Source organism: Cuculus canorus, chromosome 2 (genome assembly GCF_017976375.1).
Source record: "Cuculus canorus isolate bCucCan1 chromosome 2, bCucCan1.pri, whole genome shotgun sequence".
Classification (NCBI taxonomy): domain Eukaryota; kingdom Metazoa; phylum Chordata; class Aves; order Cuculiformes; family Cuculidae; genus Cuculus; species Cuculus canorus.
The window spans coordinates 114,418,500-114,535,041 of record NC_071402.1 but is presented as its reverse complement, the minus strand read 5'-3'; the positions used below and the strand labels follow the sequence as shown (position 1 = coordinate 114,535,041).

At 43.5% G+C, this 116,542-nt stretch overlaps 5 protein-coding genes, 1 long non-coding RNA gene and 1 other non-coding gene across 9 annotated transcripts; 4 read left to right on the top strand and 3 right to left on the bottom strand.

Moving 5' to 3' along the window:
* Nucleotides 1-1,913: 1,913 nt before the first annotated feature.
* Nucleotides 1,914-13,903, top strand: LZTFL1 (leucine zipper transcription factor like 1). Of its 2 annotated transcripts, none has more exons than XM_054059871.1 (10): nt 1,914-1,999; nt 3,478-3,602; nt 4,071-4,265; nt 4,750-4,810; nt 5,651-5,719; nt 7,131-7,196; nt 7,333-7,410; nt 10,185-10,343; nt 10,800-10,903; nt 11,695-13,903. In XM_054059871.1, exons 1-10 carry the CDS (start codon nt 1,925-1,927, stop codon nt 11,711-11,713), a joined length of 951 nt encoding a protein of 316 aa, XP_053915846.1. In that variant the 5' UTR covers nt 1,914-1,924; the 3' UTR covers nt 11,714-13,903. The 2 variants fall into 2 exon arrangements, with proteins under 2 accessions (XP_053915846.1, XP_053915845.1); XM_054059870.1 differs by having other exon boundaries at nt 10,170-10,343; nt 11,695-13,900.
* Nucleotides 13,904-14,451: 548 nt separating this feature from the next.
* On the top strand, nt 14,452-18,696 carry LOC128851399 (uncharacterized). The gene is made up of 3 exons (XR_008448761.1): nt 14,452-15,027; nt 15,147-15,288; nt 16,358-18,696. It is a non-coding gene; the product is annotated as an uncharacterized LOC128851399 (long non-coding RNA).
* A 1,469-nt stretch (nt 18,697-20,165) lies between these two features.
* On the top strand, nt 20,166-33,136 carry SLC6A20 (solute carrier family 6 member 20). The gene is made up of 11 exons (XM_009571751.2): nt 20,166-20,455; nt 24,251-24,391; nt 25,078-25,169; nt 25,711-25,938; nt 27,412-27,522; nt 27,916-28,157; nt 28,999-29,161; nt 29,669-29,873; nt 30,636-30,795; nt 31,812-31,977; nt 32,827-33,136. The coding sequence occupies exons 1-11, from the start codon at nt 20,335-20,337 to the stop codon at nt 32,974-32,976; spliced, it is 1,779 nt and encodes a 592-aa protein (XP_009570046.2). The 5' UTR covers nt 20,166-20,334; the 3' UTR covers nt 32,977-33,136.
* Nucleotides 33,137-33,173: 37 nt separating this feature from the next.
* Nucleotides 33,174-41,443, bottom strand: SNRPD1 (small nuclear ribonucleoprotein D1 polypeptide). Its single transcript, XM_054059883.1, has 4 exons — nt 41,237-41,443; nt 39,688-39,764; nt 36,848-37,039; nt 33,174-34,391 (listed from the first exon to the last, which is right to left on the bottom strand). The coding sequence occupies exons 1-4, from the start codon at nt 41,248-41,250 to the stop codon at nt 34,315-34,317; spliced, it is 360 nt and encodes a 119-aa protein (XP_053915858.1). The 5' UTR covers nt 41,251-41,443; the 3' UTR covers nt 33,174-34,314.
* A 2,511-nt stretch (nt 41,444-43,954) lies between these two features.
* SACM1L (SAC1 like phosphatidylinositide phosphatase) lies at nt 43,955-76,218 on the bottom strand. Of its 2 annotated transcripts, XM_054059239.1 has the most exons (20): nt 76,061-76,218; nt 65,213-65,310; nt 63,578-63,652; nt 62,264-62,391; nt 61,104-61,253; nt 59,077-59,136; nt 57,108-57,141; nt 54,771-54,872; nt 53,936-54,021; nt 53,658-53,744; nt 53,146-53,214; nt 52,967-53,046; nt 50,985-51,083; nt 48,249-48,387; nt 47,958-48,027; nt 47,794-47,866; nt 47,082-47,175; nt 46,908-47,000; nt 46,134-46,191; nt 43,955-45,445 (listed from the first exon to the last, which is right to left on the bottom strand). In XM_054059239.1, the coding sequence occupies exons 1-20, from the start codon at nt 76,135-76,137 to the stop codon at nt 45,309-45,311; spliced, it is 1,809 nt and encodes a 602-aa protein (XP_053915214.1). In that variant the 5' UTR covers nt 76,138-76,218; the 3' UTR covers nt 43,955-45,308. The 2 variants fall into 2 exon arrangements, with proteins under 2 accessions (XP_053915214.1, XP_053915215.1); XM_054059240.1 differs by lacking the exons at nt 62,264-62,391; nt 76,061-76,218 and having other exon boundaries at nt 65,213-65,287.
* Nucleotides 76,219-76,524: 306 nt separating this feature from the next.
* On the top strand, nt 76,525-76,597 carry TRNAR-ACG (transfer RNA arginine (anticodon ACG)). The gene has a single exon. It is a non-coding gene; the product is annotated as a tRNA-Arg (tRNA).
* A 1,956-nt stretch (nt 76,598-78,553) lies between these two features.
* Nucleotides 78,554-114,738, bottom strand: LIMD1 (LIM domain containing 1). The gene is made up of 8 exons (XM_009571776.2): nt 113,553-114,738; nt 102,957-103,058; nt 91,021-91,088; nt 89,700-89,762; nt 88,164-88,294; nt 86,463-86,514; nt 85,702-85,770; nt 78,554-84,747 (listed from the first exon to the last, which is right to left on the bottom strand). Exons 1-8 carry the CDS (start codon nt 114,661-114,663, stop codon nt 84,610-84,612), a joined length of 1,734 nt encoding a protein of 577 aa, XP_009570071.2. The 5' UTR covers nt 114,664-114,738; the 3' UTR covers nt 78,554-84,609.
* Nucleotides 114,739-116,542: the final 1,804 nt, after the last annotated feature.

Here is a 116,542-nt window from a genome sequence, read left to right as displayed (position 1 = left end):
CTGGCCAACACAATCAGCAAGCGCAGGGGCTCTGTCTGGCAGCAAAGAAGTGGCAGGATGGCATTAGTCCCCTTCCAGAGCTGCAATCAAGATGGGGGCACTGGAGGGTGGCGCAGGAGGGTGGTGTATTTTGGGGAGGGGAGGGAGATGAGCGAGGTGTTAGATTAGCTTTGAGGGATTTGTTATCTTGATTCTTTCCATTAAAAGCTATTTGCTTCGTTCAGGCTCCGAGCCCTCTGTGGAGCGGGGAGGGAGCGCAGGGTGCATTGGGAAATGGCACGCGAGAGGTGCAAAAGCCCTACTGAGCCCCAGGATCAGAGTCAAAGATCCCATGAAGGGCATGAGCCGCCTCCAGGGCCAAGTCACCCCCAGCGGGGCAGGCAAGGGAAGGAGGGGGACTCCCCATACCCCTTCCCCAGGGGAAGCACGCCCTTTGGTGGGTGAGGATGAACACAGAGGTCCCTGCAGGACTCACAGTCACAGCCCTCTGCAGGAGAGCAGCACGAAGCCCCGGGGACAAGGACAGAACCTGGGGGCTGCTGAGGGGAAAGGACACACACGACAAGAAGGGCTGCAATGAGCTTTGTCTTCAGCACAAGTAGCGTCCCCTCCAGCCGGGGACAGGGCTCAGGGCAAGGCCCTTCAAAGCCTCAAGACAATCATGGCCCTTCTCGAGGCGCGACCGCACTCAGCTCTGGAGACCAGCTCCGAGTCTTCCCATATTCTGGCTGCACCTTGGGTAGCCACAAGACCAGGAAGGGGAAATAATAATAATAAGAATAACAACAACAACAACAGTAATGATAACGAAAAAAATCACTGCACTAGCTAGAAAGTGCCTGGAGTGCAGAGCTCATACTGGCCTTGAAACACCACCAGGGATGGGGCATCCACACTTCCATGGGCAACCTGTGCCGGTGCCTCACCACCCTCATTGTGAAGAATTTCTTAACAATGGGTAATCCTAATCTTTACCCTTCCAATTTAAAGCCACTCTGCTGGTTTTCATAGGGTTATCATGCTAGGTTGTTAAAAAAGCAACTGTATTTCATATATGTAATCACAGTATCAGAGAATCATTTGGGTTGGAAGGGACCTCAAAGACCATCTAGTTCCAAACCCCCTAACGTGGGCAGGGACATCGCACTAGATCAGGCTGCCCAAGGCCCCATCCAACCTGGCCTTGAACACCTCCAGGGATGGGGCAACCACCACTGCTCTGGGCAACCTCTTCCAGGGCCTCACCACTCTCACAGTGAACAAATTCTTCCTTATGTCTAGCCTAAATCTGACCCTACCCAGTTTATACCCACTGCCCCTCATCCTATCACTACAAGTCTTCGTGACCAGTCCCTCCTCAGCTTTCTTGTAGGCCCCTTTCAGGTACCAGAAGGGCACTAGAAGGTCTCTTGGGAGCCTTCTCTTCTCCTGGTTGAAAAACCACAAGTCTCTCAGCTTGTCCTCATAGCAGACATGCTCCAGCCATCCAATCACCTCTGTAGCCCTCCTCTGCACCCGTTCCAACAGCTCCATATCCTTCTTCAGGCTGGAGAAGGGCCCAGGGAGACCCCATCGCAACTTCCATAGTTAAATGGGGTGGGAGGGCTACAGGAAAGCTGAGGAGGGGCTCTTTATCAGGGAGCGCAGGGAGAGGGTGAGGGTTAGTGGTTTGAAGCTGAAAGAGGGCAGCTATCTATTAGACATTAGGAGGAAATTCTTCACGATGTGCTGAGACACCGGCACACGCTGCCCAGAGAATTCACGGACGCGCCCCCCTGGAGCAACTCAAGGCCGGGTCGGCTGCGGCTCAGCTCACCCTCATGACAGGGGTCGGACTTTCAGGGTCCCTCCAGCCCAAACCACTGCGCGAGGGCGGATCGGGGAGCGGGGGGGGGGGGCAGGTCCGTGTGCGTGGCCGCCGCCAATGGGACCGAGTCGAGGGCGCTCGCGAGCCTTCGCTTTCCATGGCAACCGCGAGCGCCCGGGGCCCGCCGCCATGGTGAGTGCGCCGCCTCCGCAGCCCCGCCGCCCTCCGCCCCGAGCATCCCTGCCCCGTCCTGCCCCAAGCATCCCTGCTCGCCCCCTGCCCCGAGCATCCCTGCCCTGTCCTGCCCTGAGCATCCGTGCGGTCCCCTGCCCTTAGCACCCCTAACACCCTTGCTGGGCCCTGTGAGGACTGGTGGGGTTCGGGGGTGTCTGCAGGACCTGGTGTGCTCCAGCTGATAAACTGCGCTTGGAGAGCACGAGTGGCTTTGGGCCTTGCTTTATATGTGTATTTATTAGTGTAATGTCCTTCCGTGGCTGTTCTTTGGATTGTGAGATGTCAGCACTGGTGTTGGCAGGCACCTGCCTTTCTCCCTGTAAAGAGTGAAAGCTTTTCACCTAAAGAAACCCAGCCACAGCCAAGAGAGAACATTAATTGACCTTTTCGTAGGATCTCTCATTTGCAAGATGTGGGACTTTGTTGGAGACATCGGACTTGCAAACGTGTTGTGAGGGCTTGCTTTATTTACTGCTGTTGCTCTTCCCTAGACTGCCTTTCATTTCCAGGCAGTCAAGATCTGCGCTCACGTTTTCAGTATTGTTCATGCTGTCGTCGCAGTATTGCATTTTCACTGGAGGTGCCCTGCACAGTTGGATTAACAAGGACAAAGTGATCAGATTAACTGTTTTGTCAGAGTTCCTGCACTGCTGTCTCCAACACCAGCAAATCTAACTCAGTAAATTGGAGTCAATGAAATGGACTTCACCTTTGGTTGCAGTAGCTCTGTAGGGACTGTGATTATCAACTCGTGGTTGTGCCCTGTGGTGCTTCCCTGTGATTTGCGCTACCCGCACCAGCAAGATTTATTCTAATATAATTTGCCATGCCAATACTCCATCTTTTGAAATAGAGATATACATAGAAGAGCTAGTTAGCCAGATCAAGAAGTGATTCCTTTTTAATTTGCCCTGGGAACGTTTGTTTCTGGGCAATAGACTGTTGAGAAACAAATTCAGGTTATCAATTAATAATATATGGTAAGTCTCAAGATTTTACATGTAAAGTAACAAAGAAACATAACGTACTTTCCAGTGTATTTTTTTAGTACGTCTATGAAAGATACATCATTCAGCTGCATTAAACGTGTGTACATATAGTACAAAGAAGTTTATCCAAGAGCATCCCTGAGCTCTTCTCTCTCTAATAGTTTTTCTGGTTCTGATCCTCTGATTATCTCTATCTCCAATTTGGTATGATGTTTCTGAGGCTACTGGTCAAGGACTTACTTCCAAGTACTGGTGCTTTTAAAGGGGGAGTACTTACATGAGATATAGGGGGATTACACATAGGAAAATATGGTTGGTTTTTATCATACTAACATGATAACCCTATGAAAGCAAGCGCAGAAGCTAGTGGGAAGACAAGTCTTCGCAATACTTCTGCTTCTTTTTACTTATTTCAGTGTCTAACTATCTTTGTACTTACATCCTCAGGCAGAGCTAGGCCTTAACGAGCACCACCAGAATGAAGTGATCAACTACATGCGCTTTGCTCGTTTCAAGCGTGGCATGTGTCTAAAAGCAGTGGATTCTTGTTTTCAGGACCTTAAGGACAGCAGGTACCGGGGGAAGATTGTGTGCAAGAATAAAGCAAAATATGCTAGCGCAATTGCAGGTTTAAATGCTTTATGGGACGACTTTTCTCCATTTGTGTGCTCTTAGTGAGGAAGAGCAACCCAATAATTTTCCAGATGTTACAAGTCAAGTCCTTTTAAAACGAAGTTGTTCAGACTCTTAGGAATTAACGTAGATATTGACAGCATGACATTGCTTTATATCTTCCTTCTAATGTCTAAATATGATGTGGTACTGTAGCAGAAGTAGTAGTTGTGGTTGTAATGTTCCCAAGAGAAAATTTAAGTACCACAAGCAATTAGTGGTGCCATGGCCATCAAGTAACTACTGGCAGTGGATGCTTTCAGAAGGACATTGCATTATTTAACAGAGATACCTGTGTAGTGAAGTTTCTTAACAATGCAGAATTGTTACTGTTGTCACACATGACTCATCTTTACTGCTCTGTTTAGACTTGTTGAGGAGACTTTCACAGTTGATGAGGTGATAGACATGCTGGATGGACTGCAGACTGTTGTGCACAGCGAAGTGGAGTCAGAGCTCATAAACACAACTTACACCAATGTTTTGCTTCTGCGGCAGCTCTTTTCTCAGGCTGAGAAATGGTACCTAAAGTTACAGACAGACGTCTCTGATTTGGAGAACCGGTAAAATATTAAGACTATACAGAGTGTCTTTCAATAATAATAAAACCTCAAGCTGTTGACTGTTTGCGTTCTTTTCCTAACCATAGAGAGCTGTTCTTTTACTATTGTATCAATGACAGGTTAGTTTCAGGTCTATCATCTTTAAAGTAGCAAGATGCACAATAAACTCAGATTTGTCAGGAAGATGTTTTTACTGTTAATATTCTTAATTTAATTAATCAATTAAGAACAGGTGATAGGATTTTATTAAAAACCCTTTGATGTCTCAGTAGATTATATTTTAATCAAGGGTGCTAAATTCTACATTTCTAACACATGTGATTACATTTAATGATGTGTTGCATTCATTGTAATTGCATAGGACTTCATTCTGTATTTCTGACAAGACTCTGCAATAAGGATAATAGCATCAGCCTGGTAAAATGTGTTTCGTAGCATAGCTATTTTAGTAAATAAATGTCTCCCTTTTATTTTTCTCTCCAAGAGAATTGTTGGAACAGGTTGCTGAGTTTGAAAAGTCAGAATTTACATCTTCAAACAAGAAGGTAGAGTTTTATTTTAATCAAATCATAGTCAAATGTCATGTGGACTCACGACAGATGTTTAAAATACTTAATACTGACTCTGTGTGCTTAAGAGAGAAAAACAAAACAAAACCAGAAAAAACACCTTTTTTTCAAAGCAATCTTTGAAAGTCTCCATAAATTAGTGTTTTGCAGTTTGACACCAAGGCTCACACTGAATTGGCTTGGCTGTTTCCAGATGGCAGATTCCACACAGCCAGGGCATGCCTCATAATCACTGCCCCAAAGTCAGCTGGGCCAGGGCTGTGTTGGAGCACCTGCTCTTGGGTTGCCTTCACCCTGGAAACCGGAGTAGAACTGAGTCATTTGCTTGTCCCATCAAGAGCTGAGGAGATTCCACAATGCAGATATGACTCTAACTTATCTTGTATGATTATGGTTGCACCTATTTGTTTTGTAGCATCATTAGATATTTAGTTAATACATATTATATTTGAATGCTTAAAACAAGAAAACTGTTTGGAGTTGTGTAAGTATTTTTTTTTACAATCACTGAAATATTTTTTCTTTTTTCCATTTATCTTTTGGCTGCTGCAGCATCAGTAGCATTTTGTAAATTCAAGTTTGCAATCCTATTATGTCTGTATGCAATATATTTGTTTAACGTTAGCTGAAAGTGAAGTATATAACTTTGGAGCCAAGGTACCAGTAAAAGATGAACTTGAAATAAAAAATCATTGATTTTCTTTTTAAAAGGAAGCTGAATCTACTGTCAGTAGTTGTTTTGTAGGCTAAAGGAATATTATTCTTCTTCTTAGAAATCTGTGTCATTTAGTTTTTTAACCTTTATTGTTTCTTTAGCCCAGTGCAGATCTTGTAAAACCAAAACTGGCTCCGTTAAATGAAGGTGGGTCAGAGCTGTTAAACAAGGTAAGAACTTGTCTGTTCGCACAGTTGTATTTAATGATCTTTCTGCTTTTTCAGCTGCACTGGTTAGCTGTACAGAAATATTTGTATAATGTGTTTGTTGCTAGGTAGATGCCAAGGTAACATACCTCAGAATGTAAAGTAAAGTGCTAAAAATGAATAAATATGGTAAAGTGTCTTAAATTTATTGTGTGGTTATGGTCTCTAACATGTCTTGCAATATTAACCTTTCTTTTGCAAAGACATTTTGGCCTTCGTAATTATTTCTTTTTCCGTTTAATGAGGTACATTAGTAGAAACCAGTATTTAGTTTGTTCCATGCAGCTGTCTGGCTTTCCAGCAAAGAACTAAATTAAAATACGTAGCTGGCTGAAATGATAAGGTTACCGAACACTTTCTGTATCACTTGAAGTAAACGCTGTTATGTTCAGTCTTTTTTCTTTTGTTAGTTGGTTAAATTCCTCCTAAAGAAACAGACACTTAAAGAATATGGAATTTACTAGTTTTGAAAATGTCTCATTTCCCACTTGCTAAAGAATTTCAGAATTACAAAACGCATTCTATTATTTAATGTTATCAGTGGGTTTTGTTAGGTTTTGAACTCATTTAGTTCAACTGAATTTACTTAAAATGCCACGCTTCTTACCACACGCTTTTAAGTTATGGGGAGTCCAGATATCTAGGGAGGAGTTGCGTTTTCTGTCTTCTGGCCTGCTTTACCAAAATGTTCTGTCAAGAACAGTGTCTGAATCAAACTCTTGTTCCCCATTAATAAAATTAAAGCATTCAGGAGTTCAGACTTGTATTTTACTTATATATCAATGTAGTTCTCTTTCAAAAATAGTTTCAAATTGTGATTCGTAACAGATTTTGTTGAATATGTGCATCTGATACTTTTTGTTTTCCTCAAAAATAATTCAAAATTTATATGGTGAATTTATTTTGACTGATGAAGTACAGTTATTTCCTGTGATACAGAGTATGGTATGCAGTAACCTGGAATGTCTGTTTTAAACAGGAACTGTGAATAAATTCTTTCTTGCCTGTTGATTGAAAATACAAATGATGAGGAGCAACAACGTTTGCATCTCTGAACGTGCAATTTGCTTTGTCATGAATCTTGATACTAACAGGATGCTGAGTTCACTAATTTCAATTCAGTAGAGTATGTGTCAAATTAAGTCAATGATCCTATAGATTGCAGTAGAATTGGAAATTTAAATTTCTTGCTCAGAGGCAGAAAACATAATAAATAAATGGATTACTCATTTCTTTTGAAGGCCAAATTTTATAAGCATTTAGAAGCTTGTTTGCTTTCCTAAGCTATGAAGTGTATCTTCTTGCCTGAAATAGTTGGAAAATTCAGAATAGTGCAAGAGTGTTCACAAACTTTTTCTTGTTCATTAACCCAAAGACGGTTGCTTGTCTCCAAGAAGAAAATGAAAAATTGAAGGCCAGACTCAAGACCGTAGAAACACAGGTAAATTCTCTATAAGCTTGGATATGTAATGCTGTTTACATATTAAAAAATGTCTAAGTAAGAATCCCATGGTTACTGTTCTCATGTTTTCAATTGAAATATGTTTCTGAGGCTTTATGGTTTCAATGTATCACAGGCTACAGCTGCACTGGATGAAAAGTCCAAACTAGAGAAGTCACTGAAAGATTTACAGATGATCCAAGGAGATCAAAAGGTAAATATAGATAAGGTTCCCCCCAGCTCAACCACCATTTAACACAACTGTTGCTTGTACATCTAAAAGTTGTTCTGTCTGATGTGTTTCTTTTCTGGCAAATACGAATATTCAAGTTAGTATTTTCATCTTCCTGCTGGTCTGTCAGCAGATAATCCAGAACATCGGAATTTTACAACATGCACTTTGTGTCATGTAGACTGTGATAAGTTATTATCAGAAAGTATTATTCCAGTTACTATCAGGGAGTATTATTCCGGAGTTCATATTCTCAAGGGTGATATTTGTATTAACAGGTACAAATTTATTTCAGTTTGCTCCTTCCTGATGAAAGAATTGTATATAACCTTATATCAACCTTATAACTTTATCTAATCTTATAGCAACAATAATACACCAATTCTTTCAAATGTTTGTCACACTTGATAGTGACAAGGACAAGCCAGACTTGCTGCTTCTCACTTCAAACTTTCAAGACCTATATACTTCTATAAAAGTGTCCAGAGTCTTAGATTCTTAAACATCAATTGAAGTTTTGCTGCAAATATCAGTGATCATGGGTCAGATGACATAAAGTCAAATACTTTTTTTTTTATATAGTTCTAGCCATATCAGCGTACTGTCAAAAGTAATTAACTTTTTTTTTACTGCTTAAGGTCCTAATATTTTCTTTGTAAATGAGGATTCAAACATGATGAGTTGCTGCTGCAGAAAAGTAGGAAAGTGGAAGTCATGCAGGTTGACACAGATAAATCTGTTCAGATCACCTGAGTATTTCTTTTAAGTTTCTACCTTTATTTTGGCAGTAATAAGGATTTTCTTAAGTTTGTTCACATGTGATTTGTTTCTTAAATTTAAAGCATTGCAGTTTAAATTTTTAATAAAACTAGAACACTTTTATCCTATTAGAGAAACTGACTTTTATCCTGCAGTGCTTATAGATTTGGAAGTGAACTTCAGTATCATAAAACATTTCCACTTTAATTTTCATATTTTAATCTTGATTTCTTTTTATTTTGCTTTCTGTCTGGTTTATGGTATGTACTTGGCTTTCTTAATATGTTGTGATTTTGCGTAGTGAATTTCAACATCTGTATTCAATACTGTTATTTCATAGGGAACTTGATTTATCAGTCATGGCAAATATTTTCTTTATCTGTTTTGTTAAGCCTTAAATTATTAAAGGTTTAAAATACTAAAGAGGTTTATTAATCCTGGATAATGGTGTTTGTAGTTTTAAAAGATTGGAACCAAATCTCATCCCGCTTTTCTGGTTAAACATGAATTGGCCTCAGTGTCAGGGCTGCTGAGTATCTTCAACTTTCATGTCCTGATTTGCTCTCTGTAATCTGTCACTTTCTTCTCCAGCTTTTATGTTTTCTGTTTACAGGCATATATGTTGTTGTTGAAGCTAGCTAAGAGATACAGCCCTGAAATGTACTACTTTATTTAAACAATAAGGTATTAGTTTTTTGGAGAAAATGCTGATTTTTATCTGGCTTCACTCCATATTTTTGCAGGATGAGTGTCAATAAAATCATGTGAAGCCAGTTGCTCATTAAAGCAGTAGTTTTCAAATTCCTTAGACAAACAAATGGCTGCCAAACCACAGTGGTTCTTAAGGACCAACTCTTAGCTCAGCAGATTTCTACCTGTTTTTTCTTGGTGTGTTTTTGTTTATTTGTTTCATAGTTTAATATGGCTCCAAACACCGTGTGAACCACGGTTTGGGAGTAACTGGGCTCTGTTGGATCAGTGTAACTTGGGGTTTTTGAATTTTTACATGATGGACTTGTCACATTTTAGAAAAATGATCGTTGTCTATTCTGATCTAAAAATTATATGATGTGGTGCTTTTCAGCATTGCAGCCTTGGACTCCTCAAAAATCAAAATAAGCTTTTCTTTTTCCTTGTACAGGTGCTATTATCAAATGGTTTCCTATGCTCAAATCTTACATTCCACACTGAAAAAGGAGCAGAGCTTCCTTAGCTTCAGAGTTTTATTCTTTTTAAGGTGCTGCTGCTTCAACCTCATCCCGAATCATTATACTTTTGAGAGTTTGCACTTGAACTTTTAAACCTGAGAGAGCTTTTATAAATGGAAATGTGTAGAACAGTTATATGAATATAACGTTTTATTACCCTGAACAGATGTCTAGAAGAGTTTGGGGTTTTTTTCATCTCGCGAGGAAACAGGGAAGTTGCTTCGTAAGCAACTGTAGAGGCTATTTTTGTAATGAATCCGAGAGTGGTAATAATAATAATATCAGTATCTGAGGGATAATATGAGGCTTTAACACTTTAATCTTTTCCTACCTAGATTGCACTAACAGTTTTTTTAAATGCGTGTGATATTTTATCTGTTCTAAAAATATTTTATAGCATAGACATTCAGATCTTAAACTGCACTTTACTCTTTCTGTATGCTAAATAACTTCTTGTGATATGCTTCATCCTGTGGCTTCGCTTAATTCCTAAAGAGGCGAAGTACAAGAACTTAAAATCTCACGTTGGTAGAGAAGATATTCCAGCCATCTTTAAAATGCATTTATAAAAGGGTTTTTAAGGTTATAAGTTAGTTAGTGCTTTAACTAATTTATTTTTTTAGTTAAAGCAGTTCTAATTTAGACTTCACAGGAGTAGCATGAACATAATTATTAAAAATTAAGATGTACCCACTTAGTCTGGAAATTTGCACTTGGCATTTTAAGTATTTCTTTTCTTGCATTTGACATATTTTAAATATTCTTCTTTTGAAGACTAATACGAACCAGGATATCACTGAACTGGAGAATAAAGTGGCAGCTTTGAAATGCCAGTTTGAGAAGACTTTGAACGACTCTACTGCAAGCCAAAAATTCTTGGAACAGAACTTGGTGACAACAAAACATGACTTGCTCAGGGTTCAGGATCAGCTCTCCGCAGCTGAAAAGGTTAGCATTTTATTGTAATGTAAAGGTGAGATCCTCATTCATGTTTTAACTGATGAGTAATTTAACAAGCATACACTACTGGTTAGTTAGTCACACTTGTGCTAGTGTATTTTTGTTATTTCGGTGGGAAAACGTGTTTTATGTAAAATAGCAAAAAATTAACCATGTGATTATAACTAGATGAATATTTAAAAATTGGCCATTTGTCTGCATAGAAATTTCTGAATGAAAAGTGTATTCCAAGTCTTTGGAAGACTTTTAGTCTGATTTCGTTAGAAAAGAAGGCTTGTGTTTCTCTATCTGTCCTGGTAATATCATTTGAATCTACAACCTAATTTCCCCTCAATTTGAGTAGATTAAAGGAAGTGCTATCCTGAAACTTGAGGAAGAAAAGCACCATCTGTTAGCTTGGGTTTCATAACATGTAAATAATATGTTGGTGTTGTTATTATGTAGGAATTGGAGAAGAAATTTCAGCAAACAGCTGCCTATCGCAACATGAAAGAGATTCTCACTAAGAAGAACGAACAGATAAAGGATCTACGTAAAAAGCTTTCCAAGTAAGTGGTGCTGTTCTGTCTGTCCAAGCAGGATCCTTTGTCTGCATCTGTGATGTGCTCCCATTTCATTTTTATAGATTTTCATATCTCTACAACAGACTATAAATTTTCCCTTGAAAAGAACTTTTAGGAGGTTGTTCCCAGGTTTTTGACAAGCCGGTCCTTTTAGTGGCTGCCAGGTGAATAGACTGGTGTGCAACAGCAACTACTGCATGGCATGGAATAGGATGGAGGGGATAAAAAATATTCACGGGTGTGGTAGATAAGCCCGCAGGTGCTGCACACAGAGGTACAGGTAGGAGATGTAACAGATGCTTTGACATGATCTGATTTATTCCATGCTTCTTTATGGGAATAAGAAGTCCACAGTATGTAAACAGGGTTAGGCCTGTATTCAGAAAGATGCGCCCTGGCCATCATATTGTGTGACAGATGATCATTCTGCAAGTGTCAGATGAGCTTTGGCAACATGGTTCCCATAGACCTGTGCTGCAGGAGAATAGAGGTGGAATGTAAAACTTCCATTTAAGCTTCTGCCCTTATTTTGGGATTTGCGGGTAGCTTCCTGGTCATTCCCTCACTTCACTATTTGGTGAACTGGCCAATTTCAAAGGGAGAAAATAGTCTAATAAAAAGTATATTAGCCTGTGCCTTAAGTCATATGGTGAGCCTGGACAGGTATGCATCACTAGTGGGAGTACTTGGGTTTCACACTTTCTTTAGAGACAAAATGTTGGGTATTTTCTACTCCATTTTCATGATTTTTTTAATTATTATTTTTTAATCCTCAGGTATGAGCCAGAGGACTAAAACGCCAAGGATATCTGATCTGTCAGAAGCTGCCATAGAAATAAAATGTAGACTGGTATTATTTTTCAGTAATTTTTGGTTTGAATGGTATATTTTTTGCTTCTAGTGCTTAAAATAATTTTTTATTAATACCAGTAAGATACTGAAACTCCTATCTTGCTTCCTTATAAACTCAAAATTTGTAGAAATTAGTTTATGTAATCATATTTTTAATTGTTAAACATTGACATTCCATGAGAAACAGCACACAGGAGCTTATTGAAGAAGAGACCATTCCTGACAAAGAAAAGAAATTATTTTTGTTAAGAAAAGTAAAAAAAAAAAAAAGGAATAAAAATCAGCATTAGAGTTTTTTTGACCCCTGTAAGGTGGAAACTCCAGTAGTTACTTTTGTGTAGGCAATCTAGCCATGAGATGGCATTTATATGGGAAAACTCTGTCAGTGGAAGTAAAAATTAGGAAGAAAATTAAAAAATATGCAGATTCTGTAATGTTATTTCATGCTGAACATCTCATACCTCAGCAAAATGTAGTCAGTTTCTTTTTTTTAGAGGATGTTCATGAGATAGTGAGGTAAAAATGCTTTTTAGCGAAAGTGTTAGACCTTTTTAAATAAAGCTACTAATTGGAGTTACGCTTTTTCACTTGAATTTATTTGAAACAAATTTGAGCATCAGAATGTAGATTCTGATTTTGCCAGTATTCTTAACTTTAAGATGGTAATCTGAAAAAGTGTAGGGAAGGTGCTAATGGAGCGATGTTCTTGGGAATTAAGTTATTTTGGATGTTTTTATGTCCTTTCTTATTTTAACCCCACTAGAAAACAGCTTACTTCTCTGAAGTCTTTTGTTTGTAATCTTCTGTCTTTCATTTATCTGGAAGCCTCTTAATAGTGCATTCTGCTTGTTCATCTGTCCCTGTTCGTATGTGTGTTGTATTTTACTCCAAATAAAAACATTTTTTTCAAACACAATCTTTAAGGAGTTGGATTTTTCATAGTAATGTTTTGTATAGCTCTTTATAAAAATATCTATGGAAAGGAGTGGCAGATCAGTAAAGAATCTTGCCAGAAATGTGAATATGTAAGTTATATATTCATGACCAAAGTGTGTGTATGTGTGTACGTGCGCACTACCGAAAGTGGCATTTAACAGTGCTTGTCTCAGGAGCTGCTTGAACTGGAGTGGATCACTTTTCCTTCTTCTTTCTCAAGCAGGCAAAGCTGTTAAAATCGCTCAAGTAGCGATGCCCCAATCATATCTACAATACATTTGCAGTCTTATGAGTTCTTTTGTTGTCCTTTTGCCCCCCACTGGTTAAGCAAGATTTGGTTTGGGACGAAGTCCTGTGTCTGTAGCATATCATTGTTGTGGCAAGATAGTAGGGCATTATGGGGTGACATACTTCTCGTGCAGTGTCAGTTAAATTCATGAAAGGCGTTATTTTGCCCCTTCAACAGTCACTAAAATGTGAAGTTTTTAATAGGGATGAACCAAAAAGCTTTCTGCTTGGTGTTTACTCAGAGCAATTACATTGACACCGACAGGAATGCTTGTCTGGGTGAATATCGTGCTTTTCTTTGTAGTGAAACTCATTTTGAGATTGGTTATTATTTCTAGAATGGCAGGTAAGGGGTGAAGAAAGGCAGAGGATCTCATGCCTTCTGCTGTCTTTCATTTCTGACAAATCTCTTGGCTATTGACTTAGCTAGGATGCTGTCCCTGTGATAGGCCTTCATTGTCTGCTTAGAAGCCGTTTCAACAAAGTACACTCTCGGCTTCAGAAAATGAATAGGTCTTGGTAAAATAAATTGGCTGTAGGCAAGCATGGTTACAGACCTTGTTATCTCCTCAAATGAGATACAAGGCAATCTTGTAGAGAATTGTGTAGTGCAAAACTGAAACACTGATTCTGATTGCCTGGCTTGCAGATTGGCAGTTTAGTGAGTATGGGATCAGGATGATGCTGTCATTGGTTTGTGTTGTACAATGGTGAAGGTAAAGGTCTTGTGTGGGTTTTGAGGAAAAATACATCACCTGTCAAAGATGATGTACCTCTCAAAGTTAGCCTGGGGCATTATAGAGTAGCAGTTCTCTTTTTGTTGAGATAGGTGCAGCGTTTTGAAGATGACATCTGGACCTCTTTGGATTGTCTGATGTTTCTAGAACTTCACTTGTTTTCCTGAAGTTTCTAACACTGCTTTTACCAGCCTTTGTTTATTGGAAGTTCCTTACATTACTCAAGTAGGCATCATCTATTTTTTTTGTATGCTTCAGCTGTTAATTCCCTTGTTATGCCTGAAAGCAGTGTTTAAAAATAAAATTTCTCTATAACTGGCTGCTCTGCAGAAGTCGAATGTCTTTCAAGCTGCGTGTGGATTTTTTTGGCTTGCAGAGTGACGCATATTTTCCGTGGGAATATAATCTAAGCAGCTCACTTTGCTGATATTGACTCTGACAGGTAACAACCAACCCTGAGCTCTAACTGTGACTTGGATTCAACGTTTGCTCGTTAACAATTGAGCCAGCAGTGCTGCATTCTACCTTCCTAATGAGACTGTGTATTTCCTGATGTTCTGTAACTGCTCATAAAGTACTCTTTAATCTGGTTTTTGTTTGTGGATAATGGCTATATTTTTAGTGTCATAAGATGAATACTGATGTATAACACTTGAACTGCTCCTCTTTATTTGATATAACAATGTAAGGACAGCTGCAATTTGGACAGCTGCAATTTCCCACATACCCCTTGCTTTGGGAAACTGCTAGGCACTTAGATTCAATCCAGCTAAAAAGTTCGTAAGATTCCTCTGTTTGATGTTTTTCCACCTTCTGGCATTGTCAAAGACTGCTCTTGGCTTCTCTATGATACCAAATGCTGTCAGACCACAGCCGAATGATTCTTACTGCCTTAGGAAACAAGCATGAATCATCTTGGTGTGCCAGGTAGCTGAATGGATCAAGCTTTAAAACATTTGAGCTGTTCTGGGACTCCAGGCCTTCTAAAACACATTAAAAAACAATTTAATGTAATTTGAAGGTAATTTTATGGACAGGTAAGGATTGTTATTATAATTATTATTGTAAATGTTTCTAAGTGGCTTTGAGCAGAGAATGTGCCCACAGGAGTCACCCTGTGACTGTTAATTTTGACAATGTCCCAGTGAAAGCATTGGCTGAGGATTCCTGCCTTGCTCTGGCTGCCTACAGAAGTCCTGAAGACACCTGGACCTGCCCTCCTTATGATGCTCTACTCTCAGACATACCATGAAACACTGGGAAGCATATTTGGAGTCAGCTCTTCTCCAAATAAGGGTGGGTAGACTCATGTCATTCTGTTTCAGCAGTCATAATTTATTATTTTTTTTTTTAATTATTATTTTTAGGAACCTGTTAATGTAGTATCTCATGTTGCTGCGTTGTGGTTGATGCAGGACTCTGATGGAGCAGCTCACCACTGACAGCTGCTGGTGAACAAGGGAGCTGCCCGGAGACCTCCCCAAACTGCAGACAAGCTTTGACAGAGAGAGCGTGAACTGGCAGAAGACAAGCAGAAGAACAGACTAAACAGACCAGGTATCCTTTTTATTTTAGTGAAGTGCCAGTTTGTAGCTTCTTTGTTTTGCACAGGCTGGTTCTGAGGTCTGGGTGAATTGGGTGTGATTCTTTGAATCAGAATTGTGTTGAGTGCACCTTCATAGAGGGACTACCCTAAAAAACACACACAGTCAGAAGGTGGATAGAACTGCAGTGCTAAAGAAAAGCAATGAAAATAAAGAGGGGACTCTTCTCAGGAGTGTTTTTCTTGGGAGACTGAGGTAATGCAAAACAATTTTAAGGATGGTAGTGTGACTAGGTGTGGTAAGGCTAGGTATGACTTCAGGATACGGACCTCAATGGCATAATCTGCGGTTTAAAACTGTGCAGCAAGTAGCAGAGATGAGCTGGAAGGAATAATTGCAATCCTAATAACTGCTTAGAGGAGTAACTAATCTGAAGTTGCATGTAGAGTAATTGCCCAACAATTGTCATGACCTGAGTTGTTAAAGGTCTGGAAATCCAGGTGGATTTTTTTCTTTTTTCTAAAGTTAGGAAATATGGAGCTTAGAGTAGCAACTGTGAACAGTGAATCCAAACAGAAAAAAAACATACGTGGGTGCTGCTGCTCTCTTGGTTGCGTATCTGCTCCTTTGTAGCATAACTGAACATTTGCGGAGGCTATTGAGACTCTTCCATCACTTCTGTTTGATAATCATGTAATATGCTAATGGACAGTATGTTTTCTTTTGGAAGGGAGTGTCTGCAGGAATAGCAGATACTAAACACTGCAGCTGGTGCCTGCTGACACTTTGTGCTCCTCCCACGTATCTGGTTCATCAATGAAAGCGCAGAGAGTTTTTTTTCAAATCTAGGGGTTATAGTCCTACATGTTGGATGTAGCATAATAAAGTCCAGGCTACTTGGACTTTACCTGAATTATTTAGTAGTTGTCTCTATGAGACTTCTTCCGTTGCTCCTTATTATTCATTCCTCCCTTGTTTTTCTGTCTCTTTTGGCAATAGATCCGTTAAGGTTCTTCCCTGCCCTCAAATAATGCTCCCCAACTGGTTGCTAGGACTTCTCTCCCTTTTTGTTTGTATTTTAGGTAGCTGGGAGCAGCACTTGACTTCTTGTTGTGCAGACACAAGCTCAGGATTTCCAGTCAGTATCTTCACCTAAGTACCTCTACTTTTGCTGCAGTGAGAAATGCGGTTCTCCACTTTGTTTACCAGCTTCTGATTAGGTTTACGTAGGGCAGTTCTTACGCTGTCCCTGGCCTGCTGTGGAGAATAACCCCTATGCTTTGTCATCCACTTCTCCCAAACCCCACACTCTCAAATTTGTTAGGTACTGGGAGAAGGGTGGCAGAATTTCTTTCTAATCCCCCTTTAACGTGAGCAGTGAAATGATAAACCCAAATGAAGAAAATTCAAAGGAGATAAAAGCTTTAATAGCATCAGAAATAGCATGTTTATTATCTGAGGGGTGTGTATGGGAAGTTCCACAGCAAGAATTCCTGAGTATTACCTGTTTAAATACATTTAAATATATTTAAAGCCTGCCTCTCAAAGAGCCACTGAATGACAGGCACTTCGCTAGGTGCCTATGTCCATGACCACCTTAAAAAAAAACACTCGTCCAAGTTGCTTGTGACACTGACTATTTCTGAGAGAAGCAAAGATTCATTTTAGTGCATCTGAACTTACTAATCTGACTTGACCCGAGCCGAGGACACCACACCTCTCTGCCTGCACGATCTCCCAAGGCCATTAGTAAACTAGTTTGAAATATAATGGGAAGGAGGTACAGAGCCAAGGAAATGTTTAACCTGATTACGCTCATCAGTAGCACAAATCTATTCACATGGAAGCATCCCAAGTGCCAGTGATGTGCTATTTTTTTTAAGGCTGTCCTGCCTGTGAGTTGTTAAATGGTGTGAGTTATTTATAAGGATTTGTAATAAATCCCACGGGCAGTGACAGGCACTTAACTTTTTAATAACTTGCAAAAGTGTTTGTGAATGGGGACTGTTAACGGATCCGTAGCTTCTCAGTGTGTGTCCCCTTTGGTTTAATAGCTTACAGATATAAAAGTACCTTGGATTTTTCCTTCCAGCAGAATTCAGGGTTACCCATGAGACGTATTTCCAGGGCTAGCTGGCACGTTGCAATTCTGCAGGCAAGAAAAGAACGGCAAGGGTGATGCAGAAGAGCCACGAGCAACCTATGACGGATGCAGTTTCCCCACCCGTCCCTTAACCAAGGCAGGTGCAGTTTGGCTTCAGCAGAGGTAAAGGCCTGCCTGCAGCTGGGCTGAGAACTCCACTGAGAAACCCACAAGGAGCAGGGTGAGGCAGTGAACACCGATAAGGAGCCTTGGGATGGCTCTGTTACATGCAATTTGACTATGAGTCAACCACTTTTATCCTATAAATATGACAGCCTTCGTGAGCCTTCCTTGAACTCTCCCTGCTTGGCAGCGTGGCTGCATGGCGATGAGCTCCCCTTGCCCTGGGAGGATACCTTTCAAGGGTGCTCCTCGAAGCAATCTGATCGTTTACCAGCAACAGGTCGCTGGTGAGCCCCATTTGAATCCTCCGTGGATGGCAGCTGGACTGCACACCTGCCAGTTCTCCTCTTTAACAGAGATTAGTTGTTTAGCCTAAATAAGTAATATTTTAAAAAGAATAAATAATTTCAAGTTATAATATTGTGTGGTTTAGTATGCTGTTTGCTTAGCTTTCTTAGCATGAATAGCCAGAATTGCTCTGAAGGACTAGGCCACAAGCTGGGAGTTTCCAGTTAAAATCTTTTTTTTTTCAGGCAAAACAAGGCCTCCAGAGTCAACAAAACACAGGAAAATACAAAGGCTTCAAGGATACAGATCATCAATACCAGCTGCACTGAGACAAGGTAGCCTGTCTTGAAAGACAGCAAAGAAATCCAAGGAGGAACAAAAAGACCCCAGACCCAAAAATTATTACTAGATCAAGCTACGGTGTGAGGGGCGGGTAAATAGTCTGCAAGTGTGTAATTGCACAGGGATTTCTTTGTTTGAGTTGGACTCTCTCCAGAGTTGACCATGCTGCTGTGTCCCTCTGTTATTTATTTTATAAAATTGGACACCTGAAAGTCTGCTTTGTGAAACCATGGATTCTAACTTCGGTTACTTTGGAACTAATGCTGGACATCCAGCTGGAAAGACCTGCTGCCCAGGAGTCTGTTAACAAAACGTCAGATTTGGACTCCAGAGTGAACTCACGCCAGATGCCCAGGAATTGGGAAAAAGCGCGAGGGAGCTTTGAAACCTTAGCTGAGTGACAGAGGGGATAGGGTGTGCATATGTAATTATTTAGGTATAAACACATATAACCCCATTTTCCCTCTGTGTGTTTCCTCTATGTAATATGTAATAGCGTGACATTATCATTGAACTCTATTACAAGTCGCACGTTTATTTAAATATGACTTTTATCTAAAAATAACTCAGTTGTGGCATGTGGCACTCCCTCAAAACCGTACTCTGGAAGGGCTTGGCAAACTCTGATATTTTTCCAATGACAGCCTCCAATTCTAACAGTGCTAAAAGACACCATGAAGGATGGATTCACTTACGGGAGATGCGTAGACTTCTTGCAGTCACCTTTTCTAGAATGAAAAAAGGTGGCATCCCACTTTGTGGCGTTGCTACTCCAGGTGGCTGGTCAGCAAGTCCACCAGAGTGGTTCTGCTGGTCTTAACAATGCTGCATGACATACTCTGCAGTTTGGGCTCATGTCCAAGCCCCGTGATAGGGATTCTCACCCATACCCACAGCTGGATGCCTTGGCTCTGCCAGGAACCGATGGGATGCTGGAACAACGCGGACGGTGCTGGCAGGGAGCAAGTTGCTGGTGCTGGAGAAAGAAGATTGACAGCAGCTGAGTGTGTGTTATGGTAAAATGGACCTGAAGGGTTGCCCAGTCCTGGCTTGAAAAAAAACCCAGGTTTAGACAAACAGAGGAAGCAGAGTCCTTGGACTTGTTTAGCCCCTTTTTATTACTGAAGACACTGCTGGTAGCCTCCTTCAGTAGGAGACCTGTCATAAGTGATTGAGCTCAAAATGTGGCTTGGCAGGGGCCCAAGCACACAGGGTTAACATTCAGACCTGGCACCTCAGTGTGTGTTCAGCTGACCCAAAGGTCTCCTAGGTCCTTCTCTCTCCACAATGGGCTGCGAACATCATTTCCCAGTGGCTTTCATATATATTTGGTCCCTGATGCTTCAAAGTATTTTAAACCAACACACCCTCGGAAAAGATCATTTGCAGCAGCGGGGTTTGAGCATGAAGGTAAGTGAAAACACACGGGGCTATTTTGCATGCTCACACATACACAGAGCATGCAGAGGCAGGGGAGTATTCCCAGGCGGCCAGACTTGAGTGTTATACTGAAGGCTGTAGCAGTCTAGCTGGTGGGGACTGTTTTAAGGCCGCTTTTGGAACTGATGAGTGTGCTGGGCTGGGTGGGGTGAGCACCAGGGTGCAAGTGATGGGATGCTCGAGGACCTATTTTGGGCAAGGGGCACTGAGAATAAAACTCAGCTCTGATAGCCACTAAGCTCAGTCCTAATAGTGTGGGAACCTCTTTCCTTGTGCTATCAAATCAATCCAGTGCCTCAAGCACACTAATACCACTCTCAGGAAAGAGAGCCCTGTGGAGAAGGATTTTCCCATTTCCAAAACCAGGCTGCAGCCCCAGTGTTATTTCCTCCCCGTGTCAGGTCAGCATGTGAGCTGATAAAAATCCCTGGGCTCACATCCTTCCCAGAAATGCCAGTCAAAACCCAAGCAGCTATTCACCCAAAGTACCAATTTTATAGTTCTCTGTGTGTCTATAATCTATTTACCAGCATTCCTACTTCAGTATGTGCCTGTTAATAAGATTAGTAATTAAAAAGCTTGATAGGAATTGGCAAGCATAGCTTCTCCGCCTTTCCCTCCCCTCCAAGCTAGGCTGGCGTGGAGTCGGAGGCAGGACTGGCAGAGTACCTGAAAGAGTGAAGGCTGGAAGGTTCTGCTGAAACCTCTGTCTGCAAGTAGGCAATGGAGAAATCCCGGCCTCTGTGGGACAATCCCTTGCAGTTCATTTTCGCCTGCATTTCCTATGCTGTGGGACTAGGAAACGTGTGGAGGTTTCCATACTTATGTCAGATGTATGGAGGAGGTAAGTGCGACTTATGTTTCTTGCTTCCCTCGAGGAGGAGTGTGGCAAGCTTTAAATCCAAAAATATGTTCTCCATGCTAACGCCTAAGCAGGGTCCAGGGCAGAGCAGGAGGTCAGGCATTTTGTGGGTGTACAATCTCTTCTATCGCTGCTTTATTTTACAGATTCTTCAGCATAAGGATTTTAGCTGACAACTGCCCCAATACAGGGGCATTTGTTTCCTAGCAGTGCAGTGAAACAGTGGGAAAACCAATGTTCTGTAAAAAGGATGGAGCTAGAGAGATGTAGGTCTACATGGTATTCATTTATTACTTTCTTACTCCATTGAACCACTCTGAAGGCATCAAAAGTAGTTCAATTCCTTGATAATTCTCTTGGAACATACTGAGAGTGAAATGCCGATGCTGATTTTATTTAAGGATCAACTGTATAATTTCCAGTTGTTGTCATTAATGTGTTGTCTCTTATACGAAGCCTTACTTTAGGAGGAGATAACTTGGCTGCAAATCTGCCTTGAAGTAGGCTGAAACTCCTTAATCAACAGGAGTTCCACAACTAAAGCCTTCTAGGAAGCTTTAAAAATAGGGAATAAATCGGTTTGGGCTCAAAAACAAAAAAAAAAGCTTTGAAAGTTTATCACTCTCCTAGGTCCAAACTGGGGAAAGACAATGTCTGTATTGTATACCAGCCACAGATGTTCTACCTTAGAAATCAAAAGTCAGTTAATTTGATTAATTAAAAAACAACACTAATACTACCTTCTAGCATACAGCTACCAATGCTAAATGACGTGTTTTGAAGAATTCTGATTAAGCGCCTCTCTCTGTAAGACATCCCAGATTTACACTGCTTCTTGCACGGCGTCTGTTGTCGTAGTGTTGGACCCATCTCAGTTGTGCATTAAGTGGCAAGATAAGCACCTGCCTTGTTTGCTTCTGGTCTGCTTCTGCCCACACTGAGACTTTTAAGTGCTTCTTGCTTGTTTCGTTGGCTTGTAGCTTGCTTTAAATGCACGTGTGGTGGTAGGAATTGGTTCATCCTGGTTGTTGAAAAGCTAGCTCAGTGCTGGGATGACGTCAAAACTGCTCTGTGGGATTCAGGTCAGAAAAATCCAGATAATACACTGGGTGAAATTACAGTAGAAGCTGGATGCTTGAGTGGCTGAAGTGTTCTTAGGTGTTTCAGATAGCAGAAGTGATAAATGTGCGGCATTTCTGTGTGTATTCCTCTACACGGATCCTTTTGAGGGTAAAGGCTTCCTGTGTGACACTGAACTCTAGCACAAAGCTTAAAATGCAAGTTTCTCTACACAATTAAACTGCACGTGATTAGTTCACTAGCGGCTTGTTTTGGCAGACACCCTGAAGGACAGCAAGACTCAGACATTGGGGTCTTTGTGTGGTTTATCCTCTTCTTATCTTATTGTAGTAGATGGTGAAAATTCTCTGAAATGTAACCAAAACCGGAACACTTGATTAACTGGAAAAAAAAAGATTCAACAAACCCAAGTATTTTATTAAAAGCATGTTTTTGTAAGAGTAGTTTCTCCACTACTTTCATCCTCTCTGGTTAAATCTCCCAGCGAGAGGCAACTCTTCCCTACTGTGAACCTAAAACTCCTGACAGCGGGCTTTGCTTTTCTTAATTGTTTTCCGCTGCCCTCTTGCAAAGGATTTGGTGGCTTTTCAGGGTCTGCAAAACCCATGCAGACAGAACATGGTTTCAGGAACTTAAAAGCTGGATATGTCAGGCAACGAGCTTAGGGGAGGATGGCAGTCACTGCTCATTTGGCATCCTCCTTGCAGAAAAGCACAGAGACAGTCCCTGTGCTGCCCAGCAGTGATAGCACCCTTATCGCCGATGTTACTCATAAACAGGGTATTTGCAGACTTTACAACCATCCGCCTTTCTGTTCATCAGCGTGTTGCCTCCTTCTTGCTTGCCTCCAATGAGCTTGACTCAGGCCGAGCAAAGGAAGGTCAAAACCTTGTAGACAGCACATCCGTGAGCAGGCGGGACCAGGCTGAGACAATGCTGGGATGGGTTTACAGCAGGGAAGGTGCTCAGCAGTGCTCAGCCCTGAGGGAAGAAGCCCCTGGACACCAGGCAGGATGCTGAGCAGAGACAAGGGTGTTGCTGGCCAAGCTTGGTTCCTTGACAAGACTCAGAGCACATTCCTCATGTTGTGCCAACTGCAGGGGTCTGGCTGTGGGGCTGGTAGAGTAGGTGTAAATGAGCAGGGAGGTCCCTGGAGGTTCACAGTGGATAGGGAGCTGGTTCATGCAGCTGCCCTGAATCACTTATGAGGCATTTTGGTTCTACCCTTTACGACAAGCAGTGTTGGGGGCAAAAATCTATGTGCAATGAGGGTGCAGAGCAAGGAGCAGGGTCTCAGCCCCAACGCTCCCAGCTGTGAGGGGGGACATCAGGGTGAACAGCAAGCCTGGAGCCACTCTTCCTTCTTGCAAGGTGGCAACACCAAGGAAATAGCAATGCTGCTGGGGAGGGGGTGGAAAGGCCTGACGCTGATTCCTGCCATGGTACCTGGCAAAGCCTCTCTCTGTGGCTGCTGGGGCAGCTCACACCCTGCCGGGACAGAGAAGCTGTGGGAGCTCTTAAACCCCCAGCAGTTCCCTTGTGGCATAGGAAGTTACCTAACGGACTAACAAAGGGGTTGTTAACAACGATAGAGCCAGGAGGTGCAAAATTAATTCCCAGAATAAACCAGATTTTTGCTCAGTGTTTACTTCCAGTTCTTTGCCTCAGTCGCTGCCTGAAGTTCATACCTCTGTGGCGCTGCACCAAGCCCATTGCAAGGAATGTTAATGCTGCTGATTAAATCCTAAATAAGAGATATTTATGTAAATATTTTTGGCTTGCTGAAAAAGGAAAGCAGGAAAGCCTTCACAAAAATCCAGGTTTTGTCTCAGTCAGCAGCTCTTTCTGAAGCGAACCCCGAGTCATGGGGGTTATTTTTTTTTCCAGCAGAAATTTAAGCCAAAACACATCCAAGTTGTTGGGTGGGAAAGTCCTTTTCCCTGCCTTGCTGCCTGCCCACCCATTTCTGCTGCTCTTCTTCTGCAGGAGCATCCTTGTGGTTCCGTGTGCTGGGGAAGCAGGGATGAGGGTCAGGGGAAGGCTCTGTGCCTCTGTCCTAGGGTCTGCTCCTACTGATAGGACACTGGGGAAAAGCCTTCACCTCATTTGCAGGCTCAACATGGGTTTTGCGGGAGAGTTTTTTGTAGTTTTGGGGTTTTTTTAAGCCATGATAGGCTTCAAAAATATTACTTGAAACTCTATTCTACACAGATGCTGCTGTTGCTTTTTCATTGAGTACTTCAGCTCTGCTGCAGACCACTGCACACGAAGTAAATCTTCTCCTCATCCTCTTTCTCTCATTATCTTTTACAAGGTTTGGGTGGTGGTTGGTTACCCTTTAACAGCCCCAGCCCCGAGCGTTGCTTAAACCGCCTGCGAAGCACATGGGCAGCCCCACCACACCAGGTTGCCAACCGGCGCATTTTAACAGCTGAAATGCCAGTGCTGCCAATTGCCTGCGGAAAAATCCCTGCACCCAAGCACTTGGTGCTCACTGGCATCCGGGATGCCACCTGCAACCCCATGAGATGTCCCTCAGGGTTGTGCCGTGCCCTCAATACACAAGATGCCCTGAGTGGACCCAGCTCCAGCCACCTCCTGGGGCATTAACAGGGCAATTTGGCCACGAATAGGGCAACCCGGTGTTTATTATGTTGCTGATCTGCTGAAGGCTGTCTGTTGGGGTTTTTCTTGCAGGTGGCTTCTTGATCCCCTATTTTATCATGCTGTTTGCTGAGGGGATGCCGCTGCTCTATCTGGAGCTGGCTGTGGGGCAGCGCATGCGTCAGGGCAGCATCGGCGCCTGGAAAATAATAAGCCCCTACCTCTGTGGTGTTGGTATGTTCTCAGTTTTCATCTTTCTCTTTTAAGTGCCCAGGGAACATGGGAGATTTTTTTTGAATGGGGAGCTTTGTCCTTCAGAGAAGAAACGAGACAGGGGCTGGGGTTTTACTGGGTCTTGCCAAGTAATCAAACTGTCACCCAGATGCACACAGCATGCATTTACCTCATCCTTTATGGGGCGTCGAGGTCAAACCCTGGCTCACTGTATTGGGTCCCCAGACTCAGGGGTGTGAGTCCCCCTGCCCTGAGGCAGACTGCCAAAATCACAGGGTGAAGGCCAGCACTTAACCCATTCCCGGGGCTGCCCGCACTGGACTCTGACCCCAAGAAAATCATCTTGACAAGCTCAACATTGAGCAATAAAATGGTGCCTTAATTTCCTACAATCGCTGGCTACCATTTACCGATGTCTACCTTTACGTTCATTATTAAGCTATTAAATTACCCTCGAAGCCCAAACTGTCTCTAAATTGCTTACAGCAACACTTTATTTTTAATGATACGTTGAATATTCACCCACCCCAAGGGCTGAAACACAAAATCCAGTGCAGGAAAGCCCTGACAGGAAGAGGAGGCTGCAGCAGTGGGGCCATGCAGAGGCAAAACATCGCAGGGTGTTATGGGGCCCTGGACGTTTTGGGGTTTTTCTACTGACTGAACACCTCCCATCATGCCCGCAGGCGTTGCCAGCGTCGTCGTCTCCTTCTTCCTCTCCATGTACTACAACGTGATAAATGCCTGGGCCTTCTGGTACCTCTTCCACTCCTTCCAGGTGCGTGGGTGCCCAGTGGCATGGCTCAGCGCTGCCGTGGTGACTTTGCATCGGTGGTGGATGTTGCCCCCTCACCATCATCAGCCTGGGAGGAGCAAAAGCTCCAGAAACCTGCCCAGGGTTTACCTGGGGTGAAAAAATGAGACGGGGCATCCCACTGTGGTGGCTCCCCAGGGTCATCAGGGTTTCTTCTCAAAATGCAGGTCAAGTACAGCCCTGTGATTCCTTGCTTACATGTGCTTTGATGGCCACGGTGTCCTCCACCTTGGGATTGGTCTGTCCAAAGGCAGAGGCTTGGCCCTGGGGGAGAGAATCAGGATGGTCATCCTCAGGGAAGAGAGGCAGAGGGGATCTGTCCTTGGGGAGAGAGGACATCCCTAGGGGAAAGGGTCGGTCTCCACTCCAGGCAGCACAATGCAGGGACAAGCAAGCCCAAGGCTTAGAAAGCCACCCTTGCCTTCGTGTCCCCTGTCCCTCACTGGTGCCCTGGCTCTCCCTGCCATGCTGGGTACTAACTCCACACCTCTCCCACCCTTTGCAGGACCCCTTGCCATGGGCCACCTGCCCCCTGAACAGCAACCGCACTGGCTACGAGGAGGAGTGTGAGAAGACGTCATCCACCCAGTACTTCTGGTACCGTCAGACCCTGAACATCTCTCCATCGCTGGAGGCCAGCGGGAGCGTGCAGTGGGAGCAGGCACTCTGCCTGACACTGGCCTGGCTGGTGGTCTACCTCTGCATCCTCCGTGGCACTGAGTCCACCGGCAAGGTGAGCGACAGGCACAGCCCTGTCGAGACCCAGCAGGACAGAGGGAGGATAAACGAGTGCCAAAAAGGCAGTGGTCATGGCTGCTGTAACGCTTGTGGTTGTGGCATCTCCCCCAAAGCAGCTGGCCCCGCTGCCTCTGCCTCCCTGTTGAGTTGCAACTGAAAAAGTCTCAACCAGAACACTGAGTGATATTAAAACGGACACAAAACTAAAAACCAAACAGAAAAGTCCTTTAAACGCAGCCATCTCTGCTGTAAAATCAGCCTTCAGGCTGCTGGTCGTGTGGAAAGCTGCCTGCCACAGCAGAGCCGTGTCAGGAGGCATCTATTCCTCGGACTTTGCAAGTAAAAAAAAAGATACTTGTTGGGCATTTTTTCTTATTTTTATTCACAGCAGAAGTTTTGAGGAAAGGAGGGGAAAGCAATGTCCCAGCTGAGCCTGCACTAAGCAGCGAGCGGAGGGTTGTAATCCCCAAATCGTCTTAGCCAAATGCAGAAAGCCAAGAGACTGTAAGCTAAGAACAACCTCTCAAACCTGCTGCAGCTGGATTTGGGGGTCAAAAAAGAAAGAAGGAAATAGCCAAGGAGGATTGAAACAGTGTCATGAAGACAAGGTCTCATCAGCAGGGGCGTGGGATGCTTCCCCTGCATCTCTTGTGCAGGAACAGCGGTGGGTTTGGGCAGTGGGCACACAGCTGTCCCACCAGGAAAGGGAAGTGGCTGCATCTCCAGGTGTGTGATGGAGAAAGTGCCAGTTAGCAGTGCAGGTGGGTGTGAGTTGGAGGAATATTTAGTAAATACCCATCTGATTCTCTTCCCAAGACTTGTGGAAGGCATGATTTTTGTTAGTTGCTGGATGAGCCATTGGGGTCCTCCCCAGCAAAGAGAAGGAGATTGCATTCTCCCCTTGTTTTCTTTTTTGAGGTGGCTTATTCCAATGTGGATATTGAAATTCAGAGGTTTAATCAAAAGCTTCTAGAAGGCAACTGAAAGATTTAATTCCTCCCATCCATGATACATGCAGTTAAATTAGTTTTCCCATCTGAATGAAAATAGTTTCATTCAAGTTTGATTTTGACCTTTTATGAGGTCTGCTTGCCTTCCTTCTAGAGCAGCTGATGGCCGGCCTTTGCCTATTACATTCTTGACAGAGAATGGTTACAAACTGATATTACTCCACTAAATGCACAGAACTGAGCTTGTAAATGCTGCAAATATCTTAGATTCTGGTTTCATCTTTCCAGTCAAAGAGAACAGTAGGACAGGTTTTTCTTATTAGTAAAAAAACTTGTTTCCCTGAAACATAAATCTAAAGTTAGATTTATCTGAAAATATTTCTTTAAAGATTAATACAAGGTAGCAAATGCAAAAAAATGGAAATTATTTATGTAAAGTAAATGAGAAAGTGCTAATTTTTACTATGGTCAGTATTGCATATTCCTTAGACCAAGGTATTTCCTCCTCCTGCCCCCAGGTCGTCTATGTAACAGCCTCTTTGCCATACTGCGTTCTGATTATATACCTCATCAGAGGATTAACACTCCATGGAGCAGTGAATGGACTCATCTACATGTTCACACCAAAGGTAGAGAAAAAAATGCACTGAATTTTTCTTGAGATGTTATTAGTTACAAAATATGTGGGTTTTTAAAAGGTGGCAATGCTTCTTTTCCTTATATTGGATTTTTACAGCAGTAACTTAGGTTATGCGGCTGGAACCCCAGCTGGGGCTGGTGGGAGGCTGTTGTCCCACAGCGGCTGCAAGTTTCTTGCTTTCTCCTGCAGAAGATGGTCTGCTTATTAACATAAGCTATAGCACATCACGTCCAGACCGAGCAGTAACGCTGTCCCCAAACCCCTGCACTAACACGGGTGTGCAAAGGGACTCGGCACATCTGCATCCCCACAGCCTGGAAGGTGCGTTGCTCGGCACTCATGCAGAGCTCCATGCTCCTGCTCTCCCCATCTGGTTTTGCAGCTGGAGCAGCTATCGAACCCCAAGGCATGGATCAGTGCCGCCACGCAGATCTTCTTCTCACTGGGCCTGGGTTTTGGCAGCCTCATTGCGTTCGCCAGCTACAATGAGCCCAGTAACAACTGCGAGAGGCACGCCATCATCGTCTCGCTCATCAACAGCACCACATCCATATTTGCCAGCATCGTGACTTTCTCCATCTACGGCTTCAAGGCGACATTTAACTACGAAAGCTGTATAGACAAGTAAGAGCCTGGTAGTCCCCCTGTTTTCCACCGCAAGCTGTTCCAGGGAAGGTAAGGGGGGGGAGGTAAATAAATAACACCATGCAGCACTGCCTCAGATCTGATACTGCTCTAATAAAGCTAATGGCATGATTTAAAGCGATGAAGGCTGCGTCGAAAGGTCAGAGCTAGGGTGCCTTTTGACACCTGGGTGCTGCTTCCAGGCATGGGCCAGGTCCAGAGGATGGGTTTCCCTGGGTGAATCACAGTGGCACTTGCCCCTTCTTTGAGGGTCGTGGGGGATTAATACAACACAATGATGCTCAGATCCCTTCCTTTAAGGCTAAGCCTTGTGCCAGGAGCTCAGCCTCCTCGGAGGTGACGCTCTGGAGGGGCCCAGCAGCCTGCAGGATTGTGCCCCAAGGCAGCAAGCTCACGTGCTGTCCCTGGCACAGAGCCCGTGGCAGTTACACTTTTACTCATATTTTTACTGTTTTCCATCTATCTGCTGATCAGGGAGGAAACCAAGCTGCCAGGCCCTGCTTGCTGCCAAAAGAGTCCTTAAATTCGTGGGATACGGATATGGGACTAGAGAGCAAAGGGGAAGAGACGCCAGCTGCCATTCAAAAATACCTCCCTGTGAGCGTAGGAACATCTCCCTCTGAAGCAGAGATGAGTGGAAGGTTGCCCACATCCCAATATCATGCTGGAAGTACCACAGCTCCCACCCAGGGAGAGCAGAGCCCTGGGACTGGCAGCGCATCCCCATGAGGGGGCTGGTGGAGAAGGGGATGAGGTATAAAACTGGTACCAGTTTTATTCCTTGGCCTGAAAGCCATTGAATTCCTATAATCTTCTCCAGGGTGATCCTGCTACTGATGAATGCTTTCGACCTGGAGGAAGGCTCTTTAACAGCAGACAACCTCAATGAGATGAAAGGCTACCTCATGGCCACCCACCCACAGGAATATGCCCAATTATCACCACAGCTTAAAAACTGCAGCTTGGAAGCTGAACTGGACACAGTGAGTCACTGCTTTGTGCTGGCACCAGGGCTTCTCCCTCTCCTTTTCTCCAGCAGAGCCCTGGCAGCCCTTCAGCCCTGCGTGGGCACATCTTGCCCCCAGGAGCCACTTGGCCAGGAGCTGTGGTGGGGCTCATTTCTGCATCTCATTTCTTGGGATGGGGTGGGACATATTTTCTTGGGGTGGCTCAGCCCAACGAGGGGCTTGCATGGCTAATTAGCAACCAAGCCGGATTGCAATGCAGCCAGACTGCTGGCTGCATCTTGTGGGACAGGGCAGGTCACAAAGGTGTGGGGCAAATGTTTCTGCTAAGAGTAGGACTGTGTCAGTTTCTATCCAGTTGGAATAAAAACAGTGAAGAGCTCATCGGCCTCTGCTGTACAGGACAGCCACCACCGGTGTATTTCTGTCATTGTGGAGGATCAGCCTCATATGTCTGTTCTTATGTCTGTTATCCAGCTGAAGAGCTGCCCGTAACTCACTTCTTTCTCTCCTTCTCGCCGGCAGGCTGTCCAGGGGACGGGACTGGCATTTATAGTCTATTCCGAAGCGATCAAAAACATGGAGGTGCCCCAGCTGTACTCCGTGCTCTACTTTGTCATGCTGCTGATGCTGGGCATCGGCAGCATGCTGGGGAACACCGCCGCTATCCTCACGCCGCTGACCGACAGCAGGGTCATTGCTGCCCATTTCCCCAAGGAGGTGATCTCAGGTAAGCACCTGCCATGAGCAGCATAGGCCACGCAGGGAATGAGCACGTGTGTGTGCAAGAGCTTTGGTGTCCCACAGCTGGTGAGGGTCCTTCTTTGATCTAAGGTGGAACAGAAGATATCAAAGATGCTGCCAGAAGGGTTTGCCTGCCCAGCCTGTACAGCACTTTCCTTCAGGGGCTCTCAAAGCGCTAGGGCAATTGTGGCTGCATTTTGCAGGCTTCCTGACACACCCCAGCTCCTTTAGACTGGTGTGAACTGACCGGTGAAACTCAAAGGGCCAGGAGACACTTGAAGACACCTCCAGTGAGTGGCTCTTCAGTCATATCACTAGTATCCTAATTGTGAACCAGCTCAGACTTTTTGGCCAAAACTGATACATGCTCCCACTGAGGCACGAAAATCAGTTGTCCCACCTTAAGAGCTGTTTTAACTGGCTGCCCAGCAGTAACAGCAGATGCTGCGCACACATCCAACAAGGCTATAGCTTAAGACACTTGTCTTTGCTGTGCTGATGTGCTGGGACTGCGCAGGTCTAAGAAGCAGCACTTTAAGGATACTCCAGCACATTCAGTATCTATCCACTCTCACCACCCCATGTCTTTTCCAAAGGTCAAAAATTTATCTTTCTTCTCTGAGAAAGCTGCTTCCTGACAGAAATCAGTAGAAATCCCACCAGCTTTTCAGCCACAAGGCACAGGATGTTTTCCCCACGCTGTTATATTTCCAGGTATGATGTCAAGGTCCCTGTTTTATCCACGCAGGTGTTGTGTGCTTCATTAACTGTGTGATTGGCCTAATCTTCACCATGGAGGCTGGAAATTATTGGTTTGATATATTCAATGACTACGCAGCCACTCTCTCACTGCTGCTCATCGTGCTGGTGGAAACCATTGCTGTATGCTATATCTACGGGATAAGAAGGTAAAGCTTGAACCTCCGTTTGCTCATAGCAGGACAGCAAGGGTGTGACCACTGGCCGAGACACGCAGGGCCAAGAATAAAAATGCCAGCTCGGGCTGAATTTTTCTCATTCACTATGGTATCAGCAAGGCAATGGCATCTCCCCTGCCCTGCAGACCCCTTCCAAGGCCTTGGGCTTAGGGCTGCATGGGGTCCAGGCTGGGCTGACACCTTCTGTGCTGGCAGGGGAGTGCTAATGAGCCGTAGACACTGCTCCCTGCTCTTGTCTTTGGTCTCAAGAGAACCTTCTGCCAAAACTTGGCTTCTCCTTTCACAGCAAGTCAGCTCAACAGGGCCAGTAAGTCTGGTTTCAAAGGCTGTGGCCTTGCACATTGCTGCTCTCCCCGGGTCTAGGTAAAAGCAACATTCAAGGTCAGAAAAGGTTTTGCTCAGCAGAGGCATTTGTGCTTGGGGTGTCTAAAGGAAAAGGCTTTAGTATTTGCTCTGCGCAGTATGCGTACAGGCATCGACAGTGGCATTATGTCCATGAGTTCCGAGCCTTCAAGGCAGATCCAGATTTCCTGTGTGACTGTAGATGCCATCCCCAGCATTAGAATTGTCTTCCTCAAAACCAGTCAAATAACAGTGGTGAGAACAGCTCAACCACACATAAACGAGTAGCGATTTCTCCGCAGTACTGAAGCATCATTGCTTTTCTCCATCAGCTTACACCACTACTCGGGTCAGAACATTGGGATTTTTCCATGCTGTACCTACTTCTAGCTACTCTTCTGCAGTTTGGGATCTTTTTGAATCCCTACTATCTTTTTATTTGATTTCACTCTCACTACACGCTCCTGGTGAGCCAGTTCTTCAGAAAATGCCTCTCTGCTCATTAGTTCCCCCTTTTCCATCTTACACATTTAATGCTGCAGGTGGTTTTGCTACTTCAAAACCATCGGATCAAGGTATCGAGTGAGTGTATGCAGCTGTTCTCAAAAATAAGTTTGTTTGGGTTTTTTTTTTTTTAAATATAGATTTGAGAAAGATCTTCACACCATGATTGGACGCAAGCCAAACTGGTATTGGAAAGTTATGTGGGCTTTCGCTAGTCCTCTGCTAATTGTAAGCCTATTTATATTTTACCTCACCGACTACATCCTCACAGGAACGCTGCAATACCAAGCATGGGACGCCACGCAGGTAAAATAGTTTTGGTTTTCGGTTTTTAGACTTTCTATCCCCACTGTTCCACAAAACTGCCTTCTGAAAGCTTGCAGCGGGAGTTGGGGCCATCCTTTAATTTTGTGGAAAGGTAAAACAGGGAAACCTTGGCCTAGTGACAATGCCCTGGTTCTCTAAGATGGATCCATTTCCCTCCACCCGTTCAAACAGTAAAATTTTATTCATGTTGAAGACCCAACTATCATCTTAAAAATAACAGAAACATTCCTTCTGTAGTATTTTGAACAAAATTAATGGTATTTTAACAAACTGAGGCCCCGCTGGAATAAAAATCTTTCATAATTTCCATATACATTTTTTTTTGTGTGGCCAAAGTGCTTTTGTACAAATGCCAATTTATACAAAATTACTAATTATTTCTGGATTACCACTGCTTTCAAAACCTTTGATAGAAACGTTCCTAGCACTCAGAAACAAATTACAGACATTGTTTACACGTCATCCCCAATTTGGGACCTGTGGCAGGTCGGGCCTGTTGACTGGGTGTCAGCATGACCCTACAGGCTCCAGGAACGGAACTGACAGGGGTCAGCACCCAGCTACCTCATTAAGAAACATTAATCAAGCCAAAATCTGCTTTTTACCAAAGCTTGCAGCAAAATTCTCCCTACTGTTCAAGCAGTAGCTCTGTTCTTATCAATTTGATAAAAACGTTGGATAAAAGCACTGAGAGGACAGTCATGGGCTGCTGCAGCCTTCAAACGCTTCTCATATGTCCTGATTAAGTACACGGCTTTGCTCCAGACCCAACTGCCGGACACTGAACACCAGATTCCAAACATCCAACGCTTCCTCTCTCCCTTGCAGGGGCAGCTGGTGACAAAGGATTACCCAGGCTACGCCCTAGCAGCCATTGGGCTACTGGTGGCAGCATCCACCATGTGCATCCCCCTGGGAGCACTACTGACTTTCATAAGGAAGAGACTGAAGAGGGAAAATGTTTCAACTGTTGCATGAACGCTACCAGCTGGATTTGGGAAGACCTTACGCCCATCATCAGTGACCGGGCACTTCTGGAAGACAGCAGCAACCATTATTTGTAGCAGCTATTATAGAGTTGAGAATTGTGGGTGCTATATTGACCAAAAAGTGCTCTCAGAAGGTTCCACCACAGCTTGGGAAAAAAAAAAAGCTCTTCTGTAACGAGATGAAGTTTTACCATGGCCTCTGTAAGAGGGGAAAAAGCAGAAGAGCAGCTCACAAAATGCTAGCTAGCACAAATTAACCAGCGTATCAATCCATTACACAACGTTAGGTAATTTTCCACTCGTAGCACTGCCTGTGCGGAAACACGAGCAACCAAGTAAGCACGTTCCTGCACTGAAGTACTGGCGAATGCCCTTATCATTCAAGAAAGCCATGCTCTAACATGAATGTTATTTGAAATGACTTGTGTATTTCACCAACAGATGAAGCTGTTGACGTCTTGCAACGCAAATGTGATATCCCTTTCCTACAGGGGAAGAGTTAGCAGGATGATATTCGAGGTAACTGTGGCCAACACTGCTTTTTTATGTTTGTGTCCAGCAAAGCAGTTCATATACATATATACATGAGCTGCAGAAGTTCTGTATTTCCAGAAGTAAATCTCCAATTCCAGTATGTAACTGTGTTGTACTTTGTATTTTCTAGGGATGCACTTTAAGTACACTAAAAGAAATGTGTGATAAAGCTACTTTACAAGCCCCACCCAAACAAAAGTATGCCATATAATTAGCTCTGACAAAGTTCATAGCCAGGTATACTTTAATCATGAGATGTAACAATCCAGCAGTTCCACAGAACTGGTTAATTTCCTTATGTGAAAACTTTGTATAAAGAAAGCAACATGTTTAAATTGTAAGCTTCATGTAATAGCAAACAGTAAAATTTTATCTATGAACTTTAAAGAGGTCACTCTGCAGAACAACAGTAGAAACATGTTCTTAATGTAGTCTTAACTACATCAGCATTAGAAAATGTGAAGTGCCTTATGGAAGAGGGATTCATTTCTAACACTGTTAAAAGCATACCAACACAAGTCTCTCTCTCTCTCTGGGGCAAAAAAGCAAGAGGTCATCATACAGCCCTCAGGAGTGGGTGAGACCTTGACAACGGCAACCAACACCAAACAAGACATGCTCAGTCTGTAACAGCCTCTAGAAACAGGACATGCCTCCCTCCCCAGACTTCCCTAACAAAGGAAAGACGTCTTTTTCACATTTCAGTTTATTAAAAATGGATACCATAAACAAGACCTGTACAAAAAAATATCAGAAATTGCCCAGAATTTGGTAGCAGTTGCGCAGTGAGAAGTTATCGTCTTGGGCCTCCTCGTCCTCTTCCACGACCTCGTCCTCTTCCACGGCCTCTGCCACGGCCTCTTCCAGCAACTTCACAGAAGAAACAAAAAGGATTAATCAACTGAGACCCAGGAATACTTTCATTTTGATTAAAACATTCTGTATCGAGCATAAACAACATCACAGCTAATCACAGGGAAGCAGGAAGTCAGATATTATGTCTCTTAATGTGTGGTAAGTTTCAGATAATATTTTCACATTTTGAGATATTTCCATATAGAGCTTCCATAGCCTACTGTCTGTCTTTTGACTTCAGTGCAAAAAACAAGGGGATATAGCGTCACAGTTGGCTGCTTCCAAATGCTCCAAATCTGACAGAGAACTATGACTCCTCTTCTTTTTTTTTTTTTTGATAAAATCTAGTTTTTCAGGCATCAGAAAAAAACAAATGCAAGATGAGTATTTTATTATTAATACAGTGGAAAAGACTTTGGTTTTTTGCCACAGCTCACACTGTGGTTAATAAAGCACTCTGCTAAAGGGAAATGTGAGTTTTAACATGCTGTGGAACTCCCAAGCCCAAACTCTCTCTGGCACCATGTGAAAAGACAGCATTTTGAAAGGATCCCACCACCAAACGGCTTCTACTGTTTCCAGTGACACCTCTGCCAATTCCTCAGGTCAAGGTCTTAGCTCTGTGCTTCTACTTTCAAATACTGCTATTTAATGGTAAAGGGAAAACAGAATCACAGAACAATTCGGTCTGCAAGCAACTGCCAGATGTCATATGATCCATATGGTGAAAACATGTAATTTTATCTCTTTTTTCCTAAAGAAACAAAACCTGTCCTGTCAGGTTGCAAGTCCACCCTTCAAACTTTTGAAATTACACGTTTATGTCAAACAAGTTCATCAGTATAAGGTTCAAAAAAATACCAAGAAATTAAAAATTCTGTTGAAGTGAGTGGTTGAACAAGAGACACACAAAAACACCCACAGGCTGTAAAAATGATTCTGTTCCACCTGACAGTATGTCGGTTAGAAATGGAGTAAGATAGAACGAGCAGAGGCACAGGACAAATCTGCAAGAAACAAGATGCAATGTGTTTTCCTGGAAATAGACAAACTCTTTGTAAAAACACACAGGAGCAACACTACCTGACTGGATGATTACAGCATCTACATGCATCAGGAGAGTCGTGTTCATTAACTGCCAGTACACTCAGACCCAAGGCATACGTGCCATGTATGTATCTCAGCCAGCATCCTGCCTTCCGCCAACAATTTCATTCGCCAAGGACAAACCACGTGTCACACGTGAGCGTTTACAGAGTAAGGCAAAGTGCAGCACACTCTCAGCTGTGGTCTGAGAGTGCTCCAGCACAGCGAAGAAGCAAGGAGTACCAAATCGAGGTAAACAACGCTATCACAGCTCCTTTCCATTTTTCAAAGTTTAAAAGAAATAGCGATGTTTTTGTTCACACCACATCAGGAGGTTCAGAAAAAAAAGTAATCCAGCGATGCTCTAATTTCTCCATGTGGTCAGATTATTTTTAATGGATGTGAAAAGAGCAAAATGCTTTCAGGAGCTTTTTCCTTACTCTCCATGAAGATGGCAGCCATTGCACTTGCACTCTGTGACACACCAGAGGATTCCTTATACCATGTCAGCAAGGTAAGCACTCCAATTCAAAACATACGCATGGATCAAAGTCTGCAGGTTCAAATACTTAAATACTAATTACAGGAGAAATGGTATGACATTATTTTAGAGCACAATTAGCTTTTGCTTAAACACTGTATTACAAAAACACATTAAATGTTGGGCAAAATATATCCTGCCTGAAGACAACCCACAGACTGGAGTTTATTGGATATTAATCTTTAACAGACTGGATTAAAATTGAATTCCTCTCTCTACTGTTAGGCTTCTAAGGAGAAGGTTTTTGTTCTACAGCCTTTTGGAAAAAAAAAAAGTCAAGTTCCAGGACGAGCAGAGTGAAACACCACCAGGAGCCAAAGCTAGAGCACTGCTCATCAGAACAGAGCTTCAACTCCCTCAGATACTCAACTCTCTCAAATACAATTCTCTGACAGATTATTTTTACCCACAATCAAGTGTGATTTCAGTGAGGCATTCACCACTGTTCAAGAGGCTGTTCTGTGCTTTCTTACTAGGCTACATAAAGTTCTCTATACAATCTGGGGAAACACAGCACATATTCGGAGATGAGGAAATGTAAATCTCCTTAGTGTCAATGCTGAGGTTGTGACAGGTTAAGATTTACTCAGGCTTAAAAACATTTACTTATTTCAAAAACAGATGTATGAAAAGTCACAAATATTTTCACATGTAAGAAAGCTCTACAGATGCGAAGAAGGTGAGCAAGGCAGACTTGGCTAGTTCAGTATCGAACTCTCAAAGATGAAAGAACTCGCCACCACACACAAATGCTCAGATGCTCAAACCAGATGTCTTCAGATTCAGAGCACCAAACTGCACAGAAAGGCAGAACTAACACAGGGCTGGGAAAGCACCAACTAACCTGCTTCTCTCTTCTTGGACTTGACTTTCGGTTCAACATCCACTAGCAAAGTATCCAGAGGCAAACTGTCTGGCAGAATGAAGTATCGGATGTTATTCCCTCGAATACTCAGCGTCTCCAGCTGAACGGGTTCTCTGTTCTTCAGTGTCATTTTCACTGCTTTGAGATGTGTATTCATACTGACATCCACACCTGAAACAACACAAGTCCAATTTCAGGAATGAACACCTATAAAATGGTCCCTTGTTGGTTATTTTTAAGAATGCACATGCTTCCAAGATTTATCCTGTTAACACCTGCTTCTGCCATTCATCAATTAAGCCCCTAACTGAAGGAAACTACATTTTCTCTCTTAAATTTCGCTTGCCGATCTATCAATTGCTGATTTCAACACCTCATTGCTAGAGATCTTTATCTAGGTCTTAGGGACAGCTGCAATTTTGTAAACCATGAAAATGGTTCCTCTGAATAACAAATAAACTGCTGTTTATTACAGAAGTCCAATATTAGTCTTTTGACTCTTTTAAAAAGAAAGCAAAACAAGGATTTGAGAAGGAAAAGTAACCTGATCATTTCATCTTTCTGTAAGGCTTAGACAAAGTCCAACAGCATTTATTTTCTGATAAAATACATCTAATACTTGTGTGATATCTTCCATGAAGTTATGTAAGATACACTAGTGCAAGGAACAATCACTGTGGTTACAAACTCCTCGAACTGCCAGTATGTAATTGTATGGGATCAGTGCTGCACCCAGTATGCAGCGTTAAGAATAATCCCAAAATAGAAAAAAATCCTAGTTGAATACATGTATTGAATAACAGTACTAAAAAGCACCCTATATTAATTCTTATTTTGCATATCACAAGTTTTGCACTGGATTTCCTCTCGTATTATGAAGATCAAACACAGAGTAGCTTTTTCAGATAAAAATTCAGGCAAAAGATGGAAACTGTGCTTTACAAATTCAGGGACACGGTACCCACATGAGGAAAATCTTTTGTGCTTTCAAATTTCTGCATGAAAAACCCTTTGTGGTAAAAAGTAACTATTATTGCATTTCATGAACATAGAAAGACAAACTCTGAAATGTCTGACTAAGGTAAATGACATAAATAAGTAGCAGTCCAGAATCAGAAGCACAGACGTGCTGTGCTTATTCCATGTTTTTCTGCCCCCTCCCCTGACTTCTACATTTCACAGAGCTCTCTGACAGCTGTGCTCCACCTGACCAGCCCCCTTAGTTTGTGTAACCTATGCATTACTTGAAACTCTCCCCTTCCGCACGCCTGCTTTGGCCAACTGACACTCCAAAAGGAAGAGCAGATTGTACAATTTGCAGAGGAAACAGCAATTATGAACAGTAGTTACACAACAGTGCCAAGGGAAGATTGTCATTTCAGAAATACAGATTGTGTTCAAGTTTTTTACAGAATCTTAGAAGAAAATGAAAGAGACTGCTCAACAATTAAGCCTGCAAGAGCACCGGGGTCAGGAGACAAGCATTTTGTTTGCTTCCTACCTAGCTGGGTTCAACAGAGCATGCTGCAATTGGGTACCAGGGTGGTGCACTCAGGTCTAATCATTGCTGAAGAATCCAGCTGCAAAATATTGCCAGTACTGAATTTTTCCAAGTCTCAGCAGACAGCTGCTGGCCAAAAAAGCACCTAAGCAATCCCCTGGAATACAACTCTGCCGAGTTTGAAAGTTATCTTTTTTTTAACAGCGTCTACGCAGAAGAGCTTCTAAAAGCAGCCTGGAGTGAGTGAAAGACAGGAGATGAAGCACACTCCTCCACCGACAAAAAGGGTTTGCTTCATTAAGTACAATGTGCCCCACCTACAGACCTAATCGACTGTAAAGTAATGCCAACATGAATGTTCTCAGAACAATATCCCTCACTAATATTAGTAAAGCAAACAAATTAGGGTGCACATTTTTCAATACATGAGAACCACATAATGAACCATCAAGTCTTTTCCTGCAGCTACAGTTCAGTGATATAGATAAGCACCTGCTACAGTAACACACACAAACTTACAATAAATGACAGACCTTAGGCAACAGCAGGGGACCAGATTCTTGACACCAGGATTCCTTTTTTACCCTATGTCCCTCCATCAAGGTTATCTATTTTCAGATCAGTTTCATGAAATCAATGCAAGTATTTGAAAAGATGCATTCCTATGTAAGTTCACCTTAAGCAGAGCTAAAATGCGCTCAACAGAAATAATTAATTTTTAGATTAAAATTGCCTGCACACAAAGTTTAACCAATTTAAGACCAGATCAACACTTAACATTTGCCATTTATCTGTACTACCATCAAAAATAGCCCCCACCTCTTCTGGTGATTCAGCTGTAACGTTTTACATGACCAGAGCTCATAGCAATTTCACAAACGCAAGTCAGATGCACTGAAGCATCTTATAAAAATGTAGCTGTGCATCCACTACCAGCCTGATACAGTAGTAAAGCTACCTCATCAACATTTATTGTGCTGCTAGAATTTTAAGAGAATATCATGCTCCACCAGCTTTGCCAGATGTTGGGGAACCTTCACTTCCTTCACACCCCAAGCCTGTTTATAAACAAAGCCTGCAGTCAGGCTCAGAGGATCCCAAGAATTTACTGCCTCCCAGCAACTTCTGTCAATGTCCAGACTCTTCTGTAAAAAACACACCTTAAGCTTGCACATAAAGATGTGAATTAAAACCAATATCTCCTGCGTCCTACAGAGAAAGGAGTGCAAAACAAAAAGTTCAGACCAAAGCAGGGCTGCCAATTGTTAGCAGAAAGAGAATAGGCAATACTTCGCCACAGTCTCCCATCCCGCCATACCTGTGATGGTTCCGTGCACCTGTGTCCCATTCTTCAGTTCAATGGTCACAGTCTCATGGCTCAGCTTCATTAGAAACCTAGAAATTGAAACAAAATTTGTTCACTCCCGCATAACGCCTTACATATTCAACATCCTGTGACAGAAAGCCAATATGCACCAAGTATTCTTACATCCCAAGCTTCCAAAGACACCATTCCCAGAGCTCACGGATTCTCCTGAAGAAAGTTAGTAAAGCAGTAAAGCATTACAAGAGGGAAGGATGCAAACACCCAAAACAGGGATGTCCTGATCCAGTGGAAGGTGTCCCTGCTCACTGCAGGGCATACGGACTGGATGACTTTCGTGGTCCCTTCCAACCCAGCCCAATCCAACCCAACAATTCTATGAGCACAGCCCCACATCCCACCTAACCACTGGGCCCTGAGTGAGCCCAAACCCAGTATCCCAATTCCAAGGCCAAACATTCAGCATCGTATAAGGAAGGAAAGAACTTAAAACCCCAGGAAGGCAATTCTGACCAAATCTGGGTAGTTTTCCCCCCCATAAAAAGATGGTTTAACCAAGAAACTGGCTCCAGAAGACGATACTAATCGAATCTGGGGGTTTTCTACCCCCCCACCCCCCAAAAAAAGATGGTTTAACTGAGGAACCCACTCCAGAAGACAGTTCTGACCAAATCTAGGTTAGCTTTCTTTCCCCAAAAAGATAGTTTAAGTGAGCAACCCACTCCAGAAGACGATTCTGACCAAACCTGGGTGGGATTTCGCCCGAGTAAGATGGTTTAACGGAGAAACCCGCTCCAGAAGACAATTCTGACCCAACTTGGCTAGGTTTCTGCCCCCCAAAAAGATTATTTAAGTGAGCAACCTGCTCCAGAAGACAATTCTGGCTAAATCTGGGTAGGCTTTCTCCCCAAAAAAGATGGTTTAACAGAGAAACCGTCTCTGGAAGACAATTCTAACCAAAGCTGGGTAGCTTTTCCCCCCCAAAAAAGGATAGTTTAGCTGAGCAACCTGCTCCAGAAAACAGTTCTGACCAAACTTGGATAGGTTTCTTCCCCCAAAAAAGATGGTTTACTGAGCAACCTGCTCCAGAAGATGATACTGACCAAATATGGGTGGTTTTTTTTTTTCCCCCAAAGAGAGGTTGGTTTAACTGGGCAACCCGCTCCAGAAGACAATTCAAACCAAATCTAGGTAGGTTTTTTCCCCAAAAAAAAACGGTTTAACTGGGAAACCCGCTCCAGAAGACAATTCTGACTAAACCTGGGCAGCTCTTTTCCCCTCAAAAGAGATGGCTTAACTGAGCAACCCTCTCCGGAAGACAATTCTAACCCAAGCTGTGTGGTTTTTCCCCCTAGAAGATGGCTTCCCCGCGGATCGCGCTCCCGGAGGCCCGAGCCGCTCGCAGGGCAGCGGCAGAGCTAGATCTCCCCCCTCCCTCTCCGCCATCCGGATGCACTGGGGGGGAGGAAATGGCGCGAGGCCGTTCGGCGCGCGGGCTCCGCCGCCGCCATCGCGGCCGGCGAATCCGCCTCCATCCGCTCACCTGACGAGCTTCATGGCGGCGGGAGGCCGGCGCTGAGGGCGGGAAGGGCGGCCGTTCCCGTTGCGGGGAGAGAAAGTGAGAGAAAGAGAGAGGAGAAAGCTCCTTGAGGCGGGAAGGCCCCGGAGGCGCGGGCGGTGCGGAGGCCTCCTCCGAGCAGGCCGCGCCGCCGCCGCCCTCAGCGATGAATGGGCGGAAGGGGCGGGGCCAGCGCCCCCCCCAGCCCGGCGCGTGCGCGGGGAGAGAGACCGCTGGGAAGCGGGGGCTCACGGGGGCGGCTGGGCGGGAAGGGGCTGCGGGAGCCCTGCGGAGGGACTGGCTGCGAAGGCTTGTGGGGATAGGACCAGGGGGAATGGGTACAAACTGGAGAGGGGCAGATTTAGACTAGGCATCAGGAGGAAATTCTTCGCTATGAGGGTGGTGAGGCACTGGCACAGGTTGCCCAGGGAAGCTGTGGATGCCCCATCCCTGGAGGTGTTCAAGGCCAGGTGGGATGGGGCCTTGGGCAGCCTGGTCTAGTGGGACCTGTCATAGTCATAGCGTGGTTAGGATTGGAAGGGACCTTAAAGATCATCTAGTTCCAACCCCCTTGCCATGGGCAGAGACATCCCACCTGACCTTGAACACCTCCAGGGATGGGGCATCCACAACCTCCCTGGGCAACCTGTGCTAGTGTCTCACCACTTCCATAGTGAAGAAATTCTTCCCGATGTCCACTCTAACTCTGCACCTCTCCAGTTTATACCCGTTCCCACTGGTCCTGTCCCCACAAGCCTTTATGAATAGCCCCTCTCCAACTTTCCTGTAGCCCCTTTCAGGTCCTGGAAAGTCACTCTAAGATCTCCTCTGAGCCTTCTCTTCTCCAGACTGAACAAGCCCAACTCTTTCAGCCTGTCCTCGTAGGGAAGGTGCTCCAGCCCTCTGATCATCTTTGTAGCCCTCCTCTGGACCCATTCCAACAGCTCCATATCCTTATGTTGAGGATTCCAGAACTGGACACAGTATTCTAGATGAGGTCTCACAATGTCCCTGCCCACAGTAGGGGGGTTGGAACTAGATAATCTCTAAGGTCCCTTCCAACCCAAACTATTCAATTATTCTATAAAGGTGCTTCGAACCCCTCCTTATAAGAAAGTCATTGAGATCCTGGAGTGTATCTAGAGAAGAGCAACGAAGCTGGTGAAGGGGCTGGAGCACAAAGTGTATGAGGAGCAGGTAAGAGAACTGGGGTTGTTTAGCCTGGAGAAGAGGCGGCTGAGGGGAGACCTTATCGCTCTCTACAACTACCTGAGGGGAGGGCATTGGCCTCTTCTCCCAAGTGACAGGTGATAGGACAAGTGGGGATGGCCTCATACTGTGCCAGGGGAAGTTCAGATTAGACATGAGGAAAAATTTCTTCAACAAAACAGTTACCAGGCACTGGAATAGGCTGTCCAGGAAGGTGGTGAAGTCACCATCCCTGGAGGTGTTTAGAAGGCAAGTAGAAGAGGTGCTTAGGGACATGATTTAGTAATAGGCAGGTACAATTGGAGTTGATGATCTCCAAGGTCTTTTCCAACCTAACAATTCTATGATCAGTGATTTGAAAAGACCCAGCTCAGAACCTGTGCATTTGGGCAAGCACATTTCCAGAGTCAGAGTTTGCAAGCAGTGTTAACACCCCACAATGCCACAATGGAAAACAAAATACAAGAAAGCTGATGCGTGCCTGCAGTAAAGGATGACAAGTAGGACAACAACTTGAATGTCCCCTCACGCACCCATCACTTTAGTCAATAAGCAGTTCTGGGAGGGAAGAAGTAAAGAGCCATAAGTACTGAGCAGAAGGCACACTTCAGATGAAGCATCAAAGAAATCCACCCACAGGAGTTCTCAGACTAAGATCCAGATGCAGCAATGAAGGCCTGAAGGTGATGTTAATGCCAATTCTTACACAGGGCACGCTGCAAGATCATCAGTATTTCAGCACAGAACAGCAAAATCTTCACATGCAATGAGCAGAGACAAAATGGAAGCATCTTTTTGCTGAGAAATACTTCTTGAGGAACAATCTGGGAGCGGTGCGCTCCAAAGCACAAAATGCACCATGACAGTGTATCTAGAAAAGTCGAACATTTTATTGTCATTTATGAGTACATCATTTGTGATTTTATAAACACAGCTCTTCGCAAAGCACTGAGATACTGGTGCTTTCCAACTTCTAAAACCTACATCACTCTCTGTTTTACAAACCTTTTGTATTACCAACTAAAGTTTGGTCTTTGCTGCAACAAGTTCCTCACCAAAGATGCAAAGATTTAGTTCTAGACTGCAAGACAACCAAACCAAGTTTTAAACACCACCTGCCAGTGAGCCAGAAAAACATTCTTTCAACTACTGAGCCCTAGATGTTCTTGTACTTTGTGCTCGCAATGGAGTTCACCTTTGAAAATCTTAAGTTAAGAGTTTTTTCCAGTTAACTGTCAACTGGCATTTCCATTACAGCATCTAGAAGCAAACGGATACTCTGCAAGTGCTAGTGCTTATGAACAGGTTATGTTTACATAAAACCCAGAGAGGCCTCCAGAAACATTCAAGGTTAAAATGAACAGTTTAACAGTTGCAAAAATCTGTACATATTTTCAGTAATAGCCTAAGGAAACACTGGAATATCAGTGTTTTGTGTTCTAGCTTCAATAGTGACAACTGTGCTAGTCCTAATATTCTACATGTTTCTTCCCCCCCCCCCCCCATTAATTTTTGTAATTGCAATCTGAATATACAGCTGTACTTACAGGAAATATTAAACAATGCACAGCGCTTTAAGCAAGTTCCATGTCTGGTTTAGAAGAAACCATATAAAGTAAGTGACAAAATAGTTCAAAATTGGTCCTTCAGTAGGATTACTTGTTTGTGGGTTTTTTTTTTAATACAGCTTGGAAGCACTAAATTTAAAGACACACATTTATTATTAACCAGCACAAATTATTTTGTAGCTTTTTTTTTTTCCTTTTTTCTTTTTTTAAAGAGTGTGTTACATGATCATGCATGAAAAGCAAGCTGCTGCTCCCAAGTGCAAACATGAAGTATAGACTAAACGCTTTCTCCTCAGGTTGTTATTCCTTCTTTCATGAATTATTTCAACATAACCAAGAACAGAAGCAGTTGACGAGCAAAACAGTATGAAGTTCACCTTTTACATTGTGACCCATTCTTAAAGTCATGGATTACTTTGGACCTTTAGCATAAGGAAGGTTCAATAAACACTGCAAAGGATTTTTACATTCTTCAAATTCATTTACATCTTTAGAAAGAAAATTTTACATTTTAACTTGCTACCTAATGAATCATCATCTGGAGACTGTAGTATTGAAACAGTGCAAGACATTTGCAACTTCAGGAATATCCAGCTACACTGCCCTTTCACCCGAACAATGACTAGTAGAATATTGCATCAGTCCTAGATAAACAACACAGGACAAGAAGCTCACTCTAGAAGAGCATTACAATTCAAAAATCTTTTATATTGAGTGAAGAGAATCCACACACAAATATACACAAAGGACTCCTTAACATGGACTTTATCACAAGAAATATAATCCAGCTGTAAGTCCTGGAACTAGACTTTTTGTTGGTATGAAGCCATATTTTGTTCAGAGACCACAATCAGAAGCTCTGTTATTAATGCTTCAACATCTGGGGTTTTTGACGTATGAAGAGCATCACAGCTCTCTCCTGTCAAAGCAAACATTCTGCTGACACGGCCCAGGTGGACTATTAGCTTAAGCAGTCCACTTACACCTCAAAACACTCCAGACATGAAAAAGCTGGCTTTCATCTTTGCATTACCTCAATAAGACCAGAGCCCTATCCACTAATGCAATATTCCAAAGACCATTGCAACTAAGACTGTTGAGCCCATTCTCAATTGAAAGCTACCACCACCAAAGGACACAATTTTCTTCCAGCCCCAACCCCTGCGCTGCCAAGGAAGAATTTTAAAAGACCACTATTTGGTGTGGAAAGCAGGTCAGTAGAGACTCCAAGTGTGACTTGAGGAATCCTCAGTGCCAAGCCGCTTTCCACACACACAAATTCAGTCCATCTTCTCTTTCTGCACCAGCTTGGGTGCATCTACAAAATCCTTGCCGTTGTAAAGGATGATAGCGAAAGTTCCAAAGCTTGCACTTCCCCAGAAAAGCACATAGGCCAGTGTTTCAGTCCATGTATCACCTGTTAAAGAGTCAGAGAAATGTTTTGGTTTGTTACCTCCAATTACCAGAAAGGTTGTTTTAGTACAAAAGCAAAATATATCAAGCAAGCCCTAACTTCATTTGACAGCAGCTCTCTGGGGGAGAAGTCCTTCATGGGTACTGGGGTCTTTTTTTCTCTCCTATTTCCTTGCCTAGTAAAACTGTGTTTGCCACACAGTTCTTGGAACACTCCACAGAAGTCAGTCAAGAACTCTATTGGCACTAATGTTAGGAAAGTCAAGGCAAAAGCAGAAGCAAAAACATTCACAATCCCCAACACAGATTTAGTTTAGAGGGACATCTATTAGAACAGGCTTATGCCCGATTTTTCCGAACTGTCTTTCTAACCAGAATTATGTAGATATTCTTCTGGGGATTCATCCAGCCTATGATAAAGCTGGATGCCTTCAGTTTCCGGTGAAACTGAATTTGGGGTTAATTAACTACCCTTTAAGCGACTTCTACAGAAGTTTTAACATTGTTTTCTATAGTAGCTCAGGTTTTTCAACATTAATGATACAGTGCTAACCCCTCAGCCTCCAGAGCTGTGCTAAAACACCTTTTAAGTATGACCGAGAAGCAATTTTATACTGAATAGTTTCTGGTAACCATTTATACAAAGTTCAAGCAAGCTAATTTTGTGAAATTAAAACTCGGTAGTGACTTACCAGCCATTAGCAAACAAATAATGCACATGGAGAAAGCAACCACCATAATAATAGGCAACTGGGGAAACAGAAAAAGAATAATCACTTGATACAGTAACACGTACATTCCTTAATTTCCTTTAAGATAGGCTACACTGCAAAGCTATTTACTTGCTTTGCAATGAAGTTGCTTTAATTCCCAATTCACTTGTTAGGTACAAATAAAATTTTGGATAGTTCCAAAATGTGAAAGAGTGTGTTTAATAACAACGTTAAGAATTAAAATACACCTTCTACCTATTAAAAGAGAGGCTGAGATTTGTGTTTTGTTTTTACGAGAAAAAAAAAAAACACACCAGCCACCAGTTAAACCCTTAGTATCCCCAAATCCCATTTCACCAAATGGAAAGGGAGGGAGAAAATAAAAAGGGGGTGGGGGTGGTGTTACAGTCTATGCTTCTGCATGAAGTATGAGAAGAGATCTTCACAAGCTTCTTCTGCAGAAGGAAATAGTCATTGAAGGTGACTAGTAGAATTTCTCCCTTTCCACTTGATGAAACAGATTTTTAAAAAAAAAAAAAAAGCAAGCAGCATTTTTTTCAATACCTCAACGACACTCCGTTTTCTGTCAAGGGAAGAGTTTGAGTTTAGTTCTACAAGCAGGTATCATAGAAACATAACTAGATTATAGGGAAGCTTCATTATTCAATAGACTAGTTCTACTCGGTTATTCGAAGCAAGTGACTAAAAGGGCATGTGTGTTTCTCAAATCATGAATAAAGTCTTCATACTCACAGCTAAGAACTTCCAATCTTTCTGAACATGTAGAGGACTAGCAGGTTCTACTTCATCCACCGAGTAATTTCCAAGGAAGAGATCAATTGCATCCTTTAAGAAAAAGGGAGAGCAAGAGTTAAAAACCACAACATTTACCAAACACATTTCCCTTCAGTTAAAAGCCTAACTTACTTGTCTAAATCCATCAGAAAAGTTATTTTTGTAGTAACGTATTAGTGAGTTCCAGCCATCCATTATTAAGCCCCACTGAGTTCTCTTCCCAGTTCTGCAAAGAGAAGTTTTGAAAAATATTTAAAACAGATTTACACATTCAGGAAGATAATTTCAGATTTAAAGTTCTTTCACTGTTCATATTTACTATGTTTAATGATCCTTTATTTACCTGCATGTAAATACATTTATCTAGTGCTGCCTCTGCATTACTGCCACACATACTTGTAACAAAGTTTGAAAGTAAATTAGAATTCTCTGTCCCACAACATAAATGTACCTTCAAGAGGCACATATTCTTGGTTTTATTTCCAGATAGCCTTGTCTCCTTGAATATAAACACAGTGAAGAAGGGTGTTCTGTAGATTTTAGTCTGACATATTACCAGTTAAACCACTGCAGAACTCATTAATGGCCTAAGCTCCAGATAATAACCTTCTTAGAATTGTTTAGGTTGGAACAGACCTTTAAGGTCATCGCGTCCAACCCTTAACCTGACACTGCCAACTCTACTGCTAAACCATGTCCCCAAGCATCGCATCTACAGGTCTTTTAAATACTGCCAGGGATAGTGACTCATCCACTTCCCCGGGCAGCCTGTTGCAACTTCAAGAAATTCCCAAACATACCCCAAAACCCAGAAGGCTGACTTTTACAAGAAAGGCTGACTTGCCTTGTGTAATCTGTCTTTAAGGCACCAGTTCCAGCATATTGTTTGGCACAAGCATTGGCATTATCGGCCCATGCTGTGAATAGGAAAACATTAAGAAAGATGAAGGAAGTCATGTATTCTGTTTGGAAAAAAAAATGATTGTTTGAACTCTATAAAGAGCCTACCATTTTTGTAGATTTTCTCAAAGTCTGCTTGCTCTTCAATTCTCTGTCCAACATGCAGAACACCCAGCCTCTAAAACAAAAAGCACGTTGAGGCTTACTAGTAGATCGCTAGAAAAATTAGGATTTGCTTTCAGAAAAAGCTGTACTTATTAGACTAGTCTGGCCGATGTGTTTCAAGTTAAGTAGTACAGTAACTCAATTATCCAAGTTCTTGTTGAAGTCTTAAAATTACATTTCCATTCTGAAGAGAAAGCCTCTCTCCCCTTCCAGCTTGTTGAATAAAAGATTTACCTGAAGCTGGGCTTGAAGAGATCGGCGTGCTAACAAGCTCTGAATCACATTGGTCCGATCAAGGCAGTCCATGCAGTTACTGCGGAATATGCCTTCCTGCTGAGTCACAATTTTGCCATCGGAATCAACTAGAAAATAACTAACACATACACACCACTTAAGTATCTATAGATAACAGTCCATATAAACAATGCTTTCCCCGAAAGTAAATATTCTAGCAAGCAAAACACAGTTGTCTTGAGCATAAAAGGAGTTCTTAGTCATGTCTTTGAACTTCGAGACCTCCATGAATTCTTCCCCTTCCACGCTGAAAAACCGCACCAACATCTGAATGTTTAGTAATCTCACAGTAGTACTGACTCAGCATTTCACCAGCCAACCAGCAACATGAAGTTATATGCTGGGAAGAGCAGCTTCTGGTGCAAAATCAGTGACTTGCATTTTATTTTTCTTAGTTATAGTGTCTGAGCTCCACAGATATTAGCAGAGTGCAACAGCAGAAGTAACCTGTATATACCTGGTCACCTGGTTCAATTCAGTCACCACTGAATTAAAAAGTCACATAAGCTGTCAGGCACACTTCTTCCTAAAAATTATTCATATCTACTGGGCCTCTACTGACAGTTTGCCACTGTCACTTACTCTTCTCTCCATTAGGTGAGGATTCAGGGGAACCAGATATACCATATGCAGTTGCAAGAGGGAAATTGTTACTTCAATCTTTTCAAATTAACCAAATCAGGTATTTCTATTAATTGATAACAAACAGATCATTTTAAATACTGAATTGCATGCATGTATTCTGATTAACTGAGCAGATAAAACAAATATGATGATCAAATTATCAGTTGGATGTGTGAATGGGAAAGAAATATACTTGTCCTTCTGCCACAGAATTAAACTTCCAGTTGTCTTAAATATTTACAGACCATATTCTGAAGCTGAAGTTACTCCATTATGTCATTGTGAACTCAATGTGAACTAGCACATGATCCACTGTTACTGTAGAGCATTTCACAATTATAAAGTCTGAGCACTAAAACCAAGAGCCTTAGCAGCATATGCATTTACTTCAATCAAACTTGTGTTAACAAGACTCATTTTTGTCATTCTTGGAGAACTAGTTTTGTTAAATTTATGTTAAACCACATTTTTCATTGTTGTATGATTAAGGGAGACAACACCTGTGTAATATTCATTTCCCTCCCTTCTCTTCCCAAGCTCTGCCTAGAACTGATATCAGGATAATTAGTGTAGTTGAAGAGCAGACATTTCTGGTTAGTAAAATAGTTTAAGTGCTGCACCTCCTGTAACTGTTCTAAAAAAATAAAACTAAACAACCTCTCCCCAACCTAAACACACACACACACTGGCCCCAGCCCCTGCAAAATCCAGCAAGCCAGCCCTCCTTTCTGACAGGTCTTTCACAACTGGATTTAACAGTGCTGTTTATCTCCCTCAGGGTTGCAGAACTATTTTCTAAAAATATCGGAACTCAGATTTTCTGTTCCTATTTAAGCAACAGTCACTCCAGATGAAACAAAACAAAGCAAGGTAGAGACAACCTAATCTTGAGGTAGAGCCTTCCTTTTTTGTATCTTGTTTTAGACATGTATGGCTTTTTTTTTTTTTTCTTTTCAAGGAAACCTGGTTGTTTTGTAAGCTTCCAACGGCAGGTGACAGCAAACAAGTTATGCAATTCAGTATTCACTCTTAAGAATAAAGGACACTTGGTGCACTGGCAGCCTATGTGCTTCTTTCTCCTTATTTGAAGTGCTCAAAGCTAATTTATTCATCAACTCCCCAGGTAGCTTTTAGGCTTATTTGTTTTGGGTGGTGAGCAGAGAACATTCACTATCATCTGGTTAATTTACACTATTCCCACATTCTTCATGCCAGGCAAGAGTTTTCATTCATGACACTTCTGTCCTAATCTTCAGCTTATTTTTTTTAGGATAGAAAACACCACTGCCAGTTTTGTAATGTTTTAGCTGGTCTACTTTGTGCTTTAGGCACTATACTTCATGAACAGGAAGGAAGCAATCAGAAAAGCAGAACAAAATCAAAGCTTCCTAATAATCTACACATCTACAAGTAGCAAAGACCAAGAAGTGCTTAAAACACTCTTGTGGGACTAAGAGAGCTGATCTGGACATTTAGTTTATTCTTATGACTAAATAAAGTGAGGTCATGTTAGCAAGGGCTAAAAATCAGTGACAAGGTTTGGTGCCACAAACAACCTGTGTTAGAGAAAACACTTTAAGAGAGCAGAGCAGGTGCCTGTGGAAGGAGCACTAAGCATTTGACACTGTGTAGCAGAATAGTTTGCTATCAACAACACACAGAATTACTCTTGGATGAAAAAATATCACCTAAGGAGATTACTATTTTTTTTTTAAAAACCTTTGTTTGTACGCACACTCATCTCTTTGTCTAACCTGTTAATCAAAGGTACCAAGACAGCTCGAGTCACAATGCACAATTGCTATAGTTCTCGGAACCACTTTATGGGGACACAAAAAGGGCTCTACACGTTTTACCCACTGCCAGGTCTCTAGCCTTGCATCTGGTGTCAGCAAGAGATCAGAGACATGGAAACACTAATGCATACAAATGCATCTTCTTTATAGAAGATTACAGGTCTGTTTTACTGTGCTTTAACTCAAGACAACAGAAACTATGAGAAAGTGGTCTCATTTAAACAGTACAAAAGTGAAAGTATTGCAGAGGCCTTACCTAAACTCATCTTGCTGTTCTGCTAGTTGATCCATCAAAATCTGAAGTCGATCCCACCTCATCCGACTGCATTCTTTATGGAAGTCAAACGCTATGTATCTGTTCAGAGAGAGAAGCATCTTTTTAGACTATGTATGTAACTGCAGTTAAGGTGTCAGAAAACTCCAAGGGGAAGGGCTGTTCTATAAAACAGGTAGGGACAGAGGATTTGTTTTTCTTTTAGAGATGGCTTCCAGCAAATATCTGTGGATTTTGTCAGTGCTCTGTAATATTCCTGAGGCTACACTCTCAGTGTGCAGTGACAGCATTTACATTTCTGCACAAGATGCCACTAGCCTGGGGAAGCACACGTTCTGCGTTCTGGCTAGTATTTTTCCTCCAGAAGTACAAAAGGGATATGCATCTGATTTCTTCTCTCTTTCTACCAGGATTCTGTTGCCCTCTGTTCCATGCAAATGCATTGGTAAATTCAGTCCACCTTGAAAAAGACATGTTGAAATGCAACATTCTTTGCTGGCATGCAGTATAATTCACTTGATAGCTCTCTAGAAACCTGAGACAGGTTCTGTTTAAACAGCTAACCAACTCTTTCATAAGAAAATTAAACAGGTACTGACTTGAACTAGATTTTAACAGCCGATTCATTTCTGGTAAGAAGTGTGCTAGATAAGTGGCATTTGACTCAACATTTTATATATAAACAAATATATACACATATTTTCTGTGAATTACAGGGCATTACATTCTTCCCCTCAAGTATTCATAAACCTGAAGTTATTATTTGCACGAAGAAAGATAGTATTCATACATTGAAGACTCAAATCTTAGTCTGGCGTATAAACACCATCAAAACTGATTAATGAAGAAAAGATATTTTTGCCAGCATTAAGAAAATCAGGCTGGCAAACACCACTGTTAAGATATACAGAACATTCAGCATCTTTAAAACACACTTCGACAGAATTTGACACCTTGGTTTCCACCACATGACTTCATAGCAAAGACACAGAATTCTAGAAGCTTTGTACAGCTAAAGGTGTGACAGTGAGGAAAAAGCTCAGCTTTAATAAGAATAAAAGAAAAATCCATACCCATACACCAATAACACAGAGGCACCCCCTGAGGGTAGTAAAGGCAGTGCACAAAAGCGAGACAGACATCTATAACTACCCTGATGAAAACAGCAGCAGGGCATTGCTCAAGCAGAAAAAAGCTTGGAAAAAATGTAAAGTATGTTATGTCTTGATTATACTCTGCAATTCCTTAGTTATGCCTAGACAGAAGTAAATTCTTATTAAAACAGGATGCCTTTTTGCTTACGGGTACAATTTTGTGCTTTTAACATACATGAGTGACAATAATACTACAGAGCAATTTCAAGGAAAAGACAGATGTACGTGTCTATGGGAGCCGGATGCTAGCCCTGCCTCTAGAAGTTAATGAAAGCAAGCACAGGCAGGTTGTAAAACTGTACTACACTCAAGATTCCCACAGAAATGGAATTTCTCTTGTGACCTAAGCACATTCTCCACTTTTGGTCCCATGTTACATAGAGGTCCAGACATCTAAATGATATGTTCCCTTCACTGTTTCCTCCTTCATCTCAGTACTGTTTTGCTCACCCTTAGTACTCCCCCACTAAGTTAGCAACGTAACCGAGCCCTTTTGCCAGAAGCTAGTTCTACAGGGTGTGATTTTTCTCATAGCATACTATTCCTCCAATGCTGGCACATCTATTGCTTGTGAGCTCCCTTCTTTATTCTGTCTGTTCCCTCTGTTTGTCCATTTTCGCTTCAGTCTCACTTCTCCTTATAATGGGAGCTCTGAGGTAGGGGCATTGGTCACATGCAAGTTACTTCATAAAAATAAAACCCAAATCTATCAGACAGTGGGCAGAGGCCCTCGAAGAACTGATCACTCTGTGGATCTCAGAGGCAACGCTCAAATTTAACACAGAATTTATCATTTCACTTCACACATACCTGACCATTCCATTTGCCATACTGTTTACCATTTTTGCAAATGTTTGCTCAAGAGGCTTCTCTGAACCTTTTTGGTTAACCTGGGAAAAAGAAAAGGGAAAAAAGAAAGAGGTAGTACTATTCAAAAGCCTGCTTAAATAAAGCAGCAGTTTTTTCAGGAAAAATGAGTGAAAGCATACCAAGTTGACAATCATTTGCTTCCCATAGCTAATTATTTGTGAGTCAAAATGTCTTTGGAAGCCATCCATCTAGAAGAGAAAGGAAACATGTTCATAGATGTATGATACTATTAAGATCTGATTTACATGAAATCGCTATAATCATCTTTATTATGATACCACATAGGAAGTTTTATAACTAAGAAGCATTTAATGTCCTCTATTGTGCTAATACATTTCTACTTTCATCCCCCAGTCCATTCAGCTCTCCTTATTAAACAAGGAGATATTGAATGCTGTGCAGCTACTAAGACTGCTGCAAACAAGAATCAAAAGAGAAAATACCTAAGCTGATGTCTGGATTCTTTTTTATGCTCTGAACTCATGGCACATGAGGCTTCTTGCCTTTTTAAAAATAAAGCTCAATCAGTATCGCTGATTTTTATTCTTATGATTACAGTTCGTTACCCTATCACATAAATATGAACCCAGTAACATATTAAAATCCCCAGACACAACAAACACTCACATACATGATTTACTGACTTGCTGATCTGTGGCTTTGGTTTATACTTGAGGTTTGGTCTTTGAGACCAGAAAAAAGGAATCGATCCACGGGTCTGCAAAAGAACAGAAACAGTTTTAAACAGTAAAACTTACAAACTCACTTGCCATTTGAAAATGAAGCAGACTGGTTTTGTTTGTTCATTTGTGTGCATGCATGTCGTATTTATAATCTATATTTAGAAACAGAGCAAGTTATCTGGCTATATATCTTAAGCCAGTGAGCAGTTCCTCACACAGACTTTACCTGAACAAATGATGCTTTGCTCCCCTTGTAATGCACAATTTGTTCAGTTTCGACAAAGTTAGCAGCATGTCCTTCAGAATCAATACCTATGTAGGAGAAAGACCTCGTTAACCAGGTCAATGGGCTGCAGAACAGCAAGCGTCTCAGCAAAAGGCTTCCTACTCCTCCCTTTTACACATTCACGGAAGCCTTGAAAATACCACAGATTTGCCTGAAGGGAGTAAATTAAATACACCTTTTGCCAAAGGTTAACACTATACATACTAAATTTAACTTGAGGAAGCATAGTTGTTTTTAACACATTTTGATATTTACAGTCCTAGAAATGTAGTTTAATACAAAATAAAATAAGAATGCTTTGACACCAAAATATTCACAATTCAACAGCAATGGTACTACAGAAACTGACATAGTTCTTCAAAAGCACATATGCTGGGACTAAGAACAGAGAAAGTAATTTAAATCTGTGTTCTTTTTTACTTGAAACAAATAGAGAACACCATTTATTCAGGGCTTCCCTGCACTCCTTCTTGAATTTACTGCTAAGCCAAAAGGGCTATTACACACTTGCATTTAATTCCAATAAAACCAATGAGGTGTTAAAAAGCCCTACAGAACTTTAGCAGTTCTCTAGGAGGAATAAAGAAGAGTTAATTTTAATAAACATGCTTCAGTTCATCATACAGGTTCCTAATTTTTTTTTTGAAGCAAGGATTTCTTGAGACCAACTATTTTCTTTTGTTCAAGTCATTACCTTTAGGAGTAATTGCTGTATAAAGTCACATGCACAGATGGAATTTGCAGTATTTCAGAACAAACAAATTTGCTATTTTACCTCTTACATAGTAGCGTACACCAGCCCTGAAACAGCTTCTTCTGGAAACAAGCAGCCAGTCAAAGCACTTGCCATTAATAGAACAAGAGTGCATGGTGATAACTAATGAACAACATTAAGGAAAAACCCACCAAGTTTCATTAGAATTTTTTTTAAATATCAAGAGGCAGGAAACATCAAGGAACCACGTGACTACATTCAAAGAAACTCAAAGGTTTCTCACACCAATAACAGTTGAACATTAAACTCGAGACAGTAACTTAATGTTAAGATTGGTATGTGTATCGCAGGAGGACAGGCTACAGGTGATGTCTCTGATGAACACACATTGAAAGTGTGATCAGTTTTAGAAGACAGAATTCTAAAGATTAATCTAGCCTTATGGTCCTATGGGTATCATTTTACTGACTCACTTCTGAAGTTCTGTTCAGGGCAACATCCATGTCATCCATAATTTTATCAAGCTTTCTGAATAGTTTCTTGCCCCTATGGCTTTTAGCAGAGAAATATTGGTCCAAACCCTTTTTTCTAAGCTTTTAGAAGAGTGAACATCTTGAGCTGTTATAGCTTTTATCTGTAAGTAAAATATACTTCACATTTATGGATACCAAAACTAGCAGTAAAATAGAGTAGCTAAGCACCTAAGCCATGTTAAAGAGCACATTGACTGCATACATGGAACATCTTGAATTATGTATGTATTTGTGCTAATACTGTGTGTTAAAAATAACACAAATTGGCCCTACATAATCAAGAACATTCTCTGAATTAATAAATTAGACTGTGAAAAAGACTTATTCCTCTGCTTTCCAGGAAAATTATTGCCAGGTCCTTTAAGCCAACACTGGTACAGCCAACAGTTTCCTGCAAAGAAAGGTTACCTCTAGACTTAGATGCTTAGCAATAGTCAGCTCATTTTCTGTCTGCAATCTGTCCTAACTTAAGAGGCAACTTGCTATTTGGCTACTTTCCATATATACAAAGAAAGGAAAAGATAATTTACTGTCTTTTAGAAGGGTCTTTTTGGAGCAGTGATGGAAATATTAATCATATTTTAGGTTTTAGACAGTCAAAGTCTCAATCAACCAAGTAAGACCATTACTTCTCACCAGTGCGAGTCCAGAACCCCAGTCCAGATAGTGGAACAAAATATATTTAGGTTTATTTATTGGTGGTGGTGAAAAACTTTGATTTTACTGAAACAACTACTAGTGGCACTCTAACAGTTTTGCTTAGGGCTCTTGTTAGCATTTTCATTACTAAAAATCCAGTTTCTTGGAATTCCTGGGTTCTCTGAGGTGCTTGGTTAGTGTATTCTGCTGTAATTCTAATACATCACTTATGCTAATTATTTATATAGTGAAAATAGGGCAGAGGAAGGTGTTAATTGCAGTTTGCCACTTGCTAATTGCAATCCACCCAAACTCCTCCACCCAGAACCTGCAGGATAAAGACTGGGTTATTCTTGACCCTTTTGCTGTCTTTCCCTGCCTTTCCACCTACTCCCAGAGAACTTTCCACTAAAAGAATTCACAGGGAAAAGGACTGGAGAATTGCCAGCTGCTAACAGTCCTACCAGAACAACAGAGAACAACAGATCCAGTCTGGAAGCTGTTCCCTGCACACACCTGAGAGGCCTTTGCAATGGAGAAACTAAAGACAATATAGCATGAGTTACTCTTGTCCAGTCTTGCCGGTCCTTTTAATGCTGCCAGTCTAGGAGCACCTGGGACTTACTGTTGATCACACACTGCATGAGAAACACTGCCCTCAAAAAGCATTAGGTTTACTTGTAGCACACACCCCTTCTCAAAAATAAACTCATGACTGCTTTGCTAAAAAGACAGTTATCCAAAGAGTTGGTGCAGGAAAACAGCTGGCTAAGAGATGTGTTCCAGGAGCCTTCAGTAGAACTCGTTATATTTTTATTCATCAATGGGAATATCCACAAGCACTTCAAGTCAAAACTGTCCTGTCTTACTTGAAAGCCAAAGTAAATGCTAAATGAAAGTATCCTTAATAGCACCATAAAAAGTACTAGAGCTGATATGAGAGCATGTGCTATGTTCACCTTAACCTTCAACACCACTGAAAGGCAGTTATATAAATCATGCCTGTAAAACTAAGAACATTAAGTCTTAAAAGCAGAACATCCAAGCGAGTTAATATTTGAGTGGGCTATCAAACAATATGTAATGTTCATATCCAAGCAAACTATAACTTAAATTCTGACAGTATTCTATATTATAGTTGCCAATATAGCCAACAGAGCAGTCACATCAGCAACCACTTTGCTGCTAGATTATTGGGCACTGAGGTTTACAACATAAAGGATACATCCATGCATCACAGGCATAGCAAACCTATGGATCTGAAACACACACACAAAATACATGTTAAAGGTATTAAGCACTAGCAACCAGAGGAGATACGCGAGTGACTATGCTTTGTCTAAAAGTTGGGGGCTTTCTGGTAGTTTATACTTCACACATTTTTTTGTTTAGAGTACAATAATTCTTTCTGAGAAAATGAGTTCAAAGAAGACAGCAACGTATGTAACCCTTATTAGCAGTAGGGAAATAGTGAAAGTCTAATCCTAATTAAGTGACCTTGACAAAAAAACAAGCTGCTCATCCTCCTATATATGGCATTTACCCTTCTACAAACATGCCAGATACAAAACAATATATGCTGAAAGACTTTTTTGCTGTAACTCCACAGTAGGATGTAAGCAGAGACAGTAGCAAACAACACAGGGCTTCAATAAGGAATAGTTCTATGTGATTAATACTTGAAATGCTTGTTCCAGGCTTTTTCCACCTCTATCTACCACTCTTGGATAAGTTGGGTCTTGCAAAAAAATTAGTATTAAATCTTTCCAAAACTAGAAGTCAGAAATACCACATCTCATTACCAAAAGCTGTTACTACAGCAAGCCACCTGTTGTCAATATTAGGTCACGCTTCCCCTCACATATCAATTATCGCCCTTTTTAACTTCTGTCTTTTGCCTCCTACGTGTGTTTTCACCAACCAGCCACACTTGGCTTTCTTTGCTATTCCCACCACAGCTTCTCTCGTTTCCCAAGCCTTGTTTGCTTAGCAGTACCCAGACCAAACACAGAGTCACATGCCTCCAGAATATGCACAACAGCCCTTAGCTAATCCATATCTTCACATTCCAGAAGTACTGCACAATTCAGCCTTTTGGAACAGTGCTGTCTAACGTAAGAGCACATCCCCACAGGTTACCGAGACAGAAATAGAAGCAGTGCGTCATTCACTTTGATAAATGAGAAGTACCGATAGAAAGAAAAGGCTGCTGTAGTGCAGACACTTTGAGAAGTATAATGCACATCTGAAGTCTCTGTTAGGAAAGAGCTTAGATCAGTCCGACCATTGAAGTACAACAGTTGTTGCACATGGTCATGCGCTTGTATTTGCTGGACTAAGTGAATTCAAAAGGTTACACTGTGCTAGTCTTCATTTGACAGAAATGGAAAGAATCTGAACAATCAGTCTTATTCTTAGTTATCAGCTTTATGACCTGTCCACTAGAGAGAGTTTAAACTGCACTCAAAAATGCTAGCTGGTCTTAGAAAAAAAAGAAAAAAGAGCAGCTGACCCTTGCCTATACTGAAAGATAAATAAGTAGCTAAACTTCAAAAAAAAGCTTGAGAAGCATATGCTGTGCAGTGTAACTTCCTCTTTGGTTTATATGAGCACTGTCTCAGCTTGGTATCTTCAAATGCAGACATTTCCAAAGTGTCAGCTTTACTATATGCACTACTAAAGAAAATTACAAAGTCAGAAGTTAGAAAGGAGAAAACTGTCACTGTATAAACTAGAAGATGAATTAGTAACATCATACTAGATTCTGGTTGTCTGAAATACGAGACAGTTACAGGGAACTGTTATATAAAGTAAAAATACATCCAACCTCCATTAATATAATCATATAATCATAGAACAGTTTGGGTTGGAAGGGACCTTAAAGATCACCCAGTCCAACACACCTGTGACAGGCAGGGACACCTCCCACCAGACCACACTGCTCAAGGCCCGATCCAACCTGTCCTTGAACACCTCCAGGGATGGGGCATCCAGAGCTTCCCTGGGCAACCTGTGCCAGTGCCTCACCACTCTCATAGTGAAGACATTCTTCCTTATTTCTAGTCTAAATGTGCCCCCTCCAGTTTATACCCACTGCCCATAATCCTATCACTACAAGCCTTTGTAAACAGTCCCTCCCCAGCTCTCCTGTAGGCCCCCTTCAGGTACTGGAATAATCATTACAAATTGTTTACCTCTGGTTGAGCAGCAAATTCTCTAAGAAGATGTCCATTCCATACAAACCGTGGATCTGCCTGCAGCAAGGAAAATGTCAACATGCTTTTAGTAACTGTCAGTTCTGTTTAATTCAACGTAAATGGAACATCACAGTATCCATGCATTATACAAGTGTGTAGGAGAACAGAGGTACATGGAGATGGGAAGTGCTTCTTTCATCAGTACTATTCATGGCCTCAACTGGAAATGTAAATTTAAGATTAAAAAAAGAATAGCAGTTCTCTCCAGCCTTAAACAGTGTTGCCTGACACTTCAGGCATGCTGAAACATTAAAACCTGAGCTGCAGTATTGGAAGAACATTCTGGTCTTTGCCCCAACTAAACGGGGCTTGAAGAGATTATCCAAAATTTTAAGAACAGTAGCAAAGTAATACACCTAAAATGGGCAGAAGATAAAAATGCAAGGAGTCCTGTATGCAGTAATTAAAAATTCCAAGAATTCAATGTTAAAGAGTACTTGTAACTTAAAAGACAAAAGTATTTATATTCCACTGCAAAGAAAATCCTCTTCAACTTTGCCTACTCCCTATCCCTAATTCACCTCTAGAGTTTTAGGCAGGTTGCTGAGTACATTCCCGAAAGCTACCAGATTAGTCACAGAAGCGACATTCACTGCAGAATAAGTGAATGTTCCACAGAATAGACATTCAATCTCAACTTTAAGATGAGGCAGGCAGACGATAACTATATCAAGAAAGATGAGGGTTAATTCAAACTCAGTGGTGGAGCAGTCCTTTGTCTAATAGGAAACAACAAATACAACTTGATTTCCAAGGTTTCAGTTTCTGAGTGCCAAGGCAGTTTAGACTTTCTTTACACTGCAGTATACTAAGTTACCAGACTAAGGGTTCTGAAACTCTGGAAGCACAAGAAAATTTTAAGCTCAAATTGCATTAGTCTGAGTGATTCTGTTGCCTCTAAAACAAAAGCAGTATATAAAATTCATGCTTCAAATGTAAGCAATAGGCACAGTTTAGAAAGAATGCATTATACTAGGGCCAACACCCATAAAACCCACAGTTCTGTTCCACGTTGTCTTCGAAAAGGATTCTAAGTCAAGTGCTATTTATTCCACTTCGGGGTTCATCTCTCCCTCCATCCCCACAATTCTAGGTCAGAGGAATGACTCGCTTTTTCTCATTTTTCTGCTTAGTTCCTTCTTGTTGCAATTAAATCAATATTTAAGTCAGAGGCAAACATCAATTTGTTTTGAATTTTTAAAATGCATTTAAAGAAGACTTCAGAAAGTACTTCCAACAGCCTGATTTAGAAGTCTGACATCACAAATCTGAGCAGGTTCCTAGAACTTCATGTTGCCAACAACATGAAATTTAAGGAAGGGTTGGACTAGTATGCTCAGCCACCACTCCTAGCGGTTTCAATAAAACATCACAACGTTCAAACTTGTGTACTGAAACATCACAGACCAGCAATTTCCACCCTTATTCCCAGCACCCTATGAAGCAAACTCAAACCGTAAATCGACTCAATGTACTTTGCCCACTTGCTTGGTTGCTTCTTTTTCCTCTCACCGCCAGCTTCTCATTGCAGACAACAGCCCCAGTACAAGTCAATCGACAAAAATCAGAGGCAATCTAGTTACCAGTTCAGCAACACAGTGCTATTTTTAGCTACTTCTATTATAAGGATGTGCATCTAAGCAACATGTAAAGCTATTTCACTAGTTTAAGTTAATGATTAAAACAGTAAAGCCATGTTTAGTTTAAAAGCAGATCATAAATGCTTTTGCAGTATCTCCTACCATTTAGCATATTAATTCACTGCAAAAAAAAAGGAAAAATATTTCATCTCAAGTGTAATGGGACCGCTGATTTCAGCCCCATCACTCTAAGCTTTATGTTAAGTTTCCTTTAATTTGTGATTGTTCTGACATCATTTACGCAGCTGGTGGTTAAACTAAAGCCATGCCAATCAGTTCTGCAATATCTGAGAGACAGGCACTAAGCAAAAACTAAATCCTCACCCTCTCTAGGAGGCTCATTTCCTGGAACTCTGGGCTTGTGTTGGCCAACCGTTGCAGGGTGTGCGTTAGGTCATACGTTGTTGAGAAGTAAAATCCATCCACGCTCAAGACGTGACTAAGCATTGATAGAAATACTTTATTGTCCTGCAACTGTTGAGAGGAGAAAAAAAGAACAGAAAAGCTCATTTATTATCATAGAAATATCTCATTCTTAAGCTACCACTACTTTTTGAAGTGATGAGATGAAGTTTGCTAGTGGTCTAGCATCTAGCAACACATGACATCACCCAGAGATTACCATACAAGGAGGAAATCATGAGATTGCAATTTTGATACCAGTTGACTGATAATTTACAGCTAGCACACTGCACCCAAATTCTGCAAGAACAGTGGAGAGCAGAGAACAGTTTTCCTGTGAGGTAAATAGCTACTCATATTAACCTAATATTAATGGCTTCTTTTTCGCTTGGAAGTCACTAGTTTGGGGTTTTTTTGACTGGTTTTCAGGAAAAGCCAAATGAACCCACACCCCCAAAACACAACAAGATGGTAATGGCAACATGAAAGGAAGTATATAACTTAGTGTCAGGACTACCCCAATAATTAATCCATGTTCAGGTTCAAGTTTTGATTAACTTAATTCCTTTCCTGAAAGAGCATTAGATGACCTTTCAATTCCATTGGTTAGACACCTTTATCTACTCTTTCTCAATCCACAACATAACTTTTTTAAACACTCTTCATCCTTTCCCTCCCTCTCAAAAAAAAAATCAATTCTTCCCTGCAGGGTAATTACGTAATTGAACAATTCCATAAATTAAGCAGGAAAAATAACTAGATGATGGCAAGGAGCATATTGTAGGGGCTATCAGAATAACAAAGCTATGAGAAAGATTTAACAGGAGGACCACAGTGGTTTTGTGAACTGGCTCAGGAAGCCTGCTTTTATGCAATCTGTTACAAAGCAGCACTGAAACACCTCTGCAGCACGCCAGACAAGCAAAGCCTTCACAAGAAGGGTCCTCAGAGGAGGAAAGAGGATACAGGACTTGAGCTTCTTAAATCTGTTTGTAGTCCCATCACATTAGGCCCTGTGGTAACGGACATTAACATTCCCCCACACTCCCCTAATCAGTACACCTACCTGAATATCAGCCTACCTGAATATCAGTTAAGTGCAGCATGGTCTTTTTGTAGGAGAGGATGTCAAAGTCTGTTGCTTTCCAGATTGCATGACTGAAAATTTCACCGACTTTTTTCTTTTTTGTTATTACAATAAGATATGTGCCTGTAAACCAGAAGAAGTAAAGTTGTTTTGTTTTTAAAGCAGATGCACATATTAAGAAAAGCAACCTAAAACCACACCAGAAAACTAAAACCAACAGGAAAGAGTGAGGTTTCTTCAATTTACACCTCGGACTTTATGTTCTTACCAGTAGGGGCGTAAAACAGAAATACCCGCTTCTCAGCTCAGCTATCCACTTCTCTATGCTCACGGATCCTGAGCTACTCATTAAGTTTAAGGAATTAAAAAAAAATAAATAAAAGATCAAAAAGAGTGTCAGCTACTCTTACTTCAGACCAGATCCAGTCTGAGTCTTTAGGCTTGCAAATGCACAAAGAGGCCAGTGGATGTGGCCTGGAAAGCACAGAGCAAGTCAGAATTACATAAAAGTAGGCATGCTTTGGAATCCAAAAAGCCTATTCATCCTACAAAAAAAAAAAAATATTTATCCCAAGAGATTCAAAACGAAGCAAAGGGAAGAGGGTTTCGTTTAATAATTTAAGATAGGAAGTTTGCCATTTTTCTGGTTGCACAAATAAAATAAAACAGATAATCATGACAGTTCACTCAAAGCAATCAATTTACACTTGTTGGTAAACACTTCTCACATCATGTTTATTTGTGGCAGTGACTGTTCCGATCTGAACACTATTGAAATACTTAGAAAAAGCAGAAAGATTATTCTTACCTTATTCTACAACTCCCTAAAATTTCAAATTATTCCAGCCTGTCCTTTTTGTTTTAATGTTGAGTTTTCTTTCTATTTGTAGAATAGTTGGAAAACAATCATTACATGAACAGCTGCATCTACTAGTCTATCACCCTCTTGCTCAGTTATTTGTGTACCAAGATTATTAATTTAAAGCCAAACTTCACAACCCAGTATTTGACTATTGCATCAAATCCTGCTGCTAAAATTAAAACAGTGGCAAAGATGAAGTAGATGAAGTTCTTTGCATGCATTTGAAATGCATTCCTTAAAACTCAACAAGCTGCCAGTTCACTCTACCTTTAGAGCAGCTACAGGTTTAAGAGGTATGCGAACATTCATGATAAACTGCATCTGGACACCTCCATCCTCTACCAGCCACAACGGAAGTCCACCATACCTCACACTTGCAAATACTATTTCTGTCTTTAAAGCTTCTCTAGCAATATATGTTGCCTAAGTAGTTTCTGTTTTCCTTACCAGCCACCAATCGGATTGTTCCCAAAATACCATATATAGGCCTTGTAACAGCTGAAGGGGGAACATCTTTCTTAACTGAAAAGCAGAAGGAAAAAAAAAATAAATCAGAATTTCAGATAGCATCTTTCATTACTGTATATGAAAACTATTCAGCTAGGTTTGTTGAAGCTTCTTTTGCTGGAGACTCAAGCATAATCAGCAATGCATTAGAATTTCAAAGCCTGATACAGGGTAGGGGGAAGGTCGTTGAAGCATGCTAACCCAATTTTTCATTTTGGTTTACCAAAATAGTCATTCAATTGAATAAAATTAAGTTCATTACATGACAGTACAGCAAGTAGACTCCTCAATTAAGTACTGTCCTGCCACCTTCCAGAAACTTTTTGGTTTGAAGTTGCCAAGACATCAAGGACAAACAAGCCATAAATGCTTGTGTCTTCTGAGCCTCAGCCTATTTCCATTTCAGAAGAGCTGTTTTAGCTTTGCAGAGAGAGACTAAAAAGTATCAACAACAGCACAGACGTGGCAAAGGATGCAATATCCCAAATAACATACCAAGTGATCCAAAAGGTATCCAAATATCAACTAGAAGTCCCAGCATGTTAAACTTTCATCTATCCACATTTCTAGAATAGCAGAAGTGACACTAGAGAAGTTTTACAAAATGCCTCCAAAACACTCATACCAGAGTTGGGCATTTTTCCAGAGCTTGGGAAACAGAGGAAGACGGCGCTTGATTTTTCCTTTGCTTTAGACACCTTGTAGGTTCATTTGATAAAACACCAGTAATGAGAACAGATAAAGACTAATAAAAGACTTGGGTCAGCTATCTTTACAGTTTTGAAGGGACAATCTTGAAGGAGAAATTGAAATATTTTACTACAACATCAAAATTAACAGTGGGCTGGGCATGCTGCTCTTACATGAGGTATGCAGGAGACCTAATAAAAGGAAGATAATGACTGCTGTTCGTATATTACTGTAGCAGTTCTGTCTGGCTAGAGAATGCTGAGGTATAAAAAGGGAAGTCACCCATTGCCTTCATTTCACGTTGACGTTTAATGCAAGTTCTCTGACTGTTTTTATGCATTAGTTTCAGGTTCTTAAAAAAACTGAACTAAAATTTTGGAGACCTCAGCATCATTACACTTCAGACCACTTGCATAGACATTTGAATTCAGATTTGCAACAGTACTAAATCTACAGTGAAGGTTTTTTTTACTGTTCTTCCTTCTAAAGGCTTTATGAAGATTCAAGCTTCAGTATTAAATAAAAGACAGCACTACAACAATTTGGCAAAAGCTGCAGAAGCCAGGGCTAAGCCCTTCCCATATTTAATCTTGGACTTGTAGCACCAATCGCTACCCCCTTGGATGAGTCAGTTTTTACTGTTGAGATGCAGTCTTACTAAAAACAGGCAAGTGCTATCATGCTGGTTACCCACAGCATCAATCCCACAATGAGAAGGCATTTCAAACTTCTTTGCAGGACAGAATTCAAAACACTATTTTAAAATAGTAACTAAAAATAAAAACAATTCTTCCAGTATCAATTTAAGGTTCTGAAGGTCTTCCGGGAGTGCCTAATGCAAAATAAAGAGAGGCCTATATTGAGAAATATCGGTGAGGAGAATACCTGTAAGGGTGACTTCCGTGGAGACTCTATCAATAGCAAGCACATCATCCGCTCCATCATCACAAGCTTCCACATAGAATTTCTCTGGTGTTATATGCCTTTAACAGAACAGAAAGGAAAAAGGAATTTGTTTAGCAACAGGTATGTTATGTTTGTTTATATTTAAGTTATTCTTCACCAGGTGAAGAAAGAGCAATCTTAAATTGCAAAACCAAACTTCTCACGGCATTGCAACTGATGTTGACCACATATTAAAAACAAATCAAACTAATCACTTTCTGCAAAAGACACAGCTGGTTTAGCAATTCTTACTCAAAACTGAAAGTTAAAGACACTGAAGTGAATTTGTGTACATAGTGGTCCACTTGAAATTTGCCACTTAGAAACCTGATAAGCCAAAAAGCAAACTTCAAAATAAAAACATCTTTAATTGAATGTTTTCTAATATGTCACAAATTAAAGCACCATATCCCTGATACAAATCTAGTAAACGCAAATATTCTCAAAGTGATAAAACCAACTGTTTCACATTACGGTGTTCCAAGTATTATGAGAAGCCACTAGAAACAATACAGGAAAAAAAAGCAACACAGAACCATTAATGTCACACACGAGTTAAACGAAGCAGGTGTCTCAACATTACTGTTCCCCAGGTCTATGTGCCCCACACAGCGTAACTGTACCCTCACCATCAGACACTGCATACAAATTACACACTGGAATCCCCAACATAAGAACATGGAACTTACGCTGGAGTGGGTCCAGAGAAGGGGCACAAAGATCAGAGGGCTGGAGCACCTCTGTATGAGGACAGACTGAGAGCATAGGGGTTGTTCAGCCTTGAGAAGAGAAAGCTCCAGGGAGACCTTACAGCGACCTTCCAGTAGCGGACTACAGGAAAGCTTAGGAGGGACTGTTTACAAGGGCTTGTAGCGATAGGACAAGGGGAATGGCTTAAAATTGGAAAGGGGAAGATTTAGCCTAGACATTAGGAAGAAATTCTTCATGATAAGGGTGATGCAACACTGGCACAGGTTGCCCAAGGAAGCTGTGGATGCCCCATCCCTGAAGGCGTTCAAGGCCAGGTTGGATGGGGCCTTGAGCAGTGTGGTCTGGTGGGAGGTGTCCCTGCCTGCGGCAGGGCTGTTGGAACTGGATGATCTTTAAGGTTCCTTCCAATCCAAACCCTTTTATGATTCTGTGATCCAGTTCAGACTTTATACTTATCTTTCCTTTAAATAGTGTATGCAGTACAACAATAGACATAAAATTAAACAGTTTTCAGAAACTTTCCTTAAAAATACACCTGAGATACTTGCAAGAAGCCTGACATATTATGCTGTGCAAAAAACCACAAGGCTTATGCAGAAATGACTTGTAGCTGTATACAGGAAATGTTAAACAACCAACCCCAAACATTCCTTAACTAGTGTTCTAAACTTTCAATTATCTTTCTTAATTTAATGCTTGACAAGACTCGGGGTCACAGTTAAATATCTTGTTCTGGAAGCTTATTATACAAGATAGATATTTTTAGACTTCTCCCTAAATAGATCTTGCACTTCTTCGCATCTTTCGTATATTTTTAATCCTTCAGAAAGCTGAATTAGAATCCTGATTTAGAGCAGAAGAGCCGTTTGAAAGAGGTCTAGAATATCACTTAACATGTCTAACACCCCACCCTTCACCCACTAAAAGCAGGGCCAGCTCCTAAGATCATCCAACATCAAAGTTAAACCCTATTTCTTAGGGTGTGTTTCGACTGTCCCCAAGGATGGGGATTCTACAGCCTCTCTTGGCAATTAGAGGAAAGCCAGAGGAGACCAAATGCTGAACTGAACAGAAAAGAAAAAAAACTACACACGAAACAACAAATCCGTAACAACAATCTATAAAGCAATCATCAGTTAACTGTTCATCAGGTAATTTAACTTTAAAGGAAAATTAGAAACACATCAATAGTATTCCCCTTGTACATCAGCTTTCTTAGTCTTTCATGTACACATATGAAATGCTTTATCTTTTAAACTAAAAACATCAGAGTAAAAATACAAACATGCAGTTCATCAAACATGGAAGCTTTAAAACCCCTACTTTGCCTTTATTGCTTCTGTTTTTGATGAAGTGCATATGTGCACCCCTGGCTCTTTAAGGGGGTGTCATAGCAATAATCATAGAATTGCTTGGTTGGAAAAGACCTTTGAGATCATCAAGTCCAACCATACCTGTCCACTACTAAATCACATCCTTTCACACATCATCTACCTGTCTTCTAAACATTTCCAGGCATGGTGACTCAACCACTGCCCTGGGCAGCCTGTGCCAGTGCTTGATAACCCCTTCTGTGAAGATGTTTTTCCTAATATCCAATCTGAACCTCTCTTGGCACAGCTTCAGGTCATTCCCTCTTATCCTATCACTTGGGCAAAGGGACCAACACCCACCTCTCCACAACCTCCTTTCAGGCATTTGTAGACAGTGATAAGGTCTCCCCTCAGCCTCCTCTTCTCCAGGCTAAGCAATCCCAGTTCCCTCAGCTGCTCCTCATGAGACTTGTGCTCCAGCCCCTTCACTCATTTTGTTGCTCTTCTCTGGACACGCTCCAGGACCTTAAGGTCTTTTTATAGCAAGGAGCTCAAAACCGAACACAGTATTCGACACGCGGCCTCACCAGCGCAGAGTACAGAATCACTTCTCTGGTTCTGCTGGCCACGCTGTTTCTGACCCAAGCCAGGATGCTGTTGGCTTTCTTGGCCACCTGGGCACACTGCTGGCTCATGTTCAGCCATGGTCAACCAACACCCCCAGGTCTTTCTCTGCCAGGCAGCTTTCTAGCCGCTCTTCCCCAAGCCTGTAGCGCTGCACGGGTTTGCTGTGTCTCAAAAGCAGGACTCTGCACTTGGCCTTGTTAAAACCTCATCTCTCTGGCCTAAGCCCATCGATCCAGCATGTTCCAATCCCTCTGCAGAGGCTCCCTGCCCTCAAGCAGATCAACACTTCCTCCCAGTTTAGTGTCATCCACAAATTTTCTATGGGTACATTCAATCCCTCGATCCAGATCATTGATAAAGATACTGAATAGAACTGGACCCAGCACTAAGTCCTTGGGAACACCAATTGTGACCAGCCTCCAGATGGATTTAACTCCATTTACCACAAGTCTTTGGGCTCAGCCATCCAGTCATTTTTTTTACCCAGCAGAGGGTAAATAATGGAAGTAGTTTTTATGGTGAAGGGCTTACAACAACCTTACACAGACAGAATGGGCAAGACAAGCTTAAGGACATTTATAAGCCCACCATTTATTGAATAATTTGAAAGGAAATCAATCAGTCAGAAATGTATTGCTAGTTGGCAGGAGACTGTAGTAGACTTTTTTTCCCGCAAGAGAAAGCTGCAGCCACTTAACTTCCCTTGGTTTAGTCAGTCAGCTTTTTCTCGGAAGTCAGTTGACACACAAGACTCCGGATAAAAAACTGAGGAAAAGACACTGAGAAGTTTAACATTGGACCTTTTACACCTTTAACACAGACGCTTACGCACTCTTCTCATCTGACTGTCTTTAAGCAAAATAAGTTGAAAAAAAAATCTTTTAATATAGCAGGTTGTCAAATAGTGTCCAACCAAAACAGCGAAAATGATAGTTTCAGTTTTTTAATATTCTGTATAGAGAGCACAATACAGACAAGACTGAACATACAGAGCACAATTGAGCATTTCCATCCATGATCAGTAATTTTAAGAGCTGATCTTTTCGCTATAAAGTGCGACAAGGGCATGACTGCATTCTAGTACTGACACTGTGATGCACCTGCGTATTATTTAAAGCCTATTTTCAAACAGCTGAGAAAAAGCTTACAGGTGTAGAATATTTGTTATATGAATTATTATTCTATTTACTTAACAAGAATAATAACTTCCCCCTGAAGAAAACAAAATCTTTTACTCTCATCATCCACAAGTTAAGAAAAAAGATAATTAAGGCTGCCAGTTCAAATTATGCCTGGCCTCTCAATGTGTCTTCCACCTTGCTTTGCTAGACCAGCCCCCAGTGTATTTCTCTCAAATCCTAGCCCATATTTTGCCTCCTAACACTACCACTGCCCTTTTAACAGGTTTCTGTCACCTTTATCTCCTCTTACACAATGCCTGTACATTTCTATCTTTGCTTTAACTAAGTTTTATTCTCAACCCACAAATGAATAAAAACTTTGCATCAAAATCCTCCTTCCTACAGTCCTCTCCAAGCCCAGATTTGGTGACAAAAGCTTCATGGAGATGACAAGACAAGCAGTCCCTGTTTTCAGTTCAATGGATCAAACTGGCTGTAGGCTTCAGCAGCTTGCAACACACTGGAACAGCCTTGGCATCAACTGTTTTGGGCTTTGAGTGGTTTTTGTTTTGAGGTCTTCTGCAGGGGAACAGGAGGAAATCAGGTTGCCAGACTATGAAGTTGAAAGAACTTAAATAAATACTTCTCTGTTAGGATCAGAGAAGTAAGGTTGAAGTTGGATGATCTCTAAGGTCTCTTCCAACCTACTGATTCTATGAGTCTATAATCACGATTAAAAAATGCCTAAAATACAACTGCACAAGACCACAAACTGAAAAGCCTAATACACTGCAAAATGTCAAATCCTTGCTTTAGAAGAAGTGGGAGAATTCGTGCTCTTTAATTTTTTAACAGAAAAATGATTCACTTCATCCTTGCTTCATTTGAGTAAACAGTTAAAAGCTTTCTAAAATAAATATAGTCAAAGAAAAGGCCAAGACTTAAAGAGGTTTCAGCCCAAATGCTGATTTAAACTTACCAATTTTCAGAACTCATGGGCTCATTCTCATTTAGATGACCTTTTCAATCGAAAGATTGCTATTACTAAGATGATTGCATCCTACTTCTCTTTCAGGGAGGAAGCTGTGAACACTGCATTCAAGAATGATGTTTTTCCACAGGCTCGACTCAGTACCATATCTGTATGTCTATCAAAAGCTTAGAAAGATAACGCACATGCTTATTTTACTAATCTGAGAAGAAGACATTAAAATGCTGAAAGGATCATTCACAATGATCAGGAATCTGCAGACAGATTAATTCTGTTCCTTTAATGAAATAAAGAACAGATGAAAGTCCCAAGTGCTAGCATTATAACAAAAATAAAGAAGAAATCAGTATTTTCTAGAAGCCCATAATCTCTGTAGTTACTTTTGACACTAATTTTCATACACCAAGCTATATTCTGCTTTTGCATAACCTTCATATTTCACGTGATTTTTTCTGCCTGGCTACGCTATCACTGCTGCCTATAACCATCTGAAACACCAAGAACTCTTAGCAGCAATATCTTGCTTCCACTACAGCACATAAAGCCTTCACAAAAGCTGAGCTCCTCCATTACTATGGACTATTTCTCATTGTTGCTAAAGAACAAAGGAAATGGAAATAGCTGACATCAATAGCATAACTCATCGTATTCAAGAAAAGGAAAGGTATTGAAGCACCGCAATCACCAAATTCAAGTATTACTCAAGGTGACTTGGGTCTTGTTTTGAAAATCTTCTCCAACTGAAACTGTGTGGATCACTGGAAGAGATAAAGCTACTCATTGACTATATTTCACCTCTATATTTCAAAGGTGAAGGGAAAAAAAAGTATCTGCAAGTGATTTAAGACAACCTAGAAGGAAAACACAGCACAGTTACATGTCAGGCCTTGCTTTGAGTTTGGATGTGGTTTTCGTTTGGGGGTGGGTTTTGTTTTTTTAAAAAAGGTACTTCTTAATTATTTCTCCTCACATTGCTGAATAAGCAGCCAAGAGGAGAACCTATGTAAACAGAGTGCACAGAGGATTTTAACTACCTTGTCTTTAAGAAGCAAAAAGAAAATTCAGTAATACTTCCACTGAAAATTAAGCCTTTTGATTTTCTAGTTTCTTTAGTTCAGGTCTTACCACTTTTGAGAAATCATTCTGGTTGTTGATATAAGTGAGGACATAGTACTACTGCATTGTATTGTGGTAAAACAAAAGAAAACTAAATGGCTCTACTGAAGTTAGTCCCCACACTCTCCAGAACTGGGCTAAGTACTGCATTGCAGCATATATTTTTGGATGCAAGAGGCATTTTTAATGTCCAGATGAGAGACAGTTCCATGTGGGCCTGAGAAGAGGGGGAAAAAAGGACAAGAACACCTATGCCTAGCTGCAATCTAAATGAACGTTAATTCAGAATCTCTTATTTCTGTAGTTATTTCAGTAGTATCCAAGTCATCTTTGAATAAAAGACATTTTCCACATTCTCACAGTTGTGTCTGAGCAAGGTTCGTGTTAGGTCTAGAGTAGTTTAGTCTCCAAAACTTTCTGAAAGTTTCTACTAAAGCAAGGATACTTTGAAATTACCTTAAAGCAGGAAGTTTCAAAGTTTGTGGTTTTTTCTTGTTAGCTACTTGTATTATGAAAGATTCTATACTATTCTTAACTCAGTTCAGGTTTACCATATATGCCTGTGCTTCGTGAGAAATCAACAGAGGAAGTCATCCTACCTCAAAACCCTAGAATTGCATCTTAGGATTTTCTAAGAAAAAACATCTTTTGTTCTAACTGACCACTTTCAAGGATCTCTTTTTAAAGATGCTTCCTTCTCTTTTTAAGCCATTAATCAAAACGAAGGTTGTCCCATTCCATCACCCAAAGCAAACAGCTGCCTTACAAAAGAAAGTCATGATTCCCAACACAGAAACACAGAAGAAAAAATAAAAACATTGCGTATAACATGTATGAAGTCAGTTTAATTTACAGTTAAGTAAGATAGCCTTTTTTTAGCTTGTATATTTATTGTGAAGTTTCACTTGATTAATTCTATTACAAAGCTGTAAGGCACATCATAGAGATGATGCAGAGTTGCATCTCACGTTTTATTTAGGCAGATCCTGCAGACAAGAATATTCCTGTGTCGAGATACAACATGAAAGAGGACCCATCATGCTCTAATGGCCACTAAAGACTGCTTCACTCAATATCACTTAAGCCTTCTAGGCCTCAACAGCCAAACCCTTACTTCAGTAATTGATTATTTCACCATAAATACTTAACATTGCTCTAATGCAGGAAATTTTGATGTCAGTCTCTAAATACTGTAATGAAGGAAACAAAAAGTACATCCTGTACCACACAGCAATGCATTTGCTGTACTCAAGATGCCAAAGTGGTCTGCAGTAAGGTAAAGGAAAGACACTGGTATACGCCGAGTCCCAACAGCACATTAAGTAACAGTGCTAACATGCTGCTAGTTTCAACACTCCAGAGATTCTAGATTTTCTAGGTGAGCAGGTGTGCTAATTATATGTCTACAATAAATACTACTCAAAATACAGCTCAAGGAACTGGAACATCTCCCATGGAGCAGCAGCTACTGCAGGGAAGAGAAAGGGAATATAATCCCAGGATTAAAAAAAACACTAATGGAAATACTATTTAAAAACAAAAACAACAACAAAAAGGTACAGAGTAAAGGCAAAGCTTCATAATAATTATTTTCAGTTTCACTTAAGATGACAAATAATTTACTGCATAAGTTAATGTCCTCCTCAACCAACATACCCGAGCTTCACTATCACAGCCACTTACATTAAGCAGGTAAAAATAGGATGTGTAGCTGTTCTTTATATTATCTACACTGAACACTCCATTTAGAAAACAAGGAAATAAACCAACCAAAGACAACACACAGTTTTGGACCACTCCCCAAATACAGAGAGGTAGAAGGCACTGTGTTCAAGTGCAGTAGCTACTGATGACTGAGCAGTATATCCACAAAACACGTGGGTAGGAGGAGTTAAATTTGAAACACAGCTCCTGTTGGGAACCCACAGGATACTGAGAAGACTATCAGCAAGATAAGGCCTCATCCAAGCATAAAAATAATAAATAAATAATAAAAATAATGATTTTAAGTGAGCCAAAACAACAGCCAGGATTCTCTCTATTCTGCAGACAGCTTTACAAATCAGATTTTATTGATTACCAGAACTGGTAGCTTCACTGTCATCGACTAGCTTGCTACCTGCAATAGCTGCTTGAATTTGTCAATTTATTCTTGAGGCTATGAGAAGAAGTTAAATAAAGTACAGCTGTGACACAGATGACAATTATGAAGAGCAGCTGCCAAGTTAATAGTTTTCCCCAATAACTGCTGATGTAACACAAATAGTTCCATGAGCCCAGACGCCAGACATTAGCATTTTCACTGGTATCACCTGAACTTGACCGATGACACTGGTCAAGGCACAAATGGTTTCAGTCACTACTTTTGATAAGATGTGAAACACAGGAGGTTTGCTTTCAGAGGTAGAATCTGTGATTGGATGTACAGAATGGGATCCCATAGAGCACCACCATCAGTGAAGCTCCATATAGAGCCACCTGACTACCCAGAAGAGGTACAGTTGCAGAGTCTGACTTTCTCATAGTGAGAATAAGAAATCAGTTTTTAAAAAAACAAACACTTGTTACTAGTAAATCCCCAAACTGAAGTCTAGCCTGGATTTCTCAGAACAATCTCCTTTGACCTTGTCAATCTAGTAAGTCTGACTCACTACCCAAATTATGGCCCTGTATCTAAAGATGTTTGGCAGAAAGTCTATATATTGGCAATGCCTGCAAAAACAGGGGAAAAAAGCCTGTTTTTCAGAACAGAAAACAATTCTGTTTTCCAGTTGGTGAAAAAAATTCATGTTAAACTACACTTGACACAGCCTTGTTCTAAAAAGATGAAGACTTAGTTAAAATTAAACTTTAAACAAGAGAATTCTTTACTAGCCTGCATGCAGAAAAGTGCTTTTACTTTAAAAAATTCTCAGTAAGGAGGACTGTGTACTACAAGCCACATAACTGCTACTCATACAACTCACCTTTTCTCCTCTGCAGGCAAAAAGCTCACAAGTTTGGCTTAAAGAAAGACAAACATAGTTTAGGTGACAAGAGGAGAAAAAAAAAGATTACTGCCAAATAAGCAAATCTTTCAGCCATCACTGATGATCTTACTCTCCAGTGTCTGTGTACCCTCACATAGCCACGTAATCAAAATAAGGAAAGAAGCCCAGTGATTTTTAAACACGTAACAGCATTATGACAAACTGTTTATACAGATCCCTACGAAAGATCAAAGTATGTTTCCTCTGAATCCAAAAGATGCCTGTCAAATTAAATTTAACAGGGCATTAAGTACAGTTAAATCAGCCTTAAAAATCACTTTCAAATACTGCAGCCTGAAAACAGCATCAGTAACTCAATTACAGAGTTTCAAGCTAATATTTAGAGGTCAGAAGCCTGGGAATGCCTTTAGGGCACACAAGGACATTTTGCTGTTGGCTTCCGACAGCCATGAATAGTCTTGTGCTCAGAGTACATTTTCCAAGAGTTTCAACCGGCCACTGTGAGGGCTGATAATGGAAACGCCTCTTCGGTTTTAACTTTGTATTGCTTTGATTGCGCAACTTCTTTTGCTGTATAAAGGCAGCAAGCAAACATCTGACACACGCCAGTTCAAAGGGTTACATTCGCCACTGTTTTAAGGTAAAAAAAAAAACAAACAACACAGCAGGAAGGTGAGAATTTGTTTGAAGAAGTCACGGGAGAGTCCCTAAAGTTCAAAAATCATTAGCCGGCACCAAAACCATTCCACAAAAACCCTGTGCCGCGAGGGACTGACGGTGAGGACACTCGACGAGATGAAGTGCTCAAGGATATGGTTTAATAATAGCAGGTAAGTATGGTTGGACTCGATGATCTCAAAGGTCTTTTCCAACCAAACGATCCTGTGATTCTCCTGGCCAGCAACACCGCACACACAGAGCTTTAAGCTAGCATCACCACGCGGGTTTCTGCAGGAGTCGCCCACGAAGGGAGCAGAAGCCAGGCTGGGCTCCCTCCTCTTCGCAGCTCGGCGTTCCCAGGGCAGAGCCGCCCGCAGCGCCACGCCGGGCACAAACCTGTCCGCATTCCCCGCCCTCCCCGTGCCCGAGGAAACCCAGCAGCCGCCACACCAGACCCCGAGAGGGGACGGGACCGGCCCCCGCGGCCAAAGCCCCCGGCCTGGGGCCAAGCCCTTCAGGGAAGCGAGAGAAGGAGAAGGTGGCGGCCCCGGAGCCGCAGGGCGGCGGGACACGGGGGGGACACATGGAGAGAGCACAGGAAGGGGGACACAGAGAGGGGGGGAGAAGGCACCGGGGAGGAGGACACGGGGGCAACAGAAGGACGGGGGGGCTGGGCAACGGGGAAGGCACGAGAAAGGGGGGACACGAGGGAGACACACATGGAGGGGACACGGGAAGGGGGACGCGGGGGGGAGGGGACACAAGAGAAGGGAAAACACGGGGGGCGGCACGGAGGGATGAAGGGACACAGGGGAGGGGGACGGAGGGCAGGGGGACACACGGGGGTGACACAAGCGAGGGAAACACGGGGGCCATACGGAAACGGGAGGACATGGGGGGCGCGCGGGGGAATACGGGGGGGCAGAGAACACGGAGGAGGAGGGGACACGCTGGGGCGAGAAGGGGGACATGGAGGGGACGGAGAGCACGGAGGAGACGGGGAGGGGGACACGGCGGAGGGGGGACACAGGGGGACGACAGAGGGCGCAGGGGAGGGGGGAACACGGGGGGGACGGACGGCACGGGGGAAGGGGACACGGGGGAGGCACGGGGGACCATGGGGACACAGGGGAAGGCACGGGAAAGGGAGACACAGGGGGGCACACAGGAAGGGCACGGGAAGGGGGACAACACACAGGGGGACACGGGAGAGGGGGACAGGCGACCACTGCTCCAGCCTCCCTTCCCGCCTCACTCACAGCTTCAGGCTGGCGTAGGCCGCCGCTGCCGTCGTCCCCGCTGCTGCTACTGCTGCCGCTGCTGCCGCCGCCGCCATTCGCTCCCCTCCGGCCACCGCCGCCGCCCGTGCCCGCCCGGCGCTGAGGGACGGCGCCCCGCACAGGACAAACCTCCTCGCGCGCGTTGCGAGAGCCGTGGGGCGGGGCGCCAGGCAGGGGAGGGGGCCGGGCTGGCCCGCCGGCCGCCGCGATTGGCTGAGCCATGTCGCTCTGGCCGCGCCCCTCGACCAAACGGTGACGAGAGGGGGCGGGGGCAGCCAGTGGGGATTGGTCGGCTCGCGGGCGGCAAGGCCACGCCTCTCAGGGAGGGGCGGGGCCTCAGCGGGGAGAAGTCGCGTTGGATTGGAAGCTCTGGAGCCACGGCCACGCCACCGCCCGCCGTGGCTGAGCTGAACTGTGTGTGGGCAGAAGCGTGTTTCAGAGCAGGGCCAGTGGCGCAATGGATAACGCGTCTGACTACGGATCAGAAGATTCTAGGTTCGACTCCTGGCTGGCTCGGCTGCTCTTTTTTTTTTTCCCCCACTCTCTCTGTTTCTGTTTCGTTCTCCAGCCTGAGGATGCGCCCTCTCCGCTCGTGGGCAGCCTCCTACGGGCACCCCAGCCCTGCCCCTCATGTCGAGGGCTGCCGGGTGCAGGGGTCTCCAAAGCACCCCAGGGTTATCGTGGAATCATGGAATGTCCTGGGTTGGAAGGGACCCACAAGGATCATCGAGTCCAACTCCTCTCCCTGCATAGGACAACGCCAACGTTCACACCCTGTATCTGAGGGCACTGCCCAGACACTTCTTGAATGTTGTCCCTGGGGAGCCTGTTCCAGCGCTCCATCACCCTCTCAGTGAAGAACCTCTTCCTTATGTCCAACCTAAACCTCCCCTGGCACATCTTCCTGCCACTCCCTTATTGGTGGCCAAAGAGATCAGCCCCTGCTCCTCCACCTCCTCCTCTGGTGGTAAGGTCTCCCATCAGTCTCCTTCAGGCTGAACAGATCAGGTGACTTTAGCCACTTCTCATATAGTTTCCACCAACTTTGTGTCCCTCTTCTGGACGCCCTCCAGTAGCTTTATACCCTTTTTATACTGTGGTATCCACAACTGCACACAGTATTCGAGGTGGGATGGCACCAGTGCAGAGTAGAGCGGGACAACCTCCTCCCTCGACCAGCTTGCAATGCTGTGCTTGATGCACCCCAGGACACGGTTGGCCCTCTTGGCTGCCAAGGCTCACTGCTGGCTCATGTTCACATTGCTGTCGACCAGAACCCCCAGATTCCTTTCCACAGGGCAGCTCTCCAGCCTCTCACTCCCCAGTCTGTACATTCGGGGTTGCCGTGTCCCAGGTGCAAAATCCAGCACTTGCCCTTCTTAAACTTCATGTAGTTGGCGATTGCCCAACTCTCTAGTTTGAAGAGATCACTCTTTAGGGCCTCTTTGCCCTCAGGAGTGTCAACAGCTTCCCCAGTGTCATGTCATCTGCAAACTTACTTAGTAAAATTTCAAGTCCTGTATCTTGTTCATTTACGATGACATTAAGAGTACCAGCCCTAAGATGGATCCCTGCAGAACCCCACTAGTGACTGGTCACCAGCCCAATGTAACCCCATTTACTACGACCCTTTGAGCCTGATCCATCAGTCATTCAGTCACCCATTGCATTATGAGTTGAGTGGCATTCCAAGGGCTCTTCTGTGAAGCCCTTGGCAACCCCCCACCACAGGCACCCCTCGGGGCTGACTGCTGCAGAAGAGACCGGCACCCACCTGTGCACCCTGACCTGGGCACTCGTGGGGAGCCCAGGGCTGGGGGTTCAGTGTAGAGCAGGTCTGGGCACCTGCTGCCTAATTTCCAGATGGATTCAGCCCTCTGGGTATCATCCCTCAGTTTGGGGCTTCTCACCTCAAGGAGGGGGAATCCCAAGGTATAATTACAGGTAATCCTATTTATTCACTTTGTTTTAGGTGGTAGCTCTGTGCTGCTCAGACTTTAGCATCCCCTCCTCAGACATGAGGTGGTGTGGTTGGTGATTGCAATGAAGCCTATGGTGGCACCATAGGCTTCATTGAACCTAAGAACCACAGGAACTCTTTCCCAAACCCTCCCCACCACCAGTACATCACAGCACCCTGTGCCTGACCACAGCCTGGTCCCACCCATAGTACATCCCTCCCAAGCTCCTCACCCTGGGACCAGGGTCTCCCCAGAAGGACAATGGAGCAGGGTGGCCTCAGCAAATTCCAGCCATCTGCAAAGGACTAGAAACCCTCAGTGAACCCCACTAAGAAAGATCCCCCCACCCCGCCTCCAAGCCAGTCCCTGCTTTAGCTACTGAGGTGGAGGGAGACGAGAAAAGTAGAAGTAGGGAAACCACCATTTCACAACCCAACTCCATCCCCGCGGACTCTGGGTGGTGAGAATCTTTGTAATTTTAGGAAAGACTTGACGCTGAGCTTTGCTTTATGGTATTGTCTTTAATCACTGAAGTCACAACAGGCCAGCGGCTTTACCCTCGCTGCCAGCCTTCATTTTTTATAAATATTTAACAGCGCAGAATAAAAGAGGACTGTGTTCACAGGTGGCTAAGGTTAGTTATACCAGTACAAATCCTAAAATACTCTCTCCTGGAGTTCAGCCTTGAAGGAAACATAAACAAAATAATTAGTACCGTTCAGTATCGTTAGCCAGGCTCTGGATTTGCGTGCCAGATACAGAAAGCCACAGCCCACGCGTGTGCACCAGGGTCCCTATCTGGCCGTGCACTGCAGACCTGCTGCGTGGGGATGAGGGTTGGTGCCAGCAAGGCTGGGAACTGCAGCCTGATCATCCCTGCATCCCTGTCATCTGCCTTCAGGGGCTCCACACCACGTATTTTCACATGATGACATTTTCTTTCTGTCTCTCATGTTGTCTTAGTGGGCTACTGATGCATATTGACACGCAAGCTTCTGGCTGCCCTGGAAGAAAGCAGGATGAGGGTTTTTATTGCTCAGAAAAACATAATTTCCTCTTTCCTTAGCATGGGTGAGCAGCTCTGGCCTCATGGCAGGAAGATGTCTGCCTGATTGGCTCTGGTAAGTACACCTCGTGCCACTGCAGCCAGCAAGCGGCAGGACACAGAGACAGAAAAGAAAAATAAACACAAAATGCAGTATGAAGAGGGAGGCAAAACCCCTCCCAGTGACACAGGTGCCTGGCCTCAAAGGATGGGGGAAAAAGGATGCGTGTCTGGCTATAGCCCTTCCCTGCCCGCAGGTATTGGCTCCAGAGATGCTACTCCAGCAATAAGCCTGGATCAAGTTGTCCTTTTGCCGATGCACAGAAGGTTGCTCAAAATGCATCTACAAACACTCGGCAGGCGTACAGAGGTGTGAAAGGCAGGTCTCTCACAGGCACTACATGCTGCACGTCCATGTGCACAGACACGACAGTGCACACAATCCCAAAAGCAGGCACAGAGCACGCAGGTGAGGCCAACATGGAGAAGCACGGTCCAGATCAGCATTTTCAAGTGCGGTTCTCCTCAAACCCCCCACTAATAAATGTGCAGGAATACAACAAATAAGAGCAAATCTCCTCCATGCCACCTGCTCCCCTGCTCTCTGTAATCACCCTCCCTCTTTTCCCTACAGCTACTGTATTTTTAAAGTCACGTTCTTCTTTCTTCACGCAACCCCACTGCTTCAGTACATATTTTTGCTTCTTGAATCAAAAAAAATGACAGTGCCTTTCAGTGATCTTTTCAAGGCAACTTTTACACCACTGCAGCTTCATCCACAGGTATGTCTTGTCTGTAATAAAATCAGTCTGCCCTTCATCAATCACTGACTCATGCACACACATTGATTTTCATGTACACATGCAGCCTTACTGGTTTCAGTGGGATTGCCTGCCTCTGCACTTTGTTTAATGCAGATGGAGCCCTTCATGTGATTTTCTTAGCAACCGCAGCGGCGTACAAAGCTGCCGCTTGCATCGACCAGCAGCAGGCTGATATTCAGGTAATTTGGCGGATCAGGTCAAAGCATTCAAGTATGGATGGAGAGCGTGTGTCCATTTTCCTTTAAGGAAGGACCAGGTTTCGCTGTTACTTAAATAACGAAGTGGTAACATTTCCAGGGAAAGACAGACGTGCAAAATCAGGACTAAATTAATGAGGAAGAGCACCCCTGGGCTCTGAACTCACGGGAGGGAGAGGAGGCAGTTGCAGCAGTGCTTACGAACAGACTCAAATACTAAAATTCAGGGATGCCAAATATTCACCCAGTGCTATAAATCAGCACAAGAAAGCACTGGAAGATATGTTACATTCTTCTCTCAGCAGCCAAAGATACCCCTTCCTTTCAAATGGTCAAACAGACCCATACCAGCTCTTAAAAGCCCAGTTTCTCCCTTTCACCTCTGCCATAGCACAGCTGACACTGATGAGACCTCACCATTTCCAGACCAAGGAGCTATCCACTTCGTAGCAAAAAAAACTCATTTAAACCCTGAGAGGCTGGGAAAACATTTTAAAAGCCCTTAAATGAAACTCAGAAACTGAAGGCACACAGACCTCATCAAAAGCTCCTCACTAGGGTGTCTGGAAATGCCATTCCTTGTTTTTAACATTAGCGCAGTATCCTAAACAACTTTGATTAGGTGTTTCTAATGCTTTAAATTACAGAAAAGTTGCTGCTGCTTCTATAACTGGGGGTCTTCCCCAGGTTTTTATGCAAAAATTCCTATTTAAATGTTTCTGCATTTTAAACAATAGAAATTTAACAGCATGATCTAAAAGAAAAAAAAAATCTATTAATCTCTGGCTCCTGAAAACAGGTTTCAGGGAATTCACTTGAATAACTCTTTGCATGTAAGTTACTCATTACCAGCACAATGGGACTTCCAGTGGTCCCTCACTATAAAACCAGTCAGAAAAGCACACTGAGGGATGAATAAAGGCTAACTTTTCATAGCACGTTTCCACATCTTAATAAATAAAAAGACAACAAGGTTCATGTGAACAGCAAAATTCAATGTCTGTCAGCCGAGTGACAAGGAGAATTTAACACATTCTGGTATTATTCTGCAAGGTGTGCAAGGCCTCGTGCCTCCAGCTCCAGAGCTACCTGCCTGCCCATTTTTTCCCTTTGTGGGAGCTGCCTGAAGGCAGGTAGCGAGGGCTTGCAGCTCCACAGATGCCTGGCCGGGGAATCAGAAGCAGGAGGATCCTTCCCTGTGCAGAATGCCCCTGCCTCTCCACCAGACTCACCATCAGTACAGCTGCAGAGCCAGGGCCAAGCAACACGGACTCAGACACCCACAGCCTAAGAGAAAAGGCAGGAATAATAAGGAGCTTAAATGAATTAAAACTCCCAGCTATAAAAGCGGAGCAAGTTGCCACGCACAGGGGAGGCAGGGCAAGGCAGCAGACACTTGAACTTCAAAACTAACAACTCACACGCTCCATTTTCAATAGCTTCACATTGTCATCTTTAGCTCTTCGTAAATAAAGGAAAGGCAAGCACTCGCACTTAATAATTTATACTGGACCTCAAAACTGAAAGTAGGACAGCCTTCATTTCCCCAGTGCTGAGGGATAAGGGACGCCTGACAAGAGTAACAAGACACCCTGTGGGAGCAGAGGCCAAACTTATCTGTTAATACAAAGGCAGCTTCACAAACGGGCTGCTGAGGCTTTCCACAGAAGGAAAACTGCCCTCCCCTTGTCTGCTTATTTTGGGGTTGTAATGAAGGCTGCAAAAGTGAGACAGTAGTTTAAACTGCAGCTTAGAAAGGATATATCAGCCCTGCTAGTGTTTTTCAGATCTTCCTATAAAGGAGAACTGAAAATGGTCTTGAGGGGCTGCTCTAAAAATCAAGAGCCAGCAAAAGCATGAGCCATGTAGTAACTGGGCTTTCACAAACAGAACGAACAACAGGTCAGGGATGGCGTTTCCTGCTTGTTTCCAGAAGCCACTGTTACTTCATTGCCTTTGCTGCCACAGAAGCTCAGACAGGGGAACTGCCTGCCCAGGACCACCTGAATTATTTACCAGGTGTTATTTCCCACCTCAACTCCTTCAGACAATCCTAACATCACAGTCACATCTTGTGACACCCATCATTGGGCCCAGCTGCGCTGCAGGCCACAAGCTGACACAGCATGCGAGGTGAGAGCACTGCAGGATCTGCCCTGGCTGTTTTGTTGCCCTCAGTCCATATTGTCTGGATACAGCACCAGTTATATTTTGTGTGGGTTCCCATCTCTTCACTATCCAGCGTTTGGAGGCCAAATTTAAAGCTCCAGGGAGCTCTCATATTTGGAGTCAATTTTACCTCCTCTAAAATCACAGCTAAAACTCTCCAAATTACACCTGCCCCAGAGCCATGCATACTGCAGTGAGGAAGTCACCTGCCTTAGAGATTTCGGTGACTCACTGAGGGATTACATGTCCCCAGGAGAAATGGCACCACAGACGCAAGCCATATGAAAACTGGGGCTCTGGATGATTTCCAGTGCAGGACTGACCTCCAGCTGTGTACCATCATCCCCATACCGAAGTGTAGCAGCAACAGGCGGAGGAGCTTGCAGCTGGATGGGGCAGAAGGCTGGATGGTCTGCTGGCCCAATCAAACTCCATGCCAAAACCACAAGCTCCCAAGGCTTGGGCAGCTACAGATGTTCCCACTTTGGCCAAGGCAAGCCAATACAGAGGTGTAGGAGGGTGCTAAAAGGCCACTAGTCTCCATGTGCTTTACAGCAGATCCTTGTGCCTCCATTTAATAGCTAGCACAGCAACTTGCATCACTCGAAACAGTGGCCTGTGGTATTTATTAGTACAGGCAGAGACAGGCAGCTTGCTGCAGGCAGCACCTTTGCTGCTCCAGACAGGAACGTGAAGCAGTCCGACTACATGGTGTGAAGTTCAAGCACCCATCTAGCTACATTCACGCTACGGGAAAAGAGGTGGATTCTCGGCACAGGCTCATGTCACCAGTCCCAGTGCCACTGTTCAGCTACTTTATTGTAGTTTCGTCACTAAAAAGATCCTCAAGAATGTCATCCTGTGCTCTATCAATCAGAGCTGAGTGTACATCTTTAGAATGGATACATAAAGATTTAACTAGTTTTCCACACAATACGTCAAAAAAGGTAGGTAGGATCCCTGATTGCATCTGAGACTTTAAAATAAAAGCTTTTTCTTAAACAAAAACTTGGTACCTGTACACAAGAGGCTGCACAGCTTTGGTACCTACAGAACATGCACCGCAGGCACATCACATCTATCTTATATGTAACACACTGGGGGAGCAGAATGTTTTGACTATAAAGCAAGGGGGGGGTCAAAAAGAGAAAAAAATCTGCCTGTCTGCTTTCTCAGCAGAACAGAAAGCAAGGGCCAAACTCGCTAAACCCTTGCTCAGATAAGCTGTTATTATTCATGGGAGGAAATCTGTTTATATCAATGTACTTATTTGAGTACAGGTTGTGGAGCTGGACTCTAAATCCCTGTGTAACAAAGCCTTCATAATGATCTCGAGTTTGTTCCCAGAGCTCTAAATAAGCACCATTATGAAATGGCTTTGTGCTGGGTAAACACCATGGAAAGGAGTGGCCAGGCTGGGGGCTGAGCTGTGGGGACAAGCTGAAAAACTCAGGCAAGCATCTGAGTATGGATAGCTTTTTTCCAAAGCAAACTCTGCAAACAAGAGTGAGACTGGATTTTCCCATTGTCCACGCTTTCAGCATCATGACCTTTCCTTTCCAGATATAATCCGCTATTCAGACTCTGACACAGCAGACTGACCCCAGTGTATTATGCTGACTCACAAGTGCAGGCCCCAAGTCACAGCCTAGCCTGGCTTGTTCCATTTTTTTGTTCTGTTTGAAATGGGATGTCGGCCTCCACCTGCCAGCCAGCATGCCTGGTTTATGCTTGGAGAGCTGGTGTTTTACAGACAGATTTGATACTGAAGTTCAGGGAATTAACTGGAAGGTCTGAGCACGCTATTTTGCACAGGCTCCTTTCTTTTCTTTTCCTAAAGAAGTAAAAAAAGAGAAAGTGTCTAAAAACTCGTATTAAAAGGTTGGTGTCCTTCAGGGAATATGATGAAATGTGCTTGTCAGGAAACACTCAGTAGACTGATAGGATGTCCCCGGCAGGTAGGCCAGGCCCGCAAGTCAGCCCCTGGCTTTTTAAGTGTGCAAGGCACAATCTGAGTTCATAGGCACGACAGCAAGTTGTGCTTTCACTGAAGAATCTTCCAGAATGAGCCAAGAGGAATCTCCAGAGAGCAGAAAAAGGCACATAAGAGTACACTGATCAGTTTAGATAACATGCCACATGTAGACATGGTTTGATACAGCTGGAAGTCACAAGCACACAGACTCTAGGAATCCAGCAAAAATCTCTCATATCCTTTTACAGGAACAGTGCCGACTGGCAAAAAACATGCACAGGAAATCAGCTGAGGGTGAGGAGAGGAAGATCACATAACAAGTCTTCTGTACAGGCTTTCTCATGTTGGCCATGCTGGCTAGTAGTGGTGCTGGTACACAGATGCTGGCGTAGTGCCATTCTCTACGTGTTTCAGATGACAGGAGTGACAAAGCAAATGTTCATCTAGCGGGTAACAGCGATGTCCATCTTCATCATTCAGTTCCATCCCACAGTCCTGCAAAGAGAGACCGCACAAATTATTAGAGCAAGTGTTCATTTTCCAGCATCTAGCAATGCCTGGCTTTCAGAAGGGTCATTTTGTGACAAGGACAGGAGACATCCAGCCAACAACTGCTTCCTAGTAAGTTCAACATTCACCGTGAGAAGGAAAGCATCTGACATCGCCATTTTGAGGGGCAGCCTTGTACAAACTTGTCTTATGCAGTTTTGTTGAATAAGCTTTATCTCATGGTGAGGTGCAACCCTATGTATTTTAAATGTGTTCGTGTCTCCTTACACTCTCAGGTAGGATTCACTTCTTCACATTACATTAATTCCAGTTGCACTGATGTGAAACCGACCTGCTGAATCGAGGCCTCTTTCCACTACATATGAGGAGAGTGAGAGAAGACATCAATTTATTTTAATTCACAGAGCAAAAGTACGTAGGCTTTCTGGGAAGCCCTGCATGGAGACCAAACGGTGTTTAAGAGCTGACATCTCCTGGAATTTTTTTGTGCAGCCTTATCTTTTCTCCAGGCCCAATGACACATTCATCTGCCGTCAGACTGAAGGTAACTTACACCAGACAGAATCAGTCATCATCTTAGCATTTTTGAACAATCTGACTTAGAAATCAGATACACTAATGTGATCTGGAGCTCAAGGCTTCTGAAAGGCAGCAGCAGAACCTTATTAAGTCACAACGTTTCCTTCATTAACAAATACACTGCCAAGTGTAAAAGTGATAATTAAGTCTTTGCCCATAATTTTATGGATAGCAAATGAAATCACAGCTGAGACATTGCTGCAAAAACTTTTGTTCTCTAGGTGAAAATTTCTCAGCTGCTGACAGAAAAGGTTGCACAATGCAAACTGCCATCTGAAAGGAGGAGAGTTATTTCCATTTCAAAAATAACAGTAGTTATCACTATTAAGTGCTCACTCCCTGAGAAAGCTGCTGACCTACCTCGCAGTGATAACATTCCACGTGGTAATCCTTGTCCATGGACACAACCCGAATGGTCTCATCAGACCCCTGTAGACATTCAAGCAAAAGAGAAATTACAAAGGATTACAGCAGGATCAGACACATGCACTCTGTAGATTGCTTCCTGCAGCAATGTCGATGTTAAACAAATGCATTTGAGCTGCTGGATGGACACCACAAATAAATCCTGCCAACTGCAGTTATTTTTACAGTAAATCTTCATCATTGACTGCAGACATCCTCTAAAGTGTAACACCAGAAATGTTCAGTTCCGCTTAACAGGCACATCTATCCCAAATCAGGCATTAAAGATCTGGTAATTTCAATATATCATATTTCTCAGCATTTTAAATTGGTTTTGCCCAAAATTTGTCTCCTCCAAATATTAAACAACAGTTTGTCCCAGAGGGGTCACACAGACATCACTCATGAGCACCATCAGCATTTATCGACAGGAAGGAAAGGTATCCCGAACATAAAACTAACAGCAGTATAACCATGCAGGAGACAAAAAAAAGGCAGCCTGGCTCAGCAGAAATGAGCTTCATTATCAAGCAAAAATGTCACATCTCAAGGGCAGTGCATGAGCCTAGGTCAAAAGGTTGCATGCTGGAGGAAGTGATCATCTCTTCCCATCCCCAAGGACATTCATCTTGACATAGGGATCAGGTGTGAAAGACAGCAAGGCCTGAGACATGATGCTCCCTCCCAAGGTGGGATATGAAATAAAAGGCTCTCACCTCAGAGGGCAGAATGGGAAGTCCACATGCTGCACATTTCGGAGCTAAAACTCTGAACAGCAATGAGAAAGTGGAGACAAGTTATAGATCAACATAAAAACAGAGGCCTTTATGTTCTCAGTGCTAAGATGATAAGCTGTAAATAACTTATCCACAGGGAAGCTCTACATACTGAGATCACAAATTCATTTTAGGATTGATTTTAAGTACTGCTTGGCACATATTGCTCAGTTCAGGCAAAAAGAGATCTTACATTTTACATTTAGTACTAGAAAAAAAATCAAGAACCACTGTAGAATTCTTGGCTGCTAGTGAGAGACTTGGAAGAAAGAATGACGAGAAACTGAGAAAAACCATCCCCAGAAAAAAACATTAAAAGAAATGGCAGCCTTGCACTGGGGCAGAAAACCTCAGAGAAAACATCATGGTAAAGTTCCTCAAGGCCTTATACCACAAGATAACACCATCCTCCTTGTTTCAGCTTACTGTCATCATTTTGGCTGGACTAGAGTTAATTGTCTTCTTAGCAGCTGTTAGAGTGCTGTGTTTTGGATTTAGCATGAGAATAATGTTGATAATATACTTAATGGTTTTTTTTGCTGTTGCTAAGTAGCACTTATATGAAGTCCAAGACTTTTCAGGTTTCCCTGCTCTGCTAGTGAGCATGAGCACAAGAGGCTAGGTGGGAACACAGCCAGGATGGGCTGGCCAAAGGGATATTCTATACCGTATGGCCAGTTGGCCAGCGGATTGTGAGTGCTGCTCAGAGATAAGATGGGCATCAGTCAATGGGTTGTGAGCAATTGCATTGTGCATCACTTGTTTTGTATATTCTTTCACTACCATTACTATTCTAAATATCTCTTCCTTCACTGTCCTATTAAACTGTCTTTATCTCAACCCACGAGCTTTACTTCTTTCATTCTCCTCTCCATCCCACTGGGGCTTTGGGGTGAGTGAGCAGCTGCGTGCTGCTAAATTGCTGGCTGGGGTTAAATCACAACAAAGATAAATAAATAATTAAATGAAATAGCAAGGAAATGTGCATCATTTCAGAACAACGGTGGCACACGGAGGCAACTCTAACCTTGGCACAACACAGAACAGTTCCCAGGGCTGCCTGAGCAACACTTAATTCTCTGCCTGCTCAGAAAATGCAGGAAGGAGCAAAGTGAGCCAAATGGACACTCAAAATGTATGCAGCTCTAATATCATAATTACCAGCTAAGAGCATTTTACTAAATGACAAGTGGGTTTTTAAGTGGATTTATTTGTTGTTTAATTTAGAGTGGAATACAAGCTTCACTTTGATTGCTAAAAGCATTCTTTAAAAGTCAAACTCAGTTCTGCAAGTATTCAGAAAGCAATTCACGTTGATTTCAACGGGCATTCACAGTCTTAATTTAGAGTGGACTGATTTCTTACATCACTGAACACTTCATGAGCAGTATTGCTCACTATCTCTGTTTTGCAGAAGGGGCAACTGAAGCCCAGGGGTTAAGTGATATCCTCAGAGTTACACAGTAAGTCAATGGCAGGGCAAGACAAGAGACACCAAGAATTTCTAGGGTCTAGCCCCATCCTCAAAATTCCACTTTGTAATCCTATCTTTAACTAACTAATCCATGCTTCCTAATTAGCTGAAAAGCTAAATTAGAGGCTTGTTCATTGCAGCATCTCTGCTGTTTATTTTGTCCTTACTTGTGGTAATCTCTGACACAGTAGATTTTATTTTCAGAGTCTACAGTGAATGGCACACCATCCAGACACTCATTGCAGACCACACATCGGAAGCAGCCTGGATGATATGATTTCCCTAGAGCCTGCAGGATCTGGAACAAACCAAGAGATGAAAAAAAAGCATGTGAATAGCCAATAAAGGTGAAAATAATGAACACACAGCTTTACAGCAGACAATGCTGTATATTCATCAGCGGGGCTATCTTTTTTGGTGCATCTCATCAAAAAAATGAGTTAACAGGGATGGAAAGGGCAGCCGGAATCAATATATATCACCTGGTTCCAGAAAAATGCATTACTAGCACAGCTAAGGAAACAATTTAGAGTTTCAATCAAGGTATTTAGCATTACAAAGGACCGAAGTGACAGAATTTAAAGGAAAAAAAGCAATTTCTGAAGCCTACAGTTGGAGAATCAGGATCACGAGGCAAGACGTACGAGGCCAACAAAAGGAAACACATCTTCATATTCTCCATGAGAAGATGAAACAAATACTATTGCTAGGTTTCCATACTGCCTTAGAGATCCAAGAGCTTTATACTTGCTAGTCTGGCTTTCTAATTAACACAGACTATGGGAACTGTATTGAATTCAATAGTTGCAACTCACCTGCTGGCTTTAGGGCAGTAATTACTACCTGGAATACCACTTCTGAGTATAAAACAGCTTTTCCAATTTTAATGCTTTCCAGTGTAAGCAGGCAAGCAAACTTAACAATAAACATTAGAAAATCTTGTGAGATTAACCACTCAAATTCCTAACTTCATTTGCCTCAGCAGTAACTCATCAGCTACAAAACCACGAATCTGACTTCCTCTGAATGACCCACAACCGAATGCTGCCTTCCAGAGACCAGCTGATCCCCCAAGCTGTGACACACTTCATGCAAATACTGAATGGATGGTACCCGTTGTAGGCTAAGGACAACTGCCTTCTTCAGCTAATTGTCCACACAACTACTGAACAGTTTTCAAGGACTTGGACAGATCTGAACTGAGGTCTTGATCACGTACTCTGGGTTGAACCTATTCCCCAAGGTATCAGCCCAACACCTTCCAGCACCCACAATAAGAAGCAACAAGACAGCAGCTTCGTTCATGGGAAGCCACAGCTTGACTACAGGAAAGACAGGCTCAGCAGAGCCACACTGATACCCCATAGCAAGGGAGCACTGCAGAGCCACAGCAGTTCTGAGCAGAAAGCATTCAAGAGGATTACGAATATGCTGAAAGGGGATGAAAGAGTTGAAGGCTCTGATTTTCAATTTGCGCTGCAAACAGGGAGAGCAAAGTCTCTGCATTGCATACAGCAGGGTGCCAGCTTCACTTCCTCGCAAATATCAACAAAAGGCTTAGTGGATTTTCTTTCTGCTACCAATCTCACACTAGGCAGGCTACCAGATGACAACAGACAGTACTGGAGATGATTATATTTTGCTTTTGATGCATTCTTCTTAAAAGCTGTTGGATTTTTTCTCCTAAAGCAATTATCACTTACCATGTCCATTATCAAATGACCACAAATGAAACACCTGTCAGCTGACTGCTGGAAACCAGAATACTGCAAGGACAAAAAAGAATTGGCTTAAAATTTCACAAGGCTAGTCAAGCATAAACAACAGCATATTATGGGGTGTTATTTGCTTGGCCTTATGCTGTACTCCTTGCACAAGCTAAACTTTCCAGTGCTTTTTTCAGTACACAGAACTGTAGATGGGTCCCCAGAGGATATTCTATAAAGACATCAGACTTCCACTGTTCAGAATTCCTATAACTTTTACGTCCTAAATTTAATTAAGTATATAAGTAAATATCATAAATGCACAAACAAATAAGGTAATTACTAAAAAGGCTTACATTCTTGTTTGACCATGTGAATTTACACACCAGGAACTTACTTGTATTTATGTCATTCATATCACAATTTCTGTATACACAGGCTTGGAAAGAAAATTCTTCCTTTAGTTACACCATTTTGGGTCTATTGGAGATTCTCTGAGGTCAGTGGCATCATCCCAGCTATGTAGAATAATGTTCAAGTTTGGCTATAGCACCTTTTTTTGCTGCTGTTGCTAAGACCTAATGGTAAGGAACTGCCTGTTACGTCCACAACAGGTACCTCACGCAGAACACATCATCTGTCTGTCTAAAGTTTCAGTCCCATCTGAATGGTGGAAACTCAAACTGGAAAAATGAAATACTTTAGATGCATTAAACCCATCTTTCAATTTCCAGCCTGTGCAGAATATACCAATGAGAGCAAAGAAGATTAATGCTCTTCCTTCTAAGAGAAATCACTAGACTTCCCCAATAAGTAGACATAAATGGCTTTTTCAAGTCTCAGTGAAGGCTTAACCTACATGGACTCAAGGGAAGAGGGGTACATGGCTTTCCACCTCTACCAAGGAGAGGACCACGGGGTTGCTCCCTGCTCAGGCATGTTCACAGAAAGTCCATTGTGGGCAATCAAAAAATATTCATTAAGATACCCAAGCAAAACCAGTTAATTGGAAAATGACATTCACTTCTTAATTATTCTGCAGCTGTTGATCTCACTCCTGTCTCCACAGCATGGCCACAGAGACAAACTTTGAAGGAGCAGGAGGCTATAGCTTTAACTACAGCCTCTGTACTGCAAAACCGTGTTTTTTCACTTGGCTACTTTCAGCACCCACATGGGCAGCCACCACAGCCAGGCTGGCCCTGGATAAAGTGGGAATGGAAGGGCCAGGCAGGATGCTTGACTAGAACTGCAGTAAGTCTGCATATCTCCCAGAGAGGATGGGACATGCCACCACAAGGGTCAGCTGTTCACTTACCAGGAAATCTTCTTCACAGAACACCTTGCCATTGACAAAATAAAAGGCTTTTCCCCTCAGTTTTCGACCTGAGGAAAAAACACAGACAGAAGAGAAAGATCAGCAGAGAGCGAGGAAAAAATGTGAGCAAAAATCATCTGCTGAGAAGCAAACAATGACAAGGATGTCTGAGCACAGACGCTGCACAGCTAGAGAAAAGCACTCAACTCCAGCACAGATCTTGCCAGCCTTCAGCGTGACTAATTCCATCTCCTCTTCCACCAGTGGTTGCTGATGAATACCAGCCACTAGAGCCAGACAACAGTGCCACCTCCAAGCAGGAGAAGGTAGCATTGCACATCTGGACCACCTTCTGGCAGATTGCAACACGAAATAACCTGGCAAGAGTGAGGGAGGGTACTCTGACTCATGCTGGAAAGCACCTCAGGAGAGGAGCAAGGAGATGAAAGGACATGCGTATTTTATTTATATTATGAATATTATATTTATTTATTTATTTATATTATGAAAGGACATGATGATCCATATTTTACATCATTCCTCAAAATGTCACTTCCCATGCTGTTTCATTAGAAAGTACCTTCAACCAGCAGCTGACAGATACGCCACTGCAATACCCAACCACACGGTCTGCATCCAGCACAGTGCAGTACTGGAACACTGAATATGTTTTTCTCTGCTTCCTACCAGCAAATTTATTGTTATATAAAAATCTGACAACCTTTTTAAAAAATACTTTTTTGAAACCAGAATGTCCTAACAGAGGTAAGATGACAAAGTTTTTCCACGAAAGGACTCCATACATGGGGACGATTTATATTTACTGCAGCTTTTGTGTTTAAGCCTCACATTCACTCTCTGTTTTCAGTTCCACATAACTATGGCAACACATGCTCATGCTGCCACCGCTTCTTCTAAATGCCCTGTCTTCCCCCTGGAGAAAAAGGCTAGGTTTTGTTTGTTCATAAAAAGCTGCTCCTACCCCTTCTCAGCCCAGTTTCCCTGTTCAGGCAGGGGACTAAAATGCAGCCTAGCACTGGAGCAACCTTGCTTGTTCCGCTTAGTCAAGGGGCCCCAAGTGAGTGCCCAAAGGCAGCACCTGGGCCAGGGAAGCCAGTGCTGCCCAAGCACAGCCAGAGTAGGACCTGCCACAAGCTGGTTTTGGGGACCTCCCAGGCATTGCTGGAAGGAAACTGGAACAGAGACATGATGACCCAGAAGCCTTCTGCTTGATACGCTTGTATAATTCTAAAAAAATTATCATCAGCTGCTAGGTTGATGTGGACAACACATAGGACTAGTCTGGAGCTCACCTTTCAGTGCTTTATAGCATGCACCTACCTGGCAGCCTTTGATGATTATCCACATTGTCTGCAAAGTATTAAGAAAAGGAGAAAGCCAGGTAAAACCAGCTCAATAAATTAAGAGCTTTGACATCTCCTGCGCACACCAGAGGGCACTCTCAGGCTGGGAAACAACTCGCGCTGCTTCTCGAGAAATGGAGATGCTCCAGTGAAGCTCTAAAGCTTTTCCATTCAATTCAGCCAGATCAACATTTTACCAGTAGCCTTTAGTACCCTGCTCAGGCTTCAGCAAGATGAGTGGACGATGTGGCAGTGTGTTTCTCAATGAACAAGCCACGGTTTGCACGTGCAGCAGCTTCATGGTTAAGCAGCAGCAGCCATGTGTTTACTGGATGACACGAGCCAGAAGCCCGTTGCCGCTACACACTCATCATCATCCATTCTGCCCTAATCGCCACTGAGGACAACCACATTACTTGGAGGCCAGACCACCCTTGCACCAATGCAGACGTCGAGTGGGACACGGAAGAAAACCTGACAGACCTGACAGTGTCCCACTAATTTCTCTCTCACACCTTGATGCTTTGCCAATGTTGTCGACACCAAAACAGGACTCAGAGCTCAAAATAAAAGGTATCTAATTAGCTCTGTAACCCATAACCCAGGGTGTATATTTGTATGATAACCCCTCCCTGTTCTCAGGTAAGCCCAGCATGCTTACCATCAGTCAGAAAGTCCCAAATTCTAAGGAGGGGAAGAAGAGGCATGAGGATACATGAGATTTGCAGCACCCTTGTCAAAGGTGGTCCTAAGCGAGTTAACAACAAACCTAATGAAGTAAGAAGTATCCCTGAATATCTCCCACTGATCTGAGTACAGCATTGGGATTTGGCACTCCTAAAAACCAAAAACAAGCAAAAAACCCATTTAACTTTGATTTTAAATTACATGGTAATTTAGTATAGTTTTAACGTGATGGGCAGGTGCCCAAGCAACTTCCAACCTGTATGCAATGTCTCTCCTTAAAGACCAGCTGGCAGTGGTGAGGAAAAACACACGCGTGGAGTGTTGCAATGAGGAGACACTTCTTTCGATGATGGCTCATGCACAGGCAGCAGCCGTCGCAGCAGAGGGGATGAGGTTTGGATTGCTGCCACCACATCATTTTTCCATGGTGACAAATTTATCATTTACTGGCCATTCTGCACCCAGGATATTTTTAAACCTGTGACATTAGCAGGTCAAGATTGATGGCAACAGACCTTCACAGGAGGTGCCACAGCCGGTGTGCTGTGTCTGGGCTTCTGTTGCAAGCTCATTCCGCAGGGGGATAAACCCCCTTATAAAGGATTTACAATTTGGATGTTGGCATTATGTGAGCCCATCAACAGGTACTGACACCAAGAGCACTTTGAGAGAAAGGAGAGGATGATTTAGTTACTTTCTTTAGGAAAGAAGTAGTCATTTTGACTATTTTTAGCTCCTCTCCACAACCGTCTTTAAGCCCCTGGCAGAAGTGTAAGTGGAGATTTGCCAGAAAAGTAACTAGGTACCCCTGCAGCTGCTGCAGGAGTGGTGCATGGAAACAGAGCCAATTTATTTTTCTGCTGCTCTCAGCCTCTCCCTGCCCACATCAGGAGGGACTTCTCTTCCCACCACCCCTCTGAGGTGAGGAAGCATCTCCTCATCATACATATGGGAAAGCAAGATGCAGGAAAAGCTCACTTCCGCAGCCTGTGCTGGGAACTGTCCCGGTGGAGCTGGGAAATGTACATTCTGGTTGCAGCCACACCAGGAAAGCAAACTGTGCTGGGACTGTCACACAGTGCAGAAAGGGGCAGCAGCACTTTCTGTCCCTGTATTGAGCTCCCTGCCATGGGACAGGACTTTACATTAAGCAAACCCCTCTCAAAAGTGATACTTTTGACTGTGCACCTGCAGAAGCTGGCACAGGTTTTGCTTTAACACAGAGATGCCGTCATAATTTCACTGAATGGAAGGACCGAGGACTTAGATGGCATATAAGGAGTCACATATTGATCACTGTCTGCTTTAATATGCACCACTTTAAATATGCATCATGACGACTACAGAGACAATATTCTTTGATAAACCAAGGAATACTGATGCATGGCTTGCTGCTTTCAGGATCAATTGGTCTACCATGTGTCTTAAGGTGCTGTCCTGACCTTACTTCACTTTCGCTTTGCCCTGTATTTAGCTTATCTCTCATCTGAAAAAATCAGGCAACTAAAATTCTTTGGCATTTCAACCCTATCATCTTCACTCGATGTTACAAGATTTTCTGTTTCTCTTCCTGACAGGAGATTTGAGCGTCATGATTTTATGCTCATCCCTAACACGTCTGTACAATCTGTTTAGCTGCAGGCCCTTCAGGATGACCTCAAGGTCATTTAAACACTGATTTCAGAATATTTCAAGCTTAGTCACCAGTGCCTTTGTGCTAAAATAAACACACTTTGCTCAGCAGCTGATAATAGGCATACCACCAGGCTGCACTCCCAGGGTGCTACAGCTTTTGTCCATCGTTTTCTCAAATGACAGCTCTTTCCCTTTAAAAATCACACAGAGAGAGGTTTACAAGGGACATGCAACAGCCCAGGGAGGATGCTGAGAGATGCATCATTTGCTTGCTGGGGAGCTGGGCCCAACTTTGTCTTTTGAAGTTGCTTTTTCATTATTTATTAAAAGGACAATGGAATTACAAATTCATGTTCAAAGACAAGGGTTTGCTCTTGATGCATGTAATGGTAGAGGGACACATCCAGACCCTAGGACTCTATGGAGTCGACTTTATGGATGCATGACCAGGACCTCATATTGCTGGGGAAGCAGAATGGACCTCACTCATCATTTATCTAAGTGCCATGGAGGTTCCTGTAGTATCTGCACACCAGAAGGGTGAGAATCACTGCAGACTGGCAGCTGCTCCTGTGTCCCTTTCACAATGACAACACAAGACTTCTGTCATTACAAACATCAGTCCTTCTTAGAGTGCCACAGCTGCAGATTTGGACATGTGATTACTAATGGTAGGTTAAATACAAAAGGATTTCAGTTTTTGGAATCACTGGATGTAACCTCCTGACACACTAGTGGGACAGAGGATAGGAACACTGTAAGTCTAGCTGCTAGGGATCGAAACATGCTCCTCCTCAGTCCTGGGTGGCACTAGCCCCAATGGTAGTCCTTCCCCAATTTTTACTTACCCTATGCAGAAGTATGAGGGGGTTTGGACTGAAGAACTTACTCCAGGCCACACACACCTTACGGGCAGCACAATGGGCACAGGCAGAGCACCCTGACACTGTACGCAAATCTCTGCTGCCCATGGTTCAGCAGCAGACCCACTGGTGCTCAGCCAGCACACACGTTTCTGGAGCCCTCCGTGGATACTGACTTTGCTGCATGGTGTACTACCATGCACAGCAGGCTAGGTTGAGCATCAGAGCACTCTTCCTAATTCCTGCCATCTGTGCTTTTTCTGTTGGCTACCATTAAAGACGGATGCAGCACTGAGTCTGACACACAAGCATCAATATTTCCGATCCGCTCTTGAATCAGGGCTGCAAGAGAGAGCAGATTGGAATCAGGTAAGCTCAGATTGTGATCAACTGGCAGACACCTCAGGTCAGATCATGCCTTGGTGAAACTGTGGGCAGGAGGACAGGGTATCTCTTAGAAAAAAATGCACCAGGACACAGTAGCTCCAGTACTGTTAAGAAGTTTAGTCTCTCTCACAGCAATAGCAGCTGAATTGTAAAATTGCAAAAAAAACATCTTCCATGCTCTCACCACACACTTGAGGCAGGAAAAAAAAAAAAAACAAAACAAAAACCCAACTCTGAGAAAATGATCTGATGTCTGAAAGTCAAAAATGTGCATGCTCTGGCACACGTAAGAAAAGGTCAGCCACCTCTAATGACAAGGCAACCACAGATGAAGGCAGAAATGGCTCCACAGAGGGAGACATTGCGAAATCACAAGAAGCCACACAACTGAGCAACACCTTTCCCTTCGCTGATGGCAAACTGCTGCAAGAAGACACTCAGATGTTTGTCTTTTTAGGGAAAACCCCTAGAAGGTTCAAAACTGAAGTAAGATAAAGTCACCAGGGACACAGCAATGCTACAATCCAGGGAGTCCCTGCTGAGGTCCAGGTTTCAAACCAGTGCCCAGCCGGTCTCTGTATCACCCTGAGGACAGCTGCCCTGTTCACCCAAACACACCAAACCCAGGCAGTCATCAGAGGTGGCCTCCCACTCCACCAGCCACCAACTGCCATTGAAACATGCGGAGGCTCAGAGAATGAAGAAGGGGGAGGCAATTTGTGTCCTTGGTGAATGAAACTCTGCATCCAAACTATAACAGAGAGCAATATTTAGATTTCTCTAGGTGTGGAAGTAGCCTCACTGCTTAGTGAGCCACTACTCAGGAACATTATTTATAGGTACCATTAAAAAATTATATAGGAACCCCCTAATATCTTAACAGTACAATTAATCCTACACCTGTTCTGAACAAAAAACAGTACTTTGAAGATGAAATTATAAAATAAAAATACCATAAAGACTGGAAATACATTCCATTAAAGGTTTCAACCTTTCCTTCCTCACATTCTCCTATCAATTTCAGACATTCAGCCAGCACTAAAAAACATGCAATCGACTCAAACTACCAGCATACTGATAAAACCCTGTATGTGTCTCCTATGCGTGAGCTGAACATTTGCACCTTTCCACCAAGGATATCTACCTGGACCACAACAAAGCCCCCTCAGCTCAGACCCCAAAGCACAACCGCCCTGAAATCTGTCCAGGAGACAAACAAGGACTGTCACCCTATGCTGAAAACTGCTCTGGCATTTCTCATCTATGGCAAGCACTTCTTGTGCTGAAGAGTGGGGATTTCTCACCAGCAAGGTAGGAGATTGAAGTCAAAAAGTCAGCAACGACAAGGCAGCATTTTAGACTGGAGCAAAAACACACACTGATGCCTCCCCTGTCTCCCAAATTGTCAGTAAAGCCAGGCACGGCTGAATATATTCTGGGATTACTTTTGGTGAAAAAACCAGATGGTTTACTACACAGACTCTTGCAAGAAAGTTTTATTAAAGAGAGGCTGAGTAAGGATTACCAGCACTACTTTGCACTCTCTGCCTTGTAGATCTGCACATTTCTCACATGTGTTGATTAATATAGTGCTTTTATATCCAATTACAAGCAGTAAATTCTGCCTCCACTAGAAACACCGGTAGTTTCTGCATCTGAAGCTAACCTTACACATACGTGCAACACGCAGAAATTCCCCTGGCGAGGCTGTCTGTCGTGCAGCCTGAGAGTAAGTCACACTCACAAGAAAAGGTGATGTCTCTACTTGTAGACTTATTTAGTGATACCAATAAAAAACATGGCTTTATTGCTCCAGGGGCTATATACAAGTACGGGGCGTGCTTATTCAAAATTATTATTATCCTAAAGACACCAAGAGCTACATTGCTCTAAGCAGCCATGCTTTATAATCACTGCAGCAAGGCTAATTAGCCTAAGCAGAGGGCCACACTCACAAATACGCTGCTTTGATACCTCAGACACTTAAATGACCCCTGACAGCTTTAAACTCTACACTGTGAAATATTAAAAAAAATCCAAACATACACATGCCCAGAGGGTGGCAAGAGACTGCCAGCTCACGTTATTTCAAACTCTGCCACTGGAACAGCAGCCTGTTGCCCTTACACATCAACATTAATCTGAAAAGAGAAAAAGAAAGTAATGTAGTAATGTTGATGTGTCAAAGGTCAAATTCTGTCATCTGGCAAAGCTACAAGTTTTCCACCTCTTTGTAATAAGGGGTCAAAACTTGGTCCTCATTTTGGACCTTCTGCTGCAGTTCAACATAGAACCCTCCTTTGAACCACCTTGCAATCAGTTCTTTCTTTCCGACTTCCTTCCTCGCCTACTGATTTCCTTCACAGTCATCTCTGACACTTCCTTGTGCTTTTTTAGCTTTCAGATTTCCTCTGAGGATCAAGCGGCCCAAGTATAAGATCCCTTATATTCTAAATTATGCTGCCAGTAGAGCTAAAAAGGTCTGTTTTCCAGGCAACCTGTGGCAGCCGGGTATAAGCCTGGCAGAATCCTAGAGAAAACAGTAACACACCACAATGGGTTAGAATCACACTGTGTAGCTAAATCTGCATCGCTTATAAAGTTCTACATAATAAATATCAACACTTGGAAACATCAGCATTTTTTTTTTGTATAAACAGGTGCTTTAACTTAAATGGTTAATGTGTAACAAACCATTTGACAACTACAACTGTTTGTCCAACAAACCAAAAAAAAAAAAACCAACCCAAGATGGAAACAGACACCTTGAGTCTGCAGGAAACAGCCCTATGAGTTTTGAGGACTCTTTTTTTTTTTTAACCTACTTCCACGGCCCTCCTTTAAAGCAAATATAATTTATTACTAATCCCGCAGAAAAACACCAGTTTTTTCCTCTCTCTCCCTGCTTTTTTGCTGCCTTGTTTGTGCCTCTACCCTGTAACAAACAAGAAGATAAGTGAGACATTTATGCCAAAGCAATCATTCTAAATTTGTTGTTTTGACCTCTAAGCCAAATTTTCTGCTCTACATGCCAGTGGCTCGGATAAAACAGTATTTCTTTTTTTTTTTTCGCTGACAACTGAATCCTGTAACATATGCGTAGCTCTGCTCAACAAACTGCTTTATAATTTATCTCTGAACGTATGTGTATCAGGAAACAGAGGGTGTAGGAAATTTGGCACCGTGAAGTATCAAGCCCCCTCCCCTCCTTAGACCCTCATGGTTTTCTGTATCTGGGGCACTAATGCACATTTGGATACAAATCCAACTACAAGCAAAATTAGAAATCCTCACTAAAATTAAAACAGCAGGACAGCAGATATAAATATCTGGAGGACAATATGCTTTACCTTAATAGGTAATTTTGTCTATTTTATTTATTGGAGCAGAGATATTCAGCAATCCATCAAAGCAGAAATTTTAGGACTGAAATCGCAAGCAACCTTGGCTTCTCAAAGACAAGATGTACTGGATGGTGTCCAAGATGAACTCCACTTGACACTAAAAGCAATACTTACTTTTCAGCTGGAAACCAGAGTTTCCAAATAGGCTGCTGAAGATGTGCTTTGCAGCTAGACAGACAACACCGTCTGGACAAATATTTATTTTTCTGGCAGATAAAATGGTCTCATCACATTTAGTGCAGTAACACAGATGTCGACAATCCTACAGAGAGGCACGAGCTCTCTCTGGGTAATGGCAGGGCTGTGCGCCCTTCATTCACCTTGTGGCTGCGGGTGCAGGGAATGAGGAAAAGATCTCAGCCCCTGAAATGAGGGATTCCCCTCGGGTACATTTCCTCCCTGGGCACAGGGCAGGACAGCATGTACCACCCCAGGTGTCAGTCAAGCAGCTGCAGTGCAAAGAAGCTTGATGAATCAGCCAGTTCAGCTACGCCTTCACAAGTACAGCAAGCCAGGCGGCAAAGCATGCTGCTGATGGGGGGAACCACAAACACCCTCCCTGTGCCTCTCAATCCCCTGGAGCAAACTCCTCCTGCATGCAGGGCCCTGCAGACCACAGCGGCAGTGCAGGAAACCACCCTGTGTGCTGGAGGGTTTCTTATGAGCCTTGCTGCTCTGCAGAGAGAACTGTACGTGAGAGAAACCCCACTGCTGCAGAGGCCTCCCTTTGGCACCGCTCTCCTCCGAGTAGAGTACCAGAAGTCCCATGCCATTACACACCTTCCTCTCCGTCCATTCATCCATGCCGGCCAGTGTGGCATCCAGCTCCCATCTCAGTATGAACACTGTCCCAATGGGAAGGATTGAGCTTTCATGTGTAAGTACTCTTCTGCACATAACAAGCCAAACCAGGCTCTAGCCCTGTGGCTTCCATTTGCCTTTTATATCTGATATGGAAACACAATGTTTTCTACTCAGAGAAATATTATCGCTCCTCTACTTTCTTTTTCTTAACTAGCATTTTCAGTACTGTGTTCAGCTCTAGAGTCCTCAGTGCAGGAAGGACATATCTGTCAGAGCGAGACCAGAAGAGCCCACAAAGATGATCAGAGGGCTGGAGTACCTCCCCTGTGAGGACAGGCTGAGAGAGTAGGGCTTGTTCAGCCTGGAGAAGAGAAGGCTCCAGGGAGACCTTATAGCAGCCTTCCAGTACTTAAAGAGGGCTGCAGAAAAGCTGGGGAGGGGCTCTTTATCAGAGAGAGTAGTGACAGGGTGAGGGGTACCAGTTTTAAGGTGAAAGAGGGGAGATCTAGATTAGACATTGGGAAGAAATCTTCTCCTGTGGGGGTCATGAGGCACTGGAACAGGTTGCCCAGAGAATTCCTGGATACCCTAACCTTGAAGGTGTTCAAGGCCAGGTTGGACGGGGCTTTGAGCAAGCTGGTCTAGTGGAAGCTGTCCCTGTCCATGACAGCAATCTTGGAACTGGATGATCTTTAGGGTCCCTTCCAACTCAGCCTTTCAAATCATTCAATGACTTACTAATTCTTTTTTTTTTCCCCACTTCTGATTAGAAACCCTTTGCTTCTCCAAAGCAAAGGGTCTTGGTTACAGCCTGGGTGAGAGAGAAAATGGGCTTCGCTTTGCTAAACATTTTTTTCCCTCCTTCCCACCTGACACCCAAACCTTTTCATCTTGCATTCCAAACCTTTGGTAAGGATTGCCTTTTAGAATAAGCAGCAAATAGCTACTCTTTCAGTCCTTACCAACCCACCTCATTAGAAACAGAATTAAGCTATTTTTCAACCACACACAAACAAACAAACAGAAGTAACCACTGATACCTCTGCAGCCACATGTATCTCCCTAGCACTGTTCTCCAACTAAAGATGGCAAAATCCGTTCTAAAAGGAGAATCAAAAGTGTTTCTTACTAAAGCACCAGTTGTACAGTAGTAATTTTAGAAATTTAAGACAGCTCAAACCTGCTGCTGGATTATTTTTAACAGGAGCTTTGCGTGCAAGGGCAGTTCAGAGGCTGCCTGGTCATGCAGGGCAAGAGGTCCCTGAAGCAAAGCCTCAGCTGCAGCCAGGATTCCTCTCTACAGGAGAAGATTTCCAGTTAATTTATAAGAGAGGACAAAAGAGTGATCTGCTGACTTCTAAGCCTTTAGGAAAATGCCATGACATGCAGACACCACCTTTTCCTTTCTAGTGTTTCAACCTTCAGTCAGATGATGGTGAAGTGCTCTACGGAAAACATAGGTGAGGCAAGGCAGCTGGTGCGGGACAGCTGGGAAATGAGCAGAGTTCAAGGTTCAGCTATTATTAAAAAGCACACCCATCTTTCTATATTTATTCCCACTTTACGGTTCCAAATAAAACACATGCAGTCCTGATGAGATTACAATTCTAAATACAATGCAGGAGAAAAACCCTAGGCTCATCTGGGAAAACCAAACCAATATTTACAAAAGCATCAGACGGATTATTATTATTTTTACTGCTGCCACATATACAGCTACATTTCTAAAAATACACTACTAGCCCTATGATTAAACGCAACAAAATAGAAACACCACTGTCTTACAAACACAGCCTCGATGTGAAATCGAGTGGCTTGTTCCTTATCCCAGCTCCATTACAGAACTCCTCAAAAAGCTGCTCAGGAGGATCAACACATTGCAGCACACTGTAAGCTCCGGCAAGCTTCACATGTGGCTATGACAAGCGGCAGGAAGCTTGACGGGACCAGCTGAACTATTTACCCCTCTCCTCAGGCAGATTTCACAGGGCTTGACATCACTGCTTCCAACCTGATATCTCTGGCACAATAACCAGCTCCCTCCCTGCAATAATGAGAAAGCAAGCTGGCAGAGCCATGCCCCTCATCTCGGGGCATAGCTCCATTTATCCAGAGAAAGTACAAGCAATATGTGTAACCTGCATCATTCCTGCACGTAAGATGCTTTGACCAAAGGTCCCTCAGAAGTGCAAAACAATCGCAGCCAGTAATGGGAACACACACAGTGGAAACACTGTGACCGGAGCGACCCTGCAGCAGGTCCTTCTGAAAAGGTGTCTCAACACTTCCAGAGCCCACTGCCGATATTCACACCCTGCCTGTGCCCTCAACACAACGCCAGCCCAGCAGCTGTCCCTGGGGTCTACAGATTTTAAGTCAAGAATAGCTGTAAATGTAACGCGACAAACAAAAAAACCCTAAATGCCAGATAAGGCGTATTCACTGCCACTTTTTAAAAATACACTAAGCTAAAGTTATAAGCTAAAAGCCAAATGTAGCTGTAACGGATAGGCAGAGGAATGAAAACAAACATCCCCCATACCAGAAGGCAGACGGCCGGCACAATTCAAAGTATCTTTTCTACATGCTTTGCAAGAATCTGTTCAAAAACAAACAGCCACCAATACCACAAAGACATACAGCTGCAGCAGATGCAAGCTGGCAGATAATTCATTCAATAACTACCTCCTTTTTCCCCCCCCTTCTAAACCAGAAAAATGTTAAGCCCAAAAAGTTTGCCCTAGAGCCCTGCTCCAATGGCACTGGCAGCAGGACAGACAGGGAGTACTCACTGCAGGCTCCGCAGGTGAAGCAGCTGTCGTGGTAGAGGTTGCCCATGGCCTGGCAAGCCTGGTTTGCTCCATATACTCCCTTGCTGCACTTCACACAGGTACCTGGAAGAGAGAGAGGAGACAGAGGTCAGGAGCGCAACCTGGCAGGGTGGTTGAAGTCATTGGCTGGGTGACCGCACCTCAGCAGCTGAGGACCAGGCGGTTCATTGTAGCCACAAGATGTAGGTGACGTTGGTGTCATCCACTCTGAGAGATGCTGTTAACAGTGGTCACAACAGTCATCAAACCTTCACAGCAAAAGCCTTCTGCAAAAAAGTAAACTGGACAACAACAGCCCTGTTCGTCTACAGCTACACCGCCTTCCTTCACCCATTCATTCCCACACACTTTATATACACTTAAAACCGCTTAGTGACCCTCCCAAAAGCCTGGGTGATAGTAAATGGTGCTCAGGACTGTTCACAGACACATAATTTCTGCTGCTTATTGCATAAAAGAAGCTTATTGGTTGTAACCCATGCGAGGAAAGCACTTCTTCACTTAGCCCTGAGGATTTCCCACCAAAACAGAGCTGGACTGACTATCTGACACCTATGTCCCTTCCCTCTGTCAGCCACATCTGAAGAGACCTCTGACGCAGTCACTACCTACACACTATGTATCCTGCCTAGATGTTCTCACTTCTTGCAGGACAAGGCAAGAAAGGATATCTGGTGGTGGTGGCACAACCTGCCAAGGGGGGCTGGCTCTCAGGTGGCCCTTGGGGTGAAGGATAGCCAGGGCTGCACACGTGGTCAATTTCTGACTACAAGCAATCCCAAGTGGAAGTCCAAGCTGCTTCTCACACCCAGGCTTTCCTACCACCACCATCACCTAAAGACCTGGATGAGCTCTAGAGCTCCAGAGGAGGGAGAAGATGACTGTGTCCAGCAGTTCAGCTCAGTCTCTTGCCAGCACAGACAAGCACAGTTCCACTAGCACTCAACCTGGTGTGGGGCTCCAACCCAAAACCAAGCCAGGCAGATGGCATAGGGTGAGGATTTCCATCTCACAAGGAAGCCGCTGGGACCCTCTAGGCACAGACCTATCTGATCGGGATTGGAACTGGTGGCAACAGAGTAGATGTGTAGCCCTGGTGATGGGGGGGACTGCAGGAAGACTTCAGCACTGCAGGTTCACAAAGGGTGTTGTGTGTTCACCTAAGGCCTCTGAAATCTCACCACAATTCTACACAAAACTATTTTGATAACGGAGTAAGAAGTGAAAACTGAGTTTCACGCACCCGATGACATCTGCTAGCAGTACCTGCTCCTTCTACCTTGCAGGGAGAAATGCAGCGAGGCTGCCCAAACCTACTATTAGTGGTGAAGGAGAGAAAGTCCTTTTCCAAGGAAAATGACAAATCAAGCCAGTTTACTCACTTCAGACATTACCCTGTCATTGCAACAGACTGGTTTTAAAGCAGCATCACCCTTTTAACTACCTCGAAATGAGCAACTTCAGTAAGTATTTAAACAAACACGGATCTACCCAAAAAGGGCAATGTGAAGGAAAAACAAAAGATGTGCTTTTGTCTCTGGTCTATGGCTACCCTGCGGATGTGTTCCCTGGAGGTGTTCAAAGCTGGGCTGGATGAGGCTTTGAGCAACCTGATCTAGAGGAAGGGGGAGTTGGAATTAAACGATCTTTAAGGTCCTTTCCAACCTAAACCATTCTACATGTCTTTGCCTCCAGGTCTCTCCTTCCAATGCTGCTCAGTCTCATTCATCCAACTTCCTGGAGCAGCGACTGTCAGACACGTCTTTCTCCCACTGGCCCAAGAAGAGGGACAGCATCATCTTGCTGGAGATGCTTAGTCATGCTGTGATTAACAAGACCTCATTTTGTCCAGGGCCTCAGAAACTCCAGAGTAATTGGCAACGCCTGGTGGAAGTTAGGAAGAAGCCCAACGTACTTATGAGAGCGCTGAAAAGTAACTCCCAACTCCAGCAGAACGACGCTGGCAGTCCTGGGGTGGTTAACAACTTCTTCCTGCAGTCAATAGCTGCGTCCATCAGTTTTTACACTACCAAGATAAAAACACTCAGCAGTCCTTTGTAGTAGCACACACAGCTGCTGAAAAGCAGATACTTCATTCTCCCCGAGCAGATCAGACGCTCTGTGCTGCAGCTGCCTGCGTGCATTCAACAAGCATGCTGAAAGTCATCCTAGCACTGCTACAAGCCCCACTCGGCACTCAGAGTCAAACTGACACAAACCTGCAGAGAAGGCCACAGAGAATAATTACTTACTGTCCTCTAAATCAGACCTGAACTGAACTGAAAAGCTAGCTTGGCTGCAGGCCCAGTCCAACACATAGATTGGCACCGAGTTAGCAAAATGTGCTGGTTCTTTTCTAACCAAGCAGATTTATCTCAGTTATTTATTGAAAGAAACATTTCAAGAAAGCAAAAGATAAATCATGCAGGCACTCCAAAAAATAAAAAAAAAAAAAGAAGAAAAGACAAAAATAAGAAAATTTGGCTTTTTAAATGGATGTGTTCTCCCAGGAATGTGTACGTTCAGCGGCAGCCTGAGCTGCTGTGCAATCATCTGACACAAGCTAACAGCTACCTCGCACATTCCCTCTTGACTACAACAATGCTGAATGGAAAGTTCAGAGAGCAGAAAACCTGCTGATTTTGCTGCTCAAAGCCTTCTTTCCATGACATTCACCAGGCTATCCACAGAACTGATGTATTTATTGCCCTGCAAGTGGTGCGTTTTTCCCTTCTCCGTGCCAATGAGCTGCTACTCCAGAAAAAAAATCACAAGCGTGCTCTGATTTCCTTCTTTCCAGAAAGTGACCGGGTAACACTGAATATGTATAAGCAGCAAGAAGAAGCAGGCAGCAGAAGACAAAGCAGCTGCATACAGGCGCAGTGCATGGTAAAGATGCTGGCAGGCATTTAAAGTCATTATAAAATACCTTAACACAAATCCCACAGAGGGCAGAAATTGCCTCTGCTATGTCCTCTCCATCTCATTTAAACTTCAGAGCGTAGGCACTATCCATGTTTTCCCCAATGAGACAGACAGTCCAGCCAGATCCTGCAGGAGCTGCCCAAACTCCCGCATCCTTCTCCAAACCTTCCTACACCTCCTGCCTCTTCAGCGTCCCCACCATCCTTTGCCCTTGATTCATTTCTCAGTACGTGCTCTGCTGTTTCATTTCCTGCTTAACCATTTTATTAACTTCTTTAAATATTTACATCCTTAAAACGTGGAAAATAAAGTTATAGAATGAAAGAGCTTTTGAAATAAATTGTTGCCGATGTCTGTAAAAAATAAAGTGCACTCAATTACCTGATTCTCTAATAGCCAGCCATGCTATAAATATTTATAGATGTTCCGTGGCAAGGCTGACAATTGAAAAATGGCATGATGGCAAGTCTGTGTATAGTTTATGTTTCTACTTGTATCTGCTAAATCTTACTTGAAAGCCAATTACATCTCGGTAGCAATTGAAATTATTCTAGAAATAAGTCTTTACTTCTCTCAAATATAATATTCTGAAGTATTTTAAGCCACATACTTGAGACTTCATCTCTGACTCTTAGCCCTCCTGGTCTGAAAAGGGGTAAAAAGGTAATTTGTTACTGATTTTTCCTTTCTGCTCACTCCCTGCTGCCACAATTATCCTGTTCTTTCGGAGTAGGCTGCGTAAGCAAATAGCAATACCTGTTGCTGATGGCAGTCAGTCACTGAGCTCGGCAACATGTGTGTGAAGCCAATCTGACGAAAGGCAGCGCAGCACAGGCAACATCCAAGCCCATCCTGCTGCAAAACGAGCTCTGCACCTTAGTCCATGCCAGCTCCGCAACTACTTCCCGAAACAGTGCTGAGTGTGCTTTCTGACAGCCAGGGCACAGAGTTAAAATGTCAGCAGCATCAGTCCAGTCCCACATGCCGCTGATGCTAGTCAGCAGCTCTGGGTAATTTTCTTGGAATAGAGCAGCTTTTAGGAAAAACTTCTGTCCTCAGCTTGAAGCAGAGGGATCCTGAGTAGCCACAGCTCAGCAAGATTCCCGATTCCTGTACTCGATTACTTTGCCGCATATAACAAGTGCTTATGCACGCATAATCTGATGCAAGCATTATCTGACCAGATATCCCCTCCAAAATTACAATTTTTAACCTCAAATGAAATTATTAAGGTGTTATTAAGGAGAAATACAAGGTTTCTCTTTCGCCACCAGGATGACAAGCCCAAAGAACTGCACATGCGCAGCGCTGGTAAATTCATGCTTGAATGCACGGGCAGAATGGTAGCCACATCAGAAAAGGGAAAGGGATGGAAATTGCTGATTTCGGCTCAATTTCTGCCGGCAGGGCAGCCTGGCCCCGGACAACAAAGAATTCTCTGTTCCCTTTAGCATCATGCGGCAAGCAACCACCCGCACTGCAGCTGAGTGCCCGAACAAAGGGACCTTTGGGGCAGAGCTGGGACCGAAAACACGCTCTGTAAGCCACGGCCCGGTGCTTGCTGTACCCCATCTCAGCACTGCAAACCAGAAGGAGGGTGACCTGGGAAGAGCTTTGGCTCACGAAATCAAACGAGTCTGATGCAGACTTTAGGGCTGTCAGAAATGAAAGCGAACCCAGAGCCCAACTTGAAATGTCAGTTCCACCCTCAAAGTTCAACAAGTGCATTTCCATTTATCGCTGGACTCAAAGCCTTTAGAGACACTTTTTTTTTCCTCTAAGTGTTGCTATTTCACACTCACCAGAAGAGGCTCAGTTACTTACCACTCACTAAAAATTCAATGCAAACTATGCTGAACAGCAGCATTTTCTGGGACTGATCAGTATGATTATTTCTACAGGCTAGACATCATCTATCTACAAACCAAGAACACAGTTGTGGTTTTTTTTCCAGCAGCTTCCCCTTTTTTTCAACAGCATCTCTGTTCTCAGCAGCAGCCAGGACAGCCAAGCTTTCCTCCACGTGCTTCTGATTGGTTTTGCTAAGACTGATACTTAATTTTAGAGGGCCAAATGTGTTGCTCCAGTGGTGAGATTTCCTTGTCATGTCAATCTGGTCCTGGATAAGAGGAATGCAGTGGCAGGATGCAGGGGGAGTTTGGTTTTTTGGTTCTTCACCACATATAACTGCTTTTTGCCCCCTCCTTACAGGAGGCTACTGAAGAAACTCCTAGAGCCTTTGCACGTAAATACCGCAGGTATCACCTTTCTCATCTGCCCAGTCACGCAGGTGGCTAATCCAGAAGCAGGCCCTGCTACCTCTTGGCAGAAACTCTACCACCATGAAGGTCCTCCCTGTCAAAGTGGGAAATGTGAATAAGATAAAAGGAAAGCGTATGCCAGCTTTCTTCTTACCTTGTTCCCCTTCTTGCTCTGACAAGGAGAAGACTCGTGAAAGTACAGTTTCTGTGTTTCCAACCCACCTATTTATTCTAAGAGAACGAAGTCCTGCACTTAGCCACGCATTTTTCAAACACTGCATGCTGAAAAAAGAGAATTCACCCTGTCACACCCAATGTGATGCTCAGTTCTTCGGGTTTTACTTGAGATCTTCTCCAGAACCTGATACTACCTCCTCGTGGCTAACCTTAACCAAGCCATTTCTACATCAAACTCTAATTTAGACACACTGTGTGCCTCATTTTGCTATTATCCACTATTGTGCAATTGCCCTTACTGCAGAGTTGATTTCAAGGAAACCTGGAGTTGTGTATGAGACTGAGTGCCTGAAAACCTGGTAGTTTGGTCCCATCCACCACTGAGTGACTGGGTTGTCACTCAATTGGAGCAAAGACGCACAGGTACTACCTGCCCAAAGAACCATAAAGTTGGTAAATACAATTTTTCTGTACTGTTTCTGCATGTCATGCTCTTGACCCCTGACTTCGCTGTAGGCAGTTGTGTACACACTGCCAGCGATGCACAAAAATGTCATCAAACTCACATCAGTGACATTTTATATATCTTATAGAGATACACTCCAGTGCTAAATGACTGAGAGGCCTTGTTCCTTTTTAGTCCCCACTGCCACAGTATCCTAGTTAAAAGACCTATTGCTCCTCTGCCTCAACTCTTTCCTTTTCCTTCCTTTTTGGTAGATTTTTCCTTAGCTTGCAAACCCAGCTTATCTCTCAAGGGGAAAGGAGGAGAAGCGCATATTGCTGTAATCTTGAAGAGCTGTATCCCAGGCAAATACTTATTTGCTTGGTTCCTTACAGTGGGATAAGCTTTTCAGTCTGCACACACCCACTAGTCCAAGTGCTGTCATCCTTCCAGTTCCCCTTGTTCCACAAGGACCCGGTTCAGCCTGTCTCCCCCTCCTCTCCACTGCAGGTAGGCATCTCTTTCCAGCTGTGGTGTTCTGCCAGGAACAGGCAGTGAGGGACGCCTCCACTCACTCCCAGTGGAAACGATGACATTATCATCATCCACATACAAAACAAATTTCAGAAGAACTTTATTTTAACCAGAAGTTCTCCACTTGGCAGCCTTGAAACTACCCTTGTTGCTGCCGAAGCATCCTGGTGCACCATCATCATCAGGGTTCGGTAAAGTCCACAGGTATGTACAGCCTTCAAGTTCAAGTGATTGTGGTTTTGGCATTGGTAAAACACTAACTTCACTACGCACAAGATTTCAAAAGAGCACCACTGGCCTTCGAGTTGATCACACCCATTCAGAGGTGCTGGGGTTCGAGGTCTCCATGGAGTTTCAGCAACTCAGCTATGGCTCTGCTTCTGCCAAGGGAAAAAGAAATCTGCAGACTTCACTACAAGATTGTCTCTGCCCGATTGCTGGGAAGAATCCCAGTACTTTGCTGCAAAACAAGATGCCTTGGGCCCTCTTAAAATTCCTGCAGCTTATCAGCTCTGCTTTTAATAACAGGGAGGAAAGCAGAACTCAACACTAACAAATACTTCTGACAAGAAAACCATTTATAAAAATAATTTTTAAAAAAGCTCTTGGTAAGGGTGTAGGTAGTCTTCATCAGATGGGGATTTATATCTAGCTACAAGAAATAAGCACTGGTAAAAACAGGACGCTACATATTACACCTCTAAAATCACCCATTTGTGCCTGCACATCAAGGAACTGCATGCTACCACAGGTCCTGCTAAAATCAATGGCAAAACCTCCCTGTAGACCCCAACACCTCTCAGCCAGGCCTCTCCACCACCAGGTCACTTCCACGCGGCACAGCAGATACTCGGTTTGGTTGTGCACCCACCCAGCTCTGACCTGAAAGCTTATCTGGCATCAGTCCTTGGGATGCTGCACCTCGCCTAACCCAAAACACTTGCTTGCACTGAGTGGTGCGAGCAGAAGAGTCGCAACTCCCTCAGTAACTTCTATTTAATTAATCTTCCTGTTCTCCAAGTGGAGATGAAGGCTGGTACATCCAAGGGAAGACTAGGAAAGTTCAGGGAGCCCCAGAAAATCAGTGGGATTCAGGCACCTTATTCCTGGATGTTCCCTGGAAACAGTACACCAAAAAACTGAATGCAACGTAAGGTGGCTTCCAGCAGCACCTCCTGGGGCCCTGTCTCTGCTGCAGTGGGAATCAGCCTCTCCAGGGAGCCATTTCAGGATTTCTCCCTCCAGGCATAAGACCTGGCTGATACCTGAGACTCCCTACGCCCTCCTCGCCAGCCCACATAAATCAAGTCAGCACTTCAAAAGCACTCTTGGAGAACCCAAATTCCTTCAGAGACATGTGTAGCCCATGCTGCTCACACATATGCCACTGTTTTAAAAAAGAAAATTCTTGGCTTTGTTAGCGTCTTTCTTTTCACTTGTTACACATCCTCTGAGCAGACAAGCAGATTTTGTACAGCAAGATGGTGCTGACAGCAACGAGACTGCGTGTTGCTCCTCAGCAGAACATCCTACCTAGATTATGCCTACTCCCTATCTTTCATTTACAAACACTCATTTTCACAGAGTGAAGGAAAAAGCAGCTTCTTTGCTGTGATCAGAATTGTTCATGATAAATATCCATTTCAAGATAGACTGAAGGACTGTATGTTACCACAACAAACATCTCCGTCTTAAACAAAACCCCCTTGTTACAAAAGCAGCACTCAAAGTCAGGAGAGTTGAGAGCATTTTAGATAAAACAGTTTGGTCATTTGCACTTCAGTCGTGGTTTCATTTCCTGGCTCCCTTGTACTGTAAAGCTGCTGCTGCTGCATTAAACTTCCCTTCACTGGGGGAAAGTCCACAACAAAACAAACTGTTGATCCTTTTTACCACTATTGCATAAAAGTATTTATTTTCCACCCTAAAGTTTGCTTGCTTGAGGCATAGCAAAGACTGATCCAGAGCACCAGCTGGGTTCTCTGCTTCCACAAAGGAAGTAAGGGAACTGTGAACAAAATGAAAATAAAAACGAGAAAGAAAGGGGGAGGAGGCCCGGAATTTAAATACTTCAGTATTTGCCCCTTCCTGCTCCTTGTTCCTCCACACGGCAGATCTGCTGAGCCCCCCCTACAGAGCAGAGGCTCCACAAAACGTTACTCCTTCCTCTGCTGTGATTGCAACATTTTGTTTTTCCCTCTTCCCCTCTTCCTTCCCAAATTTTCCCAGATACACTCTGGCATAAAACCTCCTGCCAGGAGGATGTCAAAAGACCTCACTGGGAACCAGGCAGCCTCCATCTCTCTTCCCTCCCCGGGGCTCATGGATAACTCAGCCACCTGACCAGACGGACTCTGCCTGCTGCCACAATTACTCCTGCTGCTCCAAATTTCCCATGGGATGAAAGCCTTCCTCTGGCGCTACTACTTACTTTGTGACAAAAACGTAAAAATAATCTAACCGCTGACTGTATCCTTCTGCTTTCTCACCCCATCCCCGTGCATGCTTTGGATGGGTTATGGATCTGGCTGGTTTACTTGCACTGTGAGGAGAAGATGCACGCAGCGCTATCTGTTTTAGAGACTCCTGACACCTCTTTAGTGGAGCTAAATACCGCCTCCAAAAAAATATCTGCTGCCAGCAAAATATTCCCACTTTTTAGCACTGCCTCACACAAGACTGTTGTTCCAACCCCATTCTCATTATCAGCATCTTGTCACTGCGTTCAGCCCTCCCTAGATGAGGCTCCCCGATCTCATTCAAACCGCGCGCTGCCCGCACCGGACAGAAAGCGCCCAAACACATTTCCAGGCCAAAACACTCTGAGTACAGCAACTCGACACATCACTTTTCTGCGACAGAACACAAACGTGTCTGCCCTGCCACAAGGCTGAATCCAACCTCAGATACTGAGAAATACAAGCCTCTCTGTGGGTAACGACCACTGCCCGATGCCAAGAAACACATTTTGTCACGCAACTGGCAGCTGAGCACTCGGTGGTCACTCCAGCTTCATTCACGAAGCTTGGTGTGAAGCCCGGAGCTGCTTCTGTGTGTGCAGAGCACCATTGAACCACTCACTGATCCCACTGGACAGGACTCTGTGCAATGGCACTTGTGCAGCCTGGGAGGCAAACCCTCTCTCTGTACCAGGCTGAAGAGATTAATCTGTCCTTGCTTCCACTTCTGTGACTGTGGGTTTAAAATAATGAGGAAAATCCACACTAGAACTGCTCCCATCATTTGTTAAATTAACTGCAGAATTCTCAGCCTTCCCAGCAACTCTAGGTTTCCTTCTCCCAAAACCTGAACTATCTCATCTTCTATTGAATTGCAAAGTAGTGCAGCACGGAAAGGAAACACTTGATTTTCCCCTGACCTTCTGCCATCCTGGGGTGGTAAATCAGTTTAATCCAGCAGGACACTTAATATTCCCATTGAGAGATCCTCACACGTAAGCAGTCCCTTTCCACTGTCAAGCACCAGCAATAACCTCTGGTGGCAGTCTGGACTACTCGCAGACCCAAGATTTAGGGAGAAATGTGCCTACCACCTGTCTTCCTGCCATCTTCAGGATGCACCGATCCTTTCAGAGCTGATGATGACCAGTACCTGGATGTAGGGAAAAATCCTGGCAAGTCTGGCAAACCACCACGCTTCCCATCCTCAAGTAACTGCCTTTCAAAGCATCCTGCAAGTGCACCTGGATATGGTCATCTCCATGACGGTCACTGCCAATGGATCCCTGCCGCTGCCCCCTCCAAGCTCAGCCCCCTTCTCTGTGTCTGCAGCACACACAGGCATGACTCTTCATGGGCTGGAGCCTTCCCATTCATACGTGGTCAGGAAACATACACTGCAGACACAGAGAAGCAGGAATACTGTCCAGAAAATTAAGTGCCTCCCTGCCAGCAACGAAGGGCACTTCAAAATATGCTGCTCCAGCTTCCTCTCAGTGCTGTCCCCTCCCCCAAGCTGCTACGCTGTCTTTACTTTAAAATCCAAGAGGTAGTATTGAAGAAAAAAGCAACACCGCAGGAAGAGCTTCCAGTCCCTGTGATAAATGAATGTTAAGTAACAAAAAAAGCCCCCAAGCAACTGAAAAAGCAGAGCCAGGTGTATGGGGACATGAATCCTGCAGGTGCGAACCCTGCAGCAACGCTTTGCAATCAAGCACACACCCTTTCCACAGCAACTGGTGCGCTGCCTCCTTACCAAAGTAATCAGCCTTTGGCCGAGCATCCATCTCCTGCTCCAGGCGCTGGGTCAAGGCCTCCAGCTTCAGCTCAGCTGCTGATGGTCCTTGCTCCGGCTGTGGAAGGAGGGTCTGGCAGGGCAGCTTCACCTTCGCAGTGCTGGAGCTCTCTGGGTGCCTAGTATCCGATCGCGGGCCGCTTGCACCTTCCAGGAAAGCTGGCTGTGGAGCATCTGGAGCCACCGGCCCGCGCAAGGCCAGGCGTGAGGAGCCCAGCTCAGGGGTCATGCCACTGCCATTGGATTGGTGGTTTTGACCATGGGCCACAAAGTGGCCAGCTGGGCCGGGGCAGGCGGTGGCGTGCTGGTAGTCCACGCTTGGGGCAGCAGGTGCAGAGCTCGGGGGTGAGGACAGTGGGATGCCCTGGTACCCTCCAGCCCTGGGTCCAGCGGGAACAGCAAGGCCTGAAGCCCCCCGAGCAGGCTGCACTGAGGTGACTGAGAAGGAAGAGGACCTTTGCTGTGGCAGGGCTGCCGGCACTCCCTCCTCTGTCCCCACCGAGGGCGCTGAGGTGGTCCAGGCGTGCGAGAAGGAGGAGGACCTCTGGTCCCCACCACCCCGCCTGCCCTCACTGCTGTTCTCCTGCCCACCACGGCTGGGCTGGAGGTCTCCGGTACACGTGCTGGACCGTGAGCCCCCTGCTCTGGGGATCCTGTCCGGCTCCACTTCCCAGCTCCTTCGCCCAGCTTGGCTCCCTGGGACTTCAGCACGTGTCCCGCTCTCGCTGAAGCCACACTCCCCTCCATCGTACACCCTCGCACGCGGACCCTCGGCAGCGGCAGAGGGGGGCAGCTTGGCACCCCCTGCCACCGGCAGGCTGGGCCGGGAGGCACTGAAGGTGGCCCCCCCGTTCAGGGCCGCCATCAGCATCTCCTCGTGCTGCTGCTGCTGCTGCTGCTGGAGGTGGATCTTGGCCATTTTGGTGGCAAACACCCTCCTGGTCTCCTCGAACTCAGGGTTGTTGCCGGCAGCTTTGTCCACCCGAAAGAGCCCGTCCTTGGACGCTTCGTACATGTTGAGGTCCTCGATGAACTTGCTGGCTTCCAGACCCAGGTCGTCATACTTATCCATCCCGCCTGGCTTAAGTGGGACGACCCTCTCTGTATTCTTCTTTTTTTTCTTCTTCTTCCACCACCACCACCTCCTCCTCCTCTTCTTTCTTTCTTCTTCCTTCTCCTTTTTCTCCTTCTTTTTCTTCTTCTCCTTCCCCCTCCTCCTCCTTCTTCCCGCCGCACTCAGTCCACCTCCGCCTGTCCGTCCCACCGCGCCGTCTCACTCCCGCCGCGCCCGTACCCCGCGGGGGCGGGCAGGGGGCGTGGCCAATAGAGAAGGAGGCGTGGCCAATCAGGAGGAGGTGCGACCGTGTGTACGCGTGTTTGATGGGCGTGTCCAACAGGGGGCGTGGCCACAAGGGAGGGCGTGGTATGGATAGGCTTGAAGGCGGTTTTTTCAATGGGGGCGTGGCGAGGGAGGCCCGGGGCGGGGCTGGGGGCGTGGGATCCCCGCGCGGGGTGGTGGGTGCGCAGTCGTTGGAGTCACCCAGAGGTTGGAGTCACTCCCGAGGAGGGGGTTTTTCCCTCGTCAGCTCCAGATAACAGAGCATCATGGGTTGAGTTGGAAGGGAGCTTAAAGATCACCCAGTTCCTACCCCCCTGCTGCGGGCAGGGACACCTCCCACTGCATCAGGCTGCTCAAAGGCCCATCCAAACTGGTCTTAAACACCTCCAGGGATGGGGCAGCCACAACTTCTCCGGGCAAGCTGTGCCACTGCCTCATCACCCTCACAGGAAAAAAAATTCTTCCTAATAGCTAATCTAAATTTCTCTTCTTTCGTCTTAAAATGTGCAATTTATTAAGTGGGAGTATTTCCAGGATGGAGCCTGGCTTGGTTCTTGCAGGAGCAAATGCGTCTCTCAGCTCTCACAAGGTAGCACAGGTGCATTCCCAAACTCTTGACAGTGAATTGCACTGGGAAATGGTGAACACTCCCTCTGGCTTTGTAATAGAGGTTTTCAATAGGTCCTAGAATCATAGAATAGTTTGGGTTGGAAGGGACCTTAAGGATCATCCAGTTCCAACCCCCCTGCCATGGGTAGGGACACCTTCTGCTAGATCAGGCTGCTCAAAGCCTCATCCAGCCTGGCCTTGAACACCTCCAGGGATGGGGCAGCCACAACTTCCCTGGGCAACCTGTGCCAGTGCCTCACCAATCTAACAGGAAAAAAATTCTTCCTAATATCTCACGTAAATCTGCCCTCTTTGAGCTTAAATTGCTGAAGTCAGCTTAAGTCACCCAGATGATGTAAAGAAGGAGTTTTTCCCTGGTCTCCTCCATACAATGCATATTTTCTCACCATGTTCCCCTGAGGAATGGCCATATAAGACCTGAAACCCTTTTGAAAAACCCTTGTGAAGTCATGGCCATCCATCATAAAAAAAACAGCACCTCCCTGCCCCTCCAAAAGACCTCACTGCTCTCCATGTCTGCCTGAAAGCAGGTTGTAATGTGCTGGGTGCTGGTCTCTTCTCTCCAATAACAAGTGATGGGACTAGAGGAAACAGCCTCAGCTTGCATCAGTGAAGGTTTAGATTGGATACTCTGAAAAAATTCTTTACTGAAAGAGTGGTGAAGCATTAGAACAGGCTGCCCAGTGAAGGGGTGGAGTCTCCTTCCCTGGAAGTGTTCAGAAATTATGTAGATGTGGCACCTTGGGACATGGCTTAGCAGACACGGTCGTGTTGGACTGGATGATCTTGGTGGTCTTTTCCAACCTTAATGATTCTATGATAACTGTTAGTAAAATCTCACTCCCTGACTATTGCACCAATTAGTCTTAATAGTTGGAAATTGTATGAACTTTCTTTATCTACATATATATATATATACACACATTTTCTTTATATATACCTATGATACTCTGTGCTGCATAGGATCCCCAGCTCATTGCAA

Excerpts from the sequence above, each read along its gene's own strand:
- LZTFL1 (XM_054059870.1), top strand. The coding sequence starts at position 1,925 with ATGGGACCGAGTCGAGGGCGCTCGCGAGCCTTCGCTTTCCATGGCAAC. Across the intron at positions 3,603-4,070 it reads CAGGACCTTAAGGACAGCAG|ACTTGTTGAGGAGACTTTCA; the intron begins GTACCGGGGGAA and ends TGCTCTGTTTAG. Across the intron at positions 7,197-7,332 it reads TCAAGACCGTAGAAACACAG|GCTACAGCTGCACTGGATGA; the intron begins GTAAATTCTCTA and ends AATGTATCACAG.
- LIMD1 (XM_009571776.2), bottom strand. The coding sequence starts at position 114,663 with ATGGATAAGTATGACGACCTGGGTCTGGAAGCCAGCAAGTTCATCGAG. Across the intron at positions 91,089-102,956 it reads CTTCACCTGCGGAGCCTGCA|GTCGAAAACTGAGGGGAAAA; the intron begins GTGAGTACTCCC and ends TTTTTTCCTCAG. Across the intron at positions 88,295-89,699 it reads GTCATTTGATAATGGACATG|ATCCTGCAGGCTCTAGGGAA; the intron begins GTAAGTGATAAT and ends GGTTTGTTCCAG.
- SACM1L (XM_054059239.1), bottom strand. The coding sequence starts at position 76,137 with ATGGCGGCGGCGGCAGCAGCGGCAGCAGTAGCAGCAGCGGGGACGACG. Across the intron at positions 62,392-63,577 it reads AACAATCCGATTGGTGGCTG|GCACATATCTTATTGTAATA; the intron begins GTAAGGAAAACA and ends TCTGGTTTACAG. Across the intron at positions 47,001-47,081 it reads TTTCTGATGGATTTAGACAA|GATGCAATTGATCTCTTCCT; the intron begins GTAAGTTAGGCT and ends TTTTTCTTAAAG.
- SLC6A20 (XM_009571751.2), top strand. The coding sequence starts at position 20,335 with ATGGAGAAATCCCGGCCTCTGTGGGACAATCCCTTGCAGTTCATTTTC. Across the intron at positions 25,170-25,710 it reads ACCTCTTCCACTCCTTCCAG|GACCCCTTGCCATGGGCCAC; the intron begins GTGCGTGGGTGC and ends CACCCTTTGCAG. Across the intron at positions 29,874-30,635 it reads CCCCAAGGAGGTGATCTCAG|GTGTTGTGTGCTTCATTAAC; the intron begins GTAAGCACCTGC and ends TTATCCACGCAG.
- SNRPD1 (XM_054059883.1), bottom strand. Across the intron at positions 37,040-39,687 it reads GGTGCACGGAACCATCACAG|GTGTGGATGTCAGTATGAAT; the intron begins GTATGGCGGGAT and ends GTGTTGTTTCAG. Across the intron at positions 34,392-36,847 it reads GTCCAAGAAGAGAGAAGCAG|TTGCTGGAAGAGGCCGTGGC; the intron begins GTTAGTTGGTGC and ends TCTTCTGTGAAG.